Genomic DNA, 144179 nt, shown 5'->3' on the forward strand with positions numbered 1-144179 from the left:
TAAAGAAGTAACATGTTATTATGACTTTAAAGTTCTGACAATTTAGAAATATATATTGCATAAAATAGTATTTTGTAATTCCTTTCCCCAATCCACTGAAAATGCCAGTATTAACAGTTTGGAATATAGTCTCCCCCAAATTTTTCCATGCATGTGCTAACTGTATATATATATATATATATATATATATATATATATATATATATACTATTATATATACTCTTTTTCTTTTTAAAAGTGGGATTTTTAAACAATGGGGCACCCACTGTGTTGCAAATGATATTATTTACATAACAATATCAATCATAACTAAGTTTTCTTTCCCAATATATTTTTATTAATTAAAGAGAGGAAGAGAGAGATAGAAACATCAATGATGAGAGAGAAACATTGATCGGCTGCCTCCTGAATGCCCGACACTAGGGATTGAGCCCACAACCGGGCATGTGCCCTGACCAGGAATTGAACAATGACCTCCTGGTTCATAAGTCGATGCTGTACCACTGAGCCACACTGGCTGGGCATAACTAGTGTTTTTTGATGGATTAAATATGAATGAACTCTATGTAAGTCAAAAATGTTCTAAAGGACTTACAGAGATTTCCTTAAAATATCCCCCAATGTGAGTATTTGTGTTCCATGATCATGGCCTCATCTTCACTACCTCGTCTTCAACATCATTAGCTATCAGGGAAATGCAAATTAAAATCAGATCTTATCATTACACAACTATGTAGCTGGGGTCAAAGCTGTGACCCCAGCTAGTGGCTTACCAGGTCTACAATTCTGACAGGTTCAATGTCCGAAGGAGTCTCCCTGTCCCAGGAATCTCTCTCATCTGTTACCTACACTGAGATCACTCCTGGACAGATCAAGATGGTGGCCATGGCGCAGTTAAAAACAAAACAGTTTGCACTCAAATATAAATCACCATTCGTGAGTTCCTTCTCCATGCCAGGCACTGTCCTGAAATATTTAAGGCTTCATTTAGAACATTCATTAAATGGCTTCCTTTTAAACAGCATCACAACCCTTGGAGGCAGGTACCATTGTTTCCCTGATCAGACAGACAGATGTGGAAAGTGAAGCATAGAACATTTCATTACCTGCCCAAGGTCATAAGTGGCAGAAGAAAATGAAAGAGGGACGTGAAGAATAAGGATGGGGCAGATTCGGCCCCAAGAGCTGCCCGTATTCCCAGGACACACAGGAGTGGCCGCTCACAGCGTTATAGCACCACAGCCATCATACTGTGTGTCCCGTGTGTTTCTGGGTAATCCTCACAGCAACATCACGGGACAGCGGAAAGGAGAGAGAAGGGACATAACCTGCAGCTGTCACAGCTGGATTTGAACTCTCTAACTTCGGAGCTCACTCTATTAATTACTGCACCAGGAAAATCACCGTAGAGAGGAGAGACTATACCAAATGCTCCATGGGCAGCAGAAGCTGGAAAGAAGATTCTAGAAAGGGGCAAGGAGAATCAACAGTGAACCTTGAGAAACCTCCATAGGTGGTTCCAGAATGGTCACTCAGAATGGCCAAGGCAGAGTCCCTGCCTGACATGATGTTTTCCTGCTCTCAGGACAGGGGGCCTCAGCCAGCAGCTCAGGTCTGGAGACCCTCCCAAGCAGATGGCAAAGTCAGCCGCCCCCGCCCTCCCCCCGTCCTCCTTTCATCACCCCAACTCGCGCCCTGTTGTTTTTTAAAATATATATTTATTGATTTCAGAGAGGAAGGGAGAGGAGAGAGAAACATCAATGTTTCAGATAGAAACATCAATGATGAGAGGGAATCATTGATCGGCTGCTTCCTGCAGCCCACCCTGGGGATTGAGCCCGCAACCAGAAGTACCCTGACTTGAAATCAAACTATGACCTCAACCACTGAGCCACGCCGGCCGAGCCCTCCCTGTTTTTGTTTGTTCCCTTTGCAGGAACCTCCCTGTCCACATCCCCCTCCACCCTCTCCGCTACCACCTGCCACCCTGAAAACATCTCAAGATATAAGCAACTAAAGTTTCACCACCTTGCTCAAAAGCTTGAGGAGGCTAATAACCTAAGACAATACAGAAAACAGTTGTAAGGTAGAGAAGAAGCCGGAGTTTTTCCTTGGACGTCATTCTCTGAATTGGGTCTCTAGACGTGATTTTCCATTGTGGCACTGGACAGATTCTGTGAAAGCTGAAGCTTGAAGTCACACCGTTTGGATGGGCAGTATAAACAGGAGGAAGCTGAGGCCGGACCTGCTGCAGGGAAGCCAGAAGGCATTTCTGGACTGGAACCAATACAGAGCCTCCATTCACACTGCTCTTGGCTGGGTCTTGTCTTCCTATTTGAGCTTCTATAACATAAAAAGCGAGGACAAGGAGAACTATACCAGGAGGCCTAGAAGACTCGAGTCCTGAGTTGGTATTAACTGTACGTGCCAACTTGAAAGAAAAGTATCACTGACGCATTCTCCTGACGAAGAGACATAAGGAGCAGAAACCGGGCCAGGGTTAAAGCAGCCTGCAGGGCAAACAAGATAGCAAACCCGGATACCCTCCCCCCAGGAAATGCGTAGATCAATCTCAGCGAGGTATCCGATCAAGCATCCATTTCCAGTGCATTGCATCTCCCAGTGGGCAGGTGCTTCTCAGCCTGTTCCTCCTGAGGCCTGACAAAGGAACGCAGGAGAAATCCTCCAGGAGGTCATGAGTCTTCCATTCTCTGTGTAACAGCAACTAGATTGGCTCATTTGGGGAGTTAATGACAGACACAGGTCCCCCGAGAACTGACAAAAGCAGACTCCAAGGATCATGTCCATTCTCCGTAGGCAAGTTAGAGAAATATCCCCAAAGGTCGGTGGGGAAGATGGGACGGAGGCCCCCGGCCAACAGCCATGGCAGAATGAGCTTTAGCTACATGAGGAAGCGAAGCTCTCCCTTCCTTTCTGTCTGCTTCCAGGCCCCTCTCCCGCAACCACCACACTATACACGGAACTACCGAAATTCAAAATGTTCTTTGAAATGTTCAGTTGTTTTTGGTGGTGGTTTGTTTTTGTTTTTTAATTTTCTACTCTCTGTCATTTCATGTTTATCTGTCGTCACTAGTGAAAAATTGATTTGAAGGTAAAATCTGGTTTGTTGGCTTAAACCTTTCTCATGTTTCTAACTTTCGAGTTACTGTATAAGACCACTTTACTTTTTAAGGACTTGACTTTTGTAGGTATACACAGCTGGTACACAAATTGTAGAAACTTGGAAACATTCAGAAAGTATTAGGAACATCTGCTTTCGGCCACAATGGGATAATGGATCGGATTTACCCATCCATTTTAAACAACTATGACACTGGACAAAATATACAAAATAGTGGTTTTCAGACACTTGGCAGTGGGCAGTGAAGACCTGTGACCCCTGAGAGATGGGGCGTAGATGAGATGAACTCTTAGTGCCCTTCTTTCCTGCTGGAGAGGGTTTCCAGGCGGCAGCCCGGGAGGCGGAGTCTGAACAGAACCCAGAGGTCTCCATGGGCTGAGGAGACAAAGATCGAGGTAGCTGGGACCTGCAGGGCCGTGAGTCAGGGGGACAAGAACCACAGCAGAGGGTCCCCTACAGTCTCCCAGGGATTGCTGAGCAAGGGCCACATGTACAGAGACCACCGGAAAGAACCACTGAGAGAAAGGAAAATCCCCAAGCTTGCATGTGCGGCCAAGAATAACTGTGTCTCCTGAGCAGAAAGAACCCTGAACACACAGCGCATGGGACAGAATCCTCAGAGAAGTGCTGCCCTGGGAGCGCTACCTAAACTAAAAGACTGTTGGGGGCACACAGTCTCAAAAAGATCAAATTGTTCCCATGGGACTTAATTGGATCCCACAACAAAGTACTTACAGGAATAAAAAAAAAAGCCTGCAGCACCCAACCATGTTACACCGAATGCCTGGCATAGCCTCCACAGTTACCCGGTGTGTAAAGAAGCAGGAACAAGTGAACCATAATCAGGAGAAAAAATTTTAAATCATTAGGAAGATTAAAAAAATGACCATAAGCTTACCAATGAGAAATGTAGTGACTCAGGTGTTCTCTTCTAGACTTTTCGTCAATGCATTGTTTTTAAAAATTACATGAACTATGGATGATCAAACGTAGGTACAACTTGCTATTCTGATTTTCTGCCTTTGCAAACGTAAGCACCACCCCATGTGTGTTGTTCCACTCTTTTGGTTTTAAGAACCAATGCTCACTTGAGTCACCTCAAATAAGAGGACGTGTATTATAAGGAGACCACCAGGTCATAAGGAAATAAGACTAAAAGGGAAAGAAAAGCAAATGACTGGACCCGGCAGAAGTGAGGGATTGAGACGGCTCTCAGGGTCTGAAGCAAGTTCACTCGGACCCAGAGCAGCTCCAGGACCCCAGCAGGATCTCCTCAGCAGGATGCCCTCCCACGCCCCACCTTAGCGAGCCTCACCACGCACTGTCACAGTATCCCTGCCCGTGGCACATCGTCTCCATTGCTGACTAGCATCCCATTGCAAGAATACACGGGTTTGCTGATCTATTTACCAGTTGATAAAATGTGACTTATTGTGAATAAAGCTGCTATAAGTTGTACACATGTTTTTGTAAAGGACATTTTATTTTTTCTTGGGTGAATACCTAGGAGTGAGATTGCTGGATCATACATAGGTTTACTTTTACTTTTATCTTAAGTAAAAAATTGAAATAAAAATGTAAAAAACCTTTCGGACATTGGTTGTTTTTACTGCTCTTTCTCCAGGGAGAGAGAATGATAACAATGTTTTGTGGAAATGCCCTCTCTCGCTGCAACTTCTCTCCCGCCTGCCTTTTCCTTACTTTCAAGGTGAGACCATCACAAACAGAACTTGGAGAACATACTTTACAAAGCCCTCTCTACTAACTGGTGGTTGCTCTCGACTTCCTGGCGCAAACTGCCACGAGGAAGACTCTGATCAGTGCAGCTGATCACCGTCATCCCACGCTTGCCCAGCTTTCAGGCTGGCACATGTCAGTGTTCGTGGGTTTCCTATGAATTGACTGCATACCTCATCTAGTCAGCTGTGGCCTGGCAAGGAGGTTCATGTAGTAGGGGGGGGGGCATTTTTCTTTTTTAAAGAATCGAACCCATGACCTTTCAGTGCACCAGATGATGACCACCAACTGAGCCACACCAGCCAGGGTGAGAGGGGACTTCTACAGGGGGTTAAAAAAAAATGTATACACACTTTGAATAATTATAAAGGCAGTGCTTGTTAAAATACATTTCATTTTCACAATGTAATAGAACCAGCTGTTAAAGTGTCTATAAATTTTGGGGGGACACCCTGTATACATGAAACAAATCCAGAGACTGTGAGCTGATCAGTGTCCCACACAAGGGATGGTCAATGTGGTTGGCATCCTCAATCTTTCTGACCATCCTAGAGACAAAATTATCTTCCTGAAATCATATGCTAACATATGTGGTGCTTGAAAACATGCTGACTTCCTGATCAATTCTCAATTGTCCATGCTCTATAACTACCTTTCAGTCTCTGGTCTAATCAAACAGTTCAGGTAATTATCTTAAGACTGTGTGATCCGGCCTTCTTAATTTTGTGCAAGTTCAACTCTCTACCTTAATCCTCTTCCCTCTGTCACAACTTACCTGCTTCCTGCTTTGACTGTGAAAATTCCATTGATTTTGCATCTCTTTATCCCCCTCGGCTCCTGGGTACTCACCAATAGCAGCAACTGTTCTTTTGTGGTTATTTTTTTCTGAGTTTCATAAAACCAGAGAAGCCCTGACCGGTTTGGCTCAGTGGATAGAGCGTCGGCCTGCGGACTGAAAGGTCCCAGGTTCGATTCTGGCCAAGGGCATGTACCTTGGTTGCGGGCACATCCCCAGTAGGGAGTGTGCAGGAGGCAGCTGATCGATGTTTCTCTCACATCGATGTTTCTAACCCTCTATCCCTCTCCCTTCCTCTCTGTGAAAAATCAATAATATATATATATTTTTTTAAAAAACAGAGAAGTTTACCTTGTTTGTCTAGATTCCTAGTTAAAGGTTGAATTCATCTAGAACAGGACTCTAGTCCTTTACATAGCCTCGCTTGGCACCTGGCTGCTTTCTTTGTGTTCTACGTATGTCTACTGTCACCCAAAGTTCACTGGAGAGTCACCTGCCCAAAAACATATCCTTACTGTCTGTCTGAGATTCTCATTGTCAGAATCTCAATGGAACGCCTCTGGAGCCAGAGGCACTTTAGTTAAAATTCACAGACAAGGTGCTGGTGTGGACACAGAGAGGAATATGAGAAAAACAACAGCTTTGTCGTGTTGAAGGCATCGTGTTATTAAAAGAGAGATAACATTAGTTATTTGCCTCTCTCTCTCTCTCTCTCTATCTATCTCAGCAGAGGTAGGACATTAAGAAAAGAGACGGGACACCACCGTGCAGTCCTCCCCTCCAAGCGAGTTTCTACAACTCTGTGTCCACACCGTTTTAAATGATGCCGAGGGTACTTGGGACTATTATTTACATTTTCTTTTCCGCAGAAGATATTGAGCTACTGGAGGGCTGAGTTCACTTCTTATTTCCAGAAGGCACATGCCTGATATGTAGTAATTAATGATGAGAGCCCTTGCTCTGCGCCAAACGCTCTTACGAAGGCTTTACGTATATCCAATCATTTAGTACAGGAAATGGCTTAACCTAAGGAATCGATACTCCTCTGTTAGATCCAAAGGTCTCTGGCCTCTCCCCACCTAGCGCCCCGCCCCGCCCCGCCCCCGAACACTCCGCGCCCCGCCCCTCCCCGCCTCGCCCCGCCCCCGAACACTCCGGGCCCCGCCCACTCGCCCTCGCGTGGTGGAGAAGCCCGTCGCGCCTCACTGACGTCACCAGCGCGCGCCCGCGCCGCAGCCGGTCTCCGGGGCACGCGTCAGGTCCGGTTGTCCCAAGTTCTCCGCTAGCATTCTGCCGCGCAGCTCCAGTTGCTCCGGTCCGGACGCCCGCGTGGGCACAGGCTCTGCGACATGTCGATGCTGGCTGAGCGTGAGTGTTGGGCACGGAGGCCCGACCGGGGCGCGAGGGTGAAGGTCCAGGTGGCGTGCCGGACCGGACCCGGCAGCAGGGTCTGCGAGTCGCTAGCGCTGAGCGAGGTGGAGGATCCGCGGGCCGGAGCCCTGGGAAGCTGGGCTCGGTTTGCCCAGCCTGCCGCGGAGATTTCCCAGCCCAGCCTTCTCCAGAAGTTCGCTGCCGGTCTGCTGGTGAAAGAGACCGCGAGGGTCACGTTTAGAGCGGGGCGCGCGGGGCGGGGGTATGGGGGGGTGTGAATGAGCCACCAGGACACGGGTCCTGGGGACCCCAACTGGCTCTTCTCGCTTCCCTTGAACCTCAGCGTCCTCGGGTTGGAAAGAGATGAGGCCGGCACAATCTCCTCAGACATCGACGGCCCGTTCTCGACGATGTATGCAACCCAGAAATGGAAAAGCGAACAGATTAGAAGCATGAAAGGCAGGAAGAAGCCTTTTTTAGGGGGTGCAAGGCTAAGTGAGACTGTGGCGGTGTTAACTTTACTGAGATGCCTCGTCCTGCCTCAGTTTGCCTCTGACATTTACCGCCACTTTGTGAAATTCATTGATTCCCTTTCTGGAGCGGCTGCGTAACTTCGGAATGCCACCAGAGGGCAGTGGTGCTTTGGTCATAACTTCGGAAGTAGGTAGTGACCAGGAACCGAAACCGTTTACTTAATAGACCAACAGCAACTACTCTGGGATTTTGTGACATAAATGCTGTCAGCATTCTTTTAACTAAGGGGATGGAGGGCTGTGAGCACAAAACGAAATGGAGTAGGCTCCACTCCAGCTTACAGGAGCAGGAATTAAGGTTCAGAGGAAAATTATTCACCCCAGGTCATTGAGCTAGAAATGGACAAAACTGATCTAGTTGTCTCTCTAGCTTTACATTGTTGCTACTAGGACCAGCAGTTTTCTACTGTTTCGAAATAGGGACTCATAGAATTGAATATGTTTTAGATGGTGAGCTTAGAGCCTAGATATCTGAGGTTTCTTCTGGTTTTAATATTCTTTGATATGTGCTTAATTCAGTAGGTACTAGGGAACATTGGCCCTGGCTCTGCTTAATTCATTTGTATCTCTTTCCGTGATTAGTTTCTGTGTGGTATTTAAAAACTTCATTTATTTAGCAGTAGGTTGTCTTAAAAAATCAATGAGATGGTGAATGTGGAAATAGTTTGAAGTATGAATTGGTATACAGGTGTAAAGTCTTTTTGTAGACATCACTAATTACAATTGCATGATTTTAAGGGAATATTTTCAGTTCTCTCTACACCATACCTCCAATGTTCTTCCTGATTCAGTTTGGAAGATTGTATGTTTCTAGGTATTTATCCATTTTGTCCATATTGTCCAATTTGTTGGCATATAGTTGTTCATAATGTTTTCTTATGATCCTTTGTAATTTCTTTGGTGCCAGTTATTTCTCCTCTTTAATTTTTGATTTTATTTATTTGAGTCCTCTTTTTTTTTCTTGATGAGTCTGATTAAAGGTTTGTCAATATTGTTTATCTTTTCAAAGAACCAGCTTTTGGTTTTATTGATTTTTACATTTTTTTAAGTCTCTATGTCATCTATTTCCACTCTAATTTTTATTATTTTATTCACTTTGGGCTTATTATTTTTCTTTTTTAAAAATATTTTATCGATTTCGGAGAGGAAGGGAGAGGGAGAGAGAAATAGAAACACCAATGATGAGAGAAAATCATTGATTGGCTGCTTCCTACAGGCCTCCTACTGGGGATTGAGCCCACAATCTGGTCATGTGCCCTGACCTGGAATCAAACCGTGACCTCCTGGTTCATAGGTCAATGCTCAATCACTGAGCCACGCTGGCTGGGCAATTTACTGTTATTTTTCTAGTTCCTTTAGGCATAAAGTTACATTGTTTATTTGAGATTTTTCTTGTTTCTTGAGGTAGACCTATATTGCTGTGAATTTCCCTTTTAGGGCTGCTGTCGCTGTGTCCCATAGGTTTTGGGTTTTTATGTTTTTATTTTCATTTGTCTCAAGGTACTTTTGATTTTTTTTTCCTTGATCTCATTGTTGACCCATTCATTGTTTAGTAACATTTTATTTAGCTTCTATGTGTTGTTCAGTTATTTTCTTGTAATTGAGTTCTAATTTCATACCATTGTGATTGGAGAAGATGCTTGATACAATTTCAATCTTCTTAAATATATTGAGACTTGCTTTGTGTCCTAATGTGGTCTATTCTAGAAAATGTTCCATGTGTACTTGAAAAGAATGTATATTCTGCTGCATGGGGGTGAAATGCTCTGAAGATATCAATTAAATCCATCTGATTTAAGAGACAGTGTGCAGGGTATTTACTGGGGGCTGGTCACCTAGTCAGCCTCTGCCTGGCATGTACCAAAATTCCACTCTCTGAAGGGGCGCAGGTATTTGGCATAAACCATGTTGTTTGTGTAAACAGTTAGACACAGTGAGCCACTCATCATTTTTGAAAATGGTAAGAAGCTTCCTGAAACCCGAGTTCCCAGCCAAGGGCCAGCCTTGTAAGCAAGACTTTGGAAGGATAGCTAGCAGTCAGGCCTGCTAGGTTAACTCTTTTCTGCACACAGGTATTAGCAGAGCTGCCATCTAAGCATAGAATATTCTTATTCTTTGTGGAATAAGAATAACAAAGCATATGTAAAAGTGGATCCAATCTGAACAGACCAGCGATAGTCTTTTCCTTGCCAGGAGTTCCCAAACCTAGAAACTGCTACAGCTCTAGACCCAGAAAGTATTCTAGGGAAGTAGAATTCTGATCAAATAAGTTCGGGAAACATGGCATGCCAGCTCTGCCCTCCTCTAGCAGGGTCTACACAGTTGCATATTAAAAGTCTGAGAAAGTCTCTAGTATGGAACACCATTAAATTTTGTTTTACCCAGCGTTACTCTTCTTAAATGTAGTGGGGAGCCCCTCCCTGCCTTGAACATCTTTTGGGAAACACTACCCTGCCCTATTGGTTGAGAATACCTGCCATTTTCCTGGAGAACAGAACCGACCTCCCTAGCCATCCAGTCTCTTGTGTGAGCATTATAGTCTGCTGTCGATATACTATATGTATGTGACATAAACTGTATGCCGTTCTAACTGCAGAGTGTGGGCTCAGTCATTCTCAAAACTGTCTGCTTCGCACAAGCCCTAGCCAGAGACCCCTGCCAAGCACCGTGTGCCAGAGACATGATCTCTGTAGAGAGAACACTGGTTAACAAGGCTCGTCTCTGGTATGTGTTTATCAGTAGAGGCAACGGTATGCTGAGTATTTACTAAGATATGTAAAGTGGTAACTTTGTCACATGCAGCATTTTTGGGTCTCCGTTCTTCTGGGAAACACTATAAATTTGAGTCCAACTTGTTTTGCTTTCTAAGTAGCCCTTCTCTGCATGCTTGTAAAAGTTTACTTATTTTTGCATAGTTATGGTTCTCCGTGTTGATTTTACATGCATTTCTGTGAGCACCTCTGACCGCAGGTGGTGTTATGTTTTTAAAAATTATGTTTTGAGATGGCCAAAGGGTGAAGTTGCTGTTGATAGTGAGATTCTGGGCTTCAGTTGATATAGTAAGTGAATGATAATGACCCTTGACCTCCAAATTTCTCACTTGGCCACAATTTACTTTTGGGTTTCATATTCTTGTTCTTTGAACTTTTGAGGTTCTATATCTCTGCCACGATTTTCCTTGATGAATTTGAGTTCCTAATGGTCACTTGTTTATATTAAAAAAATACTTACTTTGAAGAAACTCAAAACAGTCCCTTAATTCAGTTTTATTTCTTTCTTCCTTTCCTTTTTTGTGCTTCCTTCCTTCCTTCCTTCCTTCCTTCCTTTTTCTCATTCCTTTGCACATTCATTCACATATTTATTGAGTGACTACTTATGGGCAGTGTTTTTTACTTCTTGCAATGAATCATAAGAATAAGACACAAATGTGAGCCATAGGAGATTATGGCATAACTAGAGGCCTGGTGCATGAAATTCATGCATAACTATGGTCCCTAGGCCTGGCCTGTGATCAGGGCCATCTTCCCCCACTGCCCACAGCTGGCCCCGCCCCCCCGCCCCCCCCCCCACCCCCAGTTCCCCATTCACCATCAGGTGATCGGAGCCTGCTGGCGGGCGGGAGGGGAGGCGGTTATCGAGAGGTTGGCTGTTCTGCCCGGTCGCTGGCCCCGCCCCTCCCCCCACTGCGGGTTACCCTCTGTGTGGGGCAACTGGTGGGGTGGGGGCCTTGGCCTGGCGTCACCTACATCCCCCGCCATCCACTCCCTGTTCCCTGTTCGCCATTGGGTGATTGGAGCTTGTCCGCCGGGGATAGGGACCGAGAGGTGGTCAGTGCGCCTCATAATGATTGGTCAAGCGGTCTTTCTGGTCGTTCTGCTGTTAGGGTCAATTTGCATATTACCCTTTTATTATATAGGATAGAAACACTAAGAGATGGATATTAACAACCATAATACAGAAAAATGTTAATTAAATGTCAAAACGGAAGCAGATAATTTATTCTGGAAATTTATAGAGGGAATCATATGACTTTGGGGCATTTCGGTGAGAAGGGAAGGTATCGTTAGTATCTGTAGATCACCTGTGTGGAGGGCACAGTTGACTCCCCAGGATCATAATGACTTTTGTATGTCATGGACTAAGAATATAAGCTTTGATGTCAGTAGGACCTTTGTTTGTATAAAGGCTCTGGATTTTGCTTAGGGACATTAGGCACATTTCTGTCTCCAAGCCTCAGGTTTTCTCATCCATGGAGATAAGAATATCTACCTTCACTGGGTTACCCTGAAAATGGAATCTAATATGTGGGGAGCGTTTGGCACATAATGCATGGCACATAATGCATAAAGCGGTAATGACTGCTGCTGGTGCATTCATAGGTTGCTGCCTTTAGCTGACTGTGGAAGGCCCAACTGATGGTATGTCTAGGTATTTCGATTTGTCATCTTCGGAGCGAATATCTTCTTTTTTGTCTTAGAAGGTCAGTTTGTATGTTGGGAATATATTGTTGGAAATCAGGGTAAATGATCCAATCTGATGCTGAATCTGGTACCTGTAGCTAATAAAACATAATGTATGTTAATATTTTATGCAAGTATGTGTGTGTGTGTATTAGGTATGTGAATATTTGTGTGGTATTTTCCAGGTTTGAAAGGTAAGTTGCTAAGGAGATACTTTGTCATTTGCAGGTCGGCGGAAGCAGAAGTGGGCTTTGGATCCAAGAAATACCAGGTGGAGTAATGATGACTCCAAGTTTGGCCAGAGGATGCTGGAGAAGATGGGGTGGTCTAAAGGAAAGGTATTTCGGAGAAGAGCATAAAAAAGTCAGATCCATGCAAAGAGATTACAAGTCAGGAGAATGCATTTTTCTTAGGAGACTTAGAAAAATTCGTGTTTTGGATCAGTAAGCGATTTTGGAGAAATAACTGAACTATAGTGACCTAGTGATGATAAAATTAGAATTGAACATAAATGTTAGCTCTCTTTATCATTTAAACTGCATGATTAGCATCTTTTAGTTGCACTTTGAATCATACTTAACCATCAGTTTTATGTTGCTAAGAGTAATACTTTATTACCCTTCATAACTAGACTACACATTTTCTACTGTTTCTCACATTCCAGTTATTCCTGATTCAAATAGGACTTCTCCTGATCTCTCTACACTTAAATGGTCTTGTCAAGGTCTTTAATGATCTTGTTGCCAAATCTAGTGGACCCTTCTCTGTCCTCACGTTAATTAATCCCTTAGCAGCATTGGACATCATTGACTACTTCCTTCTAAAATAATTCTGTGTTGACTCCCACAGTACTGCTTTCTCTCTCTCTCTTTCTCTCTCTCTCTCTCTCTTTCTCTCTCTCTTTTTTTCTTCTTCCTTCTACCTCACCAGCCACTCTTAATTGCTGGCTGGTTCTTCCTCCTCCTGACTATTAAGCTGTGGAGCCCCAGGCCCTTTTCTGTACTCTGCTCAGGTTAGCTCATTTATGCCAGCCTATGCTTGAATTATCTAAATGCTGAGGTTATCTAACTGTTAACATTTCTGTATCTAGCCCAGATCTGTTTGCTGAGCCCAGGTTTATAAATGAATCTGCCTGCTTGACACTTCCACTGGAGTAGGCGTCTCAAGTTTATAATTTTTATTAGGAAAGTCTTGATCTTCCAGATCTTTTTCTTCTCAACTTTCCCCATTTTTGCAAATGGCACCTATTTACTCAAGCAAGAAACCTAGGAGTCAGACTTGGCTCCTGCATCTTGCACTTTCTGTGCCCCAGTCATTATTCCTCTCTCTCCAGGGCATCCTCCTGGTCCAGCCACCACCAGTGCTTGCTCTGATCACCATTCCACCCTGTCTCCTGCTTCCCTGCCTCCCTTCTTTTCCTCCTCGGGGCCTTACGACACCAGAATGAGCTTTTAAAATACAGAAATTAAATCATATTATTCATTAGCTTAAAAGTTCAGTGGTTTCCCACTGTTTTAAAGAAGAAGATCCTAATTTCTACCATAATTTTCAAGGTCTGTGAGGTCTAGCCCCTTCATATCATCTTATTTCCTCTTCATTCACTGAGCTGAAGCCAGCCTGCTGGTGCCTTTTAGTTCTGCAGTATACCATGCTCTCTGGGACACCTTACAAATGAGTGTTGATACAGGGACCTGGAGTCCCTTTCTCCCTGCTTCTCAGCGTTGTTTTGTAAAATTAGTAAATGGGCAGAGCCACAGACTCATAAGACTTCCCATGGGCTTCTAATAGTTTTGTGGCAGAACTCTGATTCGGAGCATTAAATAAAGCATGTTCTCCATAGTGTTTCCCTGGTCCTTAAATTAGGACTCAGGTTGAAGAATTATAAGTGCATTTTTTGTAATACTGCCATATCTTATGAGAATCCATTACACTGTATTCTCTTTTCTTTTTTTTTTTTATATTTTAATAATTTTTATTTCTTAAAGTATTACAAAGAGTATTACATATGTCTCCTTTTTTCCCCCCCTTGACATTCCCCCGGCCCCTACCCCCCGCCCCCCCCGCCCCGTGTCTTGTGTCCATTGGTTAATCTTATATGCATGCATATAAGTCCTTCAGTTGGTCTCTTAATCCCCCCCCCCCCAACCCTCCCCAGGCTTCCCACTGTAGTTTAACATTCTGTTCAATGTTGCTCTGCTTCTGTATCTACCCCTGTTCATCAGTCCACACTGGTCCCCTTTATTTGTCCCAACCTCACTGGAGTAGTCTCAACCTCACCAGGGCCGTCTGAGCCTCACCAGGGCCGTTTCAACCTCATCGGGGCCATCCCTACCTCATGGGGGCCATTTCAACCTCACCGGGGTCGTCCCTACCTCACGGGGGCTGTTTCAACCTCACCGGGGTCGTCCCTACCTCACGGGGGCCGTTTCAACCTCACCGGGGTCGTCCCTACCTCACGGGGGTCGTCCCTACCACACCGGGGCCGTTTCAACCTCACCGGGGTCGTCCCTACCACACTGGGGCCGTTTCAACCTGACCGGGGTTGTCCCTACCACACCGGGGCAGTTTCGACCTGACCGGGGTCGTCCCTACCTCACGGGGGCCGTTTCGACCTGACTGGGGTCGTCCCTACCTCACGGGGGCCGTTTCAACCTGACCGGGGTCGTCCCTACCTCACGGGGGCCGTTACACTGTATTCTCTTTGAGGGCAAGGTAGCGCCCTGCTCCTAGATGTTTAGTAATGAATGGCGTGGTTGATGAGGGAAGATAGAGATAATCACTCTTTATATCTGATTTAAAAAGCTAACTGTCTCTGTGTTTAATTTCCACAGGGTTTAGGGGCTCAAGAGCAAGGAGCCACAGAACATATTAAAGTTCAAGTTAAAAATAACCACCTGGGACTTGGAGCCACGATCAATAATGAAGTGAGCAACAATGTGTCTGCTGGGGGGTTTCCTTGCATAACTGACTTTTTGTAAATATATACATTTTAAGTCGATCAAATTGATCCGTTTTTAACTGTTCACGTGTGTATCCTCCATGTTTTGGTGAGTAAAACGCCCATAGCTGAGCTGGTTCTTTATCATGTGTCCTGCCTGCTCCCTCTGCCTTATTGTCTTCGTGGGGTTCTTTCCTTGCATATGTGTAAGAGATGCAAACTAGTTTTATTGCTAAACTTTGCAAAACGTATTCTTTTTATAGAAATACTCATTTCAGGACAGACAAGAAGTTTTACCTTTACCTGTGTTCTAATATTAGCTTATATTATTAAAAGTTGCTGACATTTAGTTTCAGAAAGAAATTAAAAGATTCTCCTGCAAGAAAGTGGTACTCTTTTCCTGTACCATTGTCTGTTTCTGACTGTTGGTGTATGGCAGTTAAATTTATTCACATTTCCTCGTAAACACTGACACTTTGTAAATATGACACTGTAATTAAAAATTAATGGCCTATCCAGTCATCATGCTTTTTATTTTCAGAATTATTTGCTTTAGACAGTGTCTAAGCTGAAAGCTTTGTTCTTGATTATTTTTTAAAGTCTTTTATTTTTTTCAATATTCTTAAATTTTTACAACCAACAGAATCTGGTAGAAAATCTGGAGAATTTCATTAGGTAAACTGAATTCCTTTGATTAGTTCAGAAGCACTGAGTAGTAGACTAGATCAGCTAAATTTTCTGGACTAACAACTAAAATTTTAAAAGACTACAGAGGGAGTTTATATAAAGTTGATTTTGAAGGTAGTTGCTGAGAGATGTACAGATGTTCTTCATTTTTTAGGAGAAGCATTGCCCAGTAAACCTATTTAATATGCTTAACCTTAAGCAGTCTTAAAATAGTGTGTATGAGGCAAATTCCTCCATTGATACCTTGCTTCCCATGGGTTAGGTGGTTTTGGAGATGTTCATTCTCTCTTAAGCCAGGTTCTCTTTGTTATAATGAACTCACTAGCTTGTCACCTTACAGATGGGTGCTAATTGATTCCCGGGACTTAGAGTCCTTTCTCCTTCATTCTCCAGTGTTATTTTGTAAAATGGGGTCCATGCCAGCAAATAAATTGGGCAAAATATTTAAAGTTCAAATGAGCAAGGAAGAGAGTCCCCAAGTTCATGATTGCATTTTTCCTTTGACTTATAAGATTTTCCCTTAGTGAGAAAAAATTTTTATTTTGCTTTCTTTTAGTATTTAGCATATAGGTTGCCTGCTGATTTTTTTACTATAAATTGACTATGTATAAGTTATCCACATTTGAAATCAGGGCTGAAGTTTCCAAGGAGCCCATTTGTAATACTAAAATAAATACATTTCGTTTCAAATCTACATTATATCTTTCAAATTTATAAATATCTTGGTGAAACATTTAAAAATTCACGCTCACCACTAGATTTCCTTGATTCCAAGATATCACTTATCTCAGCCAGTGTAGGTAAACTTATAGACTTGCCTCTAATGATTTTTTTGTTTGTTTCAGGACAACTGGATTGCTCATCAGGATGATTTTAACCAGCTTCTGGCTGAACTGAACACTTGTCATGGACCAGAAACAGCAGGTAGGGGAAATCTTTGCCTTGTTATCCATTAGATTTATAAGACATAATCTCTCAATTTAAAATATTCTTACCAACTATTTTTACTATAAGCATCACATATCCAAAAGTTAATTTATTGAAGCAATTAGAAGCAGTCTTTCCTGTTTATATTTTGATAGTACTTTCATTGCATGTAAAAAGACAACACTTCTGATTTAAGAGTTTGAGAATGGCAAGATAAATCCATTCAGTTTACAGCCTGAAATAGTAAAGTGATCTTTCCAGGGTTCCTTGAATGTGTCTAAAAACATTTTAAAAATACAAAGCAAGAAATATCAATTGGAACCATAAATTAGCAGCCAGCAAAGGCTTAATAGAAAAGCCTGTTTTTTGTGTTTATTCTACTTAATTAAACTGTTTTACCTTTTAATGTATTAAGAGATTCTGGGTATAGTAAAGTTTGTTGCAAGGGGCTCAATAATAGAAATTGTATTCCCAAGCTGTAGGAATTAGAAATGAAACAATTGGACATTGGGCTTCCCATATTAAGTTAACAGGAAGATTGTATGATTGGAGGGAAGGGGATGGATGGGTGAAACTTGTGGGGCTTTGGTATGATTTTAGAATTTAAGAGAAGTTTTTTTTTTATCACATGTCTATTTGGCAAGGGCGTAACTTGAGTTAATTCTGCTGGATAGTCATTGGAGAAATCTAGACTATTCTTTTACAGACATTTTTTTTAAATTGTGGTAAAATACACATAACATACAATTTACCATCTTAACCATTTTTAAGTGTGCAGTTCAGTGACATTAAGTATGGACACATTGTTGTGCTACCATTATCACCATCCACCCACAGAACTCTTCATCTTATAAAACTGAAACTCTATCCCCATTAAATAGTAACTCCCCAGTCCTTCCTCCCTCCAGCACTTGGTGACCACCATTCTACTTTCTGTCTCTGAATTTAACTACTCTAGGTATCTTATGTAAGTGAAATCATAGTATGTGTCCTTTTGTGTCTGGATCATTTCACTTAATATAATGTCCTCAAAGTTCCTCCATGTTGTAGTATCCAATGTTGTACCTTCCGTTTAAGGCTGAATAATGTTCCATGCTGTGTATATACCCCATTCTGTTTGTCTATTCATTCATCGATGGACTCTTGGGTTGCATCTCTTCTCACCTCTTGGCTCTTGTGGAGGTGTAAATGTTTAGGCTTTAGTTCAGCAAACATTTATTGAGCTATGTGCTGGATATGAAGTTATAGACTTGAGGATATGCAGATGTATACGACATAATCCCTGCTTGGGAAGTAGCAGACAGGATATGCTAGTAATTGGTAAAATTGTAGCATGAATCTAACAGTGGGAAGATTTATTGTAATGTTATATATGGGAGTGAGTCCAAAAACATCAAGGGAGGTACTCTGTATTTTTGTTAATCAGATTGGACTTCTTGTTGGAATCTATAACTTGGACAGTTTTCCTTGTCCATGGTTTAACTATTAGAACTATCCAATGTGTGGTCCTAACATAAAAGATGATAATTTGTTAGCCAAAAGAAAATGTTTTGTGAAAACACTTACTGGACTGATATTAGGAAATGCAGGATCTATGCAGCAGTAAAATTCAAGGAGATTAGCCCTTACTAATTATAAACAAAAGCATCTTTATATTCAAGATCACAGCTGAAATCAAGGAAAATATAAGTTTGTATTTTCTAATCTATCTGCCTAATTTTTTTCAATGTACTTCTGAGATTTATCCCTGATGTATTATCGAAGTGCAGTTGGTGAAATGTTTAAAGTGACCCAAGAAACTATTATTTGTCAGGAAGGTAGTAAGTGCATGACAGATGCCAAGCAGTAGTGCCTTGTCCTTGGGCAGCCCCATCCACAGGTTCACCTTTGCAGGCTGATTCTTTTTATTTTTGCCTAAGACATAGAAGTATCTTGAATCATTAGCTGCAGGAGAGTTACCAATCTGTAGATTGAGTTCCACTTCGAGACCACTCGAGGGTGCTGGTAGCCCTGTGACAGGGACTGGGCTTTGGTGGCCTGCTTCCTATCTAGCTCAGTACAGTCCAAACCAGGCCTTGTACCGCCAGTCCCAGTACTGAAAAGCCTTAGGAATATTCCTTTAAGGGAAAACCTGTTCAAGGAGTGGACCTGGAGAGCTAATAAATTATTTTTCTGCCATGTCATCTTTCATAAATACAGTATCATTATTCAAGTGAATTTTTGGTCAGAGTAAAGCCAAAATTACTGTAATAGAGCTAAAAAGCAGATGACACAATATAACCCAATAACATTTTTTTCTATAATAATATTTTTACTTCCTTAAGATTACTTACCAAATTCATACAATTTGCCTTTCAATTAAACAGAAATTCCAAACTGCCCTCTTCATAGAATCTTGCAAACATCCTGGAAATAACCCTTATCTCCTTGTGGGACAGAAAAATCAGTATATCTTAAAAATTTCATTTAAAAAAAGTTATCTTAGTTAGTTCTCTCTACCAGACTCAACTTAGCTTTTTTTGTAGACTTAATTTTGTGGTTTTAGGAAACGTTTGTTACTTCCATCAGATATTTTGTTCCTTATGGTTTTACACTGGGATGCTGATAACCTGCCATCCACAAAGGTGTGGTTTAGGATAGGGATCTTCAAATTATTTTGCTCACATAGCCTCTAAGGCAGCGGTTCTCAACCTGTGGGCCGCGACCCCTTTGGGGGTCAAATGATCCTTTCACAGGGGTCACCTAACACCGTCGGAAAACACATGTATAATTACATATTGTTTTGTGATTAATCATTATGCTTTAATTATGTTCAATTTGTAACAATGAAAATACATCCTGCATATCAGATATTTACATTACGATTCATAACAGTAGCAAAATTACAGTTATGAAGTAGCAACGAAAATAATTTTATGGTTGGGGGTCACCATAACATGAGGAACTGTATTAAAGGGTGGCAGCATCAGGAAGGTTGAGAACCACTGCTCTAAGGGAATTTTGAAAAGCTGTATACCCTAGCTCACATTTTTATATCAACATCTATGTTTTTAATCATAGCTTCAAATTGTTGCAAATTGTAATTTCTGTCTTATTGGGAAATATAGGCGTTTAAAAAAACACCCATTACATTAGTCCCAAATGTATTCAGTAGATAAATACCAGAGCAATTTGATACCCGTTGTCTTCTATTTAGAAATATACAGACAAGTCCTTAATAGTCAGAAATATTATATTTCTTTTTTTTTTATACATATATATATTTTATTGGTTTTTTACAGAGAGGAAGGGAGAGAGATAGAGAGTTAGAAACATCGATGAGAGAGAAACATCGATCAGCTGCCTCCTGCACACCCCCTACTGGGGATGTGCCTGCAACCCAGGTACATGCCCTTGACCGGAATCAAACCTGGGACCCTTGAGTCCGCAGGCCGACGCTCTATCCACTGAGCCACACTGGTTTCGGCAGAAATATTATATTTCATAGTTCCTTTTCCTCTGAAATAATATTTTGATTGTGTATACCCCATAGTATTTTATGTTAATATGTTTTTGCTTGAACTTTTAAAAATTCTCATCCTATCATATTTCTCTGCCACAGTCATTCACCCATTGGAGGAATTTTGGGTTATATCCAGTATTTTACTATTATGAATAAGGCTATTATGTACTTTGGTATATAGATTTTTATGTGAACACAAATTTTCATTTCCTCAAAGACTTATACATTTCTGGAAAATAGCCTTGCTTGATTCATAGTATACAGTTCAAGAAGAATTTCTAATCATTTGGTTAGAGTTCAATAATAAGGGACAGGGTTTCCAAAGATTTTATTTAAATAAGGCCATGTCACTGTAAGAGAGTAAATGAGAATGGATTACAGAGAGTTTAATGTAATGCTTTTTTTTTTTTTTTTTTTTTTTAAGACTCCTCAGACAGCAAGGAAAAGAAGTCTTTCAGCCTTGAGGAAAAGTCCAAAGTCTCCAAAAACCGTGTTCATTATAAGAAATTCACAAAAGGTAAAATTAAGCATTTATTTATTTGTTATTGATACCTCTGTGTTCCCACTGGGTTTCTTAAAGCAGTTTTAGCTCTTCGCCAGCATTACGTCTTGTTTTACGTTCAAAATGGGAAATTATGGATAGCATGACTGGGTGGATCTAAAGCGGTGCTCAAGTTTCAGTATTTATTGTTAGTCTACTGGGGATCTGGTTAGAGTGCATCAGATTCATTAGCTCTGAGGTGGGGCAAAGCTGGAAGTCAACTTGCTCTTTAGAGGCAAAAAGGGACTTTAAATGGCTAGGTCAGGAAATAATTCTAATTAATTGCTCAACATTTTTAGTTACATTTTCTTGTTTTTCAGAGTTTGATGTTGGTGTTGAATAGTTCCTGACATTTTTCAATTTAGAGAATTATGCTCTGTAATAAGAACTCCAGTATGAGAAATCTCACTTCCCAGTTGATCTTTATATTATTCCACACCTTTTCTTCATTTCATGGAGTGTTAACTTAGGCACTCCTTTTCATTGCCAAGATAGTGTTAGAACGCATGTTTGAGAATTGAGTGGTAAATCCTATCTTCCTCCATCACACCTCCTCACTCCCCAATACTTGTAGTCAATTGTGCATGCAGTTGTCCTCTTTAACCACTAGGTGGCGGTCTTGTATTGTAAGAAACAATTTAAGTAGAACTCATCAACTCCCCAAATGTTTTCCCAGAAAACAGTGTTCTGTATTAAGTGCACTTTCTAGGGACAGAAGTCTATTTATTGCATAATATACTTAAAGTATTAAATATAATGATAATTTATGTTTTAATATCCAGTCACAATTTGATGGTTCTTTTATGGGAGATTGGATATACACACCCATCTCTTTGCTTTAGTCTTGTTGACATGATTGGGAATTCCCTAACCCCTAGAACCTGCCTTAATAGCAGTGAGAGCCGAAATTCCCACCACTTTAAACTATTAATGGTGGTTCTCACTGGGGCACAGGACCCCAAAAGGTAGGAATGAGTTTGCTGTAAATGAGAGCCCACGGCAGAGCTGAATGGAGTGGGGAGCTGACTAGCGTCAGGAATGTGTGCAAAGAGACTGGTGCTTACTTCTGGTCCGTCCCAGTGGGTGTGGTTTGTATGGCTCTTCCTGTCATCCCTCTTTCTCTCAGGCTAGAACCTCTGTTGTTTTTCTCTGTTGCTCTCCACCCCGACCTGCTGCAGGACAGAAGACAGGCCTTGCTGGCCCTTCAGTCCTTTTGAGGAGAGGCTGAAGGTCAGTTCATGCCCATGTCCAAGCCCTTAAATGTCCCTCCTTTTCTCATTAGACCCTATAGAAAAAAAAGAGACAAAGCAGAAGAGTTCTGAGCAAATTCGTGACATTAAAAGCGTGCCTGTGTCTTTTGGACAGTATGGCGTCCTTTTAAGCTTTCACTTTTGCAAATAAAATCCTCTAATTTTCTTTTTGTTCCCGACTACATGCATTAGTTCATCTGAAGCATTTGCTGAAGCCAGGATAAACCTCATTAATCTACTTTAATCTAATGGGTGCCGGGAGTATCTGCTTTCTATTTCTCTATTTCTAGTTAAGCCACTCCCTTGCCAGGTGACCCTGTCAACTTGCTTGGTGTGTTGTGCCTTCATTCTTTCTCTTCTGAGATGAGGTACGCCTACTTATTAGCCTCCTTGGGGAGGCGAGGACATTGGTATGCAGGGAAGAGAGTTCCAGGTATATTGTGAGAAAGTAGAGGAGACCGAGTGAGAAAACAGAAATGCAGATTGGGAATAAGTAGAAAGATGGGAAAAGGAGGCAGAAATCCAAGTAGTGAAGAAGACAACTATTTACCATCCATCTTAACAATATGCAGGGAAAGTTATTTTAAAGTTCTTTATTTGCATAAAATAAATTTGTTCTTGTAGAGCCACTATTGTCACCGGATATGAATGATCAACTCTGTTTCCTTTAAGGTAGGCTGTCTTAGGTCGCAGGAAAGCTGGTGCTGGCCGTCACTCTCTCACATAAATCCCTTAACCACCTTCCTTCTTTCAGACTCTGTTTCCTCTTTTGTAAAGTGAGGAAAGATTTTTAAGACATTATTGAGTTCTAAAATAGGTTCTGTTTTATGACTTATTAGTAATGACCCCATTGTATGGAACTTTTGATTGTTTAGCATTATGGATAATAAGGAAATTAGCCTGTGGGTATGCTCATAATGAAAGTAATTCACTTATTGGATGAGGATGATTCGTATTGTAACTTTGTCTGTGGTCCAGGAAATTAAAACACGGGAAGGTGGCATTTTATTTAGCTTAGTGTGACGAGTGAAGATAAAGATTTTATTTTAGTGAGATTACAGTAGCAAATAGCATTGTAAAATTTGCTGTTGCATCAGTATTGGCTACCATTTTAGTTCTGATACATTATTTCTTTCTCTAGTCCCAAGTTTATAATTTTAATTTGAAATAATTTATTAAATAATTTTAAAAGCTAATTTCATTTATATTTGTTTAAAAGCCTAACTTCAGCATGGTTTCTTTTAATTTGAAAATTGTTTGGCAATGCCATATCTGCAGAGAGGAAAAAATAGGGAAAATATCAATTTCTACAAAACCATTTTCTATATACAGTGAGCAGTTGTTGAGAGCATTGTTGTATCGCTCCCCCCCCACCCCCGTTGTGCAATGGGTGGATAAAAAGTTGCTTATTAAACTATAGTGTATAACTTCATCATGGTAATTTACTCAGAGTTCTTATCTCTGTGACTATCTGTAGTATTTGTCGTGTTTTGCTTCTTAAATAAGGAAACTGCATGTATAACACAGGTTCTGGTGGTTGTCTTGCTAGTCTGGAAACACAGACTGTGGTATATCTAGCATGGTTAACTCCTCCCCTCCTACAGTCGGACTCTGCTAGTAATGGGCCTTAAGTTTCCTCTTCTGATTTTTTTTACATTTATATATAAAGTAGCACCATCTCAAAAAATTCTGACTCTTATTATCATTTCACCTTCTACTCTGATTCTTTCCCATTTCCTGGTTTCTGACATGATCCTTGCAGGGAAATTGCGATAATCTCTGTCCTAGGCTTGTCAGTCTCAGGTGTTTTCATTTAAAAAACAATCAAACAAAATATAATATTGTTTGTTTTATTCTTCTTGATTGGGGAATGCATATGAATTTTCTAAGCAACTGAAGCTACCTACATGCCCTTTAACTTTTTATTATAATCAACCTATTTCTCAAACCTGTATTCTTTACCCTTGCCCCTGTATTCTGAGTAGAAAAACTCGGGTTTTTTTCACCTCAATTATAATACAATTTTCTCTTTAAACTTGTTGGGTTCTATGTGACTTTTGCCCTTAAACTAAAAGGCTCCAAATCTCTGTGATTCTTAAGTTCTTATGTTTTGTTTTGTTTTCATAGTGTCCTTTGCTTCCCGTGTGAACTTCTTGATGTTGTACACGTGTCTGCCAATAGCAGTAACATTCCTCCCTTCCAATTTTTTACTCTGATAGATTGAAAACCTGGTACTCATGATTGTTAGGAAAACAGCTAAAATGATCATAAAGTGCTTTTTCATCTGCTCATCCTTTCATGGACCTTTGTTACATCATCTTGACCACTGGAAGCACTGTTTCCTGGTTTTTGAAATGTTATGGCCAATTGAAGATTGAGATATGCATGAACCATATCCAGACAGATAACATATTTCCTAGTCTGCTCAATTTCTCTAAGATCTAAGCTTATCGGCAGTATTTCCTGTGATTTGATTGTCATTCAGAACAGAGACCAATAAGCTTTTAAACTCTTTTTTTAATATGAATATTTTGCCCGGCTGGCGTAGTTCAATGGTTGAGCTCCAGCCTATGATCCAGGAGGTCATAGTTCAATTCCCGGTCAAGGCACATGCCCGGGTTACAGGCTCGATTCCCGGTGTGGGGTGTGCAGGAAGCAGCCAATCAGTGATTCTCATCATAGGTGTTTCTATCACTCCCTCTCCCTTCCTTTCTGAAATCAATAAAAATATATTTTAAAAAATATGTATATTTTATTTAAATGTGGCCATAAATTTATAGCATTTATAAACTATTCAACCAGGACTATTAACTAATGACTATTTCAATATTGCTTCCATCTTCCATTTTTATCTACCTTAAAGTTCCTTTCCCTCGGTCTCTGACTCTTAATTCTTCTCTGTGTTTTGTTTTCCAGATCAAGTCCCGAGCAAAGCCTGTAACAGTCCTGGTCTCTACATTTACTTAAGTGAACTTTGCTAAAGGATAAAAATGTCTGATACAAGAGCCAATCACCAACACTGTAGAAATGCTTGCACCTTCATTGGTACAGCTCACTGTCTCGACCAGCCTGGCAGTTTTCCCTTCAATTTTGAGATTTGCTTTTCATCTCTGTGGGGCCATTCTTTGTCATCCTGTTTTAAAATTGTAATCTTGCATGTACCCTCTCTTCCTGAATCCTTCCAGCATTCCTTTTAGTTGCATTGCTGTAAAAGAGATCTTTATTTGCATTTCTTTTGGAGTATCTGTTCCATTTCAGAAGATAGTTTACAATAGTTGACCAATACATATTTTGAACTAAGTACAACTCCTTTTCCTTAAAATGGAAACAGCCACCCTGAATGTGGTCTGCTATGCTTCTGACAAAGATAAGAATAGATCTCTAGACCTGCTGAGGGTTTGTCCACCTCTCACCTCCACGACCCATTTTATTCCCCTCTCTTCTGGTTTATTTTCTGAGTTCCTATCTGGATGTGCTTCATTTTGTTTTAAAGTTGGTTTCTTTTGGGGTGTTTTGTCTGGGTTCTACTACATAATCTCTTAGAAGCAGGAAGCCTTCCTTTCTAGCTCAGCAGGAAAGGTTAGAGCAGTGTAGAACCCCAGAGGAGCATGTTCTTCCGGATGGGAACAGGTCGTGCTGACTGGACCGTTGAAATTGCTGCCTGCCTATGAAACTGGTTTTGGCACCTGGCTTTGCATTAATCGAAGGGTGTTTTTTTTTTTTTTTAATTTCATGGAGTCACTGAGCAATATCATATTTGAATGCCCCAGTGGTAGTCAGTGAACTAGAACCTTCTGGGTCATGACATTACTTTGCCAAGTCAATTTGCTACAAGAAACCAAGAAGTGAGTCTGACAGTGGAACTTGGGCTTCCAACTCAAAATGAAAATTCCTGTGTCTAACCCAGAGCCTACTCCCCCAGAACTTTAAGACTTACATGTAGCAGTTACATTTTAAAAGGCATTTACCTGAAGTTGACAAATGGGAATGGATTTGGTCAACTGCTCACAGAGTATTTTTGGTAGAAGTGAAAATTCCAAAAAGTGAATTTTAAATTACTTGGTTTGTGGTTTGAAATTAAGTTAGAGTTTAGCGTTTTTAATAGGAATTATGGGTCTTTCAGCCACTGCTTTTGTGAGAAGCCATTTCATCCCCTGCTTTTATTGTGTGTCCTATTATTTAAAGCTAATATAGCAACCTCTTTCACCCTCATCCAGTACTTTTTGTTTGCATTTATTCTTTTTAAATTTTCAGTTATTCAGTAACTGTTGAGCTCCTGTATGTCAAATGCAGTGTGTTCTCATTCATAGGTGCATGTACGGCTTTGAAGTTCTATATTCAGCAGCATTTTCTAGTCTGCATTTCATGGTCCTACATAAGTAGCTCGTGTCTCCTTGAAGTCAGTAAGATCTGTTTTATACCTGCGGGATCCAGAGACACAGAGACAGCATCTTGAAGGCGTGCTGGGAGTGGAGCTGGCTTTAGAATTTAGTTCTCTCAATCTCCGCGCTCTTAGTTGTTTCCACCATTAAGAGAATGTCAGCAGTCCTGGTTCTCAAACATTTATTTGATTTTTAAGTTATTTTAAAATTTAATGTGATTAGTTAATTAAAGAATTGTCGTCTGTGCAGGGGAGACAGAAGTCAGTAGTTTACAGAATTGTTTCTTTTTCAAAACTCATTTTGCTTTCAGGAGTTCACAGCTCATGTTTGTGCTCTGTGTGTTAGAAAGATTGGTGTGACTCAAAGGCACCGTGTTGTTTTTCCAGGGAAGGACCTATCATCTCGGAGCAGAACAGATCTGGACTGCGTTTTTGGGAAAAGACAGAGTAAGAAGACACCCGAGGTATTAAGCTACCATATAGCTGATATGTTCTATTTCCACAGTTTGATTTTCAACTGTGTATAGAACTGTTTATTATGATTAGTAGTTTTCAGACGAAGTTACAAAAAAAAAAGCCTTTTAGAGGCTTCTAACAAAGGCTAAATGTGAGCATCCTTAACAGTTGGTAGACAATATGTTTTATAAGGAATCTCTAAAAGGGATGTGTGTTATTTGGGTTTTATTGTTCTTGTATGAGGACTAGACTAAACTCAAGGATGAATCCTATGGCTGGTTTATTCAAGGGGAAAGTGTATCTCTCCCGTCTGCAGGAGAGAGGGAGGTCTCATGCAGCGATTGTGTGTGCTTTGCTCAGACGGCATCTCTCTATTTGGAATATGGCCTGGGGAGGAAGAACATCACATGTGAACTGCAGTTCTGGTCTGTCCCATCTTAAAACATTTTGAAATGGTGTTGGATCAGCATTGAGTCTGGAAGGGATTTAAAAGCAGTATTTTTTCCGCTGCATAATACTGTTTGTTTCAGAACTAGAAGATAAGAATAGGGTGACTCAACTATGCCTTAAGCAGGATGAATCTATAACTCATAATCCTAACTATTAAATCGGGCTGTGCAATATAGCACAACATTTTTTGGGGACCATTTTCAGCTGTAAGAAACAGCCCTGGATGTAGTTGGGATGTCAATATTAGAATTCTTAAAATATGGCTTTTTAGAGATAATGGGATCAAAATATTTAAAATTGATGTTGTCTACGAAAATCTGGAATATATGGTTGCTACAGCTATTACTCAGCTGATCTAGTATGGCATACTTATATTCCTATATTGGTTCCTAGCCAAGGCCCTTGGTGACTGTAAAAAAAAAAGTCTTGTTTCATTTATTTCTCATATTTCTCCAGACTGACAAATTTCCCCTGGATGATAGTTATTTGTTTCTTAATATTATTTCCAAAGACTTTGGAATGACCAGTTATTCGAAATTTTGGGACTAAATTTTTAGTCTTTTAGCACTTTTCTGACCCTATACCTTTAGCTGTGAGGACAGAGGAAGCAGGCCCCAGAAAGGAAACCTAGGCCGCACAGCTTGCTGAGGGGTGGTGCCTGTAGGGCAGCTGAGTCATGCCAGAGACAGGTGGGTCATTAGGGAGGAGGTGTTCTGATATCAGGTCATGCTGGATGCTTCATTCTCAAGAGGCTGCTGGAAAGAGCCGAGGTCATCAGACAACTTGCTTCTGGTCACACCTCTTGGTTAGTGTGTGACCTGGATTAGGCCCTCTGCCTGTTCACTAAAGACTTTGCATCTGCCTTACCTCAGTCTTCCTCTTGAATCCCTCCTTTGACCATTGTCAGTAATTCAGGATGACCAAGGAAACTCACCTCTGCTCTGCCCTAACAGCCCCCTCCATGGCCACATCCTGCACCTTTGCTTTAACCCCACGTCCCACCCTGGAGCCCTGATGCTAACCTTTCTGTTCCCACTCTCAGACTAGCATTCCTGCTGCACAGGCTCTTCCAAATCCTTGTGTTCTCGGATCCCTTGATCCTCTCTTTTCTCCCAGCTGCCAACCCCTACTACCCCAACCCTACTCTTCTCCAGCTCACTCTTTGCAATTTTATAGTTGAACAGGTCAGGGAAGGAGATATTATGTATGGGCTTTTGGTAGAATGTGAAAAGAATTTATTTGATAAGCACAAGCAAGGTTTTCGTTACAGAGATTAGAGGCTTCTAATCCTCAGCAGACATCTACTGGAGGACTTACTGGTGCCATGAGGTACCAGTAAGTTTGGTGTTACTTGACTTTTTGGTGGTGTGGTCATTTGTGATCATGTTAAAGTGAGCCGGTGTCTGAGAAGCTTCAGAAATAATTACCCACTAACAACCCAGGGAAAACCTATTTGGGTGCAGTTAGTGTAGAAAAGACACACTGTGTTTTGTGCAAGATTTACATCCAGTACATCTCAGTCTTCATTCCAGTTTGATGTTTTCTTCTGAGAAATCCTTCTGAGATTCTAAGTGTCTGGCAGGGTGGGTTTATGTCCCAGCCCAGCTCTTGATCTGTAGCTGTGGTTCTCAGCAACACTTGCACTTGAATCGCCTAAAGAGCTTTTTTTAAAAATGCTAATGCCAGGGTTCCACCCCAGGCCAGTCATATCCAAATCTTGGGTTAGGGTCCGTGCATAAGTATTTAAAAAAGAAGAAAAAGAATTTTAATTACAAAAAAATAAAAAGCCTACCAAGATGATTATTCTAATGTGTAATAAGGAGTAAGGATTGAGAACCACTAGTCGAAGCCATGATATGTAACTATACAGGGTGGGCAAAAGTAGTTTTACAGCTGTTCATAGGAAAAATAATATATTAATTAGTAAATCATAATATAAGAATAAACTGTTTTGCGTACTCACAGATGTAAACCTACTTTTGCCCCACCCTGTGGACTTCTAGCATTAGGGTCACGAGTGTTGCCTAGGACAGGGCTTCTCAAATCTTAATGTGTCCATAAATCATCTGGGGAGTTTGTTAACCTGCAAATTCTGGTTCGTGAGGGTGGGTGGGACCCAAGATTCCGCTTCTCTGGGAGCTCCCAGGTGATGATGATGATGGTGGTGCTGGTGGTGGTTGGGGCACCTCCCTGAGTAGGCAGGGCCGCCGCAGTATTTTACATGTGACATATTCCTGTATGTGTAGGTAAGATAAGGTGTCTGTAAGTCTAGTTTCATTTTCAAACAACAAATTGAAAGTCAGAGTTTCTTTTAAATTTTACACATACCGAGATTTTCATATATGGAGTTTGCTTTTACTGAGGCACACCAGAATAAACTGTTGCTAAGAAACCTTACCTGTTAGTTACAACAGCCCTTATAGCCAAAGGCGGAAGGCCTTTGATCAGATCTGTTGGAAAATACAACCTCTTTTGGCTCCTGTTCGAAGTTGGGAAGAATATTGCTTTGTTTTTACTCCTTTGACCCCCATAGCAACATTGGCCTGAATTGTATTTGGCATTGCCAAGGCAAAGGCACTGCTGCATTCACATACCTGAAGAATCTCTGAAACCAGAGCAGCTTGAAGGTTAAAGCAGTAATGCCTCTCTGGTGCTCCGGAGAAGGTGCTGACATTGACACAGTCCTTGCATCTAGATTTAAAGAATCTTGGACATTGACCATGTCTCGCTTGGGCAACATGTATTTCTCACAATAACCCATACTTACTAATTTCTACACCCCCTGACTGTTACAATAACAGAATTACAAGTTTATCAACCATCTGTGTGCCAGACATTATGCTAGGCACTTATGATAGTATCTCATTTAATCCTCCTACCAATCCTATGAAGTCGGCATTATTAGCACCTTTTTAGCAATGAGGAAACCGAGGCTCAGAAGTATTTGTTACAGAGCTCCAAAGTGGCACAAAGGGATTTAAATCCACACAGTCCCTTCCCTCTAGCACAATACTGCCAGTGACAATGAACTTCTAGTGCACTTTTAAAAATCTACATCTAAATGATTTAGTTGTGCTTTAGAAGTTTTCTTTTAGATTTTGTCAGAGACAAGTAGTTAATACTTTATCATAACTTTGTGGGGAAAATGATTGGCTGTTATTCTCATTTTGCTGAAAATAATGTTTGACTTTTAAAACTTCCGCCTTGCCTTCAGGCAGAGTTGAACTGGTGTGGGTTTAGGGCATGTTACAAATGCCTGGCCAGCTTTGGGAACGATTTTACTTTGTCATTGGAGCTGTAGGCTGGATTTAGAAAGAGCTAGGGTGAGTTTCTGTGGCATAGATACTGTGTCACTTGTGCACTTTCTGGTCTCAAATGCAATGAATGATCTGAATATATTTTATTCAAAAAATATCAACGGCTCTTGATTAATAACATGAGGGTTTTCTTTAAGCTTTTAATTTTGAAATAATTATAGACACACAGGAAGTTGCAAAGATATTCAGAGGTTCCGAGAGGTCCCATGTGCCCTTCACCCAGTTATCCCAGTGGTTACATCTGGCATAACTAGTGCAGATGAAAACCACAAATTCACATTGGTACAATGTTTGTGTGTGGTTCCGTGCCACTTTATCACACTTGTGCGTCCTGTAACCTTGGTCTCGATTAATATGTAGACTATCCTTCCACCACAGAGATCTCCCTCATAGTCACATCCCCTCCCCCACCATCCCTATCCCCAGCAACCACTGTGCCAACAGAAATGTCTATTTGAAGTAGAATATGTGTGAACAGTCTGATCTCTCTCAGTTTGATGCCGAGTCTGCTCATATCAGTAATGATCAATACACAAGTTTTAAAGGCTGGTTGTAGTTTCCATGATCTACCTCCCAGTTATTCATGCTATTTATGTCTTCTATCTATGGGTCTTTAGAGAAAGCCTTGTGGAAAACATATCATTTGATGTCTTTAAAAAGTCCAAACCTGTCAATTACTAGTAAGTCATTTACTTTAGTAATTTTGGAAACGTATCTAACTGTAAATACAAAGTGGCATCATCATTATGTGACAGTTTTGTCGGCATAGGAAAGCTCCTTGGGCAGTAGCTCAGGGCACTTAGTGAGGTTGGTGAGCTCCTTTAAATTGCATGAAAATGTGTGTGGGCATGTGTGCATGTATGTATATAAAGTTCAATGCTTTTATCAGATTTTCAAAGGAGTCCTTGATCCGAAAAAGAGCTTTAAAGTCCAGGACTATGCATAAAAATCTCTTCCTAGTTAAAATAAAAAAATCACTTCAAATGAAAATTTTCTTTGTTAGAGTAATAGGAGTGAGCCTTGTATTATGTAGTCAAACAAACTGTGCCAAGCCAAGAATCTGAATCCTTAATTTTCCATATAACATATAGAAATAAAATAACATCAAAATAAAACAATCCAAGCTAAACGTTTACTAAGATGTCTAGGACACATTTATGAAATGTAAATGACGCTTTCTATCCTCTCTCTGACCTTCATGTGTCTGATGGAGAAATCTATCTGCTATATTTTTACAGGTGGATTTGTTCATCTGTCACACGTGCTGGACAGTGAACCGCTTAACGAGAGAGGGAGGACCTGTGTGGTACTCATTTCTGGGTCCCCAGCATGTGATAAATTCAGTGCTTGGTGCATGGTAGGGATTCAGTAAATTGAAGTCTCATTGTTCTTCTCTTTTTTTAAATGGACTGAGTTGCTACTCATGGTTTGTATAGTTTCATAATTAAATACTTGAAATATTTTGATCAGTAAATAACTATCTCTTCTTTGAGAGTAGAAATATTCATCAGCTAATTTCCAATTCTATGCCAAGCACACAGATTTTTGAGAGGGGATTATTGAATGAATGTGTGCTATGCCATTTTAAGTTTTTAAAAGTCACTCCCATTTGCCAGAAATGAGCTTTCAGACATTGAACTTCCCTCTAGAATAGTTTTTCATCGGCTTGACCATTTTCCACGGCTACAGAAGTTAAAGGCTTCCTGTCTTTTCAGGGACTGTGTTCACTTTATTGGCACTTGGTGCTCCCTTAAGCCACGAGGCTGCCTGGAGCACTGCTTCCCTAGCCAGATCTGGCTGTTCAGAACTACTTGCTTAAACAGTGAAAGACCATCACAAACTATCAATTGCCCTGAAAACTTCTAATAAACTCTTCAATGTGGGAATGGCTGGTTATATATTTCTGTACATTTTTAATTTTCAAGTCCTTTTCCCCACGGTTTTTGTACTATATTAATCAGAAGACAGTAACTCTGGATTGGAGTGCACTTAAATTAGAGGTGTATGCACTTTCTACAGAGACAAAGAAATGATCAATTATATTGAATTAAAATTACTAGGGCCCCTAGAGACCTGCAGCAGGTACTTGTGCTGGCCAGTGTGCGTGTGTGTCTTTTCTCACTTGGTTTGCAAGTTGGAATCAGAGACATTGAAAAACAAATTCCATTAGTTCCTATCTGGTTGAACTTCCTGATGTTCCTTTTTTTTTTTTTTTAGAATTCTCTCATTTTTTCCCTCCCCCACCTTACCAGTTTCCTTCCTCTATCCAGCTTGTTTCCTGATTCAGCCTTATCACTAGAGAAAATACTCCTGAACCATATCAAGGAATTAGAATGTATTACCAGCATTTCTACTTTGTTTCTCCAAACAGCATTTTTCTGACATAGTCTCTTGGCAAAATAATTGTCAGTCTCTTTGCCTGATTGAATTAGAAACCTAGTGAGAATTATATTCTCCCAGGCTACCCAATTAATGATCACGTCCTTGAATTCTCCTGATGGCCTTTACTTTTTGAACCAAAGTATGACTTTTTTATGCTTTGTGTCCCTTTATTGTCAATTATCATGAATCCCCGTTCTTTTTCATTTCTTACTGATCATCAAATCTGAAAATGAACTTTAAGCAGATCCTTCTTTTTTCATTTGTTGAATTCATGGGGTATTTTTGGGCCATTCTTTCTTGTAGTACTATAAACTGCCCTAAGCAGATCATAGGGGAAGATCACTGGGAAAAGAAGAGACCTTTTCATTTTTACTTGAAATGTCTTTGAATTGGACACTGTTATTTCTCCTTACTTCTGAATTTTCATGTTAATGATGTATATTTATGAATTGGGTTGAGTTTTGTAAATTGTTTATGGGATTTAGACTTAAATTTGAACCTTTCCTATTCCTACAACTCCTACCACTTTGCCTTCGCCTCCTCACCCCAGATCTGAGCATCAGCATTCAAGAATTGGGCAGATTTTCCAGCCTAGTGTTGGCTAACCTTCTAGTGAAGAACTTTTAGTTACAGATAAATTTAAGCTAAGTTTACAACCAGGCCAAATAATATATTTAATGTCTGAAGTGTATTGTTTGTCATCAGTGATGACTTCAGTAATTCTTGTCATCACTTGACCATTGATAACAAAACCAAGGTTCAAAATAATCTCTCTAAGCTGGGACATTTAGCTAAAACTAAGTAGATGAAATTTTATGACAATGCGTAAAGTCTCATTTAATCCTGGAAAAATTTAATTTTAATTTGGTAACAGCAAGATGAGAATTAAATTAGCGGCTAGGGCGTGTAACTTGACCACAAGTTCAACCAAAATATGTAGAATGTCAGCTATCTTGAGTGCAGCCTTGGGCTGCTTTAGATGGGTTGTGCCCACATGCTGAAAGCAATGGGCTTTTTGCTTGTTTTCTGCACTGATGACTATATTTGAACTGTTCTGTTCACGACTCGGTGCCCTATTTTAAAAGAGTGCATTCAGAGAATGCCATTAGGGACATATTGGAAAGAACGTGATGCACAGGCACTAGCAGGCGGGCAGTTGGGAAATGATGCCTGACCACAGAGAGGTCCTGACTTTGAATGTTGGATGCTCTCAGTGGTCCTCTAGAAAAGGAACAGTTTTGTTTGGTATGTTTCATAAGGAAGAACTAGTGCTAATGGATGATATTCATAGAAAGATTTCTACTTCGAGAAAGAAAGCAGCGTGGGTTGATAAACTGGCCAGCTACAGGAAGTACTTTGTGGTTAGAGGTAGGAGTACCTCTTGTAAGAGGTAGGAGTCTGCACTAAACGCATGAGTCCTTCCAAGTCTAAGTTTCCTTGGTTCTGGAGTAAAAAGAACACATGAAATACACCTGAAATGCTACTTTTTAAAGTTTTGCATTATCTATGCTTTTTATTCCAGAGATGAATGTGAAAAGTCTTTGATGTATTCAAACAAGATATCAAATAATCTTGAAGTAAAATAGCGAATTATCTTAGTGAATTAAGGCTTAAAAGAGTTATTAGAAATTCTGAGTATTAAAATGAAATGAACAGTCTTAGATGTTCTTATTTTATCTGTAAACTCAGTTTTCTTATCTATAAAATGAGAGTGTTGAATTCTGTGTTCTAGTAGTAGATTCTATTTTCCAAAGATGGCCTCAGTGATATCTCCCTTTTCACCTACTCTTCTCAGTTGACCCTTGCCACTTTGTCCTCAGTAGGTGGAGCCTAGTCCTTTCCCCTTCCATCTGGGCACGCTTATGACTTGCTGTAGCCAGTAGAATCTAGTGGTGGGGGTGTTGTGTGACTTCTGGGGCCTTGTTAGCTAAAATGCTTGCTCTTGAAACCTTCAGCCTTTGGGTAAGCAGTTCAGCTGCCTTGAGCCCCCAAGATGTAAGAAAGCCCAAGGTAGTGCACGTGGAGAGACCGAGACTCAGAGAGTTATAAAGAGAGAGAAGTATCTGGCCAGCCCCCTGCCAGGCCAGCTCTACCCACTTTTGACCACAGCCCTGTTAGAGAGACTCTTAGCCAGAACTGCCTAGCCAACCTCTTTGACTTGCTGACCCACAGAAATAGTGAGTAATAGTGAAATGATTGTTAACATTTTAAGCCGCTACATTTTTGGGTGGTTTGGCATCTAGATCACTGAAATGTCTCTCTAGGATCCCTCATCCTATGTTTCTCTGATTACACATTGATGGTGAACATGGTATAAACATCTTAACCAGTAGAATGAAGAAATGATGCCATCTAATGAAATGTTCTATTTCTCTAGTTTCTTCTACAGGGAGGCTCAGTCAGTGGAATATAGTTGAGAATAGGCACTTTAGAGTTTAATAAGCCTGCATTTGAGGCCATGAATAGTTTTGAAGATTATGTGATTTGAGGCAAGTTATTTAACCTCTATAAACCTCAACTTCTTCATTAATAAAATGGGGCTGATAAAATGTGTAGGATTAATGAATAAGCCATGTAAATCTCTTAGCAAAGTTCTTAGCATGTAATAACTGCCCAGTGCATCTTAGTTGTTGCTAAGATCACTATTATAATTGTTAACACACTCAAATTTAAGGTGGTGAGTACTAATTTCCACTGAAACATAATTTTGAAATGAGAAAATTTTAATCCATATGTGCACAGTTACATGCTGCACAATATGTAATATAAATGTACTCACTAAACTCACTCATTGCCAGTAAGTTCTCCATTTTCTCCAAGCCCTCTAGCAAAGAGGCTTTTCATATGCCATTATAGCAATTACAGAGATTTCTTAGCATATCAATTTTGTTTTCCTTAATATTTAAGATAAGGAATGATCTTCCTTCTAAAATGACATCTGTACAATTTTGTGTTGAGGTTAGGCATTTGTTTAGAGTATGAAGAACTCATTGCTTTAAAAAAGTGAAAGAAAATGGAGATAGAAGCCCTTTATCATCATCATTTATTGAGTATCCATGGAGATGATGGTAGTGAACTTAATAAAATTTATACTATCTGTATTCCCAAAATATCTATAGTGTTTTAGTACCTTTAGAGTCTGTTTATGTAAAGGTAATAGGATCCCAAGGACAGAAAGACCTTTTAGGATCATGCCCCTACTTTATGTCCCTGTACCCAAGTAGGACTATTTCTGATTTCTTCTTAGTCTGATTTAAATATCAATAAGAAGGAAAAACAGATTTTAATGAGAGCTTCAGAGATTAAGCTAGTTATAAAGAATGTTCCCATTTAAGGAACATTTATGAATGGTCGCCTCCTAACTGCCCTTCCCTGCCGGCCTGATCGCCCCCTATCTGCTCCCCCCTGCTGGCCTGATCGCCCCTAATCACCTCTGCCTCAGCCTCTGCTACCATGGCTTTGTCCGGAAGGACATCCGGAAGATGTCTGGTCTGATTAGCATATTACCCTTTTATTAGTATAGATGGGAAAGCAAGAAAAACTTCCAAAGTTAACTATTCTGTATTTATTGAGTACCCAGTGTGTCCCAGTTATTACTCTAATTGCTGAAACTATAAAGACAATAGTACTTGGCCCCTTCAAGGAAGTCATGGTCCTCTGCTAGAGGAGATAGAAATATAAACGTACTGAGCATACTGTAATCAGTTCTCTATGAGAGTCTAACAGTGTATTTTTCCCATAGCAGCTTGAGCCATCTTTTGAAAATGTAATTGAGGTCATGTCACTGCTTTTTTCAAAGCTCTCCCAAGTGTCCTTGTTACACTCAGAGTAAAGGGCAGATCCTTACAGTGGCCTACAGTCCTGCATGATCCTCTCCTCCACTTCCCCTCCCCCCATCACACACACACCTCCCTCTCTCTCTCTTTCTTTCTCTCTCACACACGCGCACACACACAAACACACAGTTGCCCTTGCTCATCTTCTGTTTTGATCTTGCCCTCTCACTCTGCTCTGGTGACACTGGCTTCCTTGCCATTCCTCCAGCACTTCAGGATTGCTCCCGCCTCAGTTTCTTTACTTGGTAGCCCCTCTACATGGAATGGCTTGCCCCCTACCTCGCTCACACTTTGTCATCTCAGTCAGTCTTCCTTAATTACCCTATTTGTATTTGAAAATGCAAGCAATAACAACAAAAACCCTGTCATTCTTATACCTCTTCTTTGCCTTATTTTTCTCCATAGCAGTTATTACCATCTGATTTACTGAGTAGTTTACTTATTTCCTGTCTTCCTCAGAGTGAAACAGGAATTTTTGTCCTCTTATAGCACCGAGAACCATACCTACCCTCCAGCAGATTCTCAGTGACACTTTTGTGAATCAAATTCAGTTGTTGGAGAATGCTTTAAACACAAAGGGAACACCAGACCAGGGAGCCACTAATTCTTACTGGGGATGTGAGGAAAATTTACAGAGAGGAATTGTTAATTGATTGGACCCAAAGGGCAAGAGTCTCTGGGTGGATCAGTCATAGAAAAGATGTGACATGAACAATACTTATCCTGAGTCTCAAATTCAATTGCCAGTGGGGTCCAGGCATGTAACTAAATGTGTAGGAAAGTAGTCTGACTTTAAGACAACAGGGAATCAGGAGAACTATACCCTGTCTGAAAGTATCCAAGATTCATAAATAATAACGATGGTGGTGGTGGTGCTAAATTTTCTCCAGGACAAATGAATAATGTTTGTGGTCTCATCTAGCACTGACTGCTAACTGGTAATCTGGCTTACTTGAAGGTGAGGAAGCTGGCTAGTTTTATGTGCTTAAGTGTGGGAATTACCCAGCAAAAACTAGCTGCTTAAAACCATCTTGTTGAGTGTACTTGGCAGCACTGAATATATTTAAGATGTGCTTTTCATCTCCTGGATATGTGAATATTCATATCTATCCCCTATAGGAACTTGATTTGAACTTCTACCTCTTTGTGCTTTGGTAGCTGTCAAATGCATGGGGATGGACAAGAAGCTTCGAGAACTTGTGCATTTGGGCCACTGCCTGACTAGAGGGAGATCAGTGTGTAAATAGTGCCTGAGATCGGGTTACTGGCTGGCCTCTTCTAATTCAGAGTGCAGGCAAAATCATTCCAAGTGAGTAAGAAGCATTGCAGAGCTAGATTTTCTATTGAGCACAGCTTTTGATAAAAGGAAGAAGAGCTGGATATTGACTTTTTGGTGCCTGTTCTATCAGTGGTCTGTTAATCAACAGAGGATAAATTATTGCTCTTCAGAAACAGGAAAGGACCCCTTTGGCTTGAAGGCACTTCTACCTTTCTTTTCTTTGTTTTTTTCTCTTTATTGGTAGAGGCTCTTTTCTCCAGCCATTTGCTCCTTGGGGGTTTTGTTAAGGACTGAAGGGAAACTGAAGGGAGCTCTTTTGATTTATTTTCTATCCTTTCCTTTTGGTCACTCCACAGGGCTAAAATAGCCGAGTTGGCTTTAATATGTCGCCATTAGAGACCAAACATTAGCTGGAATAAACCATCATGCCTCACAATGAAAAATGTCCCCTGATTGGCTAATTAATCAGTCAAAGGGGAATGACATGGCTCTCGGCTTGAGGGACTCTGCTAGAGAGAAACAGGCTGTTGATAAATGGTTTTCCAACAAATTCATATATCAAGGAAACTTAGTCATTTTTTAACTCTAGTTTGTGTGACTGCAATTTTTTTCCAACTTTTTCTTTTCTGCTGCTCTTGCTGTTTAGGCTGCGTTTTTGTTGTTGATAAAAGAAATACAGGATTTTAGATATGAGAAAATAAATGCTTTCTGCTTATTCATGTCAGTTTGATTGCTTTTGATTATCTAGGTATATCAATAAGTGAATTCAAATAGCTATTTCCAAAATGATTTATAAAATTATTAAAATTTCCTGGCTTCCTTTAAAGTTAAGAACTCCAGATTTCTGTCCACACTGCCTGAGTTCGAATCCTGGGCCCATCAGTTTCTAGTAATAAGATTCTAGGCAAGTTGTGTGCTTTAATTTCCTCATCTTTAAAAGGGGGATAATAATAGTGTCATCTAATAGCATTATTGTGAAAATTAAATGATATCATATGTAAAGCTTGGCACATATGATTACATATATATATATATATATATATATATATATATTATTTGTTTGTTTGTTTGTATTTTGTTTGCTTGCTTTTGTTAATCCTCACCCGAGGATATTTTTTCCATTGATCTCCAGAGAGAGTGCTTGGGAGGGCGAGAGGAAAGGAGAGAGAGAGAGAGAGAGAAAGAGAAAGAGACATCAATGTGATTGGTTGCCTCCTGCATGCACCCGACCAGGGCCAGGGATGGAACCTACAACCCAGATATGTGCTCTTGACAAGGAATTGAACCTGTGACCCTTTGGTGTATGAACCAACACTCTTAACCACTGACAAACACCAGCAAGGACTGATTACTTTTTAAATGTTCATTATTAATTTTTAATCAAAGTAATAAATGCACATAGACTTTTAAAAATTGAGCTGCACTAAACAGCACGAAAATGGCATTCTTCAATTATGCCCCTCACTTCTTCACTTCCCAAGCCTGCTTCCTACAGCACTGCCAGTTCTTTTTAAATTACATGATATTTATCTTTATTAATTTTCCTTTTAAAGTTAAATTTATTGGGATGACATTGGTTAATAAGATTATGCAGGTTTCAAGTATACAGTTCTATGATCCATCATCTCTATATTACATTTGTGCCCACCACACAAAGTCAAATTATCTTCTGCCACTATATTTCTGACCCCCTTTACCTTTTACTATCCATCCCCCTCTGATAACCACCATGCTGTTGTCTGTATCTTTGAGTTTTTGTTTGTTTTTCTAATTTATTGTTACTTTCAGTTTTATAGCCCATATATTAGTGAAATCATATGGTCCTTAACTTTTTCTGTCTGACTTATTTCACTATCTTACATTGACTTTCTTGATGTGTTAATTTTTAACATTTTCTCCACTTCTATTTTGGGAGATTAGGATTTAGGTCTTTTGCCACTCCAAATGCTGATATATTACAATTATTAGTTAATTTGGTATTTGGTGTTTATATTATTATGACTATGTAAATACCATTCCCTGTTAAGCCAAGTAATGTACTGTAATTACATTTCCTTCTACAAGTTTGTATTGTTTTCTGGAGAGGAACAAAAGGTGTATCTATGTAATTTTCCCCATGCCCTCTACTAGCCTCAATATAAAGCTTTCTGCAGTGTCAAACATATCGGATACTCTGTCTCATCAGCCTTTCCCCAGGAGAGCACCCCCCTAGGACCCCCTTCTTCCTGCTCACCCTGGACTGGCTGTTTGGTTTGCTCCATTCCAGCATCCTAGACACTGTCCTCCACCTGCTCCTGTTACCTCCTCTGTCCTGAATCCTACCTCCCTTCACATCTTCAGCAGCTTTCTGAGAAGCGGTGCAGGTCTGAAATCTCTATCCTAATATCATGGTAGACTGTGTGGGTAAGGAATTCTGGGTTGGAAATTATTTTCTTTTAGAATTTTGAAGATATTACTCTAGTGCAATGGTTCTCAACCTTCTGGCCCTTTAAATACAGTTCCTCATGTTGCGATCCATAAAATTATTTTCATTGCTACTTCATAACTGTAATGTTGCTATTGTTATGAGTCGTAATGTAAATATCTGATATGCAGGATGGTCTTAGGCGACCCCTGTGAAAGGGTCATTCGACCACCAAAGGGGTCGTGACCCATAGGTTGAGAACCGCTGCTCTAGTGTCTTCAGATATCGGTTCTTGCTAGTCATTGATCCTTTATACATATCTGTTTTCTTTGTCTTATCTTCAGGATTTTTTAGGATCTTTTTATCTTTGAATTTCTAAAATCTTATGGAAATGTGAGTTGTATGGGTTTTTATTCACCAGACACTTGATAGGCCTTCTGATGTGAAGATTCATGTCCTTTCGTCAGTTCTGGAAAATTACCTTTTATTCATTCTTTGATAATTTTTCCACCTCTGTTTTCTCTGGAAGAAAGTAGTTACATGGTAGACTTCTTGGATTATTCATAGATCTTTAAAATATTTTCTTCTATTTTCCTGTATCTTTGTTTTGCTTTGGGGAAAATTTTCTTGAGTTTATCTTCTAAACTTTCTATTAAAATTTTTTATTTTGCTCTCATATTTTTAATTTCCAAGAGCCATTTCTCATCATCTAATTGTTCCTGTCTATTTACTTATTTTAAAATAGCATCTTGTTCTTGTTTTATGAATACAATATATTTCTTTGTCTCGAAATGCATTATGATACAAGATTTACAAATTGTTTTCTGTCTTTTTCCTCTGAGCTCCTTTTTTCTTTGGGATTTAAGAGTCAATCAGTGAACAGCTGATTGGAAGCTGTTTGCATCGTCAGCACAGCTCATCTGGTAAGTTTTGCTGTATCATGTTCATGGGAAATTGGCCTTTCCTTGGGTCACACCCCAGATGTCAGAACTTGCAGGTCTGTTCTTCAGTGGGGTTCAGTTTCCCCAGAAAGACACTCTTGCTTGGGGAACATGGCCTAGATTCTGGTAAGGGATGGGGTGGGGAGGACCTTACACATATATCCTGGCCTGTTCTGGCTTCCTTATTCTCAGGCAGCATCTCAGCCTGCCCTCCAGCTGCAATCGAGGTCTTACCCAGCAGAGCCTCTCAAGTTCAGTCTTTCCAGAGCTTAACCCTGTTGTCTCCTCATGAATTTTTATTTTAGATGGAACACTAAGATAAAATCCTTTCACGTCAGAAGAAAAATTTGTTTGAAAATTTAACAACCCCTTTTTCCGTCCATCAATTCCACAATGTAAACTATTTTATTTCAGAAATCTTGGAGGTGCGGAGAGCTGTTGTTTTCCAATTCTGTCCCTAGCATTATTTCCATTTTAAACAAAAAACAAACAAAAATTTGCCCAGTTTACTTCCTTATAAGGTGTATTTACACAGGATTGTCCTAGAAACCATCTGAATTTTAAATGATCTCTAGTGGACCTCCCCTTCTACACGCATATTTTCTCTTTCCCCTCCGCCTCCTCATGACTATTTCCTACACACATCCCTGGAACATGAGCCTGAATAAGACTGAAAAGCCCCCCCTTTACGTTAAGGAGGTAGAACTTATTTGTCATTATTCTTCCTTTCCCTTAGCTTAGCCCTATATATTCTTTCTAGGAGTTAAGCACAAGTAATTTGCCAAGTGCCTCAGTTGTCTAAAATATCATGGAAATATGCAATTCTTAATTTATCCTATAGAAATATGTGAGTGGATTGCAGAAAATGCTCTGAGCCTACAGAATTGCATTGTTGTTATTACCCTGATAAGGAAGCCTTTTGGGTGAGATTCCTCTAGCCAGCAAGCTTCATCTGTTGCTGATTTTCTCCCAGCACCCATTGCAGAAGGTCGTAGGTCATATGTCTTGCCCCTGGCTCCCATTTTCCCCTCCCGTAGAAACAATGCAAGGTGCTCTGCCAGGAGAGACAGGCCTCACCCACTGCAGGTTTGCCTTTCTTAGACATTATAATTGCACTGTTGGGAAAGATCAATGGAAACTAGTTATGATGTTGAAGTGGGAAGAATAATTTACTGAGTGGCAGAAATATCTCCATTTCAGTCTTAGATCTATTGATAACTAACTACTTTTTTGGCCTTGAGCCAAGCCTTAATCTCTTTGGTCCTGAGTTTCAGATTGAAGTGTTGGTGGGCTCACTTTCTGTGAGAATGATGATGAGTTGATTAAACCCTTACCCAGAGTAGTAGGGAGAAAGAGTAACAACACTAAGCAACCTTTTCCTCATTGTGTATCTTATTTACCCAGTGTAGTTGGATAATGAACTTGACTATGATCTTTAAATTTTCTTTCCTTTCACTGTCTTATCCAGTCAGACTATCACCAACTCCTATTGATTTTATATTTTTAATATCTACAGCATTCATCCTGCTTTTCCATTTTTACCAATATCCTGATCATCTTTACTGCCAATTGTCATTACCCCTGAATTACTCTCCTAACTGATCTTCCTGACTCCAGTCCCCACCCCCCCCCCCCCCCGCTTTTTATTTTTAAAGAACGTTCTATTATTATCTACTTTCTCAAACACCCTCCTAGTATTCTGCCCTCCTTCAGTAGTCCCCTACGTCTAACAAATGCACACTCCTTTAGCCCAGTGTACTAGACTCTCACCACCTCACCCTGACCTCTGTTCCCGACGCTCCTGCCACTGATCCATAATACAGATCTCCACCAGGAATGCCTCAGTCACTCCAGACATCCTTTGTCTCACAGTATTGTTTCCCCACAACATTGCCTCCACTTTCACTGCCCTCACCTCATCCACTCTTGCTGTCTGAGTCTTTCCAATGCAGCTCAAATCCTGCTTCCCTCAGCAGATTGTTTTTTCCTATTCTGTAACTCTTTATTTTAATTGTTTTATTGCTTAAAGTATTACAAAGAGTATTATATATCTCTCCTTTTTTTTTTCTGCCCTTGAACTTCCCCTAGCCTCCCATACCCCCCAGTGTCTTGTGTCCATTGGTTATGCTTATATGCATGCATACAAGTCCTTCAGTTGATCTCTTACCCACCCCCACAACCTTCCCTGGCCTTCCCACTGTAGTTTCAACAATCTGTTCAATGTTGCTCTGCCTCTGTATCTATTTTTGTCATCAGTTTATAATGGTCTTAATTATCCATAAATGAGTGAGATCATGTGGTATTTTTCTTTCATTGACTGGCTTATTTCACTTAGCATAATGCTCTCCAGTTCCATTCATGCTGTTGCAAGTGGTAAGAATTCCTTCTTTTTTACAGCAGCATAGTATTCCATCTTGTAGATGTACCACAGTTTTCGAATCCATTCATCTGCTGATGGGCACTTAGGCTGTTTCCAGATCTTAGCTATGGGAAATTGTGATGCTATGAACATAGGGGTGCATATATCCTTTCTGATTGGTGTTTCTGGTTTCTTGGGATATATTCCTAGAAGTGGGATCACTGGGTCAAATGGGAGTTCCATTTTTAACTCTTTGAGGAAACTCCATACTGTCTTCCATAGTGGCTATACCAGTCTGCATTCCCACCAGCAGTGCACGAATGTTCCTTTTTCTCCACATTCTCTCCAGCACTTGTCGTTTGTTGATTTGTTGATGATAGCCATTCTGACAGGTGTGAGATGGTACCTCGTTGTTGTTTTGATTTGCATTTCTCGGATGATTAGTGACTTTGAGCATGTTTTCTTATGTCTCTTGGCTTTCTGAATGCCCTCTTTTGAAAGGTGTCTATTTAGGTCCTTTGCCCATTTTTTGATTGGATTGTTTATCTTCCTTTTGTTAAGTTGTATGAGTTCCCTGTAAATGTTGGAGATTAAACCCTTATCGGTGATAACATTGGCCAATATGTTCTCCCATGCAGTGGACTTTCTTGTTGTTTTGTTGATGGTTTCTTTTTGCTGTACAGAAGCTTTTTATTTTGATGTAGTCCCATTTGTTTATTTTCTCTTTAGTTTCCAATGCCCTAGGAGCTGTATCGGTGAAGAAATTGCTTTGGCATATGTCTGAGATTTTGTTGCCTTTGGATTCCTCTAGTATTTTTATGGTTTCCCGTCTTACATTTAAGTCCTTTACCCATTTTGAGTTTATTTTTGTGTATGGTGTAAGTTGGTGGTCTAGTTTCATTTTTTTGCATATATCTGTTTAATTTTCCCAACACCATTTATTGAAGAGACTGTCTTGACTCCATTGTATGTTCTTGCCTCCTTTGTCAAATATTATTTGAGTATATTGGTTCAGGTCGATTTCTGGGCTCTCTATTCTATTCCATTGATCGATATGTCTGTTCTTGTGCCAGTACCACCAGGCAGTTTTGAGAACAGTGGCTTTGTAATACAGCTTGATATCTGGTATTGAGATCCCACCTACTTTGTTCTTCTTTCTCAGGATCGCTGCAGCTATTCTGGGTCTTTTTTTATTCCAGATGAATTTTTGGAGAGTTCGTTCTAGGTCTATGAAATATGCTGTTTGTATTTTAATGGGAAGTGCATTGAATATGTAGATTGCTTTGGGTAATATGGACATTTTAATGATGTTGATTCTATCAATCCATGAACATAGTATGTTTTTCCATCTGTTTATGTCTTCTTCTATCTTTTTTTTCAACGTCCTGTAGTTTTCTGAGTAGCGGTCTTTTGCCTCTTTAGTTAAGTTTATTCCTAGGTATCTTAATTTTTTTGATGGTAAATGGGATTGCTTTTTTAATCTCTCTTTCTATAAGTTCACTATTGGTGTATAGAAATGCCATAGATTTCTTGGCATTAATTTTGTATCCTGCTACATTGCCGAATTCATTTATTAAGTCTAATAGTTTTTTGATGGAGCAGATTTTTTACTGAATGCCTCTGTGCTAGGAACTGTTCTAGGCACTAGTGATGTAGCAGTGAACTAAACAGACAAAAATCACTGCCCCTGGGAGCCTGCATTATAGTAACATCTTCATGAAAGTTCCTCACCCTGCAGACCCACAAGAAATCGGACTCCCTCCTCTCTGGTTTTGGGGTGTGTCACCCAAGAACCACTGCTGCCAAGTCACTGCAGCTTGGCAGTTCCTGTGTTGAGCATCTGTCCCCTGGTGGTCAGTGTGTGTCATAGCAACCAGTTAGACAGGCAGAGGGACACTTAGCCTATTAGCCTTCTATATATATAGATTTATTTGAAGTCTTTGGGTTCTTTTTTTAAATCTTCACTGTATATTTTTTAATTTACCTGTAGGACACAGTCATGACTCTTAAGGCATATAGTATATCTTTTACTTTCCTTTCACATTGGAGGAACAGTACTATAAGCTGGCCACATTTCAGTGGCTCTTGTGCATGACATGATGTTTTCTTTACCACCTCCAGTCTGTTACCAACAGAGTCTCTCAGGGGCCGACGATGATCTCTGTGGTCATTAATATAAGTGCCTTTATCTTTTAGGCAAACTTGTTCATCTAGTAGTTAGGGTTCTTGAAATACTGATCACAAGCTCAAAGCATCCAGGATACAGGCTGGAATGACAACAGCAGTTCTGTTCTATTAGAAGTGGTTTGGCATAGTTCAGTGAATAGTAATTGTTTTAACAGTCAAAACTTAGGAACAAGTCCCAGTTCTGTCACTTAACTCTCTGTGTGACTTTGGGAAAGTTGTAAGATTTTAGAGCTGAAAGAGACCATCTAGTTCTTGACTTTCTCTCCAGAAAAGGAAACTAGAGATCCATAGAGGTTGAACTTAACCACCACAGGGCTGGGCTGAGAGAATTCCAATCTTTAACTTCTGGATGAAGGCACCATACCACTTACCTGACCATACCTCCTCATCTGGAAAATATGGGTGAAATGAGGTGTGTGAAAGCACTTTCAGATTCCTTATGGCATAGAGCAAGTGTAAAGAGTCTCATGATCTTTGAGATAATAGGGAGTTAGTACAAGCAAATACTTGGATCATATTCATTTTTCTTACTTCAATATATATATGAGAAATAGAGTTTGAGGTGCAATTATGCAAGACATCAATGGAAATCCATCCCATTTCTTTATTTATTCCCACTTTCTCTCTTTGCAGGATGAGGTGTGATGTTGTACCAGGGAGAATTCACTTAAAGTTTTATATATTCTAGGATTCCATTTTTTAGTAGCAGTATGCACATAAAATATTTTTTGTTTCTATCTTGCTGAGCTTGTGATAATAAAATGTAGATCTGAAGAGACCTATGCCAAAGATCTAGCAAGTTGGTGACTATCTTATGTGCCTTAGAGTCTGCTTGTGCAGAAAGGAGAGTTGGTCCAGACTTGTTGTCCACATACTTAGTTACGTGGGTTCTGCAGTAAGTACCCTGGTCAAGTGCTTTGGTTGAAGGTTATGGAAAAGCAAAGAGAGGAGAGTGGCAGACTTTTTTTTTTTTTTTTTTTAGGCTGGTGTAACATTAAGAATTTGTACTTTATCCTCAACCAGATCATGTAGATAAACTCCATTGTTTTGTTTTAGTTAACCATGACCTCGAGAAACCCAATTTAGTCATAACAGCACTTACAGTAAAAGAACCACAAAATAATTATCACTGACATTGTATAAAACCCTGCACTAACATCTGATTGCATCAGTGCAGTTTAGCAACAGGATCACCCTTGAATTGGACAGGTGCGATTAAACACATGCAGTGTCAAATAAGCCCTAATGAGAGTGACAGTGTAGATTAAAAAATGTAATTTAAACCAAAACCAAGAAGGACAAACATTTTAAAGAACAGAAATTACAAATGTAAAAATGGTTTAGGGTAGTAGGAAGAGTGCAGACTTTGTGTAGACCTGGGTCTCAGTCTTGACTTGGTCCTCAGGTAGGACTTTAACCTTTCTGAACCTTGGGAGGCAGCTACTGACAAATAGTCCAGCAAGGACTAACCTAGGACACACTCCCTATTCAGCTTCATTGGAAGTCACCCTAACGTGGGAAAATTCTTCAGATCCAGGTTCAAATCCATAATCCTTAAACACTGATCTCTGATTCCCTGGCAGCTTACTCTTATCTTTCGGCCCATGGCTGCTTGCTCATGTGCCATGCCCCCTCACTCAGATGCCATGTTTTGTCCACTGCACCCCAGCTGAGAGCGAAGCATTGGTTTGTCTTAGACAGCTGTGGGGTTGGTACCCATTGGGCTTTGGCCCGAGTGGCTGTGCTGTTCCCTGCATGCTGCTCAGGCTAGGCCACTCATTTGCACATTTCAGACCCTACCAAAGGTGGAGGGAATGAACTGGGGTCTCTTTATGGCCACTGTAGAAGGCAAAGTACAGTGAATGAGAGCCAAGCTGGAGAAAAAGAAATAGAAGCAGACCTGTCTGTTCATCATCTCTGACAGGCCTCTGGGGCCTGGAGGGGACTATTCATCTTGTAATGTAAAAGCAACCACACCGAAACACTTCAGGCATGAACACACCTTTTAAAGTCTTGTCAGTTTTACTAAGACTATCATTCATTGATATCCTATTCAAATATAGTTAAAAGTATAAAACGTGAGTGCAAGTTTACCATATACTTAGCTGAGCCTACCGTTTTCTGTAGCTTTTGTCTTCTGTGCAAATATAGTAGAATCGATTCCAAATGCACTGAAATAAAATTTTTTTTTAAATAGAAGACCTTTCTCTAAATGTTGTATTTTATTGAAATTTTAAAATTTCATGCTATGTTTATCAATTTTGTAAGAAAGTTGGAAGGCTCCTCATCTCTCATTTCTTTTCTGTAAAAGTGTGTTTGGGTATAATTCATGTGACAAAAGGGACTTTTAATGAGAGAGAGCAGAAAATGTGTAGGCAAAATATGTAACTCAAACATAATAATTAACCTAACCACATAGCTAAGAAGAGGGGAAGGGTTTTTCCCATCAGAGCAAGCAGATAGCCTTTTCTCTGACCACTGTATTGAAGATTTGGGTGATGATGGTTGTTCTAGAACAGTGGTTCTCAACCTGTTGGTCGAGACCCCTTTGGGGATCGAACGACCCTTTCATAGGGGGTCACCTAAGACCATCGGAAAACACATATATAATTACATATTGTTTTTGTGATTAATCACTATGCTTTTATTATGTTCAATTTGTAACAATGAAATTGGGGGTCACCACAACATGAGGAACTGTATTAAAGTGTTGCAGCATTAGGAAGGTTGAGAACCACTGTTCTAGAAGAATTGATTCTTGTGCAAATTTGGTAAAACTGAGTAATTTCTGAAAAGCTGACACTAGGAGGAGCTACTGAGCAGGAATTTATTCACTGCCTGCAGTTCTCAGCCCCAGTTCTTTTCAGGCAGCAAAGTCACCTCCTGGTGAGCTTGTTAAAAATACTTATCTTAGACTCCAGGTAGACTCTAGAAATAAGTGTTTTGGTGTTTGGTTGGTTTTTTGTTTTATTTATTTTTTAAATATATATATTTTTTTATTTCAGAGACAAAGGGAGAGGGAGAGAGAGATAGAAATATCAATGATGAGAGAGAATCATTGATCAGCTGCCTCCTGTATGCCCCATACTGGGAATCCAGCCCGAAACCCAGACATGTGGCCTGATCAGGAATTGAACCATGACCTGGTTCATAGGTTGATGCTCAACCACTGAGCCAAGCTGCTGGGCTAGAAATAGGTGATTTTAACAAGCCTTCAGGTAACTGTGATATGCAGTTTTAGAAACACTGACTAGGCCATCCTATATCCTCCTATATAATAAAAGGCTAATATGCAAATTGACCAAATAGCAGAATGACCACTAGGGGGCAGATGCTCAATGCAGGAGCTGCCCCCTAGTGGTCAGTGCACTCCCACAGGGGGAGCGCCGCTCAGCCAGAAGCTGGGCTCACAGCTGGCGAGCGCAGTGGCGGTGGCGGGAGCCTCTCCCGCCTCTGTGGAAGCACTAAGGATGTCCAACAGCCGGCAGTTGGACATCCCCCGAGGGCTCCTGGACTGGGAGAGGGCGCAGGCCAGGCTGAGAGGGACACACACCCCCCACCTCCACCCCGAGTGGACGAATTTCATGCACCGGGCCTCTAGTTAGGCCTATAAGAATTTACCTCTTCTGAAGTTAAAACGGGTGGGTGGCTTTTCCCTTTTGAGAGAGTTACAAAAACAATTGATAAAGATATGGAAGAATTTCAGTTTAATCAGATTACTTTGCCTAAATACCCACCAATACAACTTTGAATTTCCTGATTGACTTTTTTAAATCAGGAGTCCTAATTGCAAACTTGACTGACAACAAGAAATTACATTTTTTCTCTTCTTTAATAATTTCCATTTTAGGTTTTCTTCTATATTAAGGGAAAGTATGTCTTCGTATTTACTTTTTTAACCATGTGCTAGTTAAAAATTGGTAAAGTAATATACAGCCACATTACCTCATTCTGAGTTATTTTCAGTTATGTTTAAGGCAAATAGATTTGGGAGGGTGTGAAAGGCAACTAAATAACTCTTTGAGGCTTAGAATTGTGCTTGCTCAATATTTCAACAGCATAGGCACGCCCATACTTTAGTGGGCACTTAACATGCTTTATCCAAGTCAGATGTATTCTGGGAGAAGTTCAACTGTTAAGTTTTCCAAAAGTTTGGCTGACCAGTTTATTCAAAGAAAGCCTACTCATGTTATATGGTCACCTCAGAAGCACATCTGTTGATAGGACAAATCCAGAATGGACTCTATCTCACCGTCTATTTTTTATTTCCAGTGTAGCTCTTAGTTCTGAAAAAATCAAGGTAAATACTTTACATTTCTTCTACTTAAAAATGCTTGCTTTTATTTCTGATTAAGTAAAGTAGCAGTTATTGTTTTGACTTAACTCATTATTTAGAACTTTATACCTTCATGCAGTAGTAGGAAGACAGATTTTTCTGACATTGATGTATTAATGAGGATTTCTTCTCTCCCTCAAAAACTGAAAGGACATTTGTTGCTGTTGTACCATTTCCTAATTACCAAATGTCTAAAGAAATTATGAATATTTTTCTGTAACAAAGTATGCTAACAGGGTTGTTTTTGTCCACCATTTAAATTATTATAAAATACCAAAAGATGGTTGGAAGCTTTTTGTCAAGATGATGCACTAGAAATAAAAGTGAATTTTAGGTGTCCTTGGTCCCTAGCTTAATTTTTTTTCCCCCTAAATCTTTGATTCAGGGGTTTTCTTTTTATATTGAATAAACTAATTGTTCATTAATACAACCCAAAATAGAATAATAGATATGATTTAGACCCTTTTGTCTTTAGAAAGTTTTATTTTGTTTTAACAACTATATTGCCTTCTATACCATGTGTTCAAAACTGTAATTGAGATTAGTAGAGCACTACTGTTGACTGGTCCAAGCTCTACTTGGCAGGTTTGTGCTCAATGCAGATCTTTACTGTAAAATGAGCTTTCTGTTATACAGGAAGTGGTTCAGCAACAATAATAATGCCTTATTTTTATGGAGCTTTTAGAGAGTAGAGTCTCAAAATTGTTTCATCCTAGGTTATTAGACATTCCAAACTTGAGAGGTAGACAAGGCAAGTATCAAAAGAAGAAGATTCAGAGAGGGTGAAGTAACTTGGTTGAAGATTCAAACCAGTAGTGTCACCACCTGTGCTAGAAAAACCAGGTCTTTTGACTTCAATTCTGCATCATTCTTGCTGCCATACTGCTTTATTATGCTGCAGATTGGTGGAGGGGAGCTGTGTTAGGGTCAGGAAGACAGGGACTGGGTCAGCTTCAGTTCAAGCTGTGGTAATGCTTCTTCTGGTGGTTCTTACTGTCAACATTGCTGTAGGGCAGTGTTTTCCAAAAGGTGTTTCCTGGAATGATGGGTGGTGTTATAGATGGGGGAAAGAGGAGGGGAGGGGGCTGATGGTTGTCGTGTCACATGCTTATGTTCAAATACATTTGGGAAACACCAGATTAAACATAATCTAACACAAGTTTTTTTGTTTTATTTACTGCATCCTTCTTAGAGCCATTTATGTGGTAATGGACATGATACATCTCCAAAGCTTGTTACTTACTTGACTGTGGACCCATCTTAAGTCAACAAGCTGGTTTCTAGGACTTCCTGGGTCCTAAAAATTTTATGTTTTAAGGAAAATACATTACCATAATAAAACTAAACAAATAGAACAGTAATGCGGAAGGCATGCCTAACCAGCTGGGTCATCAATATAATAGGTGATTATTGTCATTCCTTTTTCCATCCTACTCTCTGAAACGCGATCTGATGCCCAAGTGAATATTATGATGGAGGCTGAAATACAAGGTAAGAAAGATATAACTCAGCAGGTTCTCACAGATCTCTCTTCTGGTTGAAGTGAAGCAAAGCAAAATTCCTGTAAGCTCCATTTGGCCCAGGGGACACCTGTGCTCCCACCTGCCTGGGGTCTTTGACTTCAGATGGGAGCTCTCCACCCCAGGCTGTCCTGCCGCCTGGTTTTTGCCCACAGTTCCCTAGAAGCCTTTCTTATCTGAGCAAACAAGCTACGTCCATGCATTCAGCAGTTATGGATGTGCTTTTCTTCCCAATATCTGCAACCCCAGAAATCTGTCTTCTCATTAGAGCCCATTAGCTCTCCAAACCTCTAAGCTCTTTCAACACTTGGCATCCAAAGTCATCAACCAGGTCCCTTTATGAAATACCTTTACCTTTCTTCTGTGAGGGCAATAGTTTTACTTAAATCATCCTGAGTACTTAAGCAGTCCTATCATTTTCTTGTGTTCAATTGAAAGGGAAGGGCGCTTAGGCAGTATGAGAAAGATTCAAATGATGTTTGTGAATAAGGGCCTTTTTGTTGTTTTGGGGTAACTATCATAATATTTGGAATTACCCAGAATAGATTTTAATTTAAAAGTGTGGCATTACTTGAATTTTAAGTTTACCTATTTAAGTAATATAGTATGCGTTGAGAGTCTTGATTTTTTTTTTTCTCTTTTAAGCAGTGACTATCAAGTAAGTCACGAAGTTACAAGGTAAAGACTTTCCTCTTTAATTTAAGGTGACATTGATTGTTTTAAAATTTTTGTTGGCACCTTTAGAAAGGACCCTTTCTGCTCCATTGATTATGGCAGCTAAGAAAGACAGCATGGGAGTGAGCCAGGTCCTTGGTCCGTAGCCAGCTCAGAAAAATTCTGTGAACTTACTTGGCCGAAGTGGAGGTTAGATAACCCTTATCATGTAGGCTTGGTGAATTTTCTTACTTTGAGATTAGCGCTTTCATTCACCCCAAGTGATTTTTGTTGTTGTTAAGTAAATTAATGTTAGAATTTTGCACTTATAAAGTCAAGAAGCTTTTGAGTTTTATTTTCTGGTTTTCTAAATGAATAGCCAGCCACTATCTAGATGGGCATAATATTTACCCTCTTTTTAATATTTGGAAATGTGTGATGTGTTATTTCTAACCTCCACCTCCTTTGTCACCATTTCTCTTCTTCAATAATGTTAAATGTCCCAGTCTGACATGGGCAGGGAAGCTTGCCCTGAATAAATACAATAGATAAATGGGCTTCTGTTCCTGGGAAGAGCACTTTTTGTCTATGATGTCACCAAATACAAAATGCCGTCTTAAACATATTTCTGCACTCAGATTTTAGTTTCCAATCCCAAAAATCTCACTGGAGGTATAGATTTTCTTCCCACCCATTGAGAAGTAATAACCTCTATACTTTGTAATATTGTTTCAGCCTTAAACAAATAGCTCTATATAATAAAGCTGCTTTTTGTGAGAAACAAAAGTTGTTTTTCTTTGTAGGTTAAAGCAAGTGTTTGTGTGGATGTTTATAGGGTCTGCCATATTTGTGATAAATGTTAATTGGTGCTAAATTACCAATGAATGAGTATGAATACTTTGGTTCTTACTAGCCCATTCCTAGAAATCCCCTTTATTGCCTTTCCATAACATTCTCATTTTTGAAGAGAAAAATCAGTGAGGAGTCTGTTAATAACAAACAATTGCTAAGGAATTAGCAAATCTGTTGTTAACATTTAAAGAACGACTCCTAAACCTTTGCATGTAGTTGTCCTCTTATATAAAAGCTATGCCAAGCAGCATACCTTCACACACCCCAATTGACTTATTTTGCATCTTGTTTGAATCTGTTAATCGATACTCATTGCAATAATATTTGTTTTAAGTTTATCTTAAGTTAAATCTGTATAGGTAATAAGGAATACGCCAAAATTCTTGTGACTCATATTATCATGATTTGTTACAACAACATTCATTAACTGTAATCATGTTACTGCTTTGACAGAGATCCCTGAGGCTAAGTGACTTGTAAACTCACTCTACTTTTAGTTTTGAAATTAGAGTTCTTTTTGTTTGGTTATTGAGAATAATGACTATTCATAGTAAAACTTAAAACAAGTGCCTTTATTCCACTGTACATGTGTGTTCTTCCTTTAGCATTAGCTCATTTGAAGCTTTTCGGTGGGAAAATAATTATTTAGTTTAAAACGTTTAAACCAGCGGTTCTCAACCTGTGGGTCGCGACCCCTTTGGCGGTCGAACGACCCTTTCACAGGGGTCGCCTAAGACCATCCTGCATATCAGATATTTACATTACCATTCATAACAGTAGCAACATTACAGTTATGAAGTAGCAACGAAACTAATTTTATGTTTGGGTCACAACATAAGGAACTGTATTTAAAGGGCCAGAAGGTTGAGAACCACTGGTTTAAACAAACTGAGCTCAAGAACACAATTCTTCCCTTAGAGAACTCCTGTGCCATAAATAATTGGTTTGAGATTTTTTTTTATAGACCCTTTACTACAGGATTATATAAATAATATGTTCATCAAAATCATTTAGGGAGCCCTGGCCAGTTTGGCTCAATTGATAGAGCATCGGCCTATGGACAGAAGGGTTCAATTCTGGTAAAGGGCACACATACCTCAGTTGCAGGCTCTATCCCCTGCCCCAGTCGGGGCACGTGCGTGAGGTAACCAATCAATGTGTCTCTCTCACATTTATGTTTTTCTTTCTCTCTGTCACTCCCCCTCCCTTCTACCCTCTCTAAAAAAATCAATGGAAAAATATGCTCAGGTGAGGATTAACAACAACAACAAATAATTGTTTAGGGAATGCAAACATTAGTAGATAGAGATTTAAGGGCAGGAATTACTCACTTCTAGAAGTTCCTCTAGGGCAAGGTCTCCACTCCTGGCAAAGTATTGGCATATAGTAGGCACTCCATAGATGTTGACAAGGGTTGGAGTACTGTAGTAAGAAACACACTTGGAAGAGCTGATTTGGCAAATGCATGGACCTAGCTGGATAGCTCAGTTGGTTAGCGTATCGTCCTAATACACCAAAGTTACAGGTTCAATCCTTGGTCAGGGTACATACAAAAAGCAACCAATGAATGCATAAATAAGTGGAACAACTAATTGATCTCTCTCTCTCTCTCTCTCTCTCTCTCTCTCTCTCTCGTCTCTCTCCCTGTTCCTCCCTCCAAAAATCAATCAAAAAAATTTTTTTAAAGTTCATGGCAAAGACATGGAAGTGGGAAAAAGTCTGTGTGGACCATGCCATGGCTGTGAGTGTTCTACAGGAATGAGAGTTGCCTAAATGGGGAAAAGGTTGAGCAGTAATCTAAAATGGGCAGTAAATGGGAGTCTCAAATAATAAAATGGTTTATTTTGTTTAATCACACATATTACATATTACAACTGCACCTTATGGTATAAGTAATTAACATAGGTTATAGCTATATCATAATATATATATATATATATACATAATATATATATATATATATATACTGGGTGGGACAAAAGTGGGTTTATAGTTGTTTATATGGAAAATAATACATTAATAAATAATAATACAAGAATAAACTCTGTTTTGTCTACTCACAACTATAAAACTACTTTTCCATCACCCTATATATGTGTGTGTATATACGCACACATGCATATACTATGCATGCACACACTACATAGAATTCCTTTTTTTACTAATTCAGAGTCGTGCACTCTATGGGCCATATATCACAACATTAAAGCAATCCTGTCCTTTCATTAGTTCTTGTTTTCTATTCCATTCACCTGTCAATACAACTATTAGTCTGAAGATCTTAAAAAATATCATTAAACCTGAGTCCCTGTGGTCTGCAGATGGCATGCCATTTGGAAATCTCTCATGAATTCAATCACTAAGATTATTTTATTGTAAATTTGCTTTATTTAATTCATTAATTCCATAAATTATTCTTGAGCATCTGTTGTGTGTGTGCCACGCACCCATGAAAGCAGTGGGTTGGAAGACAAGGCATGGCCCATCCCCCCAGGGAGCTCACAGTGCCATGGAGGAGAGAAATGGCCCATCATTTCAGTGCAGTTGGGTAACCGTTGTACTGGAGATGGGCACATGACCCCATGGGAACCCTCAGGTGGGCTCTCGTCTTCCAGGAGGAGGTGTCCTTCCATAAAGGACAAATGGGTTAGTTAGGGAAGAGATGGGGAGGGTTTTTCAAGCTGGAGTAGCACCATGTGCAAACATGAAGCTGAAGAGCAAGGAGAGGTTCAGTGTGCTGGGGAGGATGTTAGACGAAGCGTGAGCCATGTTGTACAGGTCTGATTAGAGCCTGATCATCTAGGTCTCTAATAACGGGGCCTTTATCCAGAGACTCAGACTCAGAGTGTGGTCTGATATAAACAAGCTTCAGTGCTACCTCTTGTTCGGCCTGGGTGCTAGAGTGGAGGAAGGGGAGGCCTGGCCATACGGGAAGCTGGGAGTTTCTCACCACACCAGGCATGGCGTTAGGGGCACCTCTGCAGAGACTGAGATTGGAGGAGGTTGTCCCGGGAGCCACAGGTCTTCCAACAGCTACATTCTTTGTGGCCAGGCTAGAAGAGGATTTTCATCAGGTCCCCAGCAAGTACACCAGCAGCACCCCAGGCCAGTGCCAAGCCCTTTTGCCTTGGACGGGGACTAGAGAGAGACCATCACCACTCTTGCCTTTCTTCTAGCTGCAAACTCAAACTCTTACTAGAAAATCATATGTAGCCAGGAGATTCCCTAAGTGCAGTGGGGGTAGCCACAAAGGCAGAGGCTGGGACTCCGCAAACAAAAATACCTTACAGGTCCTTTTAAAGAAATACAGTATGTTTCCAACTTTTGTGTTGAAGCCTAAATTCAAATGGTAGTTTGACAGGTAAGTTTCACCAGGCGGCTTTATTTCTGAGGCTGAGTTTAGCAGCCAGTGTGCCAGGAATGGATTGCAGGTGTGCTGAGATATGGATTCCCTCAGCCCTGGAAGTGGCCAGGTGGGGCCTGGAGCAACTGACATCCCTGGGCTGGTCACCTGCAGCTGCCACCAATACATTTGCCCTGGCATGCTGTATATGTGTTTGTTATGTGTGCTTCACTAAAAGGGGTTGGGAACCTTTAGACTCGGCTTCACATAACATACTCTAGGGGCAGTTTGCTATTAAAAGAAAAGAAAGTCTTGTTACAAATTAGTTTTGACTTCTGGGGTAGGTGTTAGGAGATGGGCTTAACAGGGGTGGTCCCAGAGAACCCTACTAAGACACATGCTAGGAGCTTAGACCATAATCTCAGCCTGCATTTGGGAGCAACTGAGAGACTCGAAGCCTAGGAGAGGGGGCATGATTATTTTTGCAATTTAGCAAGATCCTTTTGGCTGCAGGAGATAAGAAAATAAGAATGAGGGTGAGAGGGGCAGAACTAACTAGGCAATCCAGTTAAGAGGCTGTTTTTCTAGAGAATTGCCCAGAGAACCATGGGAAGCCTGAGCCAACACTGTGGCAGAGAGCTGGAGAGAAAGGAACAGATTCGGGTGATAGTGTAGATGTCCCAGGACTTGGGTCCAAATGGATATGGAAGCACTGAGGCTCTGACTTGGCTTAGGCAGTTGCAAGAATAGATGATGGCGTGTGTCACTGGAACAAAATCTCAAGGGAGGAGCAAATCTGTGGATACTGGTCAGTTCAGTAGGAAACATTAACTAGCAAAATGTGGGTGTCACTTAGGGCTTTCCATGCAGTCATATCTTTACTTCCTTCCCACTCACTGTCCATTCACTTGCCTATCATTTTATTGCCATTTCTATCAACTTTTTTTTTTTTTTTCACATTTCACCTGATGCAGTGAAATCCTTGTTTGTGTACTCATCCACATCTGCCAAAGCCCCTTTCCCCTGGAGCCATGTCTTCCCAATAAGCCCCCTTCATTCTTACTTGGCCACTTTGTCCTGTCACTCCCATGTGATGGAAGGCTTTTTCATTCAACCTCGTTAAAATCCCTGTGACACATGCTGGTGAGGTTTAATGAGAGGAAGAACCTTCAGAGAGGTGTTAAGACTCTCTGGAAGTGAAAAGGATGAGGGAAAGAGTGTGGAGTGGTACAGGGAACTGAGAAATGTCACCTCCTGTGATTAGTTCAGCGACAAAAGCCAGCACCTGCAGCCTGGGCACAGCAGCAGTCTGACCCAAATGTGATTATCCTGAAAAAAGAGCACTGTGCCTCCAGCTTATAGGTTGTTGTTGTTTTTGTTGTTGTTTTTTCATTTCAGATGACTTTTTTATTATAAAAGCAGTAAATATTCACCAGAGAAAAATTATTATCTTTAGATATGCATGAAGAAAAAAATACCCATGATCCAGACACCTAGAGATAACCATAATTAAAACCCTAGCATGTGGAGGTGTGTGGGTGTGGTAGAACTGGTGTCTGTCTGCAGTTTCCTGGTGTGTCAAGAGCAGGATCATAATGTACATGCTATGTCGTAACCTTTTAAAAATGCACATATTTTGTCTCTTTAGGAGCTAGGATTTTTAGCTCTGCCACTAAGCCTGTGAAGCCTGTTGTTTATGGGCCTGTGATTGGTTGTATTCCCTCGCTTGACCGTGGCTCTCTCTACAAGGAAAGAAAGTTTGTCCAGTATGCCGCTCCCTCTCATTGGCCCCTTTTCCTTCTCTCTACCTAGGAGCCCTTCAGTTCTACTTGTTAACTATGGAGGAGATGAGTTTCTTTATTCCCTTGTCATGTTCTGCTGGCCTAAAAGTTGTCTGGTAATCGAGGGAAAGAAGGAACTGGCTGCAAGGGGTGAGGCCAGCAGGAAGTTGTCCTGGGCTTTGTCCCTTTAAGGGCCTGTGAGTGGCTTTTCCATTCCCCGCCTCCACCTTCATCCTGTCATCTGTAGCTCTTCTTACCCCTCATCCTGCTTTTCCCAATCTTTTTCCTCGGTTCCCTGGTATTACATAATATTCCTGTTAGGATCAGTTCCTGTTTTGCTAGTGAGAGGAATTGTGACCCTTTCAGGGAAAAACCCTGTTCTAACATTAGTAGCAGCTGCTGGTGGCCAATCCATGATCTCATATGGGAAACACACCGCTTTGCTAGCTTCTCGGTTCCTGTCTGAGTCAGCGCACAGATGGGATTACCTTTCTGCCTCGGTCGGGTTCCCCTCCACCTTGTTTCTTTTGTGGGAGTCCAAGATGATTTTTCTTACGATAATGGAACTGTCAGCCTCGGTTAGGCCAGTTCAGGATCACTTTCACTTATGTACAAATGCCTTGGGTTACTCAGTGCACTCCAGGAAAAATGGTATAGTAGCAGACATTCACTCACTTTGTATTAGATTAACATTTTATTATGGAAAGCTTAAAATGTAATAAAAGTAGAGAGACTAATGCTAGTCCTTACCTACCCACTCCCAGCCTAACAAGGTCCAGTTCATGGTCAGTTTTGTGTCAGCTGTATTCCACCCACGCTCTCCCCAATCATTCATGCAATTCCTAGATATCATGTTATTCTATCTTATCTTATTTATTAGCATTTCATTACACGTCTCTAAATGATAAGGACTCTTAGGCTATCGCAGTATCATTGTCACACCTGAAAAATTAACCACAGTTTCTTAATATCATAAAATCTAGTCTATCACGGGCTCCTAAAGGCTCAGTGTTGAAGTTTCCCCAGTTGTCTCATAAATTTTTAGTTTGTGTGTGTGTTTGAATCAGGATCCAACAAGATCTGTATGTTGCAGTTAATTAATGTGTTTAAACTCTTAACCTAACAGTTCCAATTCCTTCTCTCTTTTTCCCTTGCATTAGTTAGTTATTGTTAAAGAAACCTTGAATTTTTCAGATTCTGAATTTTGTTGATTTCATCTTTATAGTGTCTTTTAATGCATTCATTTTTTAAAGAAACCTTACACTGAATCTTTTTATAACATAAATTACCCCCTTGCATGGCTCTTTATCACAAAAATAGTTCCTGCCTTTATGTAACTCACAACATAATCTGAAAGACAATAGTTAATGTACGATATTCTGAAGTACTAATGTCAAATATAAAATGTAAACATAATGTCAAATGTAGGCATTTTTGCCATAACACAATATATGTGTTCGTTAAAAATGTTACATTTTGCAGAAATACTGTTAAAATTAATAGAGCTTATGGGGAAAATTGAGTAAGAGGTATGTTGCTAAAATCTGTGCATTTTTGTTACCAAGGCCTCCTCACCACCCCTTTTACACACACACACACACACACACACACACACACACACATTCTTGCCTCAAGAGAAAATTCACTCAGACCAGGGAGACAACTTAGGGGATATTAAAAATGTTCATACACAATAGAATGAACACATTGGCTTGTAGGTGCTGAGTTACTAAGGGCCAGAGTGAGCCTAAGGTTGATGCAGTCTGCTGCCAGCTGAGAGCTCTGGGGAGGGAGCCCCATGCAAGTGCTGTTGCTGGTAGGTTCCCTGGGAAGCAGACTGTAAAAGGGACATTGAGTAGCATGAGTAGCATGTAGGGCAGTGATGGCGAACCTATGACATGCGTGTCAGAGGTGACACACGAACTCATTTTTTTGGTTGGTTTTTCTTTGTTAAATGGCATTTAAATATATAAAATAAATATCAAAAATATAAGTCTTTGTTTTACTATGGTTGCAAATATCAAAAAATTTCTATATGTGACACGGCACCAGAGTTAAGTTAGGGTTTTTCAAAATGCTGACACGCCGAGCTCAAAAGGTTCACCATCACTGATGTAGGGAGTGCATTGGGAGTTGCTCTCAGGGTTACTGGCTGGGAGGGGGGAAATAGTGGGAGGAAGCAGGATGGGGCAGAAGATGTAGTTACATTCCTCAGCTGAATAGCAGGGACCTCTTCAAAACTGCCCCAGGCCTTTGGAGGAGGCTGGGCCTTTGTGGACCTGCATTTCAGTCACTGGTCCAGCCCCCTGACCCCCAGGAATAGGACTGTGACCCTAGGCCTGGTGGTTGTTCCCAGAGCGGAACTGAGAGCTGAGAGTTGCCAGCCCCTGGGGGAGCAAACCCTTTAGTTCTTTCTGAAGGGCAGGTGGCCCAGCATAGCATTCACTGTGGCACCAGACTAAGCGAAAGGGCTTTGGCAGACATGGATGGGTCCATGAAAAAGGTTAAATAAGCATTGGGTGAAATATTTAGGAAAATAGTTAACAGTAATGGCAGTGAAGTGCTAGGTAAGTGAATATACATTGAGTGGAAAGGAAGTCTTACCAGTGCTCATCTTAATTTTCTGAGAATAGAGCTAAAGGTTCCTGCCTGAGCTGTAGCCAAGCTGAGGTTTTGGCGGTGTATTCTTTCTTCTGGTGGTGTGATTATACTTACAACCTCCTGGCTCCCTTGGCCTCAGAAAAGTCACACAACTTCCACATCTTACTGTCACTGTTCCCTGTTTACCAGTGACAGAGGAGCTACTTGGTGTTACAGAAGAGATGTTCTCACAGAACAAACTATGTAAGTGAGGAGAGAGGAGTAACATCAGGGCCTGTTCACTTTTTTGTTGACTTCAGGAAGTGTTAAAGCCATTCACAGACTTGGCCTGGGCAGTTAATTATCAGGTTTAATTACCCCCAAGAAATTCACCTAAAATTTTAGGCTCTTTGTATGGTGGTACCTGATAAATTGTACCTAACTTATTTATCCTCTCTCATCAGATGATCACAGATTTACACAGTTATTTACTAGAAAACAACAGAAACTGAGAAAATAATGGATTTTTCTGGCCATCAGAAAACTTTTAATGACTCTAACTATATTGACAAGGTAACAAACAAATGATAAAGGGTAATTTACAAGGCATTTTTGATTAATGAAAATGTGAAGAAAAAAAAGACTAGAATCATGAACTCCGAATAGCTTTTTAACAAGTACTTAAACTTTATTGTCTCTTGACTTCAGCAACCTAGATTTGGTGGGGTTTCTATTTTTACAAACAGTAAAGCTGACCTGGGGAAGCTACTTTACCTAAGTTAACATTCCAACACTTCATGTCACGTAGAACCTGGGCACCTTCAGTGATAAAATGGATAACCTCATCTTGCTGTTCACCGTGTCCTAGTTCTGCCATGATAGTCATACAAAATCCCTAATCTTCTAGTGATCTACCTTGCCCAGAATCTTCAGGTTACTTACTAATCCTACCATGTTTAATTTGGTTTGCCTGGCAACAAGCGCAAACATTTATCTAGCTAAGGAGGAAAGCTATTCACAGGACATTGTGTTCCTTTATAGTATACATTACTTCTTCCTTACATGGGGAGTGTACCCATAGATAGATAGCTACAGGGGTGGGTAAAAGTAGGCTTACAGTTGTTCATATGGAAAATAGTACAATAATTAATAAACAGTAATACAAGAATAAATTCTGTTTCCCATACTCACAACTGTAAACCTACTTTTGCCAACTCCTGTTGGTGTAGCTATCCATAAACAAGCAGCCATACATTCATAAAATTGGGTCCTTAAAAATTGATCTTTTAACACTTGTTTGTTCAGAGCTGTGAACGTATTCAAAATTTTCTTTCATTTCTTATTTAACATTGGGGTTTAGGAACCTTATTCCACAGGAAGAAAACAGGTTCAAGCCTACCTTATTCTTTAAGCTATCACAACAGGATTGCTTTGATAAAAACTAATTGTCATTAGCACAGCAAATGTTTGTATATAAATGAGCATTACTAAATTGCTTGAAGCTACCTGAAAGCATTTCTTTTAAGTAATTTAAATAAGTACTTCCCTTAGCCTTAGCAGTTCTTTGTAATTCAAACTATTTTGTAATTAAATCATTTGGATAATTTATCATCAAAATACTATTGGATGGAGTTTAAGAATCTTGTCTTTTGTATAGACTTTGGTTCTAAAGTAAAATATTGAGGACTCTGATTTGTTCATTTGCTAGGCTAATCCTTTTATAAAATAATATATGTAGTTGAAACCTAGCCCTAAATCAGTATGATTTCACTAATAGCTCTGTTTAGTTTAATGTATTTTTATGCTTATCAATCATTAAATTTTAATTTTATGTAATTCCATTGAACCAACTTAAATAATCAAAAAATTTTTAAACCTCAATCTTTAAAATAAAACTTTACAGGAATTTCCCAAATATTTTTTTCTTTCATAAGATTTAAAATAGAAGTTCTCTGTTTATTAGGTATCAGAGTGCTGGTAAGTCTCTACTTTTGAAGGTTCTGTTAGTCCTTGTCTAAACCAGCTGAGCCTCTAGGAAGTTCACTCTGAGCTTTATTTCTTAGAACAGCCCCAGTGTCTGCAAACAGCACAAGGCTAAAATGGTTGAGTTTTAATTTGTCATCTGTTTTGTTGACGAGTTTATCTTTTCTGCATCAGAAAAAGTTGTTTGAAGCAAAGTAGTAGCAATTACGACAACCAACCTTCAATTCCTTTTGTCCCTTGACATCAGTCCAGGACTCCTTTTGTAATTCCCATTATGACTCTTAAAGTCATATGAAGGTTTTAAATTTTATTTGACTGGCTTTGAAGCATTTTGTGAGCCTGAACTCCAAATAGCTTTCTAGTTAGAGCTTAAATTTATTTTATGTCTTGATTTCAGTAACCTAGATTTGGTGGGGTTTCTATATCTTCCAACATTCGATCCTAAGAAGTCTTTTAAAAAAACATTTATGGTATACTTTATAAAGTTAAACAATGACGTTATTCATTCAGTTAAATTGATCATTTAATTTTAGATTATCATGCTCACACTCATTCCATCCCTCCCTGTTAAGGTGGTAATTACATTATTAGGGAAACAAAAGCATGGTATTTATATTACTTTGGTTTTGAATGGACCCCAGTTACTCAGGATTGGATTAATCATGATGCATATGACATTATCATTATTGGTTACAGTTTATTTTAGACTCCTTTGTCCTTATAAGGATCTAGATCTATAGGCTGATACCATGAGGCCACTTCCTTAAAATTAATGGATAAAATCAGTCTTCTATGAACTGAATTTATAAGTGAGCCAAGACAGAGCTGGCTTTCTAGTCAGCTATAGGATGACTTAAAACTGTAAGATCAGGCTCAGCTGACTTAGTGTCTTTACAAAGCTTGTCTTGAACATGCCTCGTTTCAGTGTAATCTCTTATTATTTCATCATTATTCTTCTAACTAATATAATTTTAATCATTTTCTTCCTATCTAGTCCCCCTGTTCTAGACCCTTCCTATTCCTTTTTCTACTCAGCTCAGATGTTTGTCCAATGGCATTGTTGCATGACAGATGATTAAATGAGACACAATCTCTACTCATAGTCTATTTGGGAAGTCAGAGGTGCACACAATCAGCTGGCTCAAAGGCCTCAAGTCCCAGAGGTCTGGGACATGACAGATATTACGTGGTGATGAATTCAGCTTGCAGAGATTAAAGAAGGTGGCATGCGTGCGGTACCTTAAAGGAGCAACAGGTCAGCCAGGTTGAGAGGCCTTACAGGAGCAAAGAAAACCATATCCACAAAGACACAAATCCTTGAAGAAACCAAGGGCCTTTGGGGGAACAAGTAGAGGATGTGACTAGACTGTAAAGGTGGATAGAGAGGGGCAATTACCCTGCAAACTTCTCCCCTCTGTGTTACTATTTCATCCATAAATATTTCAACAGCTTAGTATAATATCTTATAAAGTTAAAAGATTATTTTTAAATGTATAACTCCAAGACCATTATTATATAAAAATTGATTATTATTGCATACTATCATCAGTAAGTGTTCAGAGTTTCAATTTTTATAAATGTCCTAAATTTTGGTTTTCTTTACAGTTTCTTTGTTTAAATGAGATCCAAATAAGGGTCATAGATAACAATTGGTTGATGTATCTTTTTAAGTTTTTTCAATCTATGAATTTCCTCTCTATATCTCTTTCCTTTTCTCTTCATTTTTAGAATAAAATTTAGAAGAGACATTTTTGCATATCTACTATTTTATTACCCTGAGGTAATAAATAAGTAATAAATATTTTACTTGTTTCCTTTATTTACCAATGAGTTTTCCTTTTTTTTTTTTTGTCACTCATGGATTGAAATATACTTGCTTTGTCTCAATTTGTTGCATTTATTGTCTTCATTGAGGATCAAATTTTCCATCTTTGCCCATAGAAGCCTCTTGATGTTAGTTCCTGAATTCTTCTGATATGACCCTAAATGGTATTTGATCACTCCTTCCTACCTAGCATAAGATTTTCCAGGCCCACCTTTTACATTTGCTGTCCCAGATTCAGAGTCCATTTCTCCCTGGTTTATTTAGTGGTAAATGATGTTTAGAGACCACAATCTGAGCAAGTAGGGTTACTTATTATCACCAGTTTGCTTTTTGTTCCTAGACCTTATTCCATGGATAGAACTATAATTTTTTAATGTTAAAATATAATATGAGTTTATATGCATATTGCCAATTAAAATTCAGGACTACAAAGACTTAACCTCATTAATATTTTTCGTTACTCACAGTAAAAGCATTAAAATATTACATTACTCATCTGTTTATTTCCCAGTATATACACAATAGTCACAGAATAACACCAATAACTTGATTATTTTTTTAAAAAAAGAGAAAGAGAGTGTTTGGGGGGGGACAGGGTTGGCCATTTTGTTTTGTCCTTAAGATATATCACATTAGGTTATGTACAGTAAAATTATGTTGTTTTAAACTCATTTGGAATTTCTGTGTAGGTATTCAACCAGCTGGTCACACAGTCGGGTTCATTTGTTTCATTTTATTTTTATAAATTGCTTTCTTAAATTTTAATTTTGTTATATGTCCATTGGTTCCTGATTATGTTCTCCATTTTTTTAAAAAAATACATTTTTATTGATTTCAGAGAGGAAAGGAGGAGAGAGAAAGAGAAGCATCAATGATGAGAGAGAATCATGGATCAGCTGCTTCATGGACACCTCCCTACTTGGGATTGAGCCTGAAACCTGGGCATGTGCCCTGATCAGGACTCGAACCGTGACCTCCTGGTTCATTGGTCGACACTCAACCACTGAGCCATGCCAGCCGGGCCCATTTTTATCCTCTTGATCATATTATAAATTATTCACTATCCTGTTGTTTGAAATTTTCACAGACTTTTAAGGAAAACTCAATATCAAGATCTTTCTTCTTCATCTTGGTTATTTGATTGGACAGACTGTGCAGCTCTTCCTGCTTTTGCATATACTAAAAATGAAATATGGTTAGATAGTAGGAAGTCTTAAAACTTGATCCATACATACTTGACATGGTTTAGGACATGTCATTTCTCTGCCACCTTCCATTCCAAGATAGAAGAGTGATTTTTCTGACTAAGCCTGAGAAGAGATTTTCCCATTTCAATAATGGCATATCTAGGGAGGAGCTAGCCTCTTCTCCCAGAGTCTTCTAGCAAGCTGGTTGTTCATAGCAGAATGCTTGGCTGGTCCTCTTTTCACTTCCTTCCCAGGTATCTGCCATTTTTGCATAAACTCTGTGGCCCATGGTAAAAACCCACCCCCTTAGAAAGACCAAGGTCAATCAAAGATTTACTATAAGATTTAATTTTTTAAAAAAAGTTGCACATTTTATCCAGGTCATGGCAACATCAGTGTGAGCACATCTCAAAGTAGGCTCAGCAGAATGTGAATTTCACAGGATGTCAATGGTTGTTATACCAAAAATGTTTTCAAAGTGAAATAAGTTTGGGAAATTCTGAAGTTTAACAACCAGGATGATAATGTGCATTTTAAATCAAAGGGAGGAATAGCACAGGTTTATTTCTCCAGCTTACTTAACCATGAATCCATCCCAATTTTTCATAAGGCGACATGCTACATTAGAAAATAAGGCTGCCTCTAGATGAAACTTCACAGTACATATATGAGAAACATTTTAACCCATATTATAAGTCCATCCAGTCAGGAAAATTCAGATCCTGAGAGAACTCTGTAGAACAAATGACTTGATTTCATCAACAGGAAATTGAAATGAGAGGATGTAAACTTGTTGCCAAAAGAAATGAGACATATCACTCAATCACAGTATTTAGACCTGCTTCAAATAACTTATAATAAGAAATAACTTAGCTCTAGCCGGTTTGGCTCAGTGGATAGAGCGTCAGCCTGCGGACTGAAGAGTTCCAGGCTCAATTCTGGTCAATGGCACATGCCTGGGTTGTGGGCTCGATCCCCAGTAGGGGGCGTGCAGGAGGCAGCTGATCCATGATTCTCTCTCATCATTGATGTTTCCATCTCCCCCTCCCTTCCTCTCTGAAATCTTTTATGTTAATCTTTTCATGTGATAATCTACACTAATAAAAGAGAAACATGGTAATTGGCGTACGACCGCTACCCTTCCCATTGGCTAATCAGCATATCCTTATGCAAATTAACTGTCAGCCAAGATGGCCGCCGGCAGCCATGCACTGAAGCGAGCAGGGAGGTTTGCTTCCTCCAGGAACTGCAGACTCCAACGTTCCCCACCTCACTTGCCCGGCCTCTCAACTGCAACTCTAAGCAACTATTACTATGTTGCAAATAAGAAGCTGAACAAAACTGGCTTTCAGTCAGTCCCGGACCGCAACATTGTATCCATGTTTTCAGCAGCGAGGCCTCAGAGCTAAAGCTGGCCCAGAATAAAAAAAAAAAAAAAGAAAACAAGGAGCAGTTGGGAGCTTTTAGTCAACTGCCAGCGGGAAAACAGCCCTCAGCCCCTCAGCCAGCCTGGCCAGGCACCCCAGTGGGGACCCCCACCCTGATCCAGGACACCCTTCAGGGCAAACCAGCCGGCCCCTACCCATGCACCAGGCCTCTATATATATAGAATATATATATACTACATATATTCTGTATAGTAAAAGGGTAATATGCCTCCTGGCACTGGGATCAGCTGAGCAGCAAGGCTCCCTGCACCAGGATCAGCGTGACAGGGGGCAGTGCCCAAACTCCCTGATCAGCCCTGCTCTGTGCCTGATAGGGGGGAGCTCCCCAATCCCCCAATTGCCCTGCGGCTCTGTGTGTGACAGGGTGCAGCGCCCCAACCCCCCGCCCCCCCATGGGCCCTGCTCTGTGTGTGACAGGGTAGAACCATAACCTCTCCATCGGCCCTGCCCCGAGTGTGACAGTGGCGATGCCCCAACCCCCTGATCAGCCCTGCTCTGTGGGTGATAGAGGGTGGCGCCCCAACCCCCCTCCACGGGCCTTGCTCTGTGGGTGACAGGGTAGAGCCATAACCTCCCCATTGGCCCTGCCCTGAGTGTGACAGGGTGCAGCGCCCCAACCCCTTGATCCGCCCTGCTCTGTGAGTGACAGCGGGGAGCTCCTCAACCCCCTGATGGGCCCTGCTCTGTTAGTGACAGGGGGTAGTGCCCCAACCCCCTGATGGGCCCTGCTCTGTGAGTGACAGGGAGCAGCGCCCCAACCCCCTGATCAGCCCTGCTCTGTGCGTGACAGGGGGTGGCGCCGCAACCTCCCCATTGACCCTGCCTTGAGTGTAACAGGGGGCGGTGCCCCAACCCCCCAATCAGTCTACCCTGAGCGTGACTGAGGGTGGCATTGCAACCTCCCGATCCGCCCTGCTCTGTGCATGACGGGGCGGTGCCCCAACTCCCCAATTGGCCCTGCTCTGAGCCTGACCAGGGGCTGCACTTAGGGATTGGGCCTGCCCTCTGCCACCCGGGAGCAGGCAGGCCTAAGCCAGCAGGTCGTTATCTCCCGAGGGGTCCTAGACTGTGAGAGGGCACAGGCCGGGCTGGGGGACCCACCCTCCCCCCCCCCCCCCCCCCACCGCCAGTGCACAAATTTTTGTGCACCGGGCCTCTAGTGTTATTATAGTTATGGATTTTTCTTAGAAATCTTACTTTGTAGAGATACATACTGAAATATTTATAATGAAAGTATATGGTATCTTTGTTTTGCTGTGTATGAGTGAGAGTAGAGTTGGTAATGGTTATCTGTTATCGTTGTTGAAGCTGGGTAATGGGTACATCGGGTTCACTATACTATTTTCTCTGCTTTTTTATATGTTTGAAAGGTTTCATGATAAAAAAGATTTTAAGAGAAGACTGCCAAATTTGCATGAGTAGAAATAACTGAGGCCATAACTAATTTTAAATTTACCTACTTAGTCTAGATTCTTCAACAGCTTTGTTTCCCACCTCCCAAAAGACCAGGATTTCCACAGTGTATAATTCTTGGATTCACAGGTGTGATTTGTTGCAGAAGGAAGAGGTCCTCAGTGAATTTAGAGGGGTGACTCATAGCTGTGCTCATTTCTTTGCAATATGGAAATGGAATTGTGAGTGCCCTGGCCCCAGCAAACACTGGTTGTCTAAATGGAGGCACATGTGCCCAGAAGAAGCATTCCCTCCGCAGCCTTTGGTTTATGGGCCTCCCCTTGGAGTGCCCACAGTGGATTGGCGCCCACAGCATATCGGTCTTGTGCTACGTGCGCAGCAGCTAGTAGCACAAGGCAGTTATGGGCAGGGCTCAAAGCAAGGAAAGTGTTGGTGCATTCCAACCAGAAAGGAAGTTCTTATAAAAACTTCTATTCCTGTTGCTGAAGTTGTAACAAAAGGAGATAGAAAACGTGTTTTCTTTTTAAAGGCAATTTTATTTGGGCCAGACCATTTTAAGATATATTAAAAGCCTCATCTCTTTTCCTCATCCTAAACCCCTTCCTACATCACTCCCTCCAATCCCCAAGCTGCTCACACACCCGGCCCCCCTTCAGCTAGTTTAGTTTATTGCCAGTCATAGTGCTGTCTGCTCTGGAAAGTAGCAGGAAAAGCTGATAAGGTACTGAGGACAGAAATCTCTGGTCTTATCTCTCCCTAGCACACGGTGCCGAGAGTGCATCCTTTTCCTGTCCTAGGACAAGAGACATAAACCGACCATCTCCTGGCAGCAAGGACTTCAAACAGGGTTCGGGGGCCTGCCTCTACTTTCTATAAGAACCAAGAAGGAGAAAGTGGGTCACTGCATTTTGTTTTAGTACCAGTAAAAAAAATGCTGTCTTCTAGACCAACAAGCATGACTTCATAATAAGACACTCATTTAAAAAGAATAAAAAGAAGGGGATGGGGGGGACTATCAAAACAGCCCAAGAGTTCTAAGTCACTGGGCTGTTCTGTTTGGTTAGACTTTGCCAGGACATAGGTTTGGCCTGAAAGGATTAGATTTGGCTTTTTGTTTGTTGACAGATCAGGCAAATGGTTTTAAGAGCTTCTATGATAAGAAGAAATTGATACACAGATGGCACAGTGTTGGAGGAGAAGAGTAAAATACTGGCTCATTTTTCCTTCCAACCTCTGTCCTGCCAGAAAAGCAAAAACAACATTCTCCCAGATTTCCATCCCGTGATGTAATGAAAATATGATGAAGAGTTACCTTCCTTTAGGTTAGAGCGCGGCCGGTGGTTGGTGAGAAAGCAGTGCTTTTTTTCTCATGCTGTCGTCTGCAGTGACTGTAGGGGGAACTCTGATGACGTGGGTTTGGGTGTTACCATCTCCCATCTTGGTCCTTTTCAGAGCCTCACCAGGTAAAGCCAGAAGAGTCAACAAATCTTGATATCATCCTGTCATCTGGATCAGAGAGCACCCAGTTTGCAACCTGTGACTTCATAGTATTGAGAAGGCGACAGTTAATATTTTGCTACCATTTTCAGGAGAAATTGGTCATTGGACAGTTCTGACAGCCAGTGGTTGGAATTCCAACAGTTAATGACAACTTTCAGAATTGTGTGTATTATATAATAGCAAAGGTCCAGTTTTATTGTTGAAAGCTTCTTAGTCTCCTGTTGATGAGTTCTATGAAATTATCTGGGCTATGGTGAATGTTAGAATTGCAGTGAACCTTTAAAACATAGCTGTTTTTTAAACTGTATTCCACATAGCCCTAGGAATTTCTCACAGATGCCTTGAAGGTCTTACAAAGGGTGAGGAGGTTAGGACATGAGCTTTGGGTTCCCCCAGTCTCACATCAACCACAGGTCTTCTGATGTGTTACATATTGGCCTTCTGTTTCAGATTTCCTTTGAAGAAAGGTGTGCTAAAACTAGTATGGTTGAAAAAAATCACCGTGTAGTCCTACTTCCTTGTTTTGCAAATTATTCACTTTAAGACCCAGAAAGGCCAATAACTTGTTCAAGATCAACACAGTCTGTCAGATGTGAGTTGGATTTTTTTGATGCCCAGGTCACTGTCACTTCTACTACACTGAATTTAGCACTTTTCTTACTTTCCTTCAGTAGCTAATATTTTATACCAGTACCACTCAAGATATGGTCCACACACCAGGACACAAATTGATAGTAAGCATTTAGAAACTTTTATACATTGGAACTTGTGTTTTATGTCTTAAAATTTTTATTTTCCTAGTAATTAAAAAAAGTTTGTATTTTATAAAAATCTTGTCCCCAATAGATTGTAGATTTTCAAAAGAAAAAAACAATGGCACTTCTTCCCTGGTAGTTTCAGAAGCACTGTGACATAGGGCATCAAATTTCCACAGAGGATGAGCCTGTTAGACAGATAAGAGGCAGGTCTTGCTTTAAGGAATCTTTTTGTATTCTGGGCAGGTAGAGAGGTAGTATTACTTGTTCTTTTTTGCTTAAACTTTTAATATCTTTCTTGCTTATAAAGTAAAATATTATAGCTGTGTAAAACTACGATTATATATTTAATAGCAGTAATAATGTTTTTTATGAGCTCTTTGGAATTGTAATCTCAATTTAATTGGTTAGGGGTTTTGTTGAATGGAGTTGTTTTATAGTTGGTTATCTAGTTTAGTTTCTGTCTATTCAAAAAGTAAATTCTGCCCGGCTGCTGTGGCTCAGCAGTTGAGTATCAACCCAAGAACCAAGAGATCACCGGTTCGATTCCTGGTCAGGACACATGCCTAGATTAGAGGCTCAATCCCCAGTGAGGGGGGTGTGCAGGAGGCAACCGATCGATGATGTTGCTTTCTCATTGATGTTTCTATCTCTCTATCCCTTTCCCTTCTCTCTCTAAAAATCAATAAAAACATATTTTTAACAAAAACAAAAACACCACCTAAATTCTCCCAATGTGTTATTATTTTTTTTATTTTTTATAGTCTGTCTCTAGGCCCCTGCCCCAGTCTGGTAAACAGTAGCTGCTCAATGGATGTTAATGAAGGACTGGTTGGCCAAATCTTTTTTGACCTCAGCCATCTCAATATCTTATTATTGTATAACTTACTTTTATTACATGACTCAATGAGTTCAGAATTTAACTTACTCTTACTAACTTAAATATCTTCTAAACATAGAAATATTTTGCCCTATCAAATTTACTCCTTCAAATGGTTTTAGTTCCTGCCTTGATTTCTACTCAATTAAAAAGAGTCTATGTGAAGATTAATCTTATATAGTATACAAAAACTGAGCGAGGGGACTTTTCTGTTTGTAACTTTACTTGCCTAAATTAATATACCTTTCTTTTAAAAACAATCCTGACCATTCCAGATTTATACTCCATTCCTATTTTCAAAATATGAGGTTCTCTAACATCTTCCCAAAATGCCATGTTTTCTTTAATAAGGAACCTAAATTTGAGTTGTCATGATTCTGAAGGAATTTTCAAGGCTTCCTGTGAAGTAAAGATGGAAGAGACAGACCCTCTGTTAGCCCCTGTTTCTATTTTTTTGAGATGTGGGTACTAGCCTTTAACTACTTATAAAAGTCATGTATCCTGCCTCCAGAGAGCAGGGAAGGGAACCAGTTGACCTAGAATTATAAAATGTAGTCAATTTGGATTATTTTTAGATTCATTCTCAAAAGTCGGTGCCCATGACACATTGATCATTCCAGGCTTCGGAGGAGCCTCGTTTATCTCGGAATGGCCAGTGTGTTGTGAAATGTTTTTACATGAGTCACTGCAACTTTCCAAGTGGTAGGACCTTTCAGGGAGGCAGGAAACCTGCTCTCTTTTCTTTCCCCTCTTTCCCCCAGAGGCTGTATGACTCTTGTCAGTAGTTCTGATGTCAATTACTTGAGAAGTTGTTGCCATAGAGAACCATCCTCTTAAAACATGTTTATGTTGGCTTTTCTTAATGAGTGGTAATGTGAGCAGCTGACTAGGCAAGTGGAAAAAAAAATGAACAGCTTTGTTAGCATTGGCCTTCATATGAGGAATTTGGCATTGCTTGTATTTCTCTACTAGTGTCCAGTGAAAAGCAAGATATTCTTTCCTTCCCCGTTGTCATCCCTGAGATGCCAAGTTCATTTGTCCGAGTTTGTAAATTCCAGCCAAGGTCTAATGCCAAGTTGTTAGAAAGGTATCTCTGCGTGCTTATGGGGTGTTGAGAGTTCTCTTTGTGCTTGTCTGTCATCCTTTGCTGCTTGAAATCAGACAGCAGTTAGCAGCCTCTCCACCATTTACTAGCATAGCTCATTAAGACCGAGGGACATTTCATCAAAACCCTAAGTCCTCCAATTCTGTGTGTGTGTGTGTGTGTGTGTGTGTGTGTGTATCGAACATTTCCAAAAAAGAGATAATATTTCATAATAAATGTATTCATTTACTCATCCAACAAATATTTACTTAACACTTTTTGTGTTTACTTATATACTAGAGAAAAAACACAAATTTCCACATATTTTTACTGATGAAATTCTAAACTTTACTTATGGACACTGATATTTGAAATTCACATAATTTTCACATGTAATATTCTTTCAATTTTTATTTTTTATTTTTTTACCCCAACCATTTAAAAATATAAAAACCATACTTAGCTTGCAAGGGGTACAAAGATAGCCAGCAGGCTGAACTTGGCCTTTGGGCCCTAGCTTACCAACCCTGTTCTAGAGAGAACCTCCGGGAACTCCTGCTGAGTGGGTTTCTGTACATGCCATGGGTTCCCAGACCTGTTCCCACAAGCACACACACATCCACATGTCATTTCTGAAGGCGTTTTCCAATTGAGTTGCTGCATAAGTCTACTTCTGTTACTATATTTTGGTTTTAGCCCCCACTTCAATCATTGGAGTTTTGTATTTGTTTTTAACTCTTGTGAAGCTTGCTAGCACTAACAGTGATTGCGTTTCCCAGGCAGATTCTCTTAAGGCTGGTTATTATTGAGACTGTGTATTTAATCTAACTCCAGAGGTGAGTGATAGATACCTTGAAAAAAACCCCACAAGATTTTACATTTGAATAAACTTTTTGTGAGTGCAAAAGTAGCTTCTTGTGCCGAATGTTTTCAATCATAGGGAAACCAAAAAGGTGCCATAGAAAGCAAGAGAAGAAATGCCCCCATAGTGGCATAATCCCTGTTTTCTAACAAACAGTGTTGGTCACTGGTTTAGCTCAACCTGTGAAGGCAAACCCATCTAGTGACTCCCTCGAATCAAAAGCTTTCCCAGGTCATATATTCAGCTCAAAACATAAAGTATGCTGCACTTTAACAACTGGCTACTGGGACTTCTGGTGGAACTCTTATCCACCTGTTTGCCTTCTCAGAATAAGCTCCCACCTTTGCCTCTGATATGCCCTGGAACTCCCTGGCTCTCCAGCCTTTCCTTTTCATGGCAAGAATAGTCCAGCCCACAGGCTGTTCTACTGCTGTGTTCAGCCAGTCTCACAGAATGAACATGGTGGTTCCCGTACATCACAGCACCTCACTTGTTTCCAATTTGCTCATCTCTAGGGAGGTGACTATGCCAACCTGGAATAACAGACCAGAAGAGAAATGTATGGATTGTCTGACTGGGTTCCTCTATGTCACTAAGCCCACAGGGAGTAATGGGATGGTCACACCAGAAGGCACTCAGATGTACTTGCTGCAGTGAGAGAAGCAGTTTGCACCAGGAGGCAAAGTGGCATCTGATGAGAAGGGAATGGTTTTATCTGGATGGGAAGAATATCCACTGCAGAACACTGACTCTCTCTTTCCTTCCTGCCCTTCCAAACCCCTTCTAGTCATTCGCTGGCGTGCCGACACATTTGTGCCAACAAATACAAGGCTTATGGTTCAGTGGGAGTGCTTCCCAGCCTTGATCTGCTTGGGCTTGGTGTTTCTTGTGCTTTCCTTGAGCACTCATACGTTTGTTGCTCATTAGAGAGGATGTGCCCAATATAAATGAAATAGAAATTGTCTCTGTTCCAAGGAACTTAAAATTGCCTTGGGAAGATGCTTACAAAGCAAATTATACAAAACCAGAAAATAGAAGTAACTAATTACTAGTCACTGGAAGTGAAGATGAGTATATTCCACAGGGAGGGATTCAGATTTGTTGAAGGAGACAGTTTTGTACTTGATCTTCAAGGAGATGATGCACTTGACTACATACACAGGGCCTGCAGGAGCACTGTAGTCCCGCATAACTAGTGACTCCATCAGCCCATTCTGCCCCCTGTATCAGCAAAGGCTTGGTGCCCACACATTCCAGCACTCGCCCCAGCTTGATGAGTCATGAAATCACTTTTACCTGAATTAATCTGTCCAAAGTGAATAGGTGTAATGTCTAAACCCCAGGAGTAATGTCAAGACATAATTCATGTTTGTCAGAACTATCCTGCTATAAAGTTTGAAACACACACAAGATGTTCTTTCAGACTACTCACTTGCCAAGCTTTCTTAATTTTTCACAGACTAATCCAGTCCGAGCTGACAACAGACAGGCTGGGGTGGAGGTGTGTATTTGTTCATCAGAAGTAAGAGCTCTCAGAGCTAAGAACCCCAATTGCTAAATCCATTACCCCTGAGCTCTCCGTGCCTACTTTTTCTTTCAATGAGAAAAGTTCATTGAAGGATTACTGTTGCAACATGACCTCTGTATCTTAATATGGAAATCAAAAGGCTTCAATCACCTTGTCACTTAAGATCAGCACTGACATATGACAAAGGCTGTGAGATGAAAGCTTTTGCCTTTGAAACCCTATCCCTGGACTGGTATGCTTATCATAAGTAGTAAGATTTTATATTTATGGTGCATATGCCCCAAATGCCCCACTGAATTCTCTGTCCAAAAGATACTAACAACATTCTAATGAGAATCATAAAACCGTCTACTTTATTTGGGCATTTTACTGTTAATCCATCTCAGTACACGTGTTTGAATGACACAGAGGAACCCAGAAGAGCTTGAGCAGATGCTCATTGAGCTGCAAAGCCTCTGGAAAGAATACCTAAACAAAACAAAGAACGGACTGATAGTTGTGTAGACATTTGAGAAAAGTTGGCATGCGTAGTTGGGGGCATCTTTCAGACACCTGAGATGATTGTGATATATCATAATTGATGTCTTAAGGAGTTCTCTCGGCAAGGTCTTATGTTCTTTGCATCCCCCCTCCCCCCACCAACCTTAACCCACCCCCAATTCCAGTGGTAATTCAGAGTTGCCAGAAATAGGTTTAGGCTTTAGGATTCTCTGGCTCTAGACTAGACATTACACTCATACAGTGTACAGCCATAAACCACTTGAATATGCCTATTACTGAGGAGAAAACTGAGACAAAGCAAGTCACGGAGTGGACCACCTGCCACACCAACTAATCACAGTCGGTATTGGAAGTGCCCAGGTGGAAGTTGTCCGACATCTGTCCAGCAGAGAGTCCTGCCTTAGGTGGAAGGGTGGACTTTGGTTTTACTTCCTGCTTTAAAGCACTCACACTTTGTCAGGTACATCCACATGCTAATTTGACAAAGTACAAACTCTTATAACTGGCTTTAAGCTATATTTTATTTATATGGATTACAAACTAGCTAATAGGGGTGTTCTGTTTAGAAAGTAGTGTCTGTTTCTGGGAACATTTTTTTACATGAAGCTTTTGCATCAGTTAACTTGTGCCCTTATAGAGTTGAGTGTGGACCTTGGTCCCTTGATTATATGACCAGTTATATAGGGAAACAGGGACAAGTGAGCCTGTGTGATGTAGGCTGGAAGTTAGTGTGCTGTAATGGAAGGAGAAAGGGCGAGTCTGTTTCTACCTCTGAGAAATGGAGAGGATGCCTCTCAGATCGCTGCTATGAGCGTCGCATAAGATGACATATGATGATAAGTGACTGGCATGTTAAAGGCGTCTAAGAGATGACAGCTGCTTTCTCAGCACACCAAGGTGTGGCCACAGAGGGTAGTTTCTTCTGTGATGAGTGGAGCGATCTTGCAGGGCTCCTGTGACTTTAAACCTGAGAGTCCTGATGTGGGAACAGGTCCTCCTCAGCTCTAACCCACAGAATATTTACTGATTGGGGAAAATTAAGGCCCTCACTGTAATTGGGGAAATCCATGGTCAGTATTTTTTAACACATAATTGTTACACTCACCAGCTCTGAAAGAAATGAGAACACTGTGACATTTGCTGAAAACAGACAAGATTAATCTTTGAAGCCATTTTTTAGAATAACACAGAAACTGGTTCTATTTGTATTTCACAAAGAGTCGCTTCTATAATATGTGGAAAATACTTCAGGGGTCTAACTGTGCATTTGGGTCTTTTTAAATAATTAATGATAGGGGACATAGAATAGTGGATATTACAAATCTAGGGGGATATTTAAAAAACTGTTTTGCTCATTTCCTCACTGGATCCCCTCCTCCACTAGGCTCTTTGAAAAGCTTCTTCATCTCAGGTATACTGCTTGGTCCTGGACATGCATGTTACATGTGACATGTTCCTGCCCAGCTGAGGGGCAGGACACCCTGGCCAGCAAAAGGACTGGTGGCTTCCACAGGCAGAGCCCTTGCTCCTGTTCGTGCAGACTCGCCCACCTTTATCCTTCATTGTACCCAAGTCACAGTCTGCCTGTGCCATACCTGACAGCAAGGGAAACTGTTGGCATTGGAGCAGGACTTGAAGAAGCTCAGACTGTGGAAGCATAAAAGGCAGGGGAGACATTGCCAGGTTATGCATTCTCTTAGCCCGCCACATTTCCTGTTCCTGCCAGAGAGCACCATTAGCATGTTCCCCACATGCTGCCTTTTGAGAGCACAAGTTTAGGGGCTGTGAAGGCTCAGTGGAGATTTTTAAGCCAAGGTATATAAAAAGAGAATCTTCAAATCAGAAGTACAAAGTGGGGATTGATTATCATTTTTTAAAAGTTTCAGCTTTTTACCACCTGTCTTAGAAGTGTTGGGATGATTTCCGGGACTTAAGTTTAAAATAAATTTGTATTCCAGTTAATAATCACTCCAGTTTTTTTTTTAATTTCCTAATGAAAAGTGTGATTAATACCAGCAATTGGTTCCCATTTTATTGATTTTAGCATCTGTATAAACAAATTCTTAAAACTGACTCAGTAATCCAGCTCTCTAAGTGGTATTACTGGATCTGCTCTTGGCTGTGTGCTTTCGTTCAGGTGATGGAAAATATCCTTTCCATGTGGCTAGACTCTAGTTCATTGCTATCACTTCTGCATCCTGACTGGACAGTTGGGGTAATAGGTGTCTATGAACCAAACTCATCCCTGCTGCCTGCTTATCTTGCTTCACTGTCCCTTCTCTCTCTCCTGATCATAGAGCAATGGCCAATCCAAATGTCTTTTCACAGAGAAGTACGTTGTAGGCCTTCAAGAGATCTTGGGAGTTACCTAACTTAACCTACTGATTTGACTGGATTAGATAACTATAAGATGATTAATGCATTAACTACACGTCTCTTGATAGTATTTTGTATGGAACTGAAAGTTTTCAAGGTATTTGTAAATTTTTTTACTCGTTTTTAGAATACTGTTAGCAAATTGGAACATTCTCACAGTTTACAAAGTAGTGAAAGTCGTACTGGTATTACAGATTTTTTTTAGGTTGTGTTATGTCTTGAATGGAAACTGGGAAGATGCAAGTTGACTCTGTTTCAAAATGCTAAGTAACTGGTGATTTTCTCAGTGCCTGTTCACTTTGAAGTTGAGAGTAGATATGAAAAGTATTCCTTTTCTTGGAAAGATGTACATTTTTCATATTCATGGCCAAGAATATAGACACAGGGATTATAATCTCAGTATTAAAACTGTTTATGATTTATAAAATCATAAATTATGAGCTTGTAAAATATGAGTCCTGGGCATCGCTCCTACTAGAATCAGATTTACTAGTACATCCTATTCCTCCTTTGTTTCTATGGTTTTTAAAACATACATTGCAGCAGTGTGGGAGGGCGGCTGCCCCTGGCATTAAAGGGCTCTCCCCAGCAAGTCATTGTTCTGCCTACACTTTCCTCGGGATAAATAGGATTTGGGTGCTGGCACCTCTCTTGCTTGTCTCCATGCCCTGCTAAGCCCGGTGTGCAGTGGCGCATGGTTGTTATAGTCCTTGCCACTGGAGGAGTTATTATGAGCATGGTTATTTCCTGGGATTAGATGGTCCCTCTGAATTCAACAGGTGACTCAAAAATTGTTTTATATTTCCTAATAATGAAAAGTGTGATTAATACCAGCAATTGGTTCCCATGATTTAACTGAAAAGCAGGACTAATAGTTGAGCAAGGTAGGGAGCCATAGACTATCACTTGAATTTGAGTTCCTGAGACACAGATACACTCCAGAAGAGTTGACAAACTCCTTTTAATGCCATGAAACTAGATGAGACCTATTTTACATAAACAGGCCACCTTCACAGACTGTGTGTGGCTGTGTGCCCTTACAGGGAAGGCAAGACCTTTCTTGTCCGTCAAACTGGGATTGCCTCGCACCAAGAGAGCCCTGAGATTTTCCATTCTGCCGCGCAGCATTTCAGCTCTCTTTCCACATTTGAAGAACAGAAAGACTAAGTGACCTTGTTTTCGTCTCCTGGGACAGCTATTTTTAAATTTTTCTCAAAATTACTTGGTGGGATTCCAGCCAAAATTAAATGCAGATAGGTAACATTTAAACTTCTTTCCAAAGCCCAGTTGGTTATTCCACACGTTCTGCATTTTACATTTTGAAATTTTAAACTTTGACCACAGACTTTGTTTTTTTTAGGCCTGGGTAAAATAAGGTTTGTGTTGATTAGATGAGGTGTGATGTTGTTGGTAAGGTACCTTTGGTAAGAGATCTCTAGGGCATTGGCCACTCAAAATCCAGTTGTCCATTTATATGATATTGATTCTGCCAGAATTTCAAATGTGATGCTACTTTGATTCCACTGAGCCCACATTTAAGTTCTGCTCTATCAAGAAAATGCATGGTCCATTTATACATGCTGGTTTGTAATAAAGTTGGAGTTTCTTCCCGCCAAGTTCAGACTAATTTATACAGTCCTAATTTGGAAACAGTCATTCAGAAAACTCTTTTCCCACCCTCTCAACATGAGAGGGTCGACTAACCAGTCTCCTCCTATGTGAATAAGTGAATATGAAGGAAGAAGCCGGGTAATTATGAAAACTTAAATTTAGCATTATTGTTAAATGGCTTGATTATTTTAAAAGTCTCTGTGGGCAAAGTTATTCTAAAAATTGACTTTCCTTAAAGCATAGTCCTGCCCTGGCCGGTGTGGGTCAGTTGGTTGAGTGTCATCTCTTTCTGATTGGATTCCTGGTCAGGGCACATGCCCATATTGCAGGCTTGATCCCCGGTGCGGGGCATGTTGGAGTCAGCCAGTTGATGTTCTGCTCTTACATCTTTACATCAATGTTCCTCTCCCTTGATCTCTCTCTAAAAATCAGTAAAAATATTTAAAAAGGCATAGTCCTTATATTCTTCATCATAAAGGGACTCCCTTTCCACAACTATGTTTTCATCACATTATTGCCAACCAGGTGCAACCCATATAGTGACACCAGCATTTCCTTTTTTTTAATCCCAACCTACTAAGGCACGAATTTTCTCTCTCTTCTCCAGCCTTACAGTGGAACGTATTTATTTGAAGTTAGAATGTAAACCTTACATAATCTCAGCTGTTGTGAGTACTTCCTCATATTTAGAAACAAGACTAACACAGACCTGAGTATCTGGTTCATGTCAGAGTAGTGATGGAGGCATCTTCCTTCTCCTCATCCTCAGCCGAGGGGATAAGGGCTGCCATGCTAACCTGTTCTTTCTGGGAGGAAGGTGAACGCATGCATTTCCAGCCCTGGTGCCTATTCTCCTTGAACAGGTGCCACGGGCCCACACTTTGTCTTTGGAGGAGAAAGAAGGTGTTCCCAGCACGCCAGGTTCCAGGTTGGCACTTGGCTCCTGTGATAGGAAGGGTTAACATATGAATGTGGCATCTAAGTTTCCACATCAGTGCAAAGACCTGAGTAATCCATAACAGACCTGGAATCTGACAAGATCACAAAGTTCGAGGACTTCGGTGTCCCTCTTTTTCACGGCAGACTGGGGTCACCATGTATAACATTGTTGCTAAGGTGCTGTTTATTCCGAATTTCATTTAGGTGACTTTCCAGCTAACTTTCTGAAGGTATCTTCAATCTATTCAACCTGTCACCCCCTATAGTATTCAACCAAAGTGTCTGCCACTTTGTTCTATGCTTTGCAGTTCATCTCTATCCGGGTGGGATACAAGGGGGATCGAGGAATACCTGGTACTCGGCCTGGTCTCTAACTGCTGAGGGCTAATGGCTCCAGCTGGAGTCCTCCTGGATGCCCTGACAAGTACACAGCTGGTGTTTAACCAGTTTTAATCTTTTCCCACACCTTAGGATGATCCCAGTCCCGCCACTCCAGATGGGGACGAAAACTCTACTACGACAACCAGCACCTTCACCATCCAGGAGTACTTTGCCAAGCGGATGGCAGAGCTAAAGAACAAGTCACAGGTTGTTGCTGCAGGGCGTGACCTTCCAGAGACCCAAATGGAAAGGAAAAAGGGAAAGAAAAGAAAGAAAGAGGCAAAAAATAAAAATGTGGAGAATTACACCCAACCCAAGACCAAGAAAAAGAGAGACCAAGCTGAGCAGCAGCTCAGAGACCCTCAGGGGGACGAGAATTCTGATGCTTCTGCTGAGGATGGAGAAGACTGTATGTGGCCATTTGATGACCAGGACTTACCACCAAAGCCCAAAAAAAAGAGAGAAAAGAAAAAGCTACAAAAGCAGGTTGAGGCAGCAATGGATGCTACTGTAGATGAAACACCAGTGAAAAAGAAGAAGAAAAAGAAGAAAGATTCCAAGTAAATTCTTTTGAGCCAGGGCCTTCTAACCACTCAGGTGTCAGGGCACTGCCAGGCTGCCTTGGCCTGGAGTCAGAGCAGAGTTCACCCAAGAGAGTGTGTGCACATCTTTTAACATGCCCGCGGATTGCTGGGTCTCGCCCTCTCACCACATTTTCCCCAAACCATTTTCTAAGGACTTTTTAATGTTTCAAATCATGACTCTCATGAACAAATAAATTTCTTTGTAGACTCTGAGCCCTTCACTGTGAGTGTTCATTCATATTCGTATGAACACGTCAAGTTGTGTATGTGCACACATGTGTGTAGGTATGTCAGTCTATATTTGCTCTTGATTTCCTTCAGTAACAATGAATTGTGCTTCCTTCTGAAGGACTTAGTCTAATTAAAGGATTAAGAGGCAATAGTTTAGATTCAGATCATTCTTTTTGTTCTATAGCCAACCATACATTTTTGCCAAGTAGGTATTATATTATTACTCTTCCAAATCAGACTTGTTTTTGTTTGGTTTGATTTGATGTAGTTTTGATGGGGAAACTGTTTTAATGCCCTCTCTTCACTAAGCAGTGGCAGCTTGGTGTTCTGAGGTCTCCTTCCCAAGACTGCAGTCTAAGTGAGCTGACTAGGAACCGTGGAACCTTCCCTGAGACAGAGTAGACAGGCCGTGTGGTGATGCTCAGGGACAGATCCCCTATTGTGGGCTCCACCTTATTTATAACGATCAGGAGCTCCTCAGAAGCTTAAAAGATTGGGAATCTAAGATCAGGAAATTAATTTTATCTGTAAACCACTCACTCTATAGATTGAAACTACCCTGTGAATGTTCTTAAAAGTATTAATAGCACATAAATGTAAAAGATACTTCTCAGTTCAGTCCTGCTCAGACCCAGTGGTGTCGCCGAGTTGTGTTTATACTGCCTTCTGCCACACCCTGGCGTTCCCTGTGTGTGTTTACCCAGATAACTTCACGCCCTCCTTGGGACACAGAATTAGGAAGAAAATGCACGCTTATAAATTAGAGGTCCAGCCCTATTGTTTTCTCTGCCTGTTTCTCCTCTCTTCCTTTCTTTGTTCTCTTTATCTCTTCCTTCTTTTCTTCTCCATCCTTTTATTCGTTTATTCCCTCATCCTCATTCCCCCTTTATTTTCAATTCCAGTTTTCTTCTAACCCCTTTCTAGTTGCCAGCTGCCCGTCCTGCTCTTGCAATCTTGGTGCCTGGCCTGCTTCTGACAGACCTGTCAGAGTGGCTGTGGGGGTGTGGCAGGGCGTGCAGGCTCGGTGCTCTTTTCCACTTGATTGATAGATTGCTACTGGATAATACATGCAAGCTGATGACCTTTTGCCCTGATTTTGACTCTGGAGGAGAGGGGGTGGGCCTTCATACATTAGATATGAAGCATGGCCCTGAGAGTCTTCAAATTGAGAAAGTACAGTAAGAATGTTTGGTTTTGGTCTCTTAAGAATTCTGAATTGTTTAAAAAAGCACACACACTACCCACAAAGAAAATTCAGAGCCTGAGGTCTAGTTTCTGAGTTTTATCATGGCCCCCCAGAGTTCAGAGTCCCAGGCTATGGTCCAATCTATTAAAGCACCAAAGATTTTTAAAGTCACTTTTCTTCACAGAGGGCACATGCCCAAATTATCTCTGCTTGTCCTATCTTGTAAATGAACTGAGTTCCAGAAGGGAGTGGGAATGTATGAAACCTAAAGGGAATACTCTTTACAAAATATTTTTTTCTCTCCACCCACATATTTAATATATATGTTTAATATATATTTAATATATTTATATATATTTAACGTATATTCTTTTCTGCCTTTTATTTTATTAACTTTAACTTTTTTTTAACCAATAAAAATGAGAGTCACACAAATATACTGAATTGTGTGCAGGAAGAGAAAGCAGGTGGGGGTTTAGGAAGCAGGTGAGATGCAGACGTCAGGTGAGATGAAGGGGCCGGCCAGGAAGACCAGGGTAGGGAGGTGCTGAAGGAAAGTTCTTGGAGTTGAGAATTCCAAGGCAAGGGTAAAACATCTCAAGATTATTAGATGCAAACTAAATAAATAGATACTGTAGGCTGTAATTTTTATTATTTTAATGGGCTGCAAAAAGATTCCTGGATGATTTTAGGAATTTCAGGGTAGCCTGAGAAAGAAGTACTTGCTCAGCAAAGAGCAGACAGTGTGACCCTTTACTTTGAAGGATGTGGAAGCTTAATTTTCACTAGAAATCTGCAGTGTTCATGTTTCCCAAGTGTCTCTTTTATAGGCCACTTGGTTTTCCGGATCTAAGTGGAAGATTGAACAATGAAATATATACGCTTGAAAGTTGCATTTCATAGACATGATATTTCTTAAGTTGTTAACATATGAACCCTATTTTTGTCTTTAATTATTTCACTTGGTAAAAATGTATTTGTATTTTTCAGTGCTTTCCTTGGCATCCTTCAGTTTTAATAGGGAAAGCAGGTACCCCAGTAAAGATTTAGCCAATGAAGAGGTTCTTAAATGTTACAGCACCCTTCCTTCCCTTCTGTTAATTTTAATAGATATTAATTATTGCTGCATGAGGTCCTGTGTGCCTGGCCCTATTCCAAGCACTTTAAATAAATCAGCTCATGTCATCCTCAACCCAGTAAGTAAGCACTATTGTTAGTTACCCCCTTTTACAGATAAACGCCGTTTTTATAAAAGGGCCTCTTTCAGTTTTTATAATTAGATTTATGCTGCTCCCAGAGAACCAGTGGAAGCCGCTGGCAAACGGTAGAGTTTTACAATGAACTGGAGTTAGCATTACTTACATGTGCTGTGGAAAATACTTGCGGATAGCCTGTACATTTGAAATTCTCAACGGATGTTCCTTCCCAACTTGGTCAAGAGGTTGGTGGGAGCCAAAACCGGTTTGGCTCAGTGGATAGAGCGTCAGCCTGCGGACTGAAGGGTCCCGGGTTCGATTCCGGTCAAGGGCATGTACTTGGGTTGCGGGCACATCCCCAGTGGGAGCTGTGCAGGAGGCAGCTGATCGATGTTTCTCTCTCATCGATGTTTCTGACTCTCTATTTCTCTCCCTTCCTCTCTGTAAAAAATCAATAAAAATATATTTAAAAAAAAAAAAAAAAAAAAAAGAGGTTGGTGGGAAATTGGGTAAGTAACTCAACTTCTTAAAACCTGTTTGCCAGACTATGAAAAAAAGACAGTTTCTTCTAATTTGCAGAAAATACTGGTACTTCTGAAATACAAAACCTAAATGAGCCTGGTTTTATACCACAGTGCGGATCTTGCCTCTCTCCTCCCTCACCTGTTGGCTGACTCCCGCAGGAGCAAGCTGGGACCTGCTCTTTTAGAAACAGCATCAGAGAAATGTTTCGGCACAATCTACCTGAGTGATTTCAGCCTGGACCAGCAAGCAGCAGCTCTATTTAGATTTGAGTAAGAACTTCCCCACTGTCACCCTGTTTATCTCATGGGTTCTGCAATCATTGCAGTTTGGAGCCTGTTGTGCTAGCGCTGGGGCTGGGGAGGTCAGATCCCTGCTGATGTGCGATTTCATAGCTCTCGGTTGTTAGTGAACAAATTAGTATCACATCCTAATAAAACAGATGACTAGACTCCATGCATAAAAGTATACGATCTAGTTAGGAAATACTGAAATGGCATGCACAAAGCCCTTATGGGACGGGAAAGAGGCGGGCAAAGGCAGAGAGAGCAGGTGAAAGGGTGGGTGGGCCCAGGACTGCGTCTGGTGCCAGTGGGTGGGCCCAGGACTGCGTCTGGTGCCAGTGTTGTGATGGTGGCAGTGTGTGGGCTAATGCAGACATGCTCACCGAGCTCTTCTTTCTCACCTGAGGTGAATTTTTGTATAAGCGTTAGCAGCAAACTTAAGGAAAACTGCAATGAATTATTTAGCCAATGGAAGGATTTTGTAATTAGTTACACCTTAAATTTTCTTTTTGTATTTCCTGTATTGGTTTTCCTTTGAGAAAGGTAATGTGGATGCCATTATTTGTTCTAAAACGATTTGCTGAACCCCAACTTTGAACTAAGCCTAGGCCAATTCAGGACTGAGTAACTAATCCATTACAGGACCTACCGCATTCAAGACCTATCAACTTGTGTCATTTCGGATGTGTTTCCTTATCCTAGAACACTGTCAGTGGGATGTACTCAGGACCTGACGCCCTCCACACTGGGGGGTTTCATCACCTTTAACATTCATGCTAATCGTGTTAATCAAATTGGGTAGTACGCTGTAAGCCATTCTTTGCTAACTCATTATTTGACTTGAACCTGAGGAGTGACTTCCTACTCAGATCTCCCTTACTAACATTTCTAGCTGTGATAAATAAGCAAAATTATATGCAAATTCTTCCACATAGAGTGAATTAAAAATGTATTTTGCCTAAGTGGAGAGTGTGAGAAAGATAGATCCCAGCTCCTCTCGCCAGCCCCTCCCCTCACCTCTGTCCCTTCTGTTATTGGCATATCTGTTGAGAGAACTGGGTATAGAAGGACTAGGAGACCTAGCTTTGAGGTAGCCTTACTTTGCCTAGGGACTGGGGACACCCTTTGACCCGGGATGGAACAACAAATATTAAACATTTGTTAAAGAAATGGAAGCCTGAAGGCAAACTCTAGCCTTCAAAACTTGGGGAATGAAGTTGTGAGAAATCCAGGGGAGTGCCACAGAGCCTTCTCTGTTGGGAGTGTCCTCGCTTTCACCCTCCTCCTCACCTGCTATGCAGCTTCCCCCAGGTGAGTGGCTTTACTCCACTGTTCTATCTCCTTTCACCTACCCTACACTCCCTAAAACTCCTGAGTGTCATTTCCTAAATACTCCTTGGCTGTCAGGAGACAGAAAGTGCTTGAATGTTTTGCTCAGAGGTTTTGTGTTTTCTCGCTCTCTCTCTCTCTCTCTCTCTCTCTCTATATATATATATATATATACACACATATACATATATATCTACACTAATAAAAGAAACATGCAAATTGGTGTCACTCTGCTACGCCCACCAGCCAATCAGGATGAGTATGCAAATTAACCCAACAAAGATGGCGATTAATTTGCATATGCAGGCGTGGAGTGAAGGCAGCATAGAACAGTGGTTCTCAACCTGTGGGTCGCGACCCCTTTGATGGTCGAACGACCCTTTCACAGGAGTTGCCTAAGACCATCCTGCATATCAGATATTTACATTACGATTCATAACAGTAGCAACATTACAGTTATGAAGTAGCAACGAAAATAATTTTATGGTTGGGTCACAACATGAGGAACTCTATTTAAAGATCCAGAAGGTTGAGAACCACTGGCATCGAAGGAAGCCAAGCACAGCATGAGGGAGCAAAGCGGTGGAGAAGGGAGGGAGCCGAGGCAGCGGACATGGGAGGGAGCGAGGCAGCAGAGAAGGGAGCTTCGCTCCGGCCACAGGAAGCCCTATTCTTGCAGGAATCTTCCTGCAAAGGGCCTCTAGTATATATATATATATATATATATACGAGTGTATATATATACACTCGTGACCAATGTTTCTGCTTCTTTCTGAACAATTCCCATGTCTGGATCTGTCCCCCACTGGTCAGTCTCAAGCTTTCCTTCCGCATCTCCAATTAATCATCCTGAGGGTCCCTCAGATTCAAAGGATCTGAAAGGAACTCTTGTTCATCCTTTCCAGGCCACTTTCTGTACCTGTTATTGCTATGGATACCCCTATGCTTTCACTGTGGCTTTAACATCTAGGGCAGTGGTCGGCAAACTGCAGCTTGTGAGCCACATGCAGCTCTTTGGCCCCTTGAGTGTGGCTCTTCCACAAAATACCACATGCAGGCGCACATGTACAGTGCAATTGAAACTTCGTGGCCCATGCGCAGAAGTCGGTATTTTGTGGAAGAGCCACACTCAAGGGGCCAAAGAGCCGCATGTGGTTCACGAGCTGCAGTTTGCCGACCACTGGTCTAGGGCCATCTACAACAATTCAACCTAATTAAGTGACTGCCATTGGTGTTCTAGGTTAAGTTCTTGATCCCTCTGCCTGGTGAGTCATGCCCCACAGCTCCTGGCTCTATTCCTCTTTTCCATGTATCCAGTTAATTCCATAATACTTCTTCCTGGAGCATTTCACCCACTGCCGTGAGGGGCCCCACGTCCCTCACTTGCACTCTCACTCTAGTGCATGACTGTGCCTCTTGTGGATCACCGTCCCTTCCCTCCTGCTGGCCTTCTCCACCTACTGGCCTTCAAAGCCTGCCTCTGATGTCATCAACAGTTTCTCCAGCCTTTCCTTATCCGGCCCCCAGTAGCAATCCTCCCATTCCTGAGTCGTCATAGCTTTCTGACTCATCCAAGTCTACCTGACATTGGAGTTTATGGATGTCTCATTTCCCCCATTCAAGCCTAGGGCCACTGAGGGTGAAGTTAATCTCTATGCCTACAGCATCCGGGACAATGCCTTGCACGTAGCAGGTAGAGAAGGACTCTTTTTTTTTTTTTTTTTTTTTTAGAATATTATCTCATTTATTTATTTATTTATTTTTTTAAAATATATTTTATTGATTTTTTACAGAGAGGAAGGGAGAGAGACAGAGAGTCAGAAACATCGATGAGAGAGAAACATCGATCAGCCACCTCCTGCACATCCCCCACTGTGGATGTGCCCGCAACCCAGGTACATGCCCTTGACCGGAATCGAACCCGGGACCTTCCAGTCCGCAGGCCGACGCTCTATCCACTGAGCCAAACCGGTTTTGGCGAGAAGGACTCTTAAATGAAGAAGCAAATGAACAGACCACAGCGAGGCAAGAACCAGACCCTGAAGACCTGCACTGTATCCAGGATGAGGATGTCTAGTCAGGGTGCACTGCTGTGACCACGGCCCCCACTTGGGGTTCCTTCAAGTTCTGAACACTATAACCAATATATGTGAGACCTGCTCACCCAATTTTAAGGCTTGATTATTAATTCTTCCCTACTTCTCCCCTAGCCTGCACTGTTGGTGACTCACCTAGCCCACCAGGATCTCTAATGACCCCCTCTCCGGGCCCCATTTTCAAGTCTCCCTCGAGTGGTGGCTGTACGATCTAGCAAAATACCTGAGGAGGCCCTCAGTACATTTTCTTCTCTTCCTCCAAGCACAAGAGAAAATGAAAAGTAAGTTCCCTACAAATATCGGAGCCCAGTCAGAGGGGTGCAGCAGCTGTCCTCCCAGTGCCCCGCAGAGCTATCACCAGGGCTCCTGAACAACTCTACCTGCTGCAACCACTCTTCCTCCTGACTGACAAGCTCCAGGGCGGTGTGGTTAGGTCATCCTGAAGACATCAGAGTCCCAGGGGGGCTTAGCACTCCCCACTGAAGGAGGTAACCTGTGAGCAGGCCCAGGGCAGGGCAGGGTGGGGTGTGGCCACATTGACTCAGACTTCCCAGGTGACAGGTCTCAGGATTCTGCCCTTGCCTGGGACTCCTAGGCAGCCCTAGTCAAGCAGGTTGTTGCAAATTAGCCTACAGGGATTACAAAATCCTGCTGAGATGGGGCAAGGCACTGCAAGCTGAGATGAACAAATGATGGCAATTGTGCTGAAAGAGGGAGAACAGTGTACTCTGGCCACATAAGCCAGTTGGTTGGGTCTTCCAAATCAGAGGAGCCTTCCAAACATCAACCCTGAGACACAACACCCTGCTCACCTCAACCCTGTAAGAACTGTGTTATTACATTCCTCATTTATAGATGAAAAAATAGGTTCAGGGTTGCGCAGTGCCTATACCAAGGTCACCAGTTCATAATATGACAGACGGAAGGGTGGTCCCCCTGAGCTCCAACCCCTTTTTGATCCTGGAGGCATGAGTGTGACAATTCAGAGTTTGGAAGAGTTAGTGCCCGAGTACTTGATGCTCTTTAGAGGGCAGTCAAGAGTGATGACCTTGAAATTCCTTTCCTGGAACTAAACTTTAGTGTTTTGAGTTTTGCTTCATGAATCTTGGAGTTTAGGACTGGAAGGAACTTAGAAATTTAAACCAGAAAGATAAAAGTAAGAGATTTGGTTCAGAACCACCTGGGCAGAAGCAAAAGAACTAGATGACTTCTTTGTCCCACCCAGTCGCTGAGCTAGAGCCTTCTCCTGGCTGGCTCCTGAGAGGTACTCAGGCTACAAAGACCACTCTACCCCAAGACCACTGGATGTGATACTATGTGAGCTTTGAGTTCAGGGGTCCCAGTCCTTTCTTTTCTCATTACTAGTGTTTGACCAGGATGGTTGAAAGAGGCTTATACATAGAGATCTAAGGCATGATATAATGAATATAGATAATTATGTTGTACTATAATTTAATGTGATAAATATCACTACATCGGCAGTCATATTATAATATGTAAATGTGTCAAAGTAACACATTGTACACCTTCAACTTACACAATGTTACACATCAGATTTATTCAATTTAAAAAAAGGCTTATGGTAACCAGGGAGGATGACCGATATGTGTATCTCATTATCAGTTATTAATGTCATCCTTTATTAAGCTGGATGCTTTGCAATTATTTTCTCATTCTCAGAACAACCTGTAGGTAATTATGATTACCCTAATTCTGGGTGTGAAAAAAATGAGATTCTGCTTGATTGACATTTTCTCAATTACACATCTAGTAAGTAGCCAAACCAGTACTGGAGCCCACATCTTTCTGACTCCAAAGCACCCACTGTTTCCTCTGTGCTACAGAGCCTCCTCACTATCCCTGAGGATCATCCTGTGAACATGGTTGAGAAGAAACGTGATTCAAGATTTGGTTCAGCAACCACCTGCCTCCCTAACCACTCCTGGTGTAGATTGTATGTCTCTCTCCTTTGCTCCTTTGGAGATGATTGTGTGCTTTTTTCCAACGTATCACTGGAAAAGATTTTGCCTCCTGTGTCTCCAGCACCTAACACTGTGCCTATCTTCTAATGCATGTTTAAGAATTATTTTTTAACTAAATGATGGAATTAATAAATGAGTAAATGAAATAATTTCCTCTCATTCCTACATGTCTCTGTATTTTGGGGCAGTGTGCACGTGTAGCCCAAAGAGATCGGTGCCTACCAATCAATGTTGTATTATCAACAGACTAATGAAGGTGTAATTTATAAACAATAAACACCAATTTTAAGTGTGCAATTTAATGAGTTTTGAGAAGTGAGTACAGTTGTGCAATCACCACCTCTATTGTAATATATGACATTTCTATCAGCCAGTAAGTTTCCTTGTGCTCCTTATCAGTTCCCTCCTCCCATGCCCTGGCCCCTGGGCAACTACTGATCTGCTTTCTATCATAGCTTTATTGTTTCCAGAATTTCATATAAATGGAATCATTTTAACTTAGAATAACACTTTTGAGATTTAACTATGTTATTGTATTTGTCAGTAGTTTGTTCATTTTATTGCTATTTAAATTACATTATATAGATAGACCACAGTCTATCCATTCATCAGATGAACATTTGGGATTTTTGCAGCTGTGTACTCTTGTGCATAAAGCTTCAACCTTTAATACAAGAACATTCATATAAATGTCCTTATTTGGACATACACTTTCATTTCTCATGCAGAAATTCCTAGGAATGGAATGTCCAGGTCATATGATAAATATTTGTTTAACTTTGATACTGCCAAACAGTTTCTAAAGGCTGCCTCTTTACATTCTCACAAGCAGTTTATGAGAGTTCTATATGTTCCACATCCTCACCAATACTTGGTACTCTCAATCTTTTTAATTTTAGCCATCCTAGTAGATATATACTAGTACCTCATTATGGCTTTAATTTACATTTTCCCCTGATAACTAATAATGTTGAGCATCTTTTTCATGTGCTCATTGGCTATTTTTATATCTTTTCTAAAGCATTCTATTTTTGCCTTATGCTTTCATTGCATTTTCCTCTTAATGTTGAGTTGAAGATGATTGCCTACATAGAAAAGCCATAGGACTCTACCCCCAAAATGTCCTTGAACTGATAAGTAAGTTTAAATAGCTCACAGGATACAAGGGCCACATAACTATATTAATACTTTAGTGAATTATTGCCTTACTAGACAAAGACTTTAAAATAACTGTCTTTTATATGCTCAAAGAGCTAAAAGAACTGAAGGAAATTAGGAAAAATGACATGTGAACAAAATGAGAGTATAAACAGATAGAAATTATAAAAATCTAACAAAATTCCAGACTGAAAAATACAATAACTGAAATTTTACTAGAGGAGTTCAATAGGAAACTCTAACAGGCAGAAGAAAAATATCAGTGAACTCTGAAGAGCCAAAAAAAAAGTGAAGGAAAATGAACAGAGTCTAAGATACTTGTGGGTCATACTAGGTGTACTGGTTAAAAATGTAGATTTAATTTCAAGAGAAACATCAAAAGTGTTTTATTCAAAGTAATGTCCATCACTAGCTACACATTTCCCCCATCTTTCAGGTAATTTGTGGATACCATCCCAATAGAACTTTTCTTGTTTTGAGGCAAACCATTCAGAAACCCAATTTTCCACTTTGTACGTTTTGAAGTGCTGCTCAGAAAGTGCGTGTGCCATCGATTGGAACAAGTGGTAACCTGAAGGAGTAAGGTCTGGTGAATACGGCAGGTGGGTTAATACCTCCCAGGCAAGGTCTTTTAACGTGTTATCATGAAGCAAAATTACTTTGCTGTGTCTTCTGGCCCATTCTGGTCATTTTACGATCAAAGCGTGGTTCAAATTGACCTGAACGTTCTTTGTCTTTCACATTGAAATCATCACTTTTAAAGTGTTTAAACCAGCGTTCACAACTATCTTGAGATGGAGCATGTTCACCATAAACTTCCCAAAGTATACGATAACTCAGCAGCACTTTTCTTCAAAATAAAATAATGAATTAAAACTTCCTGCAAATGCTCTTTTTTTTTTTTTGCATGAAATTTGACATTTTTAAGCGTGAAAATATCTATGATGTTAACACCTTCAGAAAATTTGACATATGAAGTTTTGAAGCTTGTTAATACAACAAAATAGCATAAATATCAAATCGCATATATATCAACATGGGTAACTCCATTTATTGAAAAAAAAATCCACATTATTAATTGGTACATCTAGTAAACAAGCAGACCAATATAAACATAGGAGTGCCAGAAGGAGAAGAAAGGAACAGAGAGAATATTTGAAGAAATAATGACTGAAAACATCAAATTTGATGAAATAAATGAGTGACTCCAAGAAGCTTAACAAACTTCAAGTATGATAAGCCCAACCAGGACAGATAATAATCAAACTGTTGAAAGGTTTTTTAAAAAGCAAGAGAAAAGTGACTCACCACATGCAAGAGATTTCCCATAAGACTATCAGTAGATTTCTCAACGGAAACTACAGGACAGAAGTCAATGGGATTATATATTTTAAATTATGACATTTAAAAACTGTCAACCAAGAATTGGCAAAACTCTTCTTCAAAAAATGAGGGAGAAACTAAGATATTTCCAGACAAAGAAAGAGTTCATTGCCACTGGATCTGTTCTACAAGAAATTCTAAAGGGAGTCCTTCAAGTTGAACTATAAGAACACGAGAAAGGGTACCTTGAATCATATGAAAGTATAAGGTTCTTTGTAAAGGTAAACACATAGACAAGTATTAAAAAACAGTATTGTAATTTTGGTTTATAACAAATTTTAATAAATTTTTAAAAACAAATCATACAAAGTATATTTTCCAATCACAATAGAATGAAATTAGAAATCAACAGAAGTAAAATTAGAAAATTCACAAATATGTGGAAATTAACACAATCTCAAACCGTCAATAAGTCAAAAAAATCACGAGGGAGATTAGGAAATATTGAGACAAAAACTATAACATATCACATGAAATCATAAAGTAGACACCTTCACTGTACACTATTCAAATTTCTGACCCATAGAGGCACCAAGCATAATAGTTGTTATTTGGGCAGTTTATTACGCAGCAATGGATAACTGGAGCACATCCCTTCGTGGATCGTTGTGCAGTTCTAGCAGAAATTCAAGGTGAATGGTTCAAGGATCAAATTATATAGCTAGTGTAAGTGCATATGTTGAATGGGGACCGTGTTTCCTAGTGAAGTCTTCACAAAGACTGCTGAGACATCCCAACTTTCTGAATATAAATCCAGGAGCAGTTGAATAGAGTCTCTTCATATGAGTTGTAGGCAACTCATGTCAGTGCTTGTGGGAAGTGAGGCTATTGAAGGCTGCCCTCTTGACGCCCAGCTAGCTGGCACACTGTGCACTGTCCCTTTTGCCCTAACCCTTTTCTTTCCTTCCATCTTACCCCTTTCACTGAGTGCCCATGATGTACAGCACATCATTTTAGGTTCTGGAGTGTGAAAGATGAATATATATTAACCATGTCATTTATTGTCTGAATGCTGATGCTTTGCCACCTCAGGTTTCACTGACTCTGGAGGGACTGCCCCTCCCAAGGCTAGCCAGTTCCTACAGATAGTAAACAACTCACCTGCTGGTAGACTTTTCACACAAATCCACACCCCAAACTCTGGGGTCACCATTGACCTGCCCCAATCATGAAGGCCAGGTATCTGACAATGAGGGATACCTTTATGCCCCAGTGTCCACCCAAATTATTCACATTTAGTTGATCTAAAGCCTACTTTCCCTCCCTTGCCATTCCTTCCCGAGGAAGCCACAGAAGGCTCTTGCCCATGGTTTCCCCCTCCCAGTGCTTCGCCATGTGGTCCCCAAAGCATGATATGCCCCTAAGAACTGTGAATAACTAGCTCTCAGGGGCAGTCTTCTCCTGATACATTGGCCTTCCTATACCTCAAATTTTTTATTAATATATTTTAAAACAGAATGATACTCAGTTCTTGCCCTAAGGAAACTTACAATTTAGTGGGGTGGGGAGTCCTAAAATAATATGACTGGTAGCATTCTGTGTCGTGATCTGAGTACACTTCTGCAGGTGTGTTCACACTATGAAATCTCAGCCAGTACTCACCATGTCTGCTTGTCTGTAGGCATACTGTACTTCAATGAAAAATAATTTTTAAAAATCATGGTAGTTTGAAATTTATCTATTAAAGCAACCTCATACACTGAACAAATAAGTATCCTCTGCTTCTCACAGCAGAACTGTTGGCTGATGATGGAGTTCTCCATGATGAGATCTCCATCGGTGCTGCTTCACAATGTCAGCAATTAGCCTGACACTACTTACCCAGAAATCAGACGTGTATGGTAGTCTGAGAAAAGACTTATTTATTTTTCATTTCATATTATTGATAGGCATTTGCTAGTCAGTTTCCCTTCTACCTCTTAGGTGTTTGGAAAGAAGAGGCAATAGAATAAAGAGATAAAAACATTCCCCCTTGAACCAACTTTTAGTTTTTCTTGTAATTTATTTTTTTTCTACCTCAATTTGAAAGTTCAGCTTCCGACCAACTAAATAAAGATCATTTCAGTGCTGTAATCCTTGCTCCTTACAGAAGGAAAACTGACCATTGTTCAGACCGGAGTGGGAGAAAATTCCTGTAGAAAAGGTTTGTCTTTGACATGGAATTCTCCCGGCCCTCAGTGCTAGGGAGAGGTGCACACAAAGCCCAGAAGGAGCATTAGCTTGTCTTTGACGCTGCTGTGAGAATGTGCACACACATGCAGCCTTCACCTTCCTGAGCCCACGAGGCTATCCACCCTGTGCACCGGGCCGGTGACTTGCTCAAATGTGTACCTGCACTCATGGCTGATGAGACCGGACTCATGTCTCTGCTCCAAGTCCAGCTTCTTCCCAGCATTCATTAGGAGAAGTGATTAATCATAGATGAGCAGGCATGTATAGAGGGGGGAATTCATCAGTAACTAGGACATCAGATCTGGGGGACTCCCAAGAAAATGTGGTTTTCTGTACCCCAGTGTTTGGTACCATTGAGTCCCTCTTGCAAAAGGGTTTGGATGTTGTCAGGGAGTCTACACTCCTCACACTCAGGAGCAATGTCATTTGAAAATCCTATTCCTTCCCCCTAGTCCCCAACAGAAAAGCTGTTAAACCTAAGATGCTGTGACTCTCTGTCCATTTGTCCATGTGTCCTGTCTGCTACCAGTCCATGTGGGTAAGCCTATGGGTACATCGTAAGTCCATGCTATGTGGTTGAATTCCCCCAAATTATTCTAAAGTAGGGACCTTGATGAATTTCTTCTAAATGTATGAAGAGATTTCTGTGGGTTAAAAGAGTGGAACTCTGGACACAGTTTCTTGGAGGGAAGTAAACGTTTCTGGTTATTGGGCCAGCTGTGAAGGGTAGGGGATAGTGTGGCCGGAAAGTCTGGGTCCAGTTTCCTGGCTCTTCAGCATGCACCTCAACAGGGTTAGCCCATTTGCTCTTCACATTACCTTGCACTTATTTAAGCGCCCTTTGAATGAGGGAAGGTCCAATGGAACTTGGAGAGATGGGACTGGAAAAGGCACAAGGGCAGGGGGAGACCCATCAGATTGTTAGAAGCCCTGCTCTCTGGCCTGGGGCTCTGATGAGGGTGGGGAGCTAGGAGCTGAGCCCGCGCAGCCCTGGAACCCAGAAGCAAAGGCATGAGGGATAGAGATGTATGTTCAGGTCTCTGCGCTGCCACTTGCATGCTGCAGCCTCACCTTCACTGGAAAACAGCTTACCACTAAAACTTGGGCTGCCTACTTCGCAGAAGGCTGTGTAGAGCAGGGGTCCTCAAACTTTTTAAACAGGGGGCCAGTTCACTGTCCCTCAGACCGTTGGAGGGTCGGACTATAGTTTAAAAAAAAAAACTATGAACAAATTCCTATGCACACTGCACATATCTTATTTTGAAGTAAAAAAACAAAATGGGAACAAATAGAATATTTGTATTTGCATGTGGCCCGCGGGCCGTAGCTTGAGGACCCCTGGTGTAGAGGCTCCGATGAGCCAGAGAATGACCTTTGCAAAGACTGTCAATAAAGTATGGACAAGTTAGTGTGAGCAAAGAAGATGATGGTGATAATTTTCACCTGCAGCCTGCTGTGAGGGACAAAAAGCACCAGCAAAACACATACACAAAACCGTGCAAAGACGAGGGCCACCAGCTGAGTTGCTGCCAGCCCAGAACTTGTTCTGGCCCCAAGTTCTGGCGCCCCAGCGTCACCAAAATTCTTCAGTTTGGAATAGAATAAGGAAAGCTCCTCAAGGGAAAAGTTTTGGAGGCCTGGCTGTCAATTTTATTTAAAATTTCAACCATTCATTATTTTATACCATTTCACAGTTCTTTAAATATACGAGCTGCTTTCACAAATACTATATCAGCCATCCTATATTACCCCCATTTACAAGTGAAGAAACTGAGGCTGAGATCTGGTAAATGCAACTTGCACCTGGGGTTTCTGACTTCACTTCCTGTATTCCTGGAAACCGATATTTGGAAAGAAAGGAAAGGAAGGAAAGGAAGGAAAGGAAGGAAAGGAAGGAAAGGAAGGAAAGGAATAAAGAGAAAGAAAGAAAGAAAGAAAGAAAGAAAGAAAGAAAGAAAGAAAGAAAGAAAGAAAGAAAGAAAAAAGAAAGAAAGGAAGGAAGGAAGGAAGGAAGGAAGGAAGGAAGGAAGGAAGGAAGGAAGGAAGGAAGGAAGGAAGAGCCAAAGAAAAAGGTGGGAGGGATGGGAGAAAAAGAGAAAGGAAGGAGGAAGAGGAAAGAGAGGGATAGGGGGTTGGGTGAGGAGAGAAGAAAGGAAGGAGGGAAGCAAGAAAGCAAGGAAGAGGGAAAGAAAAACTCATTTAAGAGGAGCAGAGAGCATAGTTTAAGCAATTCACACCGGAACAGCAAGGCTCAGGTCTGTGTGCCAGACAGGTCCGTTGCACGCGGGTTGTTCACTGTGCCCCTAATCGTCACGCGCAGACCCGTCACCCCGACTGCTCTCCCTGCCTGCGGGGACCCCCATCCCATCCCGCTGCGGGTCCAAGCACCCGGAGGACCCTGCACCACAGCCCTTAAGTCTTGCCCTTCTTGGTTCGGCTGCCTGCGGGGCCGCGCCGGTCCTGGGCCCAGCGCCGGCCAGAGCAGGCGTCGGGGAGGCCTTGGAAAGCGCCAGCCAGGGCTCCGGAGGATTGACGGTCTGAAGGTTGCAGTGATCAGAGGCGTCAGAGTCACATTTGACCTCGAATCCCTCCCTTAGCGCCGCCCGCACCGGGGCACGCTCGCATAAAGTTGCCCAAGTACATTAACGCACGGGTGCAAATTAATGCAGAAAAGAAGGAATGGAACCAGTGAAAGAGCCCGGTTCCGGCACGCAGACAGCTCACCCTAGCCAGGACGCGCCGGTACCAGCAACGGCGCTGCTAACGCCGGGGTCCTGGAAAACCCAGGTTCAAGCGCTTTCCCCGGAGGAAATGCAAGAAATTAAACGGTTGGAAACAACAATCACGACAGGGATTGTCTCTGCCCCCGCCCCCGCTGTTTTCTCCGTTTTTTGCCTTTGGTCTATGTATGGAATCCAACTTGCCTGCGCTGCTCTGCCCGGGGTCTGCGTATCTTCCTAACCTGGTGCCGGGCGCGGCCCCACTGCGTTCGCGTTCTGCTCAGGAGCTGCGCTGGGAGGGCGCCAGAGGCTGGCGCCGGAGTGGGGATGCCCACGTCGGCAAGGGGGCGCTGTCCCCTAGGGGCCTCTGACCCTGTGGTGGAGCACTGTCTCCGCCCTGGAGGGCGGTGGGGTTAGAAAAAGTCTGAGCCAAATTCTTCCTGGGGTCCCCTGTTGCAGCGCGAGTGCCCCTGCCGGGATCCCTCTCCACCCCTTACCCTTCCGTTCCCTAAAGAGCTGCCCTTCCCCGGACGGGCGCGGCCCTAGCTCCCCGCCGTTCCCAGAGCATTCCGGCCTGGGATTTTTCTAAAGGAATTTCTGGCAGAGGGGTCCAACACGGGAAATGGCCTAGGCCTCCCGGGGTAGGGAAGGCCGCCTAGACCGCGGACACATTCTCTCCGCAAACCTGCCCCACCCCACCCTGCTCGGCCCCGGCGCCAGCCAGCCCCACCGCTCCACCTCGGGCTCCAGGATGCTCTCTGGCTGCAAAGCACCCACTTTCCAGCTCGCTCTGCGCCGTGCCCGGCGCCCTGGGATGGTCAGCTCGGACCCAGAAGAGCAGCAGGCGGAGGCCTACGGTACTGCTTCTGGATCCTGTCTGGAAGGGAGAGGAAAAATAGCTTTTTATTTTATGAGGAGAGCCCATTCTCGGATGAAAATTATAAGGGACTTTAGAGATTAAAATTGGGACTTAAAAACCGACAAGTTGCGTCTCTCCATCCTTTGCCGGGTTTTAGCCTGTGAACCCAGTCCCTGCGCGCTGGGGCATTTCAACCCGGACTTAGAGCCACAGGCTCTCCATCCAGAGTTCTTTTCTCTTAACATCTGCCACCAAGTGTAGAGTTTGAACTTCGCATACATTATCTCATCGAAGCTTCACAACAGCCCTGTGAGATCAGTCTTATCGTCGTCCTTCTTTTAGGATTAGGAAAGGGGGTTTAGAGAGGTGCCCGACTTGCCCTGAGTCACGAATTAGGTAACACAGACACCGAAGGCAGGCCCAGACTCCAGACCCTCGGTCCTCCCATGACAATGCTACCTCCCTTCTGGGTCGCTTCTGCGGAGCACCGCACAGGAGTGGGCACAGCAGTACTTGTGGTTAGAATTCCAGGATCTAGTCAAGCCTTGTGATTTCGGTGTTTCAGACAGTAGCGTGTGTCTAAGCTGTGTTTACTCACTCGTTTCTTCATTCACTTATTTGGCGGTGCCTGTGCGCCTACTGTGCACCAGCGCTTAAGTTAAGAGCCAGGGGAACAGTCCTACTCACGCGAAGCAGGGTGACACGGAGATGTCATCCAGCGAGCGAAGTGGTCGCCCCATGGGAGGTGGGTGTCAGGACGAGGGGAACTCGGGAGCTCCAGAGCTGGTGGGAGGAGAAAAGAGAGATACAAGAAGGGGATTCCTTGAGAGAAGAGCTAGAGGCAGGGGAGCTGGAGTGGGGTGGCGAGAGGTGGGTAAGAAGAGAGAAATCAGATGGCAGAGGGAATAAAACTGAGCGCGCAGCCCTTTCTAGAGCCGGGGCGCCGCGGGGACGTCGGGGGTGGGGAGGGGGGCGCGTGGGTACTGCCTAGAGCCCGATGCGGGATCCAACCCCAGCCCTTGTGAGCCTCTGGTGGCCACCAAAGTTGGCTGGGGGCCCGGGTCATTGTACAAGGCGTGTGTTCTCTTAAGAGCGGCTCCCAGGGGGCTCTGGGGGTTCATGGTCAATGCCTCTCGCGCCCGGCATTCCCAGGGAAACCTGTTGGCGTAGGTTCTCCGCTGGATCCCACGCCCGGGAGGACTTGGTGGAGTCTGGCCGGTGGAGGCCGCGGCCAGAGGACTGGGTCCCGCTCCTACTCTCGGGCGACGTGACCGCGGGCGTTGCCCGCCTCCCTGCTCTGCAGCACCTGCGCCCGGAGCCGGCGGGACGGGAGGCGGCCCCGTGGGTGGCGGGGGTGGGGGGAGCGGCGGGGCGCGTATCCCCGGGAGGGACCCGAGAGGCGGAGGGGCGGGCTGGGGGCGGGCGCGGGGAGGCGGCCCTCCTTTCCTCTCCGGCTCCCGGCAAGTCGGAGCGGGGACTGGGAGGTCGGGGACACGGGGAGGGGGCCGCGCCGAGACGGAGGGAGGGGCCGAGCCGCCTCCGAGAGTCATTGGAGGACGGGACCGCCCGAAGCTGATAAATAAGGGGCCGGGCCGAGGCTGCGGGCCAAGTTGGACGCCCCGACCCGTGCGAGGGCCAGGTCAACGCCGGCCCCGCAAGGCGAAACGAGACGACCCCCGTGCGGCCATGGCCTCGCTTTTGGGAACTTACCCGTGGCCCGAGGGGCTGGAGTGCCCGGCCCTGGAAGCCGAGCTGTCGGATGGGCTGTCGCCGCCGCCCGCCCCCCGCCCGCCAGGGGACAAGGGCTCGGAGAGCCGCATCCGGCGGCCCATGAACGCCTTCATGGTGTGGGCCAAGGACGAGAGGAAACGTCTGGCGGTGCAGAACCCGGACCTGCACAACGCCGAGCTCAGCAAGATGCTGGGTGAGTGAGCGGGCGGGCCGGTGAGCCCCAGGTCGCGGGCCAGGGGCGCAGGCAGAGGCCGCGGGGGGCGAGCGCGCAGAGTGGGGCCGGACCTGGCGAGCGGGGCGCGGGGAGCGCGGGCGTCGCGGTGCCGCGAAGCTGGGCATCTGTGCGGGCGTGGGCGCGAGCGCGGCGACTGGCAGTCAGAGCAGGGGCGCCTTGGCAAGGCCCAGAGTGAAACAGCTTGGCCCTGGGGTGGCCGGGATGACAGGAGCGGGATTGGGGGCCCCAGGGCACGGGCGGGGCGAGGCTGTGTCCCGCTCCGGGTCGCCGAGCTGCAGAGACCCGCACGCGCGGAGCGGCGGGGATGGACGGGAACGCTGAGATGGGTTGGAACTGGCCTTCGCTAGGGATACGAGTGGGAAATGCATCTTTCCCTGAACTTGACCACCGGCACCATCAAAGAGGGAGGTGCTAACTATTCTTAACGAATATTCGTGAAGAGAGACCTTGCGGAACGCTTTCCTGATTGAACTTTATCATGAAAGCAACAGCGAAACGTCGATGCAAACAGACTCCATTGGAGACTCCCTGTCTCGGCCGCAGCGGTTTAGTTCATCTGATCCGGATACTCCGGGCGCCGGTGAGGGTCTGTGTGTCCCGCAGCCTGGCCTGGCCGCTTCCTCCGGACTGGGGTTGATGCTGTGCAGTCCCAGCAGGGGTGGTGGGACCCGGACAGGGATGAGCCCGGAGAGAGGATGTTAGGGCAGGTCGGAAAAAACAGAGTTCCTGCCAGGCTTTCTAGTCTCTCCCCTGTCTGGAGCCGAGCAGCTCCGCCCTACTCCTAACCCCTCAGCCCTTTCGCTGTGGTTTTTATCCATTTGAACTGGTGGGAGCCTTTCGAAGCTCTTCGTGAGCGGAGCAGACCCCAGGCCCCGTGAGCAGGGACAGTGTGTGGTTGTGCGAGGCTGGCCCTGTTCTCCCAACCCTACCAGACCCAGAACCAAAGAAGCCAGTTTCCTTTTTCCGTTGGAGTTTTGGGCTTCTTCCGGGTTGGAACCATGGACTGAGGATTGACACCCACTTTTCTGCTGGTTAAAGCCACAGGCCCACCCAGAGAAGGTTCCTCGGGCAATCTAGATGCCCTTTCAAAGCGGCTGGTAGAGTGGTGGTTACCAAGAGCCTTCTAACGCCCAGCCTCCTGGTTAGCCTGCCCAGGACTCGTTAGGGAGCCATGTCTTAGTGAGCCTCTTCGCCTTAGAAAAATGTTTAAAATTGTATTTTTACATGGTTGGCATAAAGACAAATGTATTCATATACACAACAAAACATTTTCTTCAGTTTGAAAGTTCATATTGTCCCTCAGATTGCTAAAGAGATGAAAACACTTTTTTTTTTTTTTCCGTGTGTGGGCCTCTAAAGATTTTTTTGGTAAGCCCTAGACGCTGTTCCTAGATGCTCTTGTGACAGGGATAGAGCGCGGTTTCTGTTGCAGACCCAGGGCCAGAGGTAGGAGAAGAACCTGGTTTGGGGAGCCTTATAGGATTGAGGCTGCCTACTCCCAGGGAAAGGGCCAGCAAAGGGACTTGGGTGACAAATACCTCCCATAAGCTGATCCTCACTCTCTGCTTGCACTTAGGCTTTCAGAGGTTACAGTCAATTTTGCAGGAAAGACACAGATTCCTTCCTGCTTAACCACACAGCCCCTGGCACAGGGTGAGGGAAACCAACCTGGTGCTGCGTTTTCAAATACGGTCTTTCTAATCTGTCCATAGCATGATCGATTTTCACCCCCCACCCCCGGGATCTCACCCAGCCCTTTCCTTTCTGACCTAGGAAAGGACGGGACTGGATGTGAGGGTCCCAGCATTTTTTTTTTTTTTACGCAAGCTTTCTAATCTGTAACATTAAAAACTTCACCAGGAACACTAGTATTTTGAGTATATTATGAGTGAGGAGGTGCATAAAGGCAGCTGCACATCTAGTGACATTTACAATTAACCTATATTTTATTAATACTGCAACATCCAGGTGCACTTAGAAACTAGAGTCACATTTTATATACTCAGTCCACAGACCGTGTGTGTGTGTGTGTGTGTGTGTGTGTGTGAGAGAGAGAGAGAGAGAGAGAGAGAGAGAGAGTCTGGATCTTGGGCCTCTTGCAACAACTTTGTGGCCTCAGCCCCAGGCTGGGAACTGCGGACCAGCTCCAAATCCAGAGTTCCTAACACTTTTCAAGTTGCCCTTTTAAGCGACAGCTAAGGATATTACTCAGTGATGGTCAGAACAGTTATAGGCTTTCATCCCAGTGGCAGAACACCTTTACTAATCCTCCCCCTCTCACCCCCTTTGAGGGCTGTGCAGAGCCAGCCAACATGGGCACAGGCACTGGCGGACGGAGGGTGGCCATACACACAGCTCTCCTCCTCCCTGTGCAGAGGGCTCCGGTGGGAGATGTGCCCTTTCCTTCCAGGGCTGAGCAGGGCCTGTCCTCCAGGCTAGTGACGGAAACTTCAGCAAACGTCAGAGTCCTGGGGGAACTTGTCAACGTTGTGGAGCCTGAGTTCACCTAGGAGGTAGCAGCCTCAGGGTCCAGCAGTGACCTTCAGAAAACCTGCAGCTGGAGGGATGTGCCATGCGTGTAGAAAGACTGAATAAAGCCTTTTACAAAACAACACACAAGTGAGGGAGGACGAATAGGAAGCACAAGCGAAACCAGCATTTTAGTCCCAGTGGGGCCCATGTGTGTGATGCTTTTAAAAGAGGGAGTTTTGAGTTGGGTAGTATCACAATATATTATCTAGTGAGCAAAACGGAGACCGGGGAAGGTTGCTTCTGTATAGAGTCAGGGGCTGTGCAGGTGCCGCCTGCCAGGGTCAAGGGAGGAGCGGGCATGTGTGTGTGTGTGTGTGTGTGTGTGTGTGTGTACATGTGTCTGCATGCATATGTGCCTGTTGCGGGCAGATGCTTGCATTCTGGCCACGTTGGGTCGTCAGACAACAGGGTCCTATTTGACCTTCAGATGGAAGGGATAATCATGTTACCTTAAGTGAGATCCTATCGTTTAAGTATTTCTGTGAAACTGTTAACTCTACCTGGGCCCCCTCCTGGGGAGGCCTGTGAGGTCTATGCCATAAGTAATCATTACACGATCACTCCCTGAGAAATAGCAATCATCAACGAAGACAGAGAATCTTCACTGAAATGCACAAATACTTCGAATTGGCTCTCCAAGGGTTAAAAGAACCCAAATCAGGGTTGTAGTCCTTTTATGTTGTTACCCTGTGGCTGACACTGGCCTTTTGCTGTGAGTCCCACATTCTTTCCATGTTTGTGTTGTCGGATGGTTTTTATTTGGGAGGTGATGTGAATGTGTGTGTCGTTGGCATGAAGTGGTGGTGCCCCGCGCAGGCGGGGGAGCTTGGTTTGGCGCCACTGTGTGCGCAGGATCTGGGCTGGGAAGAGGGTGCCTTCGCGTCCTCTGTGGAGAGGGGGTCCGCGGATGGGATGGGGGACGCTGTGTGCCTCGTGCTTGGAGGCTCCAGTCTGAGACCGGTGCACCGGCCGCAGATACTAACAAGAGCCTTTTCTGACTTCCGTGAGCAGGAAAGTCGTGGAAGGCGCTGACCCTGTCGCAGAAGAGGCCCTACGTGGACGAGGCGGAGCGGCTGCGCCTGCAGCACATGCAGGACTACCCCAACTACAAGTACCGGCCGCGCAGGAAGAAGCAGGCCAAGCGCCTCTGCAAGCGCGTGGACCCGGGTTTCCTCCTGAGCAACCTGTCCCGGGACCAGAACGCCCTGCCCGAGAAGCGGGGCGGCAGCAGCCGGGGGGCGCTGGGGGACAAAGAGGACAGGGGTGAGTACTCCCCGGGCGCCGCCCTGCCCAGCCTCAGGGGCTGCTACCACGAGGGGCCGGCGGGCGGCGGCGCCTCGGGCAGCACGGACACGTACCCCTACGGGCTGCCCACGCCCCCGGAAATGTCACCCTTGGACGTGCTGGAGCCCGAGCAGACCTTCTTCTCCTCCCCCTGCCAGGAGGAGCATGCGCACTCCCACCGCATCCCGCACCTGCCCCGGCCCCCTTACTCCCCGGAGTACGCCCCCAGCCCTCTGCACTGCCGCCACCCGCTGGGCTCCCTGGCCCTCGGCCAGTCCCCGGGCGTCTCTATGATGTCCACTGTCCCGGGCTGTCCCCCGTCCCCTGCCTATTACTCCCCCGCCACCTACCACTCTCTCCACTCCAACCTACACGCCCACCTGGGTCAGCTCTCCCCGCCTCCCGAGCACCCCGGCTTTGACGCGCTGGATCAGCTGAGCCAGGTGGAACTCCTGGGGGACATGGATCGCAATGAGTTTGACCAGTATTTGAACACTCCTGGCCACCCAGACTCTGCTGCAGGGGCCGTGGCCCTCAGTGGGCACACCCCCGCCTCGCAGATGACACCCACGGGCCCCACAGAGACCAGCCTCATCTCGGTGCTGGCTGATGCCACGGCCACGTACTACAACAGCTACAGCGTCTCATAGAGCCGGAGGCCCGCCCAGCCCTGCCTCCGCCCAGCCCTGCCTCCGCGCCTGGGCACGGAGCCTACGGACCTGCGACCTGCACATCTGCACCGAGGGACCCTCAGCGAACCGGCTCTGCAGATCCCAGTACTCTCTCCATCCCCTTCCTCCCAGGCCCCAATCCCCTCCGCCGGCATTTTGAATATATTCCTTCAAATGCGTTGTCATTGGCTACACCTGGGAATAAGGCCAGGGAGTTTTTGAAAGACACAGGTTCCAGGTAGAATTTTCACGGACCTCTCCTCCCGGTTCCCATCTCAGAAATAACTGTAAAAAGCCCAGCAGCATTCCCACCTGGGAGCCCTGGGCTGGGATCCAGACACCCAGGATCCGCAGAGGTTCTGGTGATACCCTGACTGGCCTCTCCTTCCCTTCTAGCCTGCTCCCCACCCCCATCTGCAAAGTGGGGGACAGATTTAACACTCAAGGTCCCTTCTGCTCCAGGGTTTTCTGATTTAGGATTCTCTCACGGCTAAAAGGAAAATAAAGGTGGCCCCAGGAAGCTCGTTAAGGTGTAATCTGGGATAATTTCGTGTGCACAGCCCAAGGACACAGGGCTTTCTGCACTTGCACTGCCTTCCAAAATGATCCTACTTGTCAATTTTCCTTCCAATTTGAGAAAAAAAAAAAAACACCACACACACTCATCTTGATTTGGGGAATTAACCACTAGTATAGACTGAATCACTGAACATGAGATTGTATTCAAGCTGCATTTTTAAAAATATATTTTTAGACAAGTTCTTTTTTCTTTTGTTACACATTTCAAGAGAATATACACAGCCTGAATATATATAGTCAGGGTGTAAGAGATACACGACATACACACACCTTCATGCACACCCTTACACGCAGGCCTATGTGGCCTAAATCAGATACTCTTGTTGACATTGGCAACTTTTTGTCAACTCCCTCTTCCTATTGACCCAAAGAGCAAGGAACCTAAAAAAAATTTCCTCTGATCTGAATGTGTTGGTTTCTTGAGCAAAATTTCAGCACACCCTCCCCTCTGCAAATGCAAAGGGAGCTTTCTTCCCACTGTCTCCATCTCCCTCTCTCCCTTTGCTTGGATTTCTTTTTCCCTTTGCTCTTCCTCCACCCTGAATTGGCCACTAATTCAAAGGTCCCCTGACTTGAAAATTCCAAGCTCGATTCCCATGGCTGGGATGCGAATCCCTCCTCCTCGCCAACCCTGCTGGTCCTTTAGGTAACATCTTCAGACAATACTTCAAAACAGCTTCTCCTCTACACCTTCAGGGTGCTTACTTCCCAAAGAACAGAAGCCCACTGTGATTCGGAAGGTGTTTCTGAGCCCTGACCCCGCCCCCAGAACATTTCTATCCTCTCAGACCTCCTTTGAAGGAACATACCTAACAGGGAGCGAAAAGGCCATTGTTGGTCTTTTGATGTCTGCATATTATTGCCTGTATGAAATATGTAAGTGTTTTATATATTCTCTTATTTTCACCTTATATTTTGTATTGTTGAAAGTTCCTTTTTTTTTTTTCCTTCCAAGGAGTCCGATTGTAAAATCACTTATAAGATATGATTAATCTTTATGCTATTACTGTATATAATGTTTGGTAATAAATAGTAAACCATTGACAATACGATTGACTGGTGCAGTCCAGAACGTGTATCAATAATCTTGTAAAACATGATCACAGACATTAAGCTAAACTGTTCCTTTTTTTTTTTTCCCCTAAAAACTACACATGTTTGGAACGGTTGTAGATATTGTTTTGTCTAAGATATTTAATTTAAATAAACCTTTTTGTACCGTGACCATTCTATCATTTGAAATCAAGTTGTGCCAAAAAAGAAATGTTTTTGAGTGAGGCAGAGATAGCATGCCCAGCGCTACTGATAGTATTGGTCCAAATGTTTTCCACGTCAACTTTTTTCTTTTTTTAATTTAAAAAAGTTGTTATTTGTAGGGGTGGCTTACTTTAGCTTTGAGTTATGGTGGAGAGATAAAACATTGAAAACAGCGTTGTTATGAATAATAATGAAAGAAAAGAGCAATTTATAGCCTGCTGGCAGGACAGTTTTCTCCTTAGGATGTCTTCATACTTGAAAAACAGAACTGTGTGTTATCTCAAGATAGGAAGTAAGTTCTGCCCAGGTCATTGCTTACTTAAGGCTACCACAGTTTGTTTATTTATTTATTTTGAAGCAGTCCTGAAAAATACCTGGGTTGCCCTCTCCACTATGTATGTACGGATGTGGCAGTAACAAAACATGTGGGCTCCTGAAATTGGATGGAATGTTGTGAGAAGGCAGGGGAGTACACGGATCAGCAATTAAAGGATGTAACCACTTGTGAGGTTTGGGATTAAAATGCCAGCCAAAAAGTGCCTGGAAAAAACGGAGGATTACTCAGTCCTGCAGGTCACCCATGTCTGGCTTCTCTCCGTGGTGAAGCAGTTGTAACTTGTTTGAGTCATGGGTAGTCTTGTGTTCCCCCGGGGCCCGCTGGGCCAAGGAGTGGGTCTTGGGAGAGCCCAATATGTCCCTCCTTCAATTTGGATCATAATCTATAGTCATTATGTTAATAGCACTTTATAGGTGTAGAGAGTTTTACAGCAAGTTTTATGAGCTATTTCTCATCTACAGCCCCAGGTGGGGCCTTGTCATCCATCCACCCCATTGCGTAGCCAGGGACACTGAGGTCCAGTGGGGAAGGTGGTGCTGTGCACCTCCCCTCCCCCTACTCGGCCAATGGTTGCTGGGGTTTCCCCCCTTGTTTTCACATACGTTTGTTGGTGGCATCAGCCTGACAGTCTCACAGCGAGGGGCTTTGTACTCCACCATGGCATGGAATTACTGTACATGCAGTCCAATGTGTACCTATCCCAGCCCAGGAAAGAACGAGCAAAGAGGAAATTACAGGGCCAGAAATAGACCTAATTTGAACTCGCAGCCGCCCAGGCCCACCACGGCTGGCGGTTGCAGGGTCACAGTTGACTGGAACACTCGTCCAGCAGCATCTGCCTAAGACATCGGCCCTCAACGGTGCCAAAGGGGCGTATTTCATTCCAGGACACACGGTGGGAGAGGGGGTGTTGTCCCTGCCGCTGGGAACGCAGGAAATGAGCAGGCGACAGGGCCATTCTTTCACTTTTGCCTCAGCACTGAGTGCAACGGTGGTGCCCCGGTGACGAGAGCACTTTTTGCTTTGCCTGATAAGAATTGATGGGTATAAAGTGTTATAAGTTATTTTTCTAAAATGTAGATGTTATCATTTCACTTTTTTCCTTAAGATCCTTCAGCGCCTGCTGGCACTGCGGCACACAGGATGAGTGCGGCGGGGGGCTCATGGGAAGCCGACCAGGGCCAAGCCGCCCCGTCCCCTCAGGTCTGCAGGTTCCTGGGAGGCACCTGGTAATGCAATCACATGGCCATTTGTTTTTATAAACTTTGTGAAAAGAAAGATTTCTTGGTATCCTTTCCTTTCAAAGCCTCCTCCCCCCGCAATTTGTACAAGCTTAGGACCCTACACCTGGCTTGGTCGCATGTGAGTGCCCCTATGGCAGAGCCTCTTTTCAGAAGCCTCTCATGGTCCCCGTCACCCTCCCCCACACGGTGCACCGACTGCACAGAAAGCCTATTGTTCCCTGGAAATGCTGTCTTTTCCATACTTTCGTGTTTTCCCCTAGCTTTTCCCTGACCTGGGAGACCCTCGCTTCCATTATCTATCTAATGACATCCTACTCCCTGTCCCAGTCCAGCTCAGATGCCCCTGACCCTGCTGGGAGGGGGGCTGGGAGGGCTTGAGCAGATCTGGGTTATGGCACTTATCGCCCGGCAGCGTCAGAATCATTTACCCATCACATAGTAGCTGCTCGACAAGTAAGTGAACAAATGAATAAAGTAGTCATTTGAGATGGCCTGTAGGTATTCTGCCTGGCGGGAAAAACCTGAAACCTTTGGGTTCCTAATTTTCTGGCTCATCTCTGGAAACCAAGACTCTAGAGCAGGGGTGGGCAAACTTTTTGACTCGAGGGCCACAATGGGTTCTTAAACTGGACCGGAGGGCCGGAACAAAAGCATGGATGGAGTGTTTGTGTGAACTAATATAAATTCAAAGTAAACATCATTACATAAAAGGGTACGGTCTTTTTTTTATTTAGTTTTATTCATTTCAAACGGGCCAGATTCGGCCCGCGGGCCGTAGTTTGCCCACGGCTGCTCTAGAGCCTTTGTGTGTGTAGTTCCCAGGCTCTGAGGCTGGATGTGATGCAGCCACAGCTATTCACCCTCACCTGCAAGAGTGTAGCCCGGAGCAGAGAGGTCAGGGGGTGGGCACGAGGGCACCAGAGGGGAATCTTCTCTTCCATCCTTACAGCAGCAGAATAATGGGTATAAAGAGCTGAGGACAGATGATCTGTAACATTTGTAATTGTCACCTTTTTCTTTTTGAGAAGGTTGTGCTCTTGATTTCATCCCACTGAAAGGGATTTGGATGGAAGGAAGGAAGGAAAAGAGATACCTCTATGTATGTATGTATGTATGTATGTACGTACTAGTATGTATGTATGTATCTATCTATCTATTATCTATCTATCTATCTATCTATCTATCTATCTATCATGCATCTTTCTATTCATTCACCCATCTCACCCACCCATCTATCTTTCAGCTATTCAAACCATCCATCCTACCTATCTATCCATCATTTTTTTGATATTTTAATTCTCAAAAGAGACAGTCTTTGTAAAAAGTTAAAAAAAAATAACATCATAGATTAAAATAAGTCATCTATTGTCCACATCTTAAAGACATTACTGGTGATTTTTTTTTTTTTTTGGTTGCATCTATCCAGTCTTCTTTTGGTCGAATTCTACAAATACGTATGTCTTTTATAATAGACATTTTTTCATTAATATTAGATAAACATTTTCCTATGTCATTAAACACCATTAAAACACCATTTCTGCAAAAGATGTTTTCTGTCCAGTTGAAAAATCACTATGAAAAAAATTTGGAAAAAGATTACCCACTCCATTGACGTAACTATTTTTAACCTACTTATTTTTACACACCAACCTCCTTAGTCTTGCATTGATGTGTTCAGAATTGGACCTGGTGTGCTCACAGTACAGATATCGATCCATTGGTATTTGTCTTTATAGTGGTCATTGTGACAATGGCACTATACTTCGGTGCATTAACGTAGCTTCATTTGCTTGACCACCCCCTTGCCATTAGATAACTGAATTGTCCCATTTTAATTCTTTTCATTATAAGTAACACTGCAGTGAACATTTACTTGCTTCTGTTGTTAGCTGGATTCCCAGCAGAGTATCACTGGGTCTGAGCATATGAACAAGTTTCCAAAGAGTCTCAATTGGTAGTTGAGGCACAAAATGACTTCATTCAATACCCAGAATGGATGAACTCTTTCTTAGCAGGAAGAATGAGCCCCCTGAAGACTATTTATAACTGACTTACCTCTGACCAGGTTCAAGTGGCTGTATTCATGGTGGCTTTGTCTTCCTGAAGACCTATTTCATGCTTGCTGCTGGCTTCCACTGGCAAATTGAGAATGCTCCTTTCCCTAAACACTATGGTGGATGGCACACCATTCTCTGAGCATCAACTTATCAGTGGGGGAAAGGGTTAGTCTATCAGTTAGCAAGGCAAGGCCTTTGGTTCCCCAGCATCCCTGGAGCACTCCGTCAGGGCTGCTGGTTGTATTCATGGGGCTCGGAGCTCTAGGTGCAGCAGGACAGCGTCTGGAAATAGCCTGGACCTGTGGACAGGGTCTGCCCTTACCCCATCATTGGATTTTGATTGGGATTTGGATAAATCCCTGGACCTGTTTTCTCACCTAAGGAGGCAGTTAGGGATTTTGTGGGAACTCGAGAAATTGTAGAACCTTATATGCATGTACAGGATAACTACTGTCTATTTCTTCAGACAGTGTACATTTCTTTCAGGCCTGGAGGCTGGTACTCATTTGAAAAATCTGGATCCATGTGATTGTCATGCTGGGATTGACTGCCTGGGAGAAACCAGGGAACAGGACCCCACCGTGGCTAGAGCGCTAACAGAGGAACTCCGCTTTCTTATCTGGGCACTGAACTGGGATGGAAAGAGACCATTTGGGTCATTTAGTCCATTTTCCTTCTACTGAGGACGGCCTCTTAGCCATTCTGGGCAGTGGGGTTCTATTTGGTTTGCCAGAGCTCTGGGAAAATGGATTTTTCTCTCTGTAAGCCAGTCTAACAAGTTCCATCATCGAAGGTTTTCTTCTGCCTCCCCTGAGTCCCTCCTGCTTTCATCTGCTTCCCTGTCCGCCTGGCCCTGAAGGCTGGTGCTTAGGCTCCTTTTCATTTTGTTCTGGGCCCATGTTTGAGGCCGGGTAGGGGTTATGGTCCCCTCCAGACCCTCTCTCAGGTCTGCATTCCCCTCAGTCAGAGACTGAATCTTGTGTGGATGTGGGAGGGGCGGGGAAGGAAGGTCTCCTAGCCACACTGTGAGGGACAGGCAGGCGACTTCTTCACCGGGGGTGGGAGAGCGGACTCCTCGGGCACTTTTGGAATGTTCTGCACGTAGGTGTAGGGTGTGGTCACTTCACATCACTGGGTCAAATAGTCACTCATCTTCCATCCATCCGAAGGGCAGTGGAGTGGCACTGATCTGGGCCAAGGGGGAGGAGACCTTAACACAAGGAAAAGATTTCACTGGATTCTGGAGAAAGCATGAGATTATGATGGATGGAATGGCTCTGCAGCTCTAGGGGCATCAGGGAGCTGGCTCTCCTGTTTGATGCTGAAACCCAAGAGGTGAGGCTGCTGCGACTTCCAGGGGTGAGAGGTCCTGTGAAGAGGGCAGGTGGCCAAAGGCACCCGGTTGCTCCCCCTGCATCTCTTCAGGCTGGTTTGTTCTTACCGAGTCAGAGAATCCAGGAAAACATCCACATTTCAGGTGCTGCACCGGTCAGGGAAGCGGGCCACCTTAAACTCCGGAAGCCAGGGTAACAGGAGAAAGCGATTTGCTCTGATGAAGACCACCAGCTGTCGGAGGGGCGTCCTCATGGCAGGAGAGGGGTTCCATTTGTCCTGGAAAGAACACGGGCCTTGGAATTAGGAGATTCTCATCCCAGCTCTGTGACCTTGAAAAAAAATCACTGGCGGTCAGAGCTGGAAAAACTTACTGTTATCATGCTTTCCCCCCCAGATTTGATGAAAGAGGAAACAGAGGCCCAGGGAGGTCAGGGGATTCGCCTGAGAGCCAGCAACTGGAAGCAGAAGCCAGTGGAGAACTGGGGATGGGAGGTGGGGGGGAAGAATAGACTGTGGGGGGAGCAAGTGGTGGGGGCCGACAAGACCCCTCAGGGACAGGGGGTCAGTGGTCACAGGTGGGGCAGGCAGTGGTGGCCGGGGGGACAGCCAGGGCAGGGCTGTGGGAGAAGGGCCCCACTGCTCTCTGCTGGGCCACAGGTCTCAGCAGTGGACAGGAGCTAGGGGCACAGGTACAGGGAGGTTGGGTGATGGGGAGAAGGGGCCACGGGAATGCAGATGGAGGGGAGGCAGAAGCCCTGTGCGTTGGGTGCGCCTTCAGGAGACCTCCCACGAGGTTTCTTTTTGTGCTTCCTGAAGCCCAGATGGTCTCAGTAGGTGCTGGCCCAGGAGGGTGAGGCTGGGAATGGGCGGTGCAGAGGATGGAGAGGCACTGCACTCCCTAGCGCATGCCCTAGGGCTCCCAGACAGTCCAGGGACCAAGTGGTGGCTTCTTAGGGCCAGGGGCTGGCACAGAGAGACCCGAGGAGCCCACCTGGACATCTCTGGGAGCCAGTGGCCCTCTGTCATGCTTCTGCCACCCCTGCCTGCCCCACCCTGTGTCCGGGCTGCAGAGAAAGACAGCAGGCAGTCCAGGGGTGGCAGAGGGGCTGGGAAGCCGGCACCGGGCAGAGCTCCCAGGGCAGCAGACCACACACTGGACACTCTGCCTCCCCAGTCGCTGGAGGACGAGGAGGAGGAGGGCGAAGGCAGCAGGAGGGGCCGTGAGGGCGGAGGAGCAGCGGCTGCTGAGTGTTTTCCTGCCCCTGGGAGCTGCTGTGACCAGGAGGAGGAGGATGTGGCCGGAGCCCAGTGTTTCCTGCCTGATAAGCCGGCCCCTCCCTGGGAGCCCTGGCCAGCCTACCTTCCAGCGCACAGCCCTGCCCAGGGAGGGGCTGGCTGAGGAGGAAAATCACTTCTCCAGATTAGCTCGCCCAGGCCCAGCCTTCCTCCCCCTCCCCTGTCCCCGCAGCGGCCACAGGAAACGGGCTGGGGCCAGCCACCCCGAGGTCCCCACCTTCAGGGCACTCAGGCTCCAGGCCCAGGGATCGGGCCTGTCTGGGAGCCCCACCATCCAAGGTCCCTGAGCGCGGAAGCCCTCTGGCTCCAAAGCCAACTATTTCCAAGGAGCGCAGGGCCTGCGAGCCTTTTATGTGTTTGTCAGATCTCATGCCTGCAGTTTGGGCCTAGAACACTGGCCGCTTTATTCACGGTGAGTATAAGTACCAGCCCCGCCCACCTGGCCACTTCTCCCAGGGCACGGAGTACAGAGGGTGCTGGGCTTGGGAGGTAAGATGCCAGGATGTCACGGAGGGAAGGGCAGGGGTTTCCCTCCCCAAAACCCAGCTCCTGCTCTGCTTTGCCCGGATGGGCTGTGTGTCAGCGGTGAGACCCTCACCCTCTCTGAGCTTCACTTCTCATCTGTAACTGGAAGGGGTGACCTTGTGAAAGCGAGGGCTTCCCTCCCTCCCAGCATTCAGGATCAAAGGCGAGGGTGCTGGACTTGAACGCTTGTAGGAGCGCCACGGAGAGTGGCACCCCTGAAATAAGGACAGAGGCCCAGAGAGGGTAGGGGGGCTGCTCAGAGACACGTTCACAGACACGACCCCACCAGGACTGTGGGCCACTGACACCCAGGTGAGCCCCTTCCCCAACAGCGTGGCTCTCACCCAGGCTCACCGCCCCGGGGGGTTCCACTCTGAACTGTGGGTGCCTCCTTTCCCCACAGCCTAGACCTGCTTCCAGAGCCGCTGCTAAAGGCCCCCCTCCACCCTCATCGGGGAGCCAGCTCTTGGTAATAAAAGTGCACAAAGGGAGGACTTAGCGCCCGGCACAGAGGAACACGTGTGTGCCTGGGGGAAACATTGCACAGGTGTCCACAGACACTGAGTCCCACACTCACGTACATGAGCAGGCAGCACCTCTGCCCTTCCAACGTGGGGTTAACTGCCTTTTACAAGGTGCGTTCCCAGCTGGTGTTTTATGCGATCCCCACAGCAATCCCGAGGTCGGCAGCTGCATAGGTACGATTCGATTCGTAGGTACGATGATGTCCTTTCACAGGTAAGGAAGCTGATGCTCAGGTGGGGCAAAGAGGCAGAGTAAGGTCACCTGGCTGGTAAGCAGAGACAGGGGTCAGGCACACACCTGCCCTTCCTCGTTCCTGCCCAGAAGGAGGGGCTGGCTGTCATCAGCCTGCTCTTGGGGGAGCATCCATACAACCTCAGCTGCGCCCGAGCAGCTGGTGGGAGGCTGACAGGAAGATGGGAATTCCCTGGGCCACAGACTGCCTGCAGCCCTGCGGAGGGCACAGGGCCACCCCGCCACCTCTGCTCACCTGGGGTCTCCTGATTGTGGGAGACCTGGATTTAGGAGAGGCGGGAAAGGAAGGAAGTTTGGGGTCTAGGCCTTGTCATCTTACACTCTGCAGGGCTGGTCCAGCCACTTGCAGCCGTGGAACCTTGGGCAGGTCACTTTCCTCCTCTGCGCCTCTTTAAACAGGAGGCCAGAATCCATAGTCTTCGGGGGCTAGACTACCCTGGTTCTCTGAGACTGTGAAAAGGAAGCAAGGAAAAGAGGAGTCCCCTCTTCTCTGCTTCTGGCCTCAATGAGGAGTGGTCTCTAGGGAGGTGGCACTGGTGGGGTGTTGCTGGGCAGTGGTGGGGTGTCCCCCTGAGCAGAGAGAGAGCTGTACAGGTCCGTGCTGGAGCTGCGGCTCCCGAATGCAGGTCCTGAACACCTCCCACCGCATCCCCCACTCCTGCCTCAGCTGCCCCGGGCTGCCTCCCAGCTTCTGTCGCTAGGCCATGACATGAGGTTCCCAGACACCTGGCCTGGCCCCACTCCCATACGTCAGCCAGGCCCTGGCCCCACCTCCTTGGAGCTCTGCCCCATCTTACCCACATCGCCTAATCTCTCTACCTCTCCGTATGGGGTGCCGGCTGGACAGGATGGGGCAAGAGACCTCTGTCATCTGAGCCCAGCCCAGCAGGTCCTCACGTAAACTTGACACCCAGGAGCACCCTCCCTGCCAGGCAGGATGTGGTGTGAAGGTTGCATCTGACCTCCTGAGGGAGGCTGGGGCCTCTATGGAGACTCTCAGACTTCATCTTCCCCATCCCTGTCCACTCCAGGCCCTCAGCACAGCCACTCAGGGGCTATCACCTTGCGCCTCTCTCCTGCCAATCTAGCTAGAGGTTCCATAAGGTCTGAAAATGTCACCCTTTCGCTTAAGCTCTTTTCTACCCAGTACTGCTAACCACAAGAAGCTCAAACTTTTCCTGAGGGACATTCAAGTCCCAAATCACCTGGCCGGCTTGACTCACTCCCCACCCTATGTTCTGAGCATAGAAAATTTCCAAATAGGAATTGTTTCTTCATACCTCAGTGCCTTTGCATAGGCTGTTCCCTTGGGCTGGAATGCTCTTCCCCACATCTTCACCCTGTGGATTCCTACTTATGTCTCAGGAGGACCCAGGTCAAATATTTCCCCTCTCAGAAAGCCTTTTCCTCACACTTTCCACCCATCCAAACTTCCCTCCCCTAGTCCCCGCCCCAGGTGAGTTTGTGGGCCCATTTTCTGCATATTTCCACAACCCCCTCATACAGCACCTATAGGGTGCTGATGCAATCTCTATGTTTTTAAGCCTCTATCCTCCCACTAGTCTGGGAATGTATTTATCTGGGGAAGGCATCTCATTTCTCTTTGATTCCACAGGACCTACTTTGTGCCAGGCACATAGTAGGTATCCATCAATATCTGTTCAATGATGGAACAGCTACTCATCTCGAACATGTACTGGTCCACCCTCTTCTCGGTCTTTAATCTCAGGCCCATCGTTTTATTTCTCTATGACTCAGCTTTTTTCTCTGTCAACTGGCACTGGTTTATATCAAGAGCTTTCAGATTATGGGAATAGCTCTGGAGATGATCAATGGTGAGGTATAAAGTCCTACTGTTGCCTTTTCATGATCCTTGGAAAAGTGTAATTCTCACTGGCAATTCCACCACCTACTAGCCTGTGTCCATACCCCACCCTTGGCCATCAGTCAGGAATGAAGACTATTTATAATGTTGTCCCTACCAGAGCAGATTAGGAAGAAAATTTGTGCTGCATATGGAGATTATATATGTACACACACACATATCATACACGCACACACACACACACACACACGCATATGTGTGTGGAGCCTGATATAAAAGGCCTGGAATACCTTACTTGCTGGCTGCCTCCAGCTATAGGGGCTGACATGAACAGGTAGCATTAGGCTTTATCACAGTAAGGAGCTGACTGCTAATTCTATAGTAATAAAAATGCTTACTTCCCCGTGAAAATAAATTTAGTCCTTTGGCAAGTTGCCTTTTCCAGGCCTAATTAATTTTTAAAATTATATCCTTATTACATTTGTTGTTATATAGGTACATCCAGAAAACTTTGAAAAACACCGACACAACGAGAGAGGAGAGAGAGGGAGAGAGAGAGAGATTGTCATCTGACCTTGCAAGATTACCTTCTGTTAACATTTTGCTGTATTCTTTCTAGGCTTTTTTTCTATGCATAGGTGTGTACTCATACAAATATTTTTTAGCTTTAATTTTAGAATATTGGGATGACATTGTTTCATAAACTCTCTTTTTAAAGAAGTGAAATTCAGCCCTGGCCAGTGGTGCTCAGTGGTTGGAGCGTTGACCCTGGCACTGCAGGGTTTGTTTCCTGGTCAAGGCCATGTGCCTGGGTTGCAGGTTCCATCTGTGGCCCTGGCCCCAGTTGGTCAGATGCCAGAGGCAACCAATCGATGTGTCTCTCTCACATCAATATTTCTCTCTCTCTCTCTCTCTCTTCCTTGCTCTCCCTCCCTTCCATTCTCTCTAAAACTCAATGGGAAAAAAAATATCCTCGGGTGAGGATTAAACAAACAAACAAAAAACAAAACAAAACAAAAATCCAGAGAGTGAAATGCAGCATGCTGCGGCTGTTTAGAAGTCCCATTCTGTTCCTGTGTTCCTGGAGCCTGTGGATGCCCTGCAGGCTGCCGCAGAAGCCCGGGTGGCCCTAAATGAGGACCTTCTCTTCTGCTAGAGTTCACCTGCTTGTCACATCTGACGAGTCAAGTATGCAATCCCCACCTCTCGGGGGTTCTCAGCCTTCAGCTGTCCTCTCTTTCTGGGAGTACAGCCCCTCCCTCCCCCCAGGGACTCCCTCCCATGCCTGTTCCCATCGCTCAAGCAGTGTTCAGGGCTTTCTTCCGTGGTGTGTGTTGCGAAAATAAGTAGGCACTGTTTTCACTTTCTAAATGCAGGTTATATTTTTCCGTGGAATATCAGCTTTCAAAGGAGATGTTTCCCACTCTCCAATATCACCTGACCTCCCTTGCCACCCAACCAGCAGCGGCAGTTCTGATGGGAAGAGACCCTCTGGTAAGAGTGTGGGTGGTGAGGGACGCAGGGATGCCCACTTTCAATGCCAGGCCGGGTGCCCGGGAGGGAAGTGACTTGTCTGAAGGTTGCTCGGTGAGTCAGCAGCTTGGCCCAGCTGCCCTGCGAGTGCTGGGAATGGGCCCCAGATCGCGGGCTGCGGGCCTCGGCCTCTGACGTGTGCTGTCTTGCTCAGGGCGGAAACCTCTCTTCCTGGGAAGGAGGGGCAAAGGCCCTGGGGTGGCCTTGGGCCTGGCGCTGCCTCCCTCTGCTAGAAACGGCACAGGGGGCTTTTGGGTGGTATTTTCCTGTGTGCGTCTCCTCTGTCCAGCCAGACTGTGACTGTGCAGGACGTGGGCTTCCTGTCTCCTGTGCCTCCCAGGTGGAGCTCGCTGCAGGGCAGAGCGTGCGCACAGAGGGCAGAGGCCAGGATCTGTGAGACCAGGGTGAGTCACTCCATTTCCCTGAACCCCAGTTTCTCCAGCGGGAAGGATGGGGATCCTGAGACCCCCTCACAGGGTGGGTAGAAATCCCACGTCGTCCTCAGATGATTCAACGCAGGCCCTCCTTACTGAGCACTTTTCCTTGTGCTTCATCCCATCACTGCCCAGCTGGGAATCACCATGGCTCCTTCCCTGGGAACACTGCTCAGAAGCCTCCACCTCACCTGTAGGCCCTTTCCCAGGGTCTTCTCCCAGCCGTGGTCTGCAGCGAGGCAGGGTTTGTGGAGGGGGCGTGACGCCTCCGTGAACACACAATTTAAAAAACAACAGGACTCGCTGTGCTGAGGCAGCTTCAAGACAGGCCTCCCAGTGCTGCTCTATGAACTTGGCGTTCAGGAGCCCCCACCCTCCTACACAGACATCCCCAGGCCTGGGTCCCACCAGCCAGCCTTACCTCCACCACTGCCACCAACTCTACCATCCACTCTCCTCCTCAGCAACCAGCCTTTGCTCCAGTGGGCACTGTGCCTGCTTCCGGTGCCCTGCACTCCCCTCCCTCTCTCCAGAGCCTCCTATCCCTGAGGTCTGGGCCCTCCTGGGGTCCTGCGGGCCATCCTGGGGTCCTGCGGTCCCTCCTGGGCAGAAGTCTGCTTCTCCTGTGACCGCCCCATCCCTGAGTGCCTATGGGCCTGCCACTCTTGGTCACATACCTACGGATGCAAGAGGAGGTTTTTGGCCTCTTGTCTAATGGACCTCCTAGAGGGGAGGGATCACATTTGTGGGAAGACCCATTTAGGGACGAGGGTGAACCCAGTTAGGATTAGGTCAGATGGGCTTGGGTTTGAATCCCAGCAGGTTACTTATTAGGTCAGGAACAATATGGGTAAGTCCCCACCTCCCCCCAACCTCAGTTTCCTCATCCGTGAAATGAGGATAATGAAATAAAGTGCCCGGTACTTGCTAGGTACTGAGCGCAACGTTAGAGATGACGTTTGTTGTGCTATTTCTGCATTCTCCTCTGTGCCTCTCGTGTTCCAGCGGTTCTACCAGCGTTCCCGACACGGGGAGCCGCGCACTGTGGACGGGACAGCGGTGGGTGTGCTGGTTGGGCTGTGCAGCCAGGACAGGCACAGATACAGAGCCGGCAAAGCTGCACACAGAGGCCCTGCGGGGTCTGGTCTGAACCCCTGCCTGTGCTGGCAGCCTCAGCCCTTTCACAGGCTCCCTCCTGCGCTCGGTTTCTGAAGAGTTTTCAGTAGCTGCTTACATCAGGTTAGAGTGTGGCATGTCCCAGGGATAGAGACTTGAAAGGGATTTGGAAGGCAGAGGTCTAGATGGAGAAGGTGGCCCCTCCTGCTCTCCTCTGGCCAGCATCGCAGCGAGCTGGGAGGATTCGCGCTGGGAACTCCAGGCCTGGGCTTGTGTCCACCCTGCCGTTCCCAGAACCTTGATTTCCTCAGCTGCACTGTGAAGGGCAACCTCCTGAGAAATTCCTCTGAGTCCATAGGGCCTGGATGGCAAAGTCTTATTGTATCAGGCTCAGAAAAGTTTCTCCCTGTCTTCCTAACCCAGGTGCCTGGGAACCTTGGCTGGCAGCCACGTTGGAGCAGAAAGGGGCATCAGAAAGGATACAAGGGTTACCTGGCTCCTCATTTAAAAAATGTGGGCCCTGCCGAAGCCGGTTTGGCTCAGTGGATAGAGCGTCGGCCTGCGGACTCAAGGGTCCCGGGTTCGATTCTGGTCAGGGGCATGTGCCTGGGTTTCAGGCACATCCCCAGTGGGAGATGTGTGGGAGGCAGCTGGCCGATGTTTCTCTCTCATCGATGTTTCTAGCTCTCTATCTCTCTCCCTTCCTCTCTGTAGAAAATCAATAAAATATATTTAAAAAAAAAATGTGGGCCCGGCAATGTTCTCTGTTTTCTCAACCTTTGGTATAGGTACGAAAGGACTTGACAATGTCAGAAAGCCCATTGGGTTATCAGGAGGACATTTTACAAGTACCCCTGTGGGGAGCTATAATAAAAAAACGCTGATGGCTGACAGAATTTTGGACTGGATGTGTTTTATGCTGGAGACCCCATTGAACAAGTAGGATAAGATGGGGCAGTTTTCTGAAGAAGAACCACTGATGATTGGTAAATTCTGGCTCATGTTGCTCAAACCTTCCATTTGACTTTGTGCATGCAAGTTCCCAGAGAAGAGGTTCTGTCCTCTAGGCCCTGAGTAGTTTTCCATCTAAGAGCAGATGCTGTGGCCTCGCTCAGTGTCCAAAACAAAAAAGGTGGCTTATACCCAGGAGCCATTGCCCATGTGGGCAGGGTGGTGGTCATGGCTACAGGGACTGTGTCCTTTGGGGCAGTGGATGAGACGAGAACTCCCAACGAAAAGGTAGAAGTTCTGGTTGCTTCTGTCCCGGCTTCACCCCTATTAGTCAAGTGACCTTGAGCAATCGTTTCACCTATCCGAACCTCAGTTTCCTCATCTGTCATGGAGGAAGCATTCCTTGCCCTGCCTGTCTCGCTGACCTCAGTCAGATCCTGGGTGTGTGCACACCACTGCCAGGGTGGAGCTGCCTCCAGGGTGATTGCATTACAGAACAATCTCTCAATCAATCTCGCCTTTTTCTCTCCTGCTTCCCATTGCATGTTGTTTTTCTTCTCTCAGGCTGGAAACAGCTACTGGCTGCTCTGACCTATTAGAATCCTTACAGCCTCAAAACCAAAAGCGAGAGAACCCTGCCAACAGTAGGTAGAAAAACTCCTGAATCAATCACCATGGCTTGGTGACGGTGGTAGGTGGGGTGAGGATAGAGTGTTTTGATTGGTCTAGCTTGGTTCATGTGCCCATGCCTGCCTGGCCCAATCACTGTGGCCGAGGACAATGGAGTACTATGATTGGTCTACTTGGGGATTGTGCTCATCCTTTGGCCAGGGAGGGAGGCAGGTAGCTGGGAGCCCCTATCAGAACCAGCTGATTGTGGCAGGGAGTAGAAAACAGTTCTTCAAAGGAGGAGCTGTTATCTGGGAAGTCAAAATTAAATACCCACTGAGGTATAGGGCTCCTCTGTAAGCCTGCTGGTGCCATATTTCTGTTGTTAGCCCTGTCCCTGAGTTCTGTGAGGAGAGCCAGGAACTGGTACCCTGCTCCACTCTGAGTACCCTGGCCAAAACAATGGGAACTGGAGTTCTTGCCCATCATTGAGAATTCCAGTGTCTGATAGATAAAACAGGTCTTCCTTTTAAAGCAAAGAACGCAGGATGAGTGCCCTTAAAAATGGTTCTCCTTTTTACTCTATCAACACAACCACTCTTGGCTGAACAGGCGGCCTTTGGCAATGCTCTCAAGTCTATGTGCATGCAACGTGCCCAGCACGGTGTGCCTCTGAGCAGACACAATAGAAGTGCAATGGCTCCTGGCTTGCAAGGAGTTGCAGGCTAGCAGGCAAGGCAGCTGGCAAACGAGTGCTCAGGAGCTGCTGGGGAAGGGGAGAGAGCGGGGAGGCAGGGGCTACAGATGCCTAGTCTGGTGAGAGGAAGGCCCCTGTTATTGCCAGGCCACCAGCCCATGAAAAACAGTAAAATGTGGAAGTGGAGTATGTGCTCTGTCCAAACCTTCTGGTGTTATTTAAGGCCTGCCCATCAGTTTTCTCATCTATAAAATGGGAATGATAATAATAGGATCTACTTCATGGGACTGTCACGGAAATAAAAATATGTTAGTAGATATCAAGTGTTTAGAAGAGTGCCTAGCACACAGTATGTGTTTAACTCATATAACTGTCACATGTGTTGCATCAACTATTTACATGTTTATTCATTTACTCTCCCCCCACTAGATTATGAGCAGGGACTTTATTGCTTTTTGGTGTAGTATTCTCAGGGTCCAGAATAGTCGCTAGCACACAGTAGGTACTTACTAAATATTTGTGTATTGCATACTGACAGCTAATATTACATTTGACCTGAATTATTTTAATAGCTTTTTTCCTGGTTTCCTTTCTTCCAGCCTATATATCCCTCCAATCACTTTGCTCCCTGTCTAAAGCCTTATAATGGCTCCCTTTTCCAGAAGTGAAGAATCCACACTCCCTGGCCCAGGTCTTTATAATTGGCCCCACCCTGTGTAGACAGTTTTGACACCTGCTCTTGCTCCAATCCCTGCAGCCACCTGCCATAGCCTGCTTCCTACCCTGGCTCCAGATTTCTCTTCTCCCACTAGGACCAATGTTTTTATTGATTTTAGAAAGAGAGGAAGGGACCGAAATAGAGAGATAGAAACATCAATGAAAAAGAAACATCGATTGGCTGCCTCCTGCACGCCCCCCACTGAGGATCAAACCTGCAACCTGGGCATGTGCCCTGACAGGTTTGAACCGTGACCTCTTGGTTCCTGGGTCCACACTCAATCACTGAGCCACACCAGCCAAGCCCTAAGTATTTTTCAATATCCATTTCACTCCTTCATTTGAGAATCTCTCCTGTCTTTTCCATATCTTTATATACTCAACCTATTCCAGTGTCTATCACTTACTAAGAGCCTGTTGAATAGCCTCAGTAGTAAAGTTTCTGTCACCCCGTAGTTACTTGAGTTATATACCTTCCCATGGCCTTTGTATCACACATTTTAATCAGGGAGTATCTTTTTAAATTGCTTATTTGTGTCCATGTTGGAATGTGAGCTCCTCAGAGAAGGAGGTCTTATTTATCTTGTTTATTTCTGAGCCCCTAGTCCCTAAAAGTGTCTGGTACAAACCACTGTAAGTAGTATTTGTGAGATGAATGAAAGCACAGTGTCTGTGTGGAAGGAGTCTAACTCTGTTATTCCAAGTTGCCCACCACTTTCTCCCATCCCTCCTCCATCCTCCTTTCTTCTTCCTGTTCCTCTTGGTGCAGGTCTGCCTACTGTGTATGCCCAACAACGAATTCTGGGTACATTTCTGCTCTATGGTGTTTTTTTTTAATTTAGTGAGAACATTGCTTTTTACAATCATTTATATATTTGAGGAGATATTATAACCTCAACAACAAACGCTGTTGTCTTTTACATTGAACTTATAAACAGTGAGTTTCCAGAAGTGTTCACAATATTGAGAGATGTTTCACCTTGAACACAATGAATTTCAAACAGCTTTATGTTGATAGACAATGGAAAAAGTGAGCTATTATTGGAATTGACTGATTTTTTCTATTGATGCATCTGATTACACTAATATGAAACTGGCATCATTCAACCCTATGTGAACTTCTCTTGAGGGTGCTACAGCTATCACTACACTCTGAGCATGTGTACAAGAAATCTTGGATTTGACAAATGGGCTGGACAGAGTTCTCCAGAAAAACACAACCAGTAGGATATAAGATAAATATAATTATATGATTATATATAGAAAGAGATTATATGATTATATATAAAAATTATGTGATACACACACATATCTATCTATCTATCTATCTAATTCTCTCTCTCTCTCTCTCTCTCTCTCTCTCTCTCTCTCACGACTGGCAATTCCAAAATGTTAGAGCTGATGTTTCAGTTTAAGTCTAAAGGCTGAGTCTGCTATAGCAGTGGTTGACAAACTGCGGCTCGTGAGCCACATGCGACTCTTTGGCCCCTTGAATGTGGCTCTTCCACAAAATACCACTTGCAGGCGCGCATGTACAGTGCGATTGAAACTTCGTGGTCCATGTGCAGAAGTTGGTATTTTGTGGAAGAGCCACACTCAATGGGCCAAAGAGCCACATGTGGCTCGCGAGCCACAGTTTGCTGACCACTATGCTATGGAAACAAAAAGAGCTGATGTCCCATTTCAAAGGCTGTCTGGAAGGAGGAATTTTTCTTACTCAACAGAGGTCAGTGTTTTGTTTCATTCAGGCTTTCAACGGATTGATTTAGGCCCACCATGTTAGGAAGAGCAATCTGTTTTATTTAGTCTACTGATTCAAATATTAATCTCATCCAAGACACCCTCACAAAAACACCCAGGATAATGTTTGGCTAGGATTTTAGACAGTCTTCTTAAAGTTACTGATGACCTTTGAGTTAGATGCTGGTGCTTCTTGAGCAGATTTTGTCTTGCTTTTTATTTAATAACTAGAGGCCCAGTGCATGAAATTTGCCCAGCTTGCACCCTCTCCAATCCGGGACCCCTCGGGAGATATCTGACTGCCGGTTTAGGCCCAATCCCAGGAATCGGGCCTAAACTGGCAGTCGGACATCCCTCTCACAATCCGGGACTGCTGGCTCCTAACTGCTCACCTGCCTGCCTGCCTGATTGCCCCCAACTGCCCCCCTGCCCCCATGCTGGCCCGGTTGCCCCACACAGCCTGCTGTTCAGTCATTTGGTTGTCCCTCACTAACTCCCCTGCCAGCCTGGTTGCCCCACGCAGCCTGCTGTTTGGTCATCCATCCAGTTGTTTTGGTTGTGACGACCCCTGGCTTTTTATATATTAGGATTGGCATCGCTATGATTCTCAGGGGGATGGTAAACACAGGGAACCATTTTACATGTTACAGTTTCATTATTACTTTTCTTGAAGAAGAGAAAGTCAAGATAACTTACATTTTCATTACTCATGCACTTTCCTTTTTTTGTCGAAGCCATTGCTACTGAGGGTTATTGAAAAATGAAAATGCCATAGCAAACACCAAGATAAATAATTGCAGATTCACACTGTACAGTAAATGGCACTGTCTGCAGCAAGGCTGCTCCCACCACTGTCTGAGCCCATTAGCAAGAAGCCTGCCTTTGAGCTCCTGCACATCATGTGTATACCCTCACTTGTCACTCCCACCTTTCCCTGCTGACCCGGTGGCTTCATACATTTGCAGGCCATGGCACAACTGGCAGAACAGCAATACTGTTTGTCCCTTAGCATCACCCCAGAGGGAAACTAACTCTCATTAGTTGCTATATCTGCATGCATTTCACCATCTCAAGGACAGTTGCATGCATTGCCCCTGAGAGAGTAACACTGAGTCAGGAAAGGGTGGGAAGGACAGGCAGGTCATCCCTCATCATCTTTCGCATTTAGCCTTGAGCTGAGGTGAAAACTTGCTCACTGCGCATGTGACTCACACACCAAGAGAAGCAATCTTGGGGGAAGCTGGAAGTACAAGTGGAGGGCTACCAGTACTATCCAATTCTTAATTGGATTCCCTTAAGCAATGACAAACTAGTCAGGACACAGGGACAATAGGAGTCAACCAGCAGGTATGGTCACCTCACCAATGGGGCACTTTATCCTCGGTCTCTAAGGGATGCTCCAATCTTAGCCTGATTTTAGCGCATTTTCTCAATTTGGGGTTTGCACACCTGGTGTCAGCATCCACACCTGCCTAAGAGTGGGGCACAGGTGGGACTGCCCTCCCACAGTAGACCTGGGGTCATCCACAAGTTGCTACAGAAGGCTGCTTAGTGCTGCTTCCTCAAGTGGGGCAGTGGGAGGGGCTTTCCCAGGGGCCCTCCCATTCTCTGTTCTAACCTTGATAGAGAAGGCTCAGTTTTAGCACCCCTGGTGTAGAGGGCTTGAGGCCCCCACCCCTGTTTCTGCTAAGCCTTGGATCCACTCGTCGCTGTGGCTTCCCTCCTCATTTCTGGTTCCTTGCGACTTCCCCATTCCCAGGTCCTTCATAAGCGCAACTCAGCTCCATGTGAAGCAGACATTTAACAAGTTCTGTAACCAGGACAACTAGATAATTGGGGAGGAGCTGGAGGGGAACAGCAGCTTCTCAAGCCTGCGCAGGGACCTGTGCTTGGAATTAAACTTTTCCAAAGCCATTTGGTTTGCTCCTGGGCTGGAAGGGCCTTGGGCTTTAGGGTGTCCCTCCTCCTCCTCAGACACCAAGCCCTCAGGCTTCCCCTGTTTGTCCTTGGGCAGATGACACCAGGTGACTATGGAAATCAGCTGGGCAAAGAGGGGTTGGTCTCCCTTGCTAAATGGGGAGATCTTTTTTAGGACAGTACCTTAAGGGCCAGGCAGGCTCTTACTTCCATCAACCCTACTTTTGCCCTTGGCAGGTCCCTCACAGGGAGGAGTGTCTAATACCTGAGAAGTTTGATAAGCTTCCCAATACTTTTGTGAACAGAGGAAGGGAGTTCCATGATTTTCTTAAAATTTTCATTCATTCATTATTCATTCATTCACTCACTCATTCTTCCTTCACTTCCCAAACATTATTTAACAACTGTACCTACTATGTGGCTGAAACCCTAACTCCAACCCCAACCCTTCCAGGTTAGGGAAAGCCACCCTTAAAGATGAAATGAAGGGGTGGGTCTTTCAGGCTGACTATGTGGACACACAACTTTAGGAACCACCTTCTCCCCCCTCACAGCTTCTGCATTACCCCTTGGTCCCCTTATTAGACAATTGATTGCTGCTAGTAGGATGGCCCTGGCCACACTGGAGTTCTACCCATGGGGTGGTGACTGGAGGCACCCATGGTAGGAGTCCTTCTGGGAAAGGTCAGGTCCAGTGAGGAGGGTAGTGTCAGTAGTCCATTGTCCACAGTTCTGGATACAAATGGCCTGAATCTGAAAAGGTTTAAAGCCTTGGGGGTCCTGAGGATCTCTCTGGCAGTGGCAAGGCAAGGCTGGGATGCCGGGTGTGGGTGTGGATGGGATGGTTGAACCTCCCTCAACTTGGAAGTAAGGCAAGGCAAGAGGGAGCTACAATCCCTTTGTACTGAATTGTCCCAGCCTATCGTCAACCGATACTTCCAATGCCTTTTGGACACAATAGCAGTGCTCACAGCCCGGTTTGTTCCTTGCTTGGCCGGGGTGTCTGATTATGTCCTGCTTCAGCATGGGGGTGGGGGGTCGTCCCCAGCATATGGCCTAAACATGGAGCAGTACCCACTTGCCCCTTCTGCATCCCCCAAACACACATACATGCTTGCACATATGTGCACACAAACACATACACAGCTGCATGGGTGTTTGGGGATCCTGGTCAGGCCTGGACAGGATAGGATGGCAGCTCTCACACTTCCCTTTGGGCCCTGGCAGTTTCAGTAGATATGGATGTTAAAAAATGTCTGTGGAGTGAAGGATAAATATATAAGTGAATGAATGAAGAGATGAAACATTTAAGGAAAACCTGGAACCTCCTTCTTCTGTCCAAAGAAGTATTGGGAAGCTTATACAATGTCTCAGGTATAAATTACCCTCACTATGGCATCAAGGTAAGATGAGGAGAGAGAGCCTGGGGTAGTGTTCCCGGTGAGGCCCTTTCCAGGCCAGAGTTCCTGTCTCCGGGAATTTTTCTCAGAGGGCCCCAGGTCTGGTGACATGCCCTCCCGGGGCCCCCTCTTTCTACCTAAGTTCAGCCTGGCCTCCAAAAGCAGGCTGGCTTTGCCTGGAAACAGAGACCCAGGCACATCTTCGGTGGCAAGACCTAGAAAGCAGCTGTGGTCATGGAGAGACAGACGTGAAAATGACAGGGAGAGCTGCACTGTGGCTCGTCCCATTGTGAGCAAGGAGCATGGGGTGAACGGCAGAGATGACAGCAGCTCACTGGCCTGGGAAGAGTCAGTGAGGGGCTATGTCCTTTCTGCCGTGATCTCTGGGGCCATTCACCTGTCAATTATATGTCTGCAATAGCCAACAGCTACAGGATTTGTGTGACTGTTTACACGTGGCACAATATTGCAGGGGAAAGAGCACATGAATGAGTCTGGAAGCCTGAGTTCTAATCCTGGTTGTTTCATTGCCTCACTGAGTGACTTTGAGTAAATACTTCACTCCTCCTTGAACCTTGACAAATGGAAATAGCAAACCTTGCTTTATCTCTCTTCTAAGGAAGATGGACCTTCGACACCAGCCCGGAACTCTCCCACTTGATAGAAGAGAGAGCTGGGGCCCTGAGACAGAAAGGACATTGGCAAGGTCACACAGCAGACCAGCAGCAGAGCTGGGTTTGAAACCTGATCTCTGGTCTCTAAGACAGAGCTTGCTCCCCTGACTCAGTCTAAACAGAGTGGATTCTCTCAGAAGGAAGAGTTCTCTGGAGGCACCAGGCTCCTCCAGCAGGGAGACCAGCACATGTAGAGCAGGCTGCATGTAGAGTGGTCTACTCTGTGTACCTGTCTCAGAAAGGCCACAGAATCCTAGGACCTGTTCTCCCCATGCGAGCAACAGAACCAGTGTGTCCCCTAGAAGTCCTTCTTGGTGTCTGGTGTCACCCCTACTCTTACCTGCTTCAACCCACTGGTGGTGGTTCTGTCTTCAGTGTCTAGACTCAGGCTTAGTAAGGAGGGGCTGTTTGCTTGCCCATCAGGCACAAAGCTCTGTGCTTGGCAGAGAATAGCCTTCTTATTTGGGTTAGATTTTCAGGTGGTAGAAGATGGTTTCCAGAAAGAAGATAGAGATAAGATGATGGGTGTTGTGACATTTCTTTTAATCACTAGAAATCACTGACCTATTGGGTGCTGAGCATAATACCTAATACTTCCATAATCGTCAATGATTGTTCCTCAATCAGTCTTTAGATTCCTTCTTGCCTTTTGCTTTCTTTGCTTTGCGTGCTTTGTTGATTTTAAGAGATTCAGCTTGGCCTAGCTGGCCACTGATGGAGAGTGGGAAAGGGATAGGAGCATTGAGATTTAAAGTCTTCTTCTGAAGTTTCAGGTCCAAAATATCAAAAGTTGTCTGTATCTCATACTGAAGCAGCTCTCTCAGGCACTTGATCTGGATGTGAATGGCCTCGTTGATGAGATTTTCTAACTCCTGGAAGAAATGAAACATGGCTGGTGAACAGGCCTCAGGGGAAGGCCTCTGTAGATAAGGTTCCTCAAGAGGATCCAATTCTCCCCTCTTACTGAGTGCTAGCACCTTCCATTTCCCTCCACCCTTCACCCTACTCTGCCCTGGGAGGCCGACTTATGAGGGGAGCATCAACCGGCTACCTTAACTTTTGGCTTCTGGTGGAGTTCCACCAATGGGAGGTTCTGGCAGGAGATCTGAGTGTGGGAGGAAAATGAGGTCTCTCACCTTCCTCCCAACCAGCTCTGGGTTGGCCATAGCTATGATCCTCTACCTACAGCTAGACCTCCAGCAATTGCTCCTTTTCTTCTCCATTCTGGCCTATTGTGGTGATCACCCTATTTGAGTGTGTCATTTATTACTAACATTGTTCTGGAACCACAGGCCAGTGCCATATCCCCTGCTTTCTGGTCAACACAAGCTCCATTTGGATATCATTCCCCTTCCTTTTCCTCCTGCCCTCATCTCATTCCCACATATCAAAGTTTTAGTAGCTTCTTTGGAGAGGATGGGAAATTTCTTAGAGAGTGGAGAAGTCCCCCAACCAGCCACCCACCATCTGCCACCTTAAACAGGAGACCTTCTCTGTCATCTAAACCAGGATTACGGCATCATGAAATCTTGGAGACATGAATTATGTAACTATTTTTTTCCAGTTCCCTGCTCAAGCAGCCAAACAGCAGTTCATGCCTGCACTGGGGGTGTTGGGGACATACTTGGAGTATCCAGTTGCCTAGAAAACATTTCTTTGAGATCTCATATTTTAGCTCAAAATCTCATGGAAAATCTTACATTTGCCCCAGAATGTTTCCTTGATTGTCTATAATAATAAAAGTGTAATATGTTGATTAGACCAGAGAGCCAAATGACCTTCCGGATGTCATTCCGGGCCTCCTTCTGGATGAAGCCATAGCAGTGGGGGCCAAGGCAAAGGCAGTTAGGGGTGATCAGGCAGGCAGGCGAGTGGTTAGGGATGATTAGGAAGGCAGGCAGAGGCAGGTAGGGGTGATCAGGCAGGTAGGTGAGTGGTTAGGGGTGGTCAGGTAGGCAGGCAGAATGGTTAGGGGTGATGAGGCAGACAGGTGAGCCAGCAGTTCCGGATTGCAAGAGGGATGTCCGACTGCCAGTTTAGGCCTGATCCCACAGGGATCCCGGCAGTTGGACATAGCCCAAGGGGTCCTGGATTGCGAGAAGGTGCAGGCCGGACTGAGGGACCTCCTCCATGCAGAAATTTCGTGCACCAGACCTCTAGTTTTCATATAAAAATAATGTTCTTCCCATAAATCCTTAGGAAAGATTGTGCTCTAAGAAGATGCACCATGTTTATTCTATGGTGTTGAGTGTCCCCAGCTCAGGCACACCACCAGGGGCACACAGCGAAGGGGACTCTAGCCACAATCCACCTGGCAGGGACCAGCAGCAAAGTGATTGAAATCCACAGGGAAGCTGGGAGGAGCAGGGAGAAACAGCTGTGTGTGTGTGTGTGTTGGGGGAGGGGAGTGGTGTGGGTAGGAGTTGGACAGGAGGTATCCCCTTCTACCCATGTCTTTGCCCACATATTCTAGAGCAAGATTCCTGGAAGGGCATGGAGACAAGCTCTCACTTGGGTTCTGTTGGTCCCCATTGGATGGCTTAATGCACTAAGATTATGTAACAGCCTGACGAGCTATTTACCTGGGAGACTTAACTTTAGAAGAGTATCATTCCTTCTGTTGTGTTTATTGTTCTTTAGAGATTTTTTCAATGTTTTATTTGAATACTTTCCAGGGCCATTTACTCTTTGCCTGACAATTCAGAAATACCTCCCTCCCCTTCATTTTTGTTAATCCTCTCTCCTGGATATTTTTCCATTGATTTTTAGAAGTAGAGGAGGATGGAGGGAAACTGAGAGAGCGAGAGAGAGAGAGAGAGAGAGAGAGAGAGAGAGAGAGAGAAACATCGATATGAAAAAGGCACATCAGATTGGTTGCTTCCGGTACATACCCGACCTACACCCCCACCGAACTTGCAACCCAGGTACATGCCCTGACCAGGAATCAAACCTGTGATCCTTTAGTATGTGGGCTGATGCTCTACCACTGAGCTACACTGGCCATGGCAGAAACTAAAGACCTTGTGACTTCAATGCCACATCTGGTTATTACCCCTCATACATGTGTACATGTACATACATATGCACATGTCACATGTCTGTGTGTTCAAAGATGATCCAACAGTGATGATATCAGTGCCTATGTATAGCTAAAAAGTGAGTTTAGACTCTGCCAGGCTCTCAAGAAGTTGACTGCCCTGAGGCCAACCTAGTCGCCATTTATTAAAGAGCTGGTCACTGGAGACTCTGGCTGCTGGAGGGCAGCCCAGTTTCTTAGATCCACACACCACACTTCTTTACCCACCTCATTGCATCACCCACTCTGAGCTGTGTGACCCATGGCCCTTCCTTTGTCATCTCTACCCAGGCCTCGTGGCAGGCAGACAAAGGGCCCTGAGAGAATCTCTGGTGGTTCAGAGCTTGGGAGTCTTTCTGGGTAGAATCTGTCACTGATTCCTGATGCAATGGAAAGAACTTGGACTTTGGAGTTGCCAGGCCTCAGTCTAAATCTAAATTCCACCACATGCTAGCTTGGTAACCTTGAGCAAGTTGATGAACTTCTCGGAGCCTCAGTTGGCTCATCACTAAAATGGGAACATGAGTTGTATCTTATAGGCATATTTCACGAAACATGCATGCAAAGCGTGTGGCAGATAGTCAATGACTTGCTGTCCCTTTCTGCCCCCTCCCATGTGTGCAGACAATCGAAGTCTTGTTGGTGCCTGGATGTTCTCTTGGTAGGAATGAATGTTTGCTCATGACAGGTGAGCAGCATCCCTCCTTGCAGGCACAGCCTTACCTCTCTCTCCAGAACCTGTTTCTGCTGCACAGTCATCTCTGAGAACTTCTTCTGCAGCATGTGCTCCTGCTCCAGGTGCAGCGCCTCCTTCAGGAGCAGCACGTTGGTGCGCTTCTGCACCTCGGCCATAGTGAGCTCAGCCAACTTCAGCTCAAGCTTCCACAGTCCCCTGTCCTTGCCCTCAGCCAGTGGGAGGGGCTGGGGAGGCACACACACCTCCACGTGGTTGACGGTCAGGTTGACTTCTTGGTCCTGGCCCAGGACATATTGGTAGAGTCTGTAGTGGCGGATGAAGGTGTTGTAGAAGTAGTCACAGAGGGCCAGCAGGTGGGTGGTGTTGAACTGCCCCTGATAATCTCCAAGCTTATTCCTCAGGATGGTAATGGCGTCGGTGATGGAGCAGCCTATGGGTAGAGTGTACAGGCATGGAGTGAAGCAGAAGACGGTTGCATTGATGGCTTGACCAACATAGGCTCTGAACCCAGGCACTCTGACCCCAGAGCCCATGGGGTCAGAGCCTGCCAGCTATTTTATATTACTAGTTATTAGCTTTCAGAAGCTACAGGATGTACTACATTTCCCTTCTTACCTTGGATTCTTGGAAGCTCGAAGCCAATTTTATGTAATAACATTTATCCCATTATTTCCTTATGTGATTATCCTTCTCCTTTCCTATATTTTTACTTTTAACTCATTGTAAAGCCTTCCTTCAGCTGTGCCTTATAGTGTTCCCACTTCAAACCCTTTGGGATGAAGATGAGGGTGTAAAAAAGGGAGTCTGATAAGAGAGGAGTGTGAGATGATTGGAGAGATAGATGTTAGATTGGAGATTTGTGTCACAGAGTTATTAGGCAAATACTGTTTGTACCACGGAAACATCAGCTCTGTGGGTGGGGCCATTGGCATCCCTCACAATGTGAAAGTCCAAGTCCTACCAGGGCTCATCCATCTCTTCCTTTTGACTTGGTTGCCCCCCACCTCCTCCTGGCACACCAGCCTCAGCCTAGGGTGCCCTGCCCTGTGCAGGACTCACTCCTCAGGAATGCCACTTTCCCACAGAGGCCCCTGAACTACCCCACCCCACACTCCCTAGAAACTAGTTCTTTTGCCATATCAAGCAAATGTTAGAAGTTTAGTGAAAAGAATTTTTAAGAAATCAACTTCATCTGGAGGTGGAAGAGGGAATAGGGAGACTAAATGGTGATTAGAGAAAAATAAAAAAGAAATTAACTTTATCAGTTGTTTTGCTAGAAAAGTGACAGTTTCAACTAATATAAGATTTGTTGCATTGCTGTTATTATTATGTATTTATGTAAATTGCTCCTTTGCATATTTAATTTGACAATTACAATTTAGATAGGTAAATAAATTACATTAAAAGTTACTCAGAAAGTATAGTTACAATAGATAGATGTCGATAGCTTTTCATTTTTAATTTAACTTAGTCATCCTTAAATTTTATTTAGTCATCCTTAGCCCTGAATTGAATACAAAGAGTAAGCTTTCTTTGTGACTAAATCAGATACTGTACACATCCAGTGTGTAATCAGGTGTATAGCCTATGGCATTGCAACTTGATGGGGGTGGGCAATTAGAAAAAATGTCTGAAAGATCCCCTCAATATGACCCAGCAATCCCATGTCTGAGTTCGTATCCAAAGGTCATTCGATCAGGCTCTTGAAAGGATATCTGCATTCCCATGTTCACTGCAGCGTTAGTCCCACTCACCAAGGTATGGAAACAACCTAACTGAATGTTGACGGGTGAACGGGTAAAGACTATGTGATACACACACACACACACACACACACACACAATGGAATGTTATTCAGCCATAAAAAAGAAGGAAGCCCTGTCATTTGCAATAACATGGATGGACCTGGAAGACATTATGCTAATTGAAATAAGACACAGAAAGACAAATAACTGTTTGACTCACTTAGATGTGGAAACTCAGAAAATGGAAATCATAGCAGCAGAGAGTAGAATGCTGGTTGCCAAGGGCTGGGGGTGGGAGAAATGCAGAGATGTTTGCTCGTCAGGGAGGCCAAGTTCCAGTTACGCAGGATGAGCAAGTCCTGGAGATCAGCTGTGTAGCGTAGTGCCTATAGCTAGCAATGCTGTTCTGAGTGCTTGAAGTTTGCTGAGAGTATACCTTAAATGTTCTCACTACCAATGAAAGTGGTAACTATGTGAGGTAGTGAATATGTTAATTAGCCTGAGGGTGGTTATCATTTCATAGAGTATATCAAATGTCACCTTGTACACCTTACATATTTGTGAATTACTGACAACTGGAAATTATCCTATATAATAAAAGCATAGTATGCTAATTAGACTGGACATCCTTTTGAACATCCTTCCAGAGGACCTTCTGGATGAAGCTGGGGCTGTGAGGGCTGAGGCAGAGGCCAATGGGGGTGAGGGCCAAGCCCCTTGCATGGATTTCGTGCATAGGGCCTCTAGTTTGTTCATAATATGTCAATAAAGCTGGTGGAAAACCACACACAAAAATATTTTTTAAAAATTGCTCTTGGCTGAGGCCGGTTTGGCTCAGTGGCTGGAGCATCGGCCTGCGGACTCAGGGGTCCCGGGTTCGATTCTGGTCAAGGGCATGTACCTGGGTTTCGGGCACATCCCCAGTGGGAGATGTGCAGGAGGCAGCTGATCGATGTTTCTCTCTCATCGATGTTTCTAACTCTCTGTCTCTCTCCCTTCCTCTCTGTGAAAGGTCAATGGAATATATTAAAAAAAAGAATTGCTCTTGAGGAAAACAATAGTAACAGGTTAAGCTGCTGCCTTGGCCTGCATGTCAGTGTGAGGTGCACTCTCCCATCTTCTCATTTGTTCTCACTTCTCATTGTGCCTCAGAGACTGAGCCTCAACGACAGCCATCTCTGCATTCTTTGGCCTTGTTCTGGGAAATAAGCCAGCCAGGTTGCTGATCCCGGGGACCTCTTCACCCCTGAACCTTTGTCTCAAGTTGGTGGTGGGGAGGGGCCCAGGGCCAGCAGGAGCCCTATGTTCCAGAATCAGCTGGAGCTTTCTAAAAACACAGAGCCCCCCCGGGGCGCACACACACACACACGCAAGCACGCATGCACACATGCACAAAACACACAAAACACATATACATCAGCACAAAAATGCTGATTCCAAGCTGGGGACTGGCTTGGGAATTGCCTCCTAACTTTGATCAATGACCCAGATTGAGCTAAAGAACTCAGACGTTGGCACACAAGGACCATTGAGTCATCAAATGACCAACTGCAGGAGGATGGTGCCAAAGGTCCCAAAGGCCCTATTCTGACAAGTGACCTTGACACGTGGCGTCTGCCCTCAGGACCCTGGTCCCCTCACTAGTGGTATGGCTGCTGGGTCCCTTTCTGCACACATGTGAGCTTCGTGCTGCTCAGATATGGTGGGCATTTTGTTCTATTCCTCTTTTACTTTGGGAGAGGGGTGGTTAAAAGGGACCATATGGAGTCTCTTATTCTTATGGTGCTCATATACATTATACAATTACAGAACAAGCGTTGAGGGCTCCTCTAAAGGCAACATGCAAATCAGTGCCCAGGGCAAAACAGGGCACCCACTCAAGTGCAGAGAGGAGGAAGGGGAAGCACAATAAGACCAGGTAGGGGAGGCGCTCTGCCCCCGGATGCTGGGGGCTGGGTGCCAGGGAAGGTTTCCTGCAGAGGGGGTGTTGGAGCCCAGAAACAGGATGAGTTTGGCAGAGATGGCATTCCTAGTGGAGGGACAGATGGGAAAAAGGCTAGAGGCGAGTGGAGTACTGTGTGGCTGTGTGCATGGGTCCCATGGCTCAGGGCTCCTGGGAGGCAATGCTGGAGCCCGGGCATCGGGGCTGGGGGACAGGAGACTTGAGGTCTTCAGTTTGCAAAAGGCAAGCATGTGTAAGGCACATGGAAGAGCTACACTTCATCCCAAAGCCCGAGTTCATGGAACCCGAGGATACCCAAGGATGGGCTTCAGGACCTGTGGGACCCCCAGGAATTGCACTGTCCAGGATTTTGCATGCGCATATGTTTCTGGGGAGAGTGTGCATAGGGCAGTGGTTCTCAACCTTGGCTGCACGTTAGAATCACCTGGGAATCTTTTTAAAATCCTGATTTCTGGGCCTCATTCTCCGGAAATTCTGTTTCTTTGTTACTAATGTTGTGTCCCCACCCCATAACAAAGAAACAGAATTTCTGGAGGATGAGGCCCAGAAATCAGGATTTTAAAAAGATTCCCAGGTGATTCTAATGTGCAGCCAAGGTTGAGAACCACTGGTATAGAGAGAATCATCAAACTAAGAACCACAGAAAAGTTAAGGACTGTAGCTGAGAGCTTCGGAGCCACTCAGAGGTGTTAAGATGAGACGTGAGAGGTCAGATGGGTATTTCCGAGAGATGGTGGTGGCGCCTGGAGGCCAACAGGGAAGACCAGTGAAGGCATCCCAGAGAGTGGGGGCAGGGTGAGGTCACCCGTTTCTGATCATCAAAGCCGGAGTCCAGGCCGGTGTGGAAATGACTGTATCGATTTTGTCAGGTGAATCACCACACCTCTGGGCTCCGTGGAGGTTGAACTGCTGGAAAGAGTCCTACTCCTCCCCCAGCTCAGCCGGTAGCTCATGGGGCTGGGTCACCGGCACCCCCCACCCCCACGACTGCCTCGCCATCAAGGCCAGTCCCTAGCATTCTCTATTTGGCCAGCAGCCATGCACTCGGCTCAGGTTTGGTCCAAGGTCTCCAGGCCCAGCAGTGCTGAGCGCCCTTAGTGTGCGCCCGAGCTCCCAGCTGCCCTGCATCCTGGAGGAGGCCCCACACTGGGCGTGAGCTGTGGCCTCAGCCTGGAGGTCATGAAACACAAGTGGGGACCTTGTCCCGGGTCAACAGGGAAGGAGCCCTAGGACATAATTCTAACGCTCAGCCCCAAGACACTCGGGCAGGCCTGGTTTTCAGCAAAGCTCATCCCCAGCTGGCCCGTGAGACACACTTTCCTGGCCCCCAGACCACTCTCCACTTGCCGCAGGCAGGAGGAGCCTAGGGTGATGACTCAGAGGATTAAGTCTCTGGAGAAGCCTCTGGCTGCCAGGTAGACAGATCTGTACCTGCAAGTGGTTCTTCAATAACAGGGAGTGGCCTTCATTTGCATTGGCTGCTGGGAACTTCCTGAAGATGGTCCCCAAGCCCCTGGAGGCCAGCACCTGCTCGGGGACAAGGGCAACGAGCAGGGAAGAGCGGGGGCGGGTGACAACACCAGACACTCCAGAATCAGGGCAAAAAGGCACTGGGCATGGCCCAGGCACCCTGGGCCCCCTCCCACTGCCCCTCGCATTCGGGTCTGGGGCTGGGAGGCGAACTGGGGCTACTCCTTCTGGGTGGGCGTGAGGGGGAGGATCCAGGTGCCACGGGTGCCCCCTGACAAACCAGTTTGGTGCCCCCACCTTGGCTCCCAGGGGAGGAACCAAGTCAGGTCATAGCCTGGCTGGCTTGCCTTTCCGAATACCTGAGCGCCTACCAGGGCTGACCTTAGATGGTGGGAAGACCAGAGCACAGGGCCCACCCCATCACCCCCTCCTGTGGCCTGAATGCTGCCCCTCGCCCATTTTTTTTTTCTGCTCTTGGCAAAGCCCTGACAAACTCATTCACCCCAAGTGTCAATGACAGTGACAGCTCAGAGGACAGGTGTGCTTTTGAAGTAGCAGATGATTCTCGTGTAGGGAGTGCTCTCTGTATCCCTCAGGCCCTGGGTCACCGCAAGCTCCACCCCTCCCGGCTCTGTGAGACAGGTGTAGGCATCATCCTGAGTTTATCTAAGAAAGAAACCGAGGCTCATAAAGGTGAGGGAATTTGCAAATGGCGAGTGGCAGAGCAAAAATTCAAACCGGGCCTGACCCAGGGACGCCCCTTGCAGCCATCAAGCTCCTGGTGGCTCTGTGCTCTCTCTGCAGACTCTAAGAGGTAGATGCTAGAATATGTTGGATCAAGAGAAATTAAACAGAGCCCGTAATATGCTAATAAGCTCAGCAAAATGTGTTCATAGGCCAGAAAAGGTTGAGCATACGCCTGTTTCTCAGATTTATTTTGAGTTGAATAGTCTCTTGGGACCAAGGAACGTATTTTGGCAACTATTGAGCTAGTTAGTCCTTTCATCCCACAGATGGGAAACTGAGGCCCAGGGAGAGGCAGGGCCTTCCCTAAGGCTCATTGTGACAAAATCAGGACCTGAGCTCCAGCCCAGGCGTTGGTGGTCTAGGGCCTGTCACCACTCGCACTGTGGGGAAGGGACTGGTTTTGATTTTCATCTCTGCCCACTGGCCCTAAGGCTTCTTGGTCGGTCAGAAATGTCTCTGAAGGGTGGGTGGGGGCGCTGCCTGCCCAGGGGAGGAATGAGCTAGGTGAGGAGACAGGCATCTGGTTCTGCTCTGGGAAGTTTGCTCTGTGGCTGCCCTCCTAACCTCTGGCCTGGTCCCAGGCAGGAGGAGCCTAGGGTGAGAGCACGAGCGCCCTTTCCAGGTGTGCCCATGGTGCAGCTGCCTGGTGAGCTGCAGGGAGAGGAGAGTGGGTGTCTGGTTTGGTCTGACGTCCATCTGCACTGCCTGGGATTGGCCACGGGAGGAGCAAACTGGCTGGATAAACCTTCCCTGCTGTCCTGTGATCACGGGACCTAGGATCCCATAGCATTTCATCTTGCCAGCCACATGCTCTGTTCTCAGCCACTGTTCAAGGTCACGTGGACACTGACCAAGGTCATGTGACCCTGGGGCAGCCCCTGGATTGGAGTTGACATTGATGCTGGGGGTCATTCTCAGAGCTTGTGTGGGGTGCCGGGCTAGAGGACAGACTGGGAATGCAGACCGATATGGGCCCACATGTTGCTTCTTGAACACTTGTACAGGTTATTTGCTTCTGTGGGCATTAGTGTTCTCATCTGTGAAACGGAGGTGATGATAATGCGCACCTCATAGCATCAGAGGAGGGTGTGTGTGTACAGAGCTTCCCACCATTCCTGGGACACAGTAAGCAATCAGTTAGTACCGGGGTCGTCATTTTCAATATTGTGAAGAGGCTACTAGCATTTCAACTCCCCAGGGCTGTGAATTGATCGGGAATCCACCGATTCTTCCTGGTCAGATTGCTCAGTGCACGGCTGAGCGAGTCCTTACTCTTCCCCATCCTCTGGCCCAGGGCTCTGGACGCTGGCTGGTGAATGGCTGGGTGAGTGGAGCAGGATTAAATTGATGGGCGGGGGGTGGGGGGTGGGTGTCAGAGGGCAGAATAAGAGCTATTAGGCAGAAGGCTCAGAGAGACAGATTTCAGTTCAGCGGCAGGAAGAACTTTCTAGAAAACAAGAGTGTTGTCCATGGAGTGACTCTTACTTTGAGCAGTAAGGAGGCATTTAGCTAGAGAGAGGATTCAGTGGTGGTGAGGTGTGAATCAGGTGACCTCCTGGGTCCCTTTTGACTCTGAGCAGCTATGGTGACTTCCAAGAATCTGACAGTTCCTCAAAGCCACATGGGGGGCGTGTGGGCCTCCTGGCAAAGCTCTGCAGCTGTCTCAAGCTTGGCAAGGGGGCCTGATGGTAAGTCTTCATCATCATCCTTGTCGTTAGCATTCCTGAGATGAAAACGACCAAGCCGTCCCATCGTGCCAGGGACAGGGCACGTCATAGCTGTACCTCATCGCCTTTGATGTTGGGACCTCCAGGAACCAGCATGTCCAACTGACCGCAGGAGGACATGGGAAGGTAGAGGTAGGGAAAGGTGTCACTCCAAAGGGCCGGAAGTCTGGTCTCAAGGGCACTGGTACCATCTGCCCACACACGGGTGGTACCTCCAGGCCGGAACACATTAACCAAAAGGCACAGTTCACCTTCTCAGCTTGGCCTGCACACTGGAGCCACCTGCTGGGGGTCAGGATCTCAGGCCCATGTTGTGAGCAACCCCAGGTGACCCAGTTAGGAACCCAGCCCCAAGGTGTTCTCCCTGGTCCCACCAGGTTCTCAGCTCTTCCTGCTCCCCGGTGGCCTCACGCCCCTCACTGCTGGGTGCTCTCCTGGGCCACATGCTTCTCAGGTCTTCACGTGCCCGGTGTACAGATCCTTCTGGTGAAGATGAAGGTCATGGGTGGGACTCGTGCTTTGCCACCAGGAAGTCCTGGGTTCAAATCCCAACCTCGCTTATTGGAAGTGCAATCTGAAGGAGGTTACTTAAAGTCTCTGAGCCATTAAAGCAGCGGTTCTCAACCTGTGGGTTGCGACCCCTTTGGGGGTCGAACGACCCTTTCACAGGGATTGCCTAAGACCATCGGAAAACACATATTGAATATATAATTACATATTGTTTTTGTAATTAATCACTATGCTTTAATTATGTTCAATTTGTAACAATGAAAACACATCCTGCATATCAGATATTTACATTATGATTCATAACAGTAGCAAAATTATAGTTATGAAGTAGCAACGAAAATAATTTTATGGTTGGGGGTCACCACAACATGAGGAACTGTATTAAAGGGTTGCAGCATTAGGAAGATTGAGAACCACTGCTTTAAAGGAACTTCAGATAAAGTTCCTTTATCTTTAAAATAATGTGTATGTTATTCACAGTGGCCAAGACATGGAAACAATGACAGTGTCCTGTGATAGAGGATTGGATAAAGAAGAAGTGGTACATATACACAATGGAGTACTACTCAGCCATAAGAAAGGATGAAATAGCGCAATTTGCAACACATGGATGGACCTTGAGAACATTATGCTAAGTGAAATAAGTCAGACAGAAAAAGCTAAGAACCATATGATTTCACTTGTATGTGGGATGTAAAACTGAAACTTATGAACACAAACAGCAGAGTGGTGGTTGCCAGAGGGAAGAGGATGGGAGGGAGAAGGTGGACACATGGTGCAATACACAGATCTTGTAACAAGGAAACCCACACATGAAACCTATATGTTCATGTTGACCAATGTCACCCCAATCAACTTAATAAAATTTAAAAAATGCTTATGATTCAAGTTTGAAGTAAGGATTACTGAGGATGCTATGTGTGCAAATGCCAGGCTCTACAGTGCCCACTTCTGCAGGATGCACAGCTCCCTGGGAAGGTTCGGGAAGGTTTCCATGGCACAGTCTTGATTTCTGGCCTACTAACTGGTTCAGTCTGCCCTGGTAAGCTGTGATTCACTGAGTGCTATGGGCTGACTTATGGTGTCCCCCCTCCATTCATATGTTGAAGCCCTAACCCCCAGGACCCTCAAAATGTGACTATACTAGAGATAAGGTCTTTAAAGAGGTTTAAGTTAAGGTTAAATGAGGTCATGGGGGTGGGCCCTGATCTGATCTGACTGGTGTGCTTATAAGAAGAGAAGATTAGGACACAGGCACACACAGAAGGAAGACCATGTGAAGTACAGAGTGTGAGGGTGGCCGTCTACAAACCAAGGAGGGAGGCCTCAAGAGAAACCAACCCTGCTGACACCTTGATCTTGGACATCCAGTCTCCAGAACTATGAGACAATACATTGTGGTATTTGTTACAGCAGCCTGAGCAGGCTAAAATGCTCAGGGAGGTATCTCTGAAATGATAGTTGCCCATTTGCCCCAATAAATGTTCTCCCAAATTATCAATCAATGGCCTCTGTGGAAGCTTCCTCTAACCATCAACAAAGAACTTGCCTCCAAAGGCCCCTCCATCCAGGTTTAGTGTGAGGGGCATTGGGTTCATGCTGGGAAGGTGTTGCTGTTCTCTGTTCAGGTTGGTCCTTAATCACTGGGTGCTCCCCGACGTGGGCTGGGTATTTGGGGGCTGGCAGATAGACCCTGGGCATGGCCATGAGTATGCGGGGTGGGGTGGGGGTTAGGGAGTAATAAACCTTCCAGCCCCCAGCAGTGGGGGGTGGGCGGGGTGTCTGCCTTCCACCCTATGGCTGCCTGGATGACATTTCCTGGAGAATCAGGAGTGGCTGTGGGTGGGACTGCAGATACCAGTGCTGTGACACGCTTCACTCAGCACTCGCCTCGCCACCTTGTATGTCCACTGACCGGTCATCAAGCCCACTTCCTGTCAACCCCGGGACAGCAGGAAAGGGGTGTTTCCTAGCCCAGACGTCTAGGAGCATCAGAGAGAGGCCAGTGCTCACTAGACGCAGAGGATGGCAAGAGGCAAAAGCTACAAAGTGGCTGAAGAGATGGCTGGTAGATGTGTAGTGGTTGGGGATCCGGGTAAGTGTTTGCACCGGCCTGCACACCTCCAGCCCTGAACTCCCTGCTGAGTGACGGCTGGGGCAGGGGAGGCTGTTTCTCCTTTTACCGTTCTGGCTGCAATGTGCCAGTCACAGACAGGAAGTACACCCTAATCCTCTGCAGCTCCCCCAGGTGGAGGAGCGACTTCAGAGTCGACATACGCCCCAACATCTCTCTCTGTTCCTGGTCTTGGCAGGGTATGCAACACATCTGCCCTTTTCCTGAGATTTCCTTCCACCAGAACGGAGCTGGCAGCCTCTGTCCCTCTGTGCTGTGCCTGGTGACTTCATGATGGGAACTACCCAGGGCTTCCGGAGGCTGGCAGGGGAGGTGTGAGGGAAGGACTCATTCTTCTGGCCTGGGGTTGAGACCAGAATGTCCTGGTGAGCCATTTGCCAGGACATGGAATCAGCTTACGCTTTTGAATAAAGGGCCACCCTTTCCCTCCTGATTCCAATGCTCGATTGGGCGGGGAGATAAGCTGAGCTGTGGGCTGTCCTGGCAGAGCTCTGATTCATTGTTGTGCAAACATGACTCTCCTTAAACGCTGTCTGCCAACTTCGTTATCTAGTGTGCAAGCAGAGCTCAGCCATCCTTATCCCCAGATTAAACACAGACACACACACACACACACACACACACACACACCTGGAGAAGCTACCTTCCAAGAGGAGTGATGGACCAGTGTGGACTTTAGCTGAAACAGAAGCTTGAATGTGAGTCAGTTGGCCAGCGGGACCCCAGGCTGTCTGTAACCTGCACTCCATGACCTAGGGAAGACGTAGCTAGATATGTAGATGGGACATGTGCCCAGGAGGAGGGCAGGGCGGGATGTGAGATGGGAGGTACCTGACCTGCTATCTTCACCAGCCCTATCCGCCCCTTAACAAGGACAGTGAGCAGATGCCTTGGGCAGGGATGCCTCCTTACATGTGTGCCTGAGGATGGGTCCCATGAGTGTTTGGAGGGTGTCTGGACCACCATTCAGTCTGGTCTGCAGGGTGGGGAGAAGACAAGAAATGGCACAGACAGCAAGTCCCTGAGGGGCAGCATGCTGTAACTTCCAGTCCTAGACCACTGGCATCTGCTATTCATCCTGCCTTGCCTCCATGCATGGTGGACACATGGGAGCTGACATTAGCTGAGCACTTACTATGTGCCTGTCACTCGGCAATAAATACATTTTGCATGCCCTGTCTCATTTGATCCTGCAAACTGTCCTAAGAGATGGAGTTATTACAGCCTTCATTTTAGAGAAGAGGAAATGAAGGCTCAGGGCTGGAATGTTCGCAAGATTACACAGTAATAAGTGTAGAGGTGGGATCTGAACCCAGATCTTCTGACTGTAGAGCTTGGTTGGACTCCACTGTGCTGTTTCTATCATCATCTGCACACACAACCCTCAACGAAATAATCCTGGGACGAGCCAAGCAACCTAACCTCCTCTCTGCATGCAGAACATATCTTCTCCATGGGCATCAAGATTTTGTTTATTCATTCATTTCTTCATGCAACACCTACTGTGTGCCACATGCATTATTTAATACTGGGGGGATGGATAGAGGGGACAAAAATAAAGAAGGGATAGATGCCCTCTCCAGGGATTCAAGCCTCCCAGAGAAGGGCAACAAGAAAGGGGGCAGTGGTGGGGATTGGGGTGAAGGGGCTCTATGGAAATGATACAATATTAAGATGATAAAAGGCACAGGGGATCTCTGGTTCAAACGTGAACACCTGA

The 144179-nt window shown here is 44.1% G+C and overlaps 3 protein-coding genes and 1 long non-coding RNA gene across 5 annotated transcripts in view; 3 read left to right on the forward strand and 1 right to left on the reverse strand.

Annotated features, from left to right (window-relative positions):
* The first annotated feature begins 6917 nt into the window (after window positions 1–6917).
* Window positions 6918–82240, forward strand: PINX1 (PIN2 (TERF1) interacting telomerase inhibitor 1). Of its 2 annotated transcripts, none has more exons than XM_070415498.1 (7): window positions 6918–7043; window positions 12268–12377; window positions 14871–14963; window positions 16510–16588; window positions 20518–20610; window positions 26653–26729; window positions 81306–82240. In XM_070415498.1, exons 1-7 carry the CDS (start codon window positions 7025–7027, stop codon window positions 81777–81779), a joined length of 945 nt encoding a protein of 314 aa, XP_070271599.1. In that variant the 5' UTR covers window positions 6918–7024; the 3' UTR covers window positions 81780–82240. The 2 variants fall into 2 exon arrangements, with proteins under 2 accessions (XP_070271599.1, XP_070271600.1); XM_070415499.1 differs by having other exon boundaries at window positions 20527–20610.
* An 18223-nt stretch (window positions 82241–100463) lies between these two features.
* On the forward strand, window positions 100464–107173 carry SOX7 (SRY-box transcription factor 7). The gene is made up of 2 exons (XM_070415501.1): window positions 100464–100841; window positions 104427–107173. Exons 1-2 carry the CDS (start codon window positions 100604–100606, stop codon window positions 105347–105349), a joined length of 1161 nt encoding a protein of 386 aa, XP_070271602.1. The 5' UTR covers window positions 100464–100603; the 3' UTR covers window positions 105350–107173.
* A 10816-nt stretch (window positions 107174–117989) lies between these two features.
* LOC139011791 (uncharacterized) lies at window positions 117990–120360 on the forward strand. Its single transcript, XR_011471629.1, has 3 exons — window positions 117990–118096; window positions 118476–118539; window positions 120109–120360. It is a non-coding gene; the product is annotated as an uncharacterized lncRNA (long non-coding RNA).
* Window positions 120361–129013: 8653 nt separating this feature from the next.
* The window catches only part of CUNH8orf74 (chromosome unknown C8orf74 homolog), a 22057-nt gene continuing 6891 nt past the window's right edge, over window positions 129014–144179 (reverse strand). Inside the window, exons 3-4 of the mRNA XM_070417268.1 lie at window positions 132190–132593; window positions 129014–129262 (exon numbers count right to left, since the gene is read on the reverse strand). Of these exons, the coding sequence (XP_070273369.1) occupies window positions 129014–129262; window positions 132190–132593 (653 nt within the window). The remainder of the gene's footprint in view (window positions 129263–132189; window positions 132594–144179) is intronic.

This window comes from Myotis yumanensis, unplaced genomic scaffold, assembly GCF_028538775.1.
Source record: "Myotis yumanensis isolate MYYU_CA2020_CCGP unplaced genomic scaffold, mMyoYum1.0.hap1 SCAF_5, whole genome shotgun sequence".
In the NCBI taxonomy this organism is placed as follows: domain Eukaryota; kingdom Metazoa; phylum Chordata; class Mammalia; order Chiroptera; family Vespertilionidae; genus Myotis; species Myotis yumanensis.

Bases quoted from the DNA above. Each gene is read 5' to 3' on its own strand.
- SOX7 (XM_070415501.1), top strand. From the start codon at position 100,604: ATGGCCTCGCTTTTGGGAACTTACCCGTGGCCCGAGGGGCTGGAGTGC. The intron at 100,842-104,426 runs GTGAGTGAGCGG...TTCCGTGAGCAG, and splicing joins CGAGCTCAGCAAGATGCTGG to GAAAGTCGTGGAAGGCGCTG.
- PINX1 (XM_070415498.1), top strand. The intron at 12,378-14,870 runs GTATTTCGGAGA...TAATTTCCACAG, and splicing joins TGGGGTGGTCTAAAGGAAAG to GGTTTAGGGGCTCAAGAGCA. The intron at 20,611-26,652 runs GTAAAATTAAGC...TTGTTTTTCCAG, and splicing joins TTATAAGAAATTCACAAAAG to GGAAGGACCTATCATCTCGG.